The following is a 144,179-nucleotide window of genomic DNA, read 5'->3' on the forward strand; positions in this document are numbered from 1 at the left end:
TACCAGGCTTGTTCACAACACCATGTCATGTAAAACATTTTTTTCTGTTTAACAATGTAATATAGGGTTACAGGAAATGTTATTGTAGTTTAAAAATAATGACACAATTATCGTAAATTTTGAACTTTATTTGTACATGTACAATATTGTTAAAAGTAGGGCTACTGCCGACTTAAAAGGCAATATGGTGTTTCGCCATGTAGTGGCGCTTGACTTACTACAGCCCCCAGAAGCTAAAAGCGCATTAAGTCAAGGGCAGAATACATGTAAATGGTGTTTACACAAGAAATGCCCAGATTTTGGGGTTGGTCCACCCAAAGCGCGTAACTGCCTTCATGGCGCGTAAATCATAGACTGAAGTCAAGGGGAGAATATGCGTCGGCTGAAAAGTGCGTAACTGAACACTTTTTTTGACTTACGCGCATGGGAGAATACCCCTTAAGGTGAGTAACTGCGTCTTCCTCGATTAATATAAGTTGTTATACAAATAATAACCAAGAGTGAATTCTATGCGGTCGTAAACATTGTTTTTGTTCTTTTGTTCAGCTGTAGTTTTGATGATTATTTTCAAACAACATACAGTGTAATTCTCTAAACAATTAAAAATCATGGGCAAGGACATACTGATTGTGGATAAATACTTTAGAATGAGTAGAAGCTGTATTATTTGGACAACGCAATATCAGCAAGAGACTGTTCATGTGATAATGCATCCCTGCACAAAAGCCTCCAATCAACGACGGCAAGTCTACATGACATCCGCTGTTGCTATGAATGAAAATAAATAAACATCACCAAATAAATTGATTAAATGAAAACATGGAAACTCTCATTTTTGAACAACACAAAAACGCACCCGCTAGGCTTTTAACAAAGCAATGAGGTCCACGCCGACCGATTCCCAACGTCTTAATAGCAATCAGCGGAATTGCACAAACAGCTTGTGATTACAAGCTGCGGTTGGTAGACTGGGAAAAGCTAGCAGCTGCTGTGACAGAGCCTTTTGTCTCTGATTAGTCCTTGGGTGAGGTTTGTTTCATTCTTGGGAGGGGAGGGAGGTGAAGAGGTTAAACGGGTCAAGAAAACACGAGTCGAAGGCAGACCACGAAAGCCGCTGCTGTGTCCGAGCTGATAGGTCTTGTGCAACAGCATTCTGAGGGCCGTAACACAACAAAGATGTTACAGAGTTCAGGCTTTCCTGTGCTGCTGCTCATGCTCTCCCTGGTTGGACCCGAGCCAAGCAGTCCAGTCTGGTTTCTGACCGTTGGACAGAGTTGCCGCACGCCGCGCCGCTGCAGCACAGAGACTGAGAGAACCTGTTAAAAATACTCACGAAAACAGCATCGCCTGCATCATCTATGTTTCACTATGACTATCATTATTATTGTCAACATTGTTTTATTTGCAGTTTTTTCTCATTTTTTTTTTTGGTAACACAAATGACATCAATTAAGGTTTGCGGTCGCAGGAGGGGACCGTGATGTCCAGCAGCTCCGTGACGCTCAAGGGAGGTTGCGGTGGCTGCAAGCTCCTGCTTGTGGTCGTCAGAACAGATGCTGAAATACTGGGAGGAGCCCCGAGACACCAGGGGGATGTGTCCAAGAGCGCACAGCGAAACCCTTTGCGTCCCTCTGGATATCGCTGGAGGTCCCTGCCGCCACTGGGTGTCTGTTCAGGGGCCGCTCGGACCCTACTGCTGGTGCTGCTTCAGGCTGGAAGAGAATAAAGAGTAGGTCAGTGTCTCTCGGTCACAGCTAACTCTGCTTCGGGTCAGTGTCTCTGCCAGTCACTGAGGTGCCGCTTCAAGCTGGAAGAGAATGGTGTCAGTCAGTCTCTCCCTCAGTCACAGCTACTTTGAGGGAGGGTACAGAGTCAATCTGTGATCTCTGCAGCAAGGCAGTTTTGTTCACCAGATTAAACTCAGTTTGGTGTTTTAATTCTGCAAAGAACAATGAATCAGACAGTCCAGCTTTGAAAGCCTTTGAGGATCAGGTAGGTTGTTGTAACTCAGGTTTTTCATTTTTATTCTGAGAAATGTAACGCTCTATTTTATTCTGAGAAACATGCCACTTTATGCAAGGCCATGCAGAGTCCTAAAATGAATATCTGTGTACTCTGGATATTGATTAAACACATGTTGGTTAAATGAAATGTGAATGAAATGAAATGTGTATTGAAGCATATTGAGTAAATGTTTTTGGTGTCAGTTTGATTCATTGCTCCATCATTTCACTGCTTACTGTACATTGAACCTTGGCATGTGACAAATAAAAACTTTGAAATTTGAACTTTCAACTTTGACGATCTGTGTGTGGCCATGATACACTCTGAGAGTGAGTGAATTTGGTTACTGCTATGGTGTTACTGTACATCACTCTGCGGTCAGAGAGGTGACCCAATCACAGGCAGCGAGGTGGTTTAATGTGTCGAATACTGAACCTGACGAAGGTCGAGAAATAAAACCGGAACCAGAATGCACCACCAGTAGGACCTTGGGTTCTCCACAATTATGCAAAATCACCAAGACACAACAGAGAGACGCTGGCCACATTTAAGGAGGGGAAACTTCCATCAATGGAAATAGGCCTTTCCAAATGGAATTGGACAGTTTCCACTTGCGAAGAATGTACTGCACATCACACAAGCGTGAAAGTGCCTGGGTCGAACAGAGAACACCCTTCAATTGTTTTAACTAGTAAAACATGGGGGAGGGGTGTGTATATTGACATTTATCTACAATAAGTAGGAAACACACAGTAAGTAATTGTAGATCACCCTGTCACTGCCTGCGTATGGTGGCCAACCTCCTGAGTGCCCATGCAATAACTCTGCTGTTGCGCAAAGACGCGCATGTAAAAATTCACTCGGCTTTCCTTTTTTGGAATGGCTGGCAGCTTGACCACGGTACGATCCGCGTGCCATCAAGAGAGATGGTGCTTATGCCGCCAGCAAAACATTGCTACATTTGCTAGCAGGATATGGTGACTCCAAAGTCACTGCTGTGTTTTGGTTATTGCATTGCACTGTGCGTACATAATGAATTTATTACTGACAGGGTGTCTGTCTTAATGTTTTGAACAGTTGTTGCATTGTCTTTCTTAAAAGCACTGCAGTGTTAACAGAAGGGGGAAAGCGGTTAAGAAAAATGATGACAAACAGGGACAAAAATGAAAAACAAACTGCAGGGAGAAATACAAACGCCTCCTAAACAGAAGGAACTGGCCGTTTTGCAAAAAGGACTGTGAAAATTAGCAGCCTGACACATGTGATGCTTAACATGTCGTGAGGCACAAGACACAGCCAAACATGGTTGGTTGATATTACACCATGTTTGCTTAGCACCTTACCCGTATTTGCTGAGGTGATTCGGCTCAAGCACCTTACCCATGGGTACAACGGGAGCAGCCTCGAGTGGAATCAAACCCGCAGCCCTTTGGGTTACGAGCTGTTGCTATGCCACACTGCTGGCGCTCAGAATACAGAGCATGGCCTACACTGGACACAGTGTGAAAGCACCAGACACATTCAGCAGACTGATTCTGACGCATTGATGCATGGATATACAGACCCTGATAAGTGTGAAAACATTACTGTTGTGACTTGTTGCAGAGAAAGAGCTCACATCAGTGGATTTTCAGGTTATGGGATCTAATGCACAATCAACAGAGAAACGTCACCAGCAGTTCAGACTGTAGCCCCAGACTGGAGGACGCATTAAGAGGTCTAAGGATGAGCAATACTGGAAGGTAGCATCCTCAAGGAATAGAAAAAGACAAGCTTTGAATGGAAGGCTCAGGTATTTTTGTTTATCCATCAACAGTGCAACAGTCTCTCTTGAACCAGGACATACCAGGACACGATATCCTATGTTAGGAAGAACAAGGAAACAAGTTAGGAAGATGTTAGGAAGAACAAGGAAACAAGACTAAAAAGGACGAAATATTCACAAACATAATTTTCTCATGCATTAAATTAGTCAAACACAAAAACTGACCTGAGACTTTTGCACATCAGTACCATCATCCTAGGCATCTGAGCTATTATACCAGTGCTTATTATACATATATTAATACAAATAACATATTATTAATGCTTTATAAACCACTGTGAATGTATTTTGCATGTTTTATGAAGATAATACCCAGGTAATAGTTTACCAATGTAAGGAATAAGAGCTGAAAAGAGCAAAAGCCATGTTATACGGCAATTCTATTTCCATTATGAGTCAAAATTCCTTTAAAATCGGGTTCTGCAATTACAAGGGTTTACATCATTTCCCAAAAATAAGGAAGCTTTAACATGAAAAGTAAAACTACTATAAGAGATTGGAGTCTTTTGTAAATTGCAGCATTTGTGGCGACTTATCACACCCAGCATGATAACTAAATGATTGCAGTGCCAATTTCCCATCAATCTCCTATTTTTGCAAAAGCAATACAGCTTTACAGACGTGCGAAGGAAACCCTGCAGTTTAAAGGGACCGATAAGAGCAAGGAGCCAATCCCTGAAGCAGCATGCACGCGTACAGTCGCTCTCCTCCGGTCTGAGCTCTCCATCAATGCCTGAGCACGGGCAGCTTTTTGAAAACCAAATCGATGAGGTGAAGATGGAGGGGTGCTGTGTGCACCCCTTGGCAGCCAATGCGATCGGTCTTGCCTCGTCTCTCCCACCCCCACCCCACATCCGTTGCTGTTTAGCGCCTGCGGAGCTGACAGGCCCGACCAGAAAAGACCACGCCGCTCGATGGGCCCTGACAAGAGAACAAACGACCAGCCTGGTAGTTTTAGAGGAATTGATATTGTATTGATAACTGGGGGTTACCGGAGCAAACTGCATCTGCTGGGGGGTGAGGACTGGTTGCTCGGACAAAGTTGGGGGGGGTGGGAGGGAGAGAGGGAGGTGGCCGTGACTGGGCTCAGGGTCACCCTTGCTGGAATTGAGTTTTATCTCTGCAAAAAAGTGAAATGCAGAAAGGCTTCAACCTGGCAAGACTCCAGCTATTGCTCCACATACAAAGAGAGGCAGGAAAAAGGTGCAGTCAGTGCGTCAGGGATGGATAAAAAACACTCTCTCCCTGAGTTCAGCCAACTGCCATCCAGGCCTGTGTCAGTTTTGCCTGTCAGTTTAAAGGCCAGCCTTTCTGACGCTGGCTCTGCACACGTGCTCCGGTTTAGCCTCTCAGGAGCTCCACCTCCTGCCAATTGCATCTCAGCCTGTGTTGTAACAGTGTCAACTAGTGGGGTGGACAGCCCACATTTGACAGGCGGAGCTTGGTGTCAATGCTGGCTCCTCCACCTTAACTCTCGAAAAACTGTCTGAAAAGCTCGACCACCCACTGCAGCCTCCATGAACAACATAAAAACCCAGGAACATAAGAGCCTCGTGCCAAGAGCCAAGAGCTTTGAGCATATGAACAAGGAACAGCGTAGCTAGAAAACCTGCCTCTCCTGGGAGGTAGCTTTACAGCACAGGTATTCACTGAGGGGGAGAAGTGTGCACGGGAGCAGGCGGATCAGTCACGCGGCCCCTTGCAGAGAGCTGGCGATCGAGGCTGGGTCACCTTGGCAACCGCGGACATCGAGCAGCTCACTGTGGGTCCCTCCCTCCTCTGGGCTGAGGCTTGGACTCAAAACGAGAGGCGGGGAGTCTTTAGAGGCAGGAAATTGGCTGGCTCCATTCCCCGCGCTGTCCTGGGGGGGAGGGTTCATAAAATTCATGGGCCGTCTGCCCGCCAGGCCCTGTTGATATGCAATAAATGCAGACCTCGGGATTCAATCAATTTGACGGAAATGCCAATTTTTATGGACTGCGCTCTGGAAGGCACCTTGACCTCACTGCCTCTCTCCAGTACTTGTCACAGGGCGCTGTTGGCACAGCATTGTTTTGTTTTTGAAGGGGAGGGGAATTATAATTAATGGTTGAACGAGGAAGGCCTCCTGCTGCAGAGTACTGTTTAGTCAGAACTGGCCCAGGACTGTGAATAGCTGGGGAGGAAAATAATAAATGCTACTGGATGATAATGGATGAGCACAATTCAATTAACCTTTATTGAGGAATAAGTAGTTTGGTTGAGGGGCAAAGATAATGCTACGTCAATACTTTCTGCGAAGGAGTCCTTGGCCTTATTCTGAAATACATACAGTCTTTAAATTGTAAATATTCGTAGCTGAGAGGAAACAAACAGTTCCCGCTTGCCCGAAGTGATGTTCTTCGGGTTTATTTCATTGGGAAAGTGTACACTTCATTTCTTGATACAGTCAGCAATCTGGCCTCTGATTGAAGCCACAGGCAGGCTTACAGGGTGTGCAGGGGGGGTCTCACTGGACCCACAGCGCGGTCTTTATGTTTGTGGTTGTGAGCTCCCGAAACAGTGAGCCACACTCAGCTCCACTGCGCTGTCTACAGACCTGTGAATGCCTCATTGCCCTACCAGTGCGCTGAAGAGCTCTACTTTTATTACAATAACAGCCTGCATCAAATTCAGTCATTTTCTTCTGTTTCAGTGCCTGTGCTCACCTGAAGCTTGCTGCACTTAGTAGATGCGCCCGGCTCCTGTTCTATTGGTTTATGTGCTTAAGTTGTTTATTTCTGTTTATTTCCCGAGTATTAAACGGACGCTGAAAATGACTCTGCGAGAAAGGTATGGTCGTTGGGTTGGCGAAGACGGCGGGTGCCACGCAGGCTGCCTGCTCCTGCTGCGAGAGCTGTCCTGCCTGCTACTGCCAGTGACACAGGGAGGGAGCTGACTGCCCTTTCAACGCCCCCCCCCCCAGAATCACTTCCTGACCCAAACCTCCATGAGTCATGGTAACCTTGGCAACCACCCCAATGCCTGTGCTGTATGTGAAGGGGAGAGGGGGATGATTTTCTGAGACGAGACAAGGATGGGGGGGGGGGGGGGGGGCTGTTTGTCGCGTGCCCCTCTGAAGGTCACACTCCTTTGTTCTGTAGGAGCCGCTGATGCTGGCACTGTGTGATTGGGGACAGTGGGAGGGGATCACCACGCCCTCTGCTCTGTTGGAATGTCCGTGAGCAGCGGAGCTCTCTCTCCCCCAACGCGGTGGTGTGGGCCACGCTCCTCTTCTGATTATAGCGATCGGCAGACAGGAGTCCCAAACCGACATTACACCTCAACCACACTGTAGCTGAGGCAAGTCAGCAATGGCCAATCCATCGTGTTGGGCATGCTGTATATATTTCTGCAGGAGTACTGTACATTACTGCTTGAGCATGCATGTGCCATGTGGTGTAATGGATACAGCACTAGACTTCACCCCACAGGGTCCTAGGTTTGAACCCCATTTCCAGGCACACCTGCTATTTTAGCAGGCCACTTTGCTTGCTTCAGTATAAATCATTTACAGCATTTAAAATTGTCAACTGCCCTGTGTGTTATGTAATAAAGTCATCGTACTGTGCAATGAATAAAATGTGAATAAAGTCTCGTTCCGTTAGTTTGGCCATACCAGGATCAAGGTGTACATGCGGGTGGCCGAGCGTAATCAGTGAGAGTGGCCCTGGATGGGGGAGGTGGCTTGCTGTCTACAGCCGAACTGGCTGTGAATGTTAACAGTGGCACTCTGACCATTCTCAATTTGTACACAGCTGTGGCTGTTTAACAGACATCTATGCAACATAATTAAACAAGCAGCTGAGCAGGGAGAGAGCCAAGAGTGACAGTCCGTGTGATTGGAGAGGGCTTCCAACTCAATTCTCTTTTGTCTGTGGGCCTCGCTCCCGCTTGCTGTAAGAGAGCATGTTGCTGTCCCCTGATCGGTCCCAGTGCCCCATGTGACACATACGGCTAGGAAATTACAGGTAGCAGCAGCTTGCAGGTAGGAAAGCAGCTATACATATCTGTTCTAAGCACGTGACAAGCAACCTCTTCTTCATTTTTCTTTCCTGCGCTATTCCATCCTGATCAAAGTTTTGCTGAATCTTTCAGCGCCTGTCTGTTTTCGTGGGTAAACTACTTTCTGTGGGGACACGGTTATGAGTCATGAGGCATTAGACTGCCACCAGAGGCTCAATGTCTTAGGCTAAGTCGGAGGAATCTGTGTTTACAGTAAAATGCCTTCATGGGTGTTTGGAGCAGGGGACTAATCCAGGACAGCTGTCGGCAGGATGCTCGTCTCCCGGTAAATCTCTTTACGGGAGTCAGCGGGTTCCTGCTCGGCCCTTGGTGGAGCTGGCGGTATTACACCCAAAGCTGCTCACGCGTCCACCTGGCCTGCTCTTCATTATGGGGTTCATTCCACGGGAAAAAAGGCCAAACCCACTTACGCCCACTTTTCCATAGCCTTCGAGGCGATGCCACACAAGCAGTCGGGCTTTTCAGTCTGTGTGCAGTTATGAGCTCTGAGGAAAGAGGATTTCCTGTCTCTATGCACTTCATTACTTGCCTAGCGAACCCCCTTCCCCAGAGCAGCTTGCCTGGCTTACATCTTGTCCATTATTGCAGTTCGATACTTACTGATGCGATATAGGTACCATACTCAACAACATCTAACCAACAGACCTGCCCTGTTTCTTAAATGTACCTGTTTGGCTGCCCTATGCCTCTTACATGGAAAGTAAACAGTCAGTAGTTGCCTATACATCATCTATACATAAACCTCTAGCCCCCTTCCAAGAAGTAATGCACAACAGCATCATGGATGATGTTTCAGAATAAACAGAAATGGGCAAAAAAGGAGAACAAATCAAAGAATAGCGGTCACTGTTTTTTGGACACCAGGACTCTGTGTTTGACTTCACAGTTCAGTTATTAAGGGGTGCAAACCGCACAGTTAGTTTTTATGAGAAAAGCCACATTGCCGAGTGCTAAATAAATAGCTCCTGTGTTTCCCCTGGTGGGGCTGGAAGTTGTTTTCTGCTAAATATTTAAACCCCATCCGATCGATGGACTCACAAACCCGCCGGACGCGTGGGATGTTAGCGACTGTGCCCGGCCCTTCGCTTCCCCGTGTGTCGGGGAACAGTCACTGGCTCTGATGGAGGTGCTATATTGAGGGCCCATGTACCCGTCGCCTGTCCCCACCTGGACAGCTGACCCCCTGGATGCCGTCCTGAGGTCCCCCCTCCCCTTTTCATAATAAGAGGACGCCTGGGAGAGGCCTCCGAGGTGATTATTTAGGTAGGGCGAGGGCGACGAGCCAGAACCTCCCGTCTTGTTCCGGGCAGCCCTGGGGGGATCGATATGACAGCGAGGAGATCCAAACGGGGGCAGCGGGGGCTTAGATTACACCACTTCTATTTAATCGATGGACGCTGCTCCTTAAACTCCTGCCGCGCTGTGCCTCCCTGCCTCTCTCCCCGGGCCGGGAGGGGAGTCCGCGGCCGTCCCGCCCTCTCTCTCTCTCTTCCTCTCTCTCTCACCGCCTCTCACTGTCCTCCAGCATCCACAAAGCTACTAATTACATAACCGCCTGTTTCATATATGAAAGGCAGCAGTGTGGCCTAGCGGTAGGGAGAAATGCTCTTAACTCATAGGCTGCTGGTTCAGCTCCCCAGTGGGACCCTGCTGGTGTACTCTTGGGCAGGGTACTTAACCCAGATTGCCTCAGTAAAATATCCAGTTTACAAACAGATGAAATGCTTCCAAAGAGTTCCTCTGGGTATGAGCATCTGCTAAGCACATGTAACGTGATAATGAAAGCAAGGCTTTAATTAGCACGCTTTTCTCTGGTGCAAGGGGTGCTCTTTCTCCTTGGGAATCTGACATGGTGGTTAGAGGGTCAAGGCTCGTCACTTTGCAGCCTTAACGTGGGATTCGGCTGTTGTGGTGTCGTGTCTGTCTGCCCAGCACGTGCTCAGACGCCGTTCCTTCCCGTGTCCGCACTCTTACAGCGGGTCCTCTGAATGCGCGATCCCTTCTCGCTCCTCTGTACCTGTTAAATTGCCCCTCCCGCCCAGCGCCCTCCTCCCCCCAATCTTAACAATTTGCAGTAAAGCACTCCATTGTCAGCAGTTCTGTGCCTCCTGGCCGTGCTAAATCACCTCCTTATCCGTGCGGGCGCAGTCCAGCCGCGGCCTCGCAGTAAACACCCTTCAGAGCGCTGACAGGTAAACAGAGCACAGGTCGGAGCCTCGGCTTCTCCGCGAGCTGATCTACCAGCCGCTGGAAACTCTTCACCCCCCCCCCACCCCCCGTGCTGGAGATAGCGGCACCTAATCGCGCGGGGCCAGGCTCTGTCTCCCGGGAGTCAGCGTTGAGATAAGAGCCAGTGGCTCTTCGGCGGCAGAGGAGGGGCCGGCTGTCCTGTGTGGGGGAAGAAGGAGCCAGCCGGCGATTTTAGCGCTCTGGAGTGTCATCGACCGGGCTAAGGGGGGCCGGGGGGGGGGGGGGAGCAGGAATCGGTCCAAATTGGAGTTGTGGGTGTACGCGAGGGAGGGTGCACTCTGGCCAGTGAGAGCGTGGGTTTGGGACGTAGGCGCGCTGACTGAGAGAGAGAGAGCTGGAATCAGGGGTGACTCAGTGATGAGAGGGAGGAGAGAGGCCCTGGCAGAGGCCTCTGCTGGATGTTAGGCGCAGCGATGGCGGGAGGCCTGGTGGCTCAGGCTGGGGGTCGAGGGAGTGATGGGAGCCCAGGGGGTTGGGGGGGCACCGGGGGAGGTTGGGTGATCTTCCCGGCGGCAGCCCTCAGCCGGTTCTGGCTAGACGTCAGCGAGCGCAGCTAACATATTTTGTCAGCGTGGCCCCGAATGAACCCGTGCCGCTTAGCTCACAGGTCAGGGTGGGGGGGGGGGGGGGGATCAGCGCGTGCCGGCCTCCTCTCCGTCACCGCGGAGACGCTGCTCCTGCTGTGGACAGGAAAGGCCAGTGCACACGATTAGCTGAGGGGCAGGAGGAGTGGGGGCGAGTGTGTGTGTGTGTGTGTGTGGGGAGGGGGGGTGCTATAAATAAACCATTGGCTGCCTCTGCAGGTTCCTCGCCTCTTGTGATCGGAGCGTACGACCTGCCGGGCACACTCTGGAGATGGGGCTGCTGGGAAGGGCCTTCCATTTCATATAAGTTGCCAGCCTTGGGACCTGGACCCGTAACAGCAGCTTTGCTGGCTCTTATCCACAAGCTGGGTTTTTAATCTGAATGGTTTCAGTAAACATCCAGCTGTATGAATCGATCATTTGTAAGCTGAAATGCATGAATGCTGTTTGGAAAAATGAATCCCGTAATAAAAAGACCAGTCCCTACGCTCCAGGTGGACTTTTTGCACTCATCTGCTCTCTGTCTTCTACCTGAGACTGAGCGGGTTCACGAGATCTCATGACATCTCACCTGTTCGTCTTTGTACCCAGCCCTGTGGTGAGAGTAATGACATTAACTGTGCACACTCATGTGTGATAGGGACAACGGAACATCCAGCACCCTGGTACCCACAGCCATTAAATTACCCCAAGCAGGAATCTGGGAGCGCTCAGATGCATAAGTGGACAGAAGGGAGCACAGCGCTCTGTTGTAATCCTGCACCTGCATGAAAAGTCTTACCGTACCCCTTGTTTCTGAGTGGAAAACAGATAATTGTATTTGCAGCTGATCGGCTCTCGTTGCTGTCCTTCACGGAGCGGTAAGCCCAACACTGCTGATGCGAAAAAATAAAAAATAACAGCACGCACAGCCAGGCAAACTGCAGTCTCTGCAGGGGGACTGGCAGCTCCTTCTAACGCAGTGTAAAACAGAGAGACGAGCGCAAACTGCCAAATTCACCCAGGCTAAAAATATTTAAAAACAATACGCTACCACCCTGTCCCAGACAGGCTACAATGATGCGCATGGCCAATCGACGGTGAGTCATTCCTAAAGGAGGACCACCTGACTTTACACAGTGGGAGGGGCAGGAGTGGGGGAATCAAAGGTCACAGTGTCTGTTCAGTGTTCTGAAGTTGGAGTTAAAGTTTTTATACTCTAAAATAAAGGATTTAACTCTGATCGTTTTAATCATCATTAAGGACACGGCCTAAACCGCTGTCATAGCCGAATAAAACTCATAACGTCTTTAAGGCCTTAATTTAGGCCGCCGTCATTACACTTCCAAGCCTTTAAGAATCAATTCCATTCTTCACATTAGGAAAAGTTCCCAGAAGCCTGGACTTTGCCAGTGCTTTATTTAAGTGGGCATAAAATGGCTCATTCTCTGAAGAGCCCCCCCCCCCCCCCCCCCCGAGCGTGCGTTAAACTGCATTAATAACGTTAAAGAGAGAACGCTATAAACCCAAGTCTACAGCCATGGGGATTAAAATGGACCTCTCTCTGGTGCCACACTCGACGTTACGGACTCGTTTTGCGCTTCGCCTCGTTTCAGCATTTCATGCCCATGAATCGGGAGATCACGCAGCCCGTTGCTGGAGCTGGTGCGCAGATGTGGGCTGCCCAGGCCTCAGTAACGACCCGCACCCTTCACTGGGCAAAGCCGCGGTGGCGCTTCAGCTGCCTGACGGAGACACTCCTCTGGCCGCGGAAAACGTGTTGCCGGGCAACTTGAGCGGAGATGAGATCCGTGGGAGCGTATTTGTTTTGAAAGTATTTATAGTGGACCTACACGTCCCGCGCTCCGTCCCACGTTCCGCACGGCAGGCCGCTATCGCTGCGCCAATCGGCGTCAGTCTGAAAGACTGCCGCTTTCAGCGTGGTTCTTCACAGCAGAACTTAACACCTGCTTATCTCTGAGACTGTAATACACTTAGATAACCTTTCGGTTTTTCAGTTTAGAATTCACAGTGGTCTTTGACGGCGGACCACACGTGCTGGCTAATAAAGCTAAATGTTAAAAGGCCTGTAGAGTATTCTACTATGAGACAATACAGCCTGGGTGAAGGTGCTGATTGGATGTAACAACCTCTTCTAAACCCACTTTCAACACCCTACTCATTGACTGGGCTGTTCTTTTTTTACATCAACTGTATATCAAAACACTTTTTTTTCCAGAATAAATAAATAGAAATAAATAATAATAAATAGAAATAATTGAAAACAAATTTAAACTAATTTCTATCAATCAGTATATACACAGTAAACATAACTGTGAGGTAAAGTGCTCTGTTGTCACAGAACAGGCCTAAGTGGCTGTCAATATTTGTTAATTTGCTTGACTGCAACATTTAATAAAATACATCTCTTGGCTGCACCCACGATTACTTGGTTCACATAAAACACTTTAAAGCTTTTAAAGCAAATACTCATAAAGAATAACCTGGGGTACATCTACAGGTCTGTGGTTATGGGCCTGTGAAGCATCAAAGGTTTTGTGTTTAATGGCCAAACACATAAATCTGTGGTTTCATTGATTCCGACTGCGAGGAGGCGAGACAACACTCCCACACATAGACACAAAGACATACACACCTACACAGACACACACACACACACAAACAAACATATAAATCCTGCTAGCGACAGTGCTAAGTTTTGCCTCCGTTTCCTCACTGAGGAAGTCCTTTTTTAGCTTTATACCTCTTTACCTTTATCTGAGAACAGTCATTTTACTCATTCACACTACTGCTCTGCTTCTGGTCTCTGTGGTACAATGCGACATATAAGCTATGCAATGCGTTCCCTTTACGAGGCACAACCATTAAATGTAATTTGATTCTTATAAGCAGCGAATTGCTTCATATAGAGGATCTTAGATGTGCTTCTCCTCTCTGGCCCCAGAGGTCTTTTTTCATCCTGGTTAAAGGAATTTCTCAGTCATCCTCACAGGGCCAGTGCTTTGCGCACACTGTGGATTTGGAAAACGACAATGCCAGTACATTTTGTACCATGAGTCCTGCCCGCCTCCCCCAGCCCTCGACGACGTGCGTATATTTCATTAATGAAGGACACACAGAGGCGGTGGGGAGACCTTGCTGTAGCTGCGGTCCCTTAGTGAAGCAGTGAAACTGTCTGAGTCCGCTGGTCTGGTCTAATCTGACCCTCCTCATCCTGCCTTCACACACACACACACACACACACACACACACACACACACACAAACACAAAGATGCATACACACACGCAGGTATAACACACACACACACACACACACACACACACACACACACACACACTGACAGCACAGCAAGCAGGTGAATCCCATTAATTCAGTTGTTGCGAGTGTAATCAAGTCCTCGCCGGGGCCCTGCTCTACAGGACGGAAACAATCTGCCAGCCATTACTATCCTCCCCCGAATTTTCCCCTCTGCTGAGCAGCGTCTTCTGAGTTACGGCATTCTGAAGGCAAACAAACACACGCAAGAGCCCGCGATCTCGCACCGCCATCGAGGCTGTTGGAACAAACCGCCGTCTGTTCTCATCTTTGCTGCATGTTCATAGGCTGCACCTTTTCAGACTTTGCTTTTGTAATTCTAACCTCTTCCTGGCAAGAAGAAACACGCTGACAACATTTATGAGGTATTACTACGTACAAAGTGTTCTGTTGTAACAGTGTTGTCAATGCAGTGCATACAGCAACAAATGTTGCCCAATCAATGTAAAATAGCGCAGTCTAATTTACATTGATAAGTTGTGCAGAGCGTGCTTGATTTATGTGACTCCAACTCATTCAATTAAAAGCAATGGTGCTGCAGACATGGAACTGGACTGTAATATATGCAAATACAAATTATGCAAGATGAGCTATGCAGCTGTTTTTGTCTGTAGAAACACAAAGGTACTAGCCAATGGGATGCAGGATTGAGACACAAGCATGAGGCATGACTTTCCCTAGGTTGCAAGTTCGTGCATCTAAAGCTGGGCTGAGTTTGGCTCCTTGTTGTGTGAATACAGATACTGTGCAGATACTAAAGCGTTAAACGCATGAAGTAGCATTTTCAACCAGACTCTGGTGTCAATTTGCCTTTGGTTTCAATTCCTCCATTGGAAGGGAACGAATTTAAGAACCCTCTACCCCCCACAATAGACGCCCCTCTCCCTTGAATCTGGTGGACATTAGCGTTAGGATGGTGGTGGCTGGTGCGTTGCCAGGGCAACGCTGTTATCTGTTTCCTTCCGTCGATATTCCTCTCCTGTTCACAGCGATTTCTCATTAAGGGGAACGCTCGTCTAATTGAAATTAATCACAGGTGGGAGCACTAGGACACCGGAGTGTTTGGATCTCAGATGAACCCAGTCTCCCCCTGGCCTGCCCAGGGTTATTAATTAATAGGCCGGTAGCAAGGAGGAATCGGAGGGCCTGGGTAATGATTAAGCGGTCTGGGGTCTGCTCCGATGGAGCCTCATGGCCAGGGAAGGGGGTGAATAGTAGGAACGCATGTACAGCCAGCTGCAAGCTCACACGGAGCACTATGTGAAATTGGAAGACCTCTCTCCACCCCCTCCATCTTCTCTCACAGCCAAAACAGCCCTCACAGTCCAACGATCCCGCAGACGGCACCTGCGAAAACAGCTGCGCCCACTGCCCTGGGCTTTAAGATCCTGAATACACAGAAGCAGCAGGGTGGCAGGGTTCACAGGCCACTGCAGCACTTGCAATACTTTATATGCTTGGAACAGGTTAGATGTGACCGGATGAATGATTCCGTTATGTTAAAAAGGAAACAGCGACGGTCAGTGCAACTGAATCCTGCATTCTGTGAGTTGTGAAACCCGTTCTGCAGCAACACGTATGAGCTGATGAAGCAGAGATTAAGGGAGAAGGTGATGATGTTACTGCATGCGGCTTGACCTCACTTATGTGGAGAGGCAGTAAGTGATTAATTAAGTCTTACTGCTCTCAAACACAGGGAGAACAAGGGGAGTTTTAGTGGGACTGAGACAGGAGCATCACTAACTTAAGCTGGAGGGCGGCTGACTGAGACTGGGGAGGGGAAAGTTAGCCCGGTCACTCACTTGTTTTGGTGCTTGGAGCCCTGGAGGTGTGCGTGGTACTGCTCGATTGAGTTGAGAATCACGTTGCACACGCTGCAGGAGTAACTGCTGCGCAGACCTGCAGAAACAGGCACACACGAAAACACCATCAGGACACATAACTACTGCGCAGATTTGCAGACACACACCAAAAAAAAAAACTGTTGCACATAACCTGAACAGACCTGCTGAAAAACACAAAACATTTTTTGCATGTGTGCACTACCTAAAACCATATACCACAAACGAAATAGGATCATCACTCATGTCGCACATCTGAAACTGAGAAACGGAGTAACAGCTCTAACACACACCAAACTAGTTGCTAAAAGGGTTTCATATCAGAAAAGAACTTGTACGTGTACAAAAAACATATATTTTACTGTGTATAAGTCTGACAAGCACAGACTAATTTACTTGGTGCACACTTTCACTACTTTCAAGCACAAATTAGATATACTCTACATGTTAAGTTATATTTGTTAGGATTATACCTACTAGGTACGATATGTGTCCTAATAAGACTAATAATTAGAAATAATGAAGCACATTGCACCAAATACATCTTATTTTTTTAAATAAAATAAAGTTTGACCCATTACAACTATTCCTTGGTTTTTATTCTCTGAGTATCTCAGCTGTAAAAATAAAAAGGAAAATTCTGGCCTACTTAAAAAGGATAATTGGTTGTTAGCAATTTTGTAATTCAGCTCCACTATGAGTTCCTTTGCATCTCTGAACATCACAGAGTATTCCAATATGTCAAAGTGATGGAACAAGTGAAATTATGTTCACCAAATTACACTCAGTCTGTGCCTTTATCTGGATGAGGATTTCACATCAATACAATTTTTTAAAGTGCCTTGTACATTTGATTGAATCAGACTTACAAAACTGAAAAAAATACTCATAAATAGACAGCTACATTTGATTGAATCAGAACTGAGTCAGCAACATACTTTTTCTATGAGAAAATGTTTCTGTGGCTTTGTCTGACACAGCTGGTACACATTCGCGTTTTGGTCATTGCCCCGTAGGCTGTTTTAAGAATGCTTGAGCGAATTTTTTGAGAATTCCATGTTGAATGTGACACTGAAGTGATGTGTGCTTGGCATGTCCAACTAAATGCTTGTCCTGAGGTTCACTTAAAAAACCCTATTGACATTCAGAAAACTTCAAACCCATCTTAAGCTCCACTTAAGTATAGGTGCTAACTGGAAATCTTAAGGTAAACTACTGATCACTTGCGATTACCACGTGTTTTCAGATTAAGAAGTAGTGATAAAATTAAAATTCTGTATGTCCCCTGTATATCCTTCATATCATATCTCTAAGTGTATTGCTATTAGCTTGCAAGGGCACATCGGGCTGTTCTCTGACAGAATTAAACCCTTGGGAAAATCTTTATCTCTACTTCCCAAGCATTTGTCAGCCAGGCTTGTCAAGGGAGCTACATGATTAATCCCACATAAATCCAACCACCAAATTTTAATGAATATTTATATTGAAATACATATTTATATTTTCCTTCAAATTTGTCAAATGAGTTGTTGGAACCACACGCAATGGAGGGACAAGATGTAAAACAGTTTTTGTGTTTCAAACAGCTCAGGACTGCACTGAACGAAATCAAACATTTGCTAAAAACATTAATTATATCTGTGAGGAAATTGAGAAGCTTGAAGGCCAGGAAAAAGATCAAAATCTAAGTTTGTAAAACTCTTATTTAAAGTGTGCTAACTTCTAATTTAGCATCTGGATTTTGCAAAAAAGAGCTGTCAACCAAGCACTTAAAATAAGTGATATCAAAGAGCAACAGCTATCAGATCTCTCCCACAAAGTAGTGAAAAGGGAAAATCTTGCCACAAATCCACTTCAGACTCCATTTCAACTACTGCCATCAGGTTGTCCATTAGAAGCGCTGTTTGGACAAAAATTAAAAGAACTTCTTCAAAATATCTTTCATTTCCCACCTCACCCATTCTAAATGTAAGGAAAAAACTAATAATCCCTGTGTCAATGCATATGAGTGATGTTCTGGTGATTCATCACAGACTTTATCGGCAGTATTATAAATGGATGCTACTGTGTTGTATAATGGTCTGCAGCAATATCAAAAGATACATCTCCATTTCACGTAGCATTTACAATGAGTCTTCTGAATTTGAATTTCAGTTCAATCTGCACTTACAACTTTGTGTGGAACGATGACCTTCCAAGGGCTCGCAAACACTGACACGACAGGCATGTTTGGCTTGGCGGTAGAGCCTCTCACAGAATTTTTAGCGCGATCAGGACAAGGCAAGCTCTTAACGTCGTTACCTCTGTTTCTCCTTCACTTGATGAGTGCGTGTTAATTAAAACCGTGTCCTTTCTGTAAACGTAGTCGGAACACAGAGTGCGGATAAAAGACAGCCACGCTGCAGATTAAAGGGCCGCTCTAAAAATCTGCCGCGTAGCACGCTTCTCCGTATTCACGTGAGATCGCCCAGGCCGATGATTAATCGCCGCGCTGCGTGTTTGTTTCTCTTAATAAGCTGTTTTTGATGAGCATTTCGGAGCTCCGGACCCCTGGCAGCCGCGGCGCGTTGTTAATAAACCAATCTGCCATGACACCGCCGTCATTTTTAATCCGCCTTAATTAAAACGCGCTGAAATGCCAAAAGCCGCGGTGGGAGTTTTTGTGTACGGGCACCCGCGATAGCGCGCACCGTGATGGATGCTGCAGCAAGTGAAGCGGTAGCGCTGGTCTTTGAGTACTAGGTGGTTCTCATTCGGATGCTAGCCGTTAAATGGGGGGCGTTTCCTTCTGGATTTAAACTGGCATGTCAGCACAGGTTAAAACTGATAACCGGGAAAAGATTGCGTGTGCGTGTTCCGTCCTCTCCTCCGCCGGATATTTAGAGCATGCCCATAGAACACGGTCATCACACTCGAAAACCGGATATATGGGCGTGAGGGGTGTCTAAATTTATACAGGTCTGATCTGATATATTACGATGAGGATGAATTACTGCAATTTGTTCAGAACAATGCCATGTACTGTCAGGAATACAACAGTCACTGTGTTCCAATTTATCGATTTCTTCCTCCCGCGCAGAGCAAATAAGGTTTTGATACACTATGACAACACCGTTTGCGTGGACACAGACTGAATCAGTGTGGGACGTTTGCCAAAAGGCTGCATCAGAACAGAAGGGCATACAGCTCTCTAACTAATGCGCGTACATCACCGTGCTGTGATTGACAGTTCAGACGGACAGTAAACTTCTCTCTTTACTCGACTGCGCACACATGCGCGTGTGTGTGTGCTTGACCTCGTTCACTGTACATGACAGAATGTATCCTGTCTGTAATATAAGATGCCCTGCTCAATATGCATTGTGCAGTGAACAAGAACACGGTGTACAACTCTCGGGTTCCGTGTAGCAAGTGACCCCGCCCATGCGCCTCCTCCCTCCCCCCTGCAGGTTGTGCAGGTAGGACAATCGGGGAGGGGGGTGTAAGTAAGACCTACACCCCCAGGGAGGCCTGTCATGGCTTCATCCTGGAGGGCTTTTATGTTTAATTTGATTCCAGGAAACTGTGGACACCCCAGAGTGAAGGCAGACCATCTGAATACATAAAGTGTTCTCAGAGTGTCTCTCTCAATGTCAAAGCAGCCAGAGCCCAGGAAACACCTCCATGGGGTGGAGATGATCACAGAAAATGTTATCAGTCATGTTATCAGTCACGTGCTGATAATGTACTAACAGACAGACAGACAGACAGAGAGGCATACCCATCACAATGAGATAACGATAAAGCAGATATTCAGACAAATGCTCAGAAAATGCAAACATACACACAACCACATTGTGCGCACACTGACATGCACAAAAACACTCACTAACATGCACACACACACTCACTCACTCGCACATACATACATACACTCACACAAACAGACAGACAGACAGGCATGTACACACACACACACACACACTTGCACACTCTGAACACACATTATTGGCATTTTAGCAGACGCTCTTTTCCAGAGCGACTTACATGGATTACAGTTTTTTTTTTTTTTACAATGTTATCCATTTATACAGCTGGATATTTACTGAGGCAATTTTGGGTTAAGTACCTTGCCCTGAGTACCTGAGTGGGGAATCGAACTGGCAACCTTTCAGTTACAAGGTTTCTTAACCACTATGCTACACTGCCAGTCCAGCTCCTTAACCACTGTGGTACACTGACACACACACACACACACACACACACACACACACACACACACACACACACACACACACACACACACACACACACACTCCTCAGCAGAGAAGCCACAGAGAGATGGGGGCTGTGCTAACTGTAGGCTCATCAGAGAGATACAGAGGCTACACGAGACAAAATCATTTAGATTCAGTTCTTTGTGGGTCTTCAGAGACAAAATAATCTCTCCTAAAATAGAATTCAGGTTAATTACACGTCTAGGCTTTCACACATCATAATGATACTTCCACAGACTTAAATAAATTCCAGAAGAAATATTTCACAAAACACACCCACGACAGGTGCAGTGGTCCTCTGTTTATACATGCCTGGATAACAGATTTTTGCTCCAACGATAATGGCAAATAAGGTAATGGTTTCCCACGTAAGTAACCATTTTCCACTCTAGCAAAATGTGGTAGGAATAAGAAGCAAATGAAATTCATATTTGGCACCATGAATGCTCAGGACCAAAGGACATTTCCAATGCTAGCCTTTTGCCCTCCGATGTACCAACTAGGGGCAAAGGGGTGCAAGAAATTTGTTTTGTTTCCCCTCAAAACTGTTCACTGGCCTAGTGAAACAGTTTCCTTTTGAGTCAGCAGAATCATGTTTAAGGTCACAACCTCGATTATATAATACGTTTTAGGCAGCCACTTGCTGTTAGCTAAACATTGGTAGCTTGTAACCAGTGCTGGCTCGTGAACTATGGTGATGAAGGAACTTGATGCCCTTAGCAACAGACAGTGGATCAGAACCAGCCCTGGAGTCATCTACTTTGATGGGCTTATTGGAAGGGTCAAAATGTCACATTGCCATCAACTTTCAGGATTGTAATCTGCTTCCCACTAAGACTACTTGCAGCAGAATCTGGGCCTGTTCCAATGCTCATCGGATACCTCAGCCGCCATATTGAGGAATGCCATGATACTGTAGGAGGTGAAGCCAAGTTAGGTGAGGGGGCCTGTTACACCCTCAGGTGCCCTCTTTCCAGGGAGTCAGCAAATATCTGGACTTCAGAACAAGGGGGCAAAGCGAATGACCCATGAGTCTTTGCGTTATAGACAGAGACCGCCTACCTGTGGCCAGCAGTTTAAACACTGAGTAAAACCCTTGACAAACATGACAAATGTTTGTTCTCATAAATGTAAACAGCGTCCCGTGGGCTGTCTATCACATATATCCTTTAAACACATTTGACATCCACAAATTCTTCTTATTCTTGGGTTTGTAACATTCTACATGATCAGGTCTTATTGGGGAGAGAACGTACCTGGCTAGGCTGGTCAGCCAACTATAGGGTGACCATACGTCCTCTTTTTCCCGGACATGTCCTCTTTGTGGGACCTAAAAAATGCATCCCAAAAAGAGGACACGTCCGGGAAAAAGAGGACGTATGGTCACCCTAGCCAACTAGCTACTGAAAACTTATACTGGCCAATTATTAGAGCCAGGAATGTAGTTATTCCAGCTAGCTACTTGGATGTATAGCTGTTAAATGTATAAATGGAGGTGCAATGAAGTACTGTGGTTAAAGGTGAAAGGTAGATATAGTTTGAAGATAAACCACATTTTTCACGATCACAACCCTAATGTAAATAGAGGATTGCCTGTGTGTATTTATCTGTGTTAATTAAATTCACATCTTTTTTTAATTATTAGTCTAACCACATGGTCACTGTGCAGTGTGTGTTATAATAGGCTGAGTTTATAATAGGCTGAGTTGAAGCAGGTGTCCTTTTGGTTTAGATTTAAGCATCACGATGACTCACTTTATGTAAAGCGCACAGAGACCCAAATTTATTCATTCATAAATATTTTATAACATTCATAGAAGTCAGTTCATTGAGCATAAATATTAAAACCGGTCCTATTAGCAGCTTATTGGGGTTTTTACAATGTGCGCTCTTCGCTTGTCCTGATCTCCGCGGCATGAAACGACCTTCATTACATTAAGTCCACAATATCGCTGTTTACACCCAAATGACACCACGGCTTATCAGGGGGCTGCAGACGAGCCGTGGAAGAGGGGGTTTGTCTGACGGTTCACGGACCATAAACCCATGCGGTCCAGGGGGCAAAGGAGGCTGCGGAGTGTTCCGGCACTGTCTTCTATGCTTGTCTTCTATGAGTTCGTCCTTTGCAGGGGCGGGTCACCGCCCTGTGCTGCCAGTGACAGTGAGGGATGGTTGGACAGGCAGGGAGGCATTCCTTTTCCTTTTTTTCACATGACCATGCCTTTTCGAGGTTGCGCAAAACTGCTTGCCCTCTGTCATGCTGAGGGAGAGAGAGGGAATGTGTGAGAGAGAGAAAGAGAGGGGGAGAGACAGAGAGGGAGAGGAAGAGAGAGCGGGAATGCGTGTATAAGAGAGAGAGGGAGACAGATAGGGGAAAGAGGGAGAGAGGCAAAGTGAGAGAGAGAGAAAGAAAAGGAGAGAGAAAGAGAGATAGGAATGGAGATGGAAAAAGAAAAGGTGGCCCAGCTCTGCTCTGGCTTTGAATAAAGATGGCACGCCTGCAGTTTTAAACACTGCAAAATGCCTCGCCCCAAATCCTTTTACACCCCACAAAGCATCTCCATTATGTGCACATTATGCACTATTACAAGGACACGCTTTCACTTTGCGGTCTCCATTTTGCTTTCGGGTCATCCAGATTAATAGCTTGTAACCATTTGGATGCATTTTTGGTGTTGGGTGAATGGTCTGTAATACAGGCCAAGAACACTCAGGACCCAGGCATGTTAGCTGATTTGGTCTGGAAATATGCATCCAGACTCTAGCAGTCTGGCATCGAGGTCTGGTGGCACAGGCACTGAGCTCATTCCAAATCCTTTGGTCAAAATCCTGGCTGGGCAATGCAGTGCTGTGCAGCTGAGCGAGATAAGTAACCTCAATCACTTCAGTAAATATCCACCTGTAAAAATGCATTACATGTCATATGTGCAAATAAAATATGATCTATGATATTTACTTTGGATAAGGACCTGTAAGAAGCAGATAAATAATTCAGTGCGGTACAGTCCATTTTTGAAAGTAACTGCAGTGTCTACAATGTCTACTGTAGTGTCTACTGATCTGACCATAAGCAGTAAGCTCTTGAGCTCGAAGACCAGGTGCTTGTGACTGTTGGTTTTCCTGCTATGGGGGAGCACTGGATTGTGGGAGCGTGGGAGTGGAGCCTTTTCCCCTGGGTCTATGTGGGATTTGATGAGGGGTGATGAATGAGGTGTTGTGTGTGTACCTGCAGGGGTGCAGCGCGGAGCTTTCTCACGGACAGCGCTAATTCAGGGAGGGCTGGGAACACCTGGGGGAGGGAGACGCAGTGTGCCTCCCTAGGGGGGGAACTGCTGTGAGAGGCACATCCAACAGATACACTGATCCCTGGCATCTGCAGGGAAGACTGGAGATTGGGAGTATTCTACTAGGGATTTTGGTTGCGATAACAATTCAGAAGAGCATGTCCAAGCAGAAAGTGTCGGTGTGCTGTCTAAACTTGGGTATTACACAGGTCATTCTGATTCCTGCTGCTGTCTAGCAAGCTGTGCCATGCATTTAGAAGGCGGATGGAAACTCCTAAATCAATAAAACTCCCTGTCTGCTGCTCTACTGTTTCCTGTGAAGCATGTCAGACAGGGAAAATTCCCCCCCCCCCCCCCCCCCCCACACACACCCCACAGTACCCCACTCTGTACTGCTGGGGCAGCAAAAGGAGGGCAGGTATCACTTGGGGCTGCTTCCATGCACTGAAGTGATAGCTCCCACTATGTACACAGCCTCTGAGCTGCAGTGGCGCATATCGCACTCCTGACATAATCAAGGCCAGCTCTCCTTTCCCTGGTCACCATAGTCAGACACTGAGGGAGGAGCGCACCGAGGATGTCCACTGGCACTGTCTGTTTCATGTTATGAGGGGAAGGTGTGAAGGTGCGATGGGATTAAATATATTTTTCCCCACCTTACACTGCTTTGTGGATGTTTATTCGATAAGCCCATGCACCCAAGAGCCTGCACACACTTGGTTTTGAAACATTCCTTCGGTATTCCCAGGAATGAATCTGCAAGCTGTCCACACCATCTCTATACCTTGATGGGTCCAGCAAATGTGCTTTGTGAACAGTTACCAATGACCCACATCATTGTCTTTACGACTTGCGAAATCCAGTGGATTTCTTGTTGATGATTTATCTTTCTTTCCTCAGGATTTCTTCAGGCGAGAAGGTGACCAGACGTGTTTTTTTTCCTTTCCCTTCATCAACTCTTTGGATCTCAGCCATCAGCTTCAACCACTCACCACATTCAGCCGTCACCTCTGGGGGTGAGTGGAAAGCCCACATCCTGATAGCGAACACTAAATCGGTCCTCAACTGGCCTAACTGGGTCATTTCCTAACTATAAACTACATGCCATCCTTTGGTAGCTACTCAACTATTCAACTCACAATATTTCCTGTCCTGAATCCCCCCGTGTCATGAGGGAATGAGGCGTATCTTTCCTTAGGAAAACTAGAGGACTCACTTATCTGGGTCACAAAGTGCAAATAAAAAAGATCGCATTCGAAATGACACCACTTAAAACCTCTGAGCTACCAATATGACTCACGGTATGACTCACGGTTTGGCCAAATTCGTTTTGGAGGCAGCCACTCCTGTCATGATACCCACTGCACGCAGGGCATGACTGTGCTTCACGATTACATCACTTCCAAATGTGCACGTAAGGCCACGCTCTACCTGGTGAAAACCTCTTCAGGTCTGCTGCCTGAGGGCTTAGTGTGCTGAAAACAGAGGGGTGCTATGAATGCTTTTTATTTTGTGCAAGGCCAAGGGACACACTCAGTTTTCTGTGTATTGTATGAACCAAATTCAGTTTACAACCAAAACACTTACTGCAATTGGTGCAGGATTTTGAGGGTCTGTGATGTTGTCTTGGGTCTAGGAGGTCTAGGAGTAGTTTAGCTTGTTTATTATACAGTGCTACCCTGGAAAATTACGATAGAGAAGAAGAGAAAGAGGAAGCAGAGGTAAATGCTTCAAGTTTGCCCATTTATTGTGTGAAAATATAGCTAATTACTGTAACTGAAATAATTATAGATGATACAGAAGTAATTATTTTTAGAAATAGGACCTCATGGTAGGTCATGGTGGTAATTTCTATGGGACTGCCCAAAAAGGGCCCAAGTGTCAGTGCTACACAGGTACAGGGTATGCGCTGCTAACTAACCTATTACCAGGCTGATGGCATACCTGCCTTCCCAATGCTTTTGACCTAGGTGAACTGAAATGCTTACATATTTCAACCTTTTATACAGCTGGATATTTAAGCATTGCAGGTTAAGAGATAGCACAGAAATCAAACCGCCTCTCATTACATTTCAGTTTAATACAGGAATTGTTCATGTGAAAGTTGTGAACTGTGTCAATGTATACATACACTGTATCCTGTTGACCAAGTTTCTGTCTATACGTTAGAACTAGACCAGACTAAGGAACAGCTTCTATCCAACAGCCATCAGACTCTTGAATGGGTCAAATACACAAATACACACCTCCCCGGCCTAGCCCATGCATACATTCACACATACACACCCACACCGCAACCAACTGTGCAATGGAATGGAACTGACATTGCATCAACATTGCACATCCTACACTGCACTGATGTCCTTTTTGCACATTTAATGTATATATCCTTTATTTATTTTTTTTCCTTACACTCTCCGACCTTTTTTATACATTTTCTTTCTTAAATTCTTGTATTTTCTTGTGTTTTACTCTTAACGGCATTCATAAATGGAAGGCAAAGGAAGAATTTCATTGTACAGGGAACTTGTTTCTTTACTGTGCATATGACAATAAACTTTGAACTTTTAGAACTTGAACTTTTAGAACTTTAGAAAATATAAAGGTTATTTAGAATCACAACATCAGTTTCTGCTGCTCTGCAGGTGATATGAATCTTTGCGTCTCAGTGAAACCAGAAAAGGCTCTGCCAAACTAAATGCAAATTTAATGATGTACCTTATGACATTGGCTGACAACAAATTGCCTGTTACTAAGCTGCCAAACCCAAGTGATGCTTCTTGGTTTCAAATCCCAGTTCATCCAAAATGTGGATGGGCTTTATTTTACTTTGAAAGCACAGGTTAGATATATTTTGAATAAAATCAGACTCCATCTAAAATCTGATGTAAAAAAACAGTTTTTAACAATTTGCTTCTTGTCTTTCAAGGATGCCACAGAAGACTGCCTCCATGCCTTCTCTGAATAGTGTCATTACAAAGCCTTTCCATCTGGCAGCTAAAACTCTGTTTTGTCAATTCTATGCTTTGCTGCAAGGATTTTGATGGAACTAAACAGATCACATAACACCATGTCCTAGTCTGATTATAATGGCCTCACATTACATAGCAATCACCCTTCAAAACTCTGATCCTTACCAACAAAGCGGCAAATGGGGCAGCTCGGCCATGCCTGAGCAAGCTCAGTATTCCATATAATCCCGCTATGTAATCTTTGGTCTCAGACAGTGGGCTTTCGTCTCATCCTTGAAATTTCAAAAGCCAAAATGGGTGGCAAGGATTTTGGTATTGGGAGCTCTAACATTACACAAATGACTTGGAGCAATTTGGAGAATTAAAGTTCATCAGTTTTTAAATGCAATGAATCCCATTCATTCAATTTAGTGGTTAAAAAAAAACTCTCTTCCTCTTCTCCACAGCAAAAAGAGTTTTATCTTATAGCTAATAGCTACAATACAACGATTTACTTGTTGATATATCTGCATACATCAGCTTTCTGTTTTATATTTATCTTAGTTTGATTATATCTTGTTGCTTCTACCACTGTCATTCTGTCACTGTCACCCTTGCTGTGAGTGTCACCCTTCCTGTGAGTGCCACCCTTCCTGTGAGTGTCACCCTTCCTGTGAGTGCCACCCTTCCTGTGAGTGCCACCCTTCCTGTGAGTGTCACCCCTCCTGTGAGTGTCACCCTTTCAGTGTGCCCCCATGCTGACCTGTGCCCTCGGTGGCGTCCAGGCTCCCCGCCAGCTGCTCCAGCAGTCGCGCCCGCGCTGCGTTCCTCTTGTGCTTCTTGCCCTCGTAGTGCTGCTGTGCCATCAGGGGGTTGTTGAACCAGGCGCCGCACAGGCAGCAGTACTTCCCCGCCTCGCCGTTATTGGCCAGGGGCCACAGGGGGGGCGGCGGAGGAGGCGGGGGCGGGGGCAGGTCATTGGGCTGGGGTATGCCCGGGGCGGAATCTACACAGAAAAAAAAGGATGGTGTTACAATCTCAGCAGGTGTATGAAAAGCAGCATCAATTCCTTGTGAAATGGCACCACTGGTGCTGATATAGTTTACAAGGTTTTTAAAGAAAATGTGTGACGGCATGAGGGTGTTCAGTCAAACTGCTCTGCACAGAAAGTGCATTTACACAGTAACTGCCTGAGATGTGATGTACTGCATCAGACCGGGGGTCAGAAAGAGGCCAGCGAAGCTCAGGAGACTCTCTGACTGAACGGTGGGCTCGTGTGAATGGGTGTTGGGGGACGGGGGTCGCAAAGAGGGTGAGCACAAGGGCTCTGGCAACAAGCTTGACCACGTCAATGTCGCCACGTTCAGATACGGAAGTGTGAATGCGCGTCATGGAAGTGCGAACGTTATGAGGGGAAGGTGTGAAGGTGCGATGGGATTAAATAATTTTTTCCCACCTTACATTTGCTGTTTGGAACATGCGTGGCTCTTGCTGGCAGGAGCTCTTTGACCCCTCCCAGCTGTCTGTTCTGACCCCAATGTGGCGGAATGAGCTTCCTACGGCGGTCGGGGCAGGGGAGTCAGGGGCCATTGTCCACCGTAGACTGGGGATGCATCTCTTCAGACTGCGTCTTGGCCTTCATGCCCAATTTCTACACATCTTTACCCTTATTGTCATATTGCTTAGAATTTTGTATTAGCGTATCATATGTTTGAATAATTGCACTTATTTTATTGCTGTGTGTAAGTGTACGGTGGCACTGGTGATTGCAACACTGTGTGAAGGATTGACACGTTCCCATGCGGACACTTGTGCTCAATATGACCCATTGTCCTCACAGCTTTGTACTCCTGCATTGTAAGTCACTCTAGATAACAGCTTGTGCTAAATGACTAAATGTAATGTCATGTAAATGTGGAATGAGACAGAGGGAGGAAGACAGTGACACAGAGAAAGGCAGAGGGAGTCGTGTCAATAAAAGAATATTTGTATTGTTTCATAAAGAGAAGGAGAAAGATGGAGATGGTGAAACAGAGAGAGACAGAGGAAGCTGGAGACACAGGGAGACAGAAGGATATGGAGAAAAGGGGAAGAGAGAGAGATACAGAGAAACAGGGAGAGATGGAGACGGAGAGAGATGGAGACACGGAGATAGAGAGAGGGAGATGGAGAAACAGATAGAGAGAAGGAGAGAGATGAGATGGCGGGGTGGAGAAACAGAAAGATGAAGGAGAGCAGCAGTGAAGTTGCCTCTCTCTGACAGCTCTGTGGGAGAGGGAAGTGCTCTGTGTGACTCTGTGCACAATTGGGTGGAAGAAGGTGCATTCCACCAAGAGACCTGCAGCTCGAGACAAGGCAGAGCGTCGAGTCTGAGACTGAGATTGCCCTGGGCCTTTAAGAAAGGGGGGGGCAGACAGTCGCTCAGGTAACTCGGGCACCGAGTCTGTGCGACACCACTCCAAGGCCTCCCCAGCACACAGCTATAACTGTCACCATCAATGTTCATCTAATGGCGTTTCTGTGGAGAGCTCTGGAATGAAGTTCCATGAAGGTCAAATCTGAAGTACCCGTCTGCCCGTTTTTTAATCTTAACTCTTGCAGCGACAGTAGCTCTGCAGTAATTAACACATGCATTCGTATTTTACACAGCATTTTACCCAGAAGTGGTGCAAGTGTCAATGCAGTTTGAAGACTTCAGATCGTGTTTTTAGACGCAAACGGTCTCTTCAGTAAACGGCATCTATAACGAGTTTACTGCGGTAATAACTATATTAAAAATACACATTTTCATCAAAACCATATTTCATGGCAAGCTTTCAAACGCATATCTAAAGTGCTGAAAATCCCTGACTGGCCAGAGGAGAACCTGAAGTCATATGTACGTTCAGGGAAATGTTGCCCGTTTTGCCCCTAACATTGTGCCTGCGTGGGTGTATCTCATCTCACACAGCCTTCGATGTTCATTGCCGATCTACAGAACGCCAATCTCCAGTGAATGACAGCCCGCCTCCTGTGTATTGCTCCCAGTGGTCTATCTCTTATAATGCAAAGTATATTGTATCAACACCTTATGAGACTTTTTTTTTCTTGTCATTGCTTTTGACAGTACCATCATCCAAGAGAAATTACAGTAAGAGATTGAAACTCTGCAGCTCTCTGATGATTGATGTGGGCAGAAGGCTAACACACGTAACCTGAGTGCCTCCACTTACAATTTCTCTTTTATTCTCTCTGAATTTGAATTTCACAATGATAAAAATACGCATGCTCATGCAAGGGAAAGGCGTACACATTTAGCACATATCAAGCCGGGCTATATTCTCACAATTTGATAATGTCCTTATTTTTTCATTTATTAGCAGGTTGGGTCAGTGTTATCCTGTGGTTAGTTTTCAGTCTGTTGAGACTGATTATGTCTCTGAATTGTGTGTGTTTATAAATATATGTATATTTATCTATCTATTCTATCTATCAATTTATGTACATATATAGACAGTATACTGTATCCGTGTGCACAGTTGTGATAATTGCAACGTACTTCACCATTTAATTTGAATGAATTTGAACTTCTGCACTTGTTCATATATTTCAGCCTTGGCAGAGTAATGATATATCCTATATAGGAAAACAAGAGCATTGTGGTTAGATTATATTGTGGCTAGATTGAACTGATGCCTTAATGTAATTATAGTCTCTTTCGGTGCAATTCTCAATCCAGAGGTCCACTTCCGCTCATGCTTTACACTCCCAAGTTCATGATCTATGCTCCTTCAAATACACCTTCCAAGCCTCAGGAAGAGGACCAATCACTAACAGAGTGATCACATGACTCCTTTGACAGTGAAGAGGGCAATGTAAAATGAAACAAATCCAGAAAGAAAAGATCAAATTCCCGTTTCATTATACAGATCACCCCCAGAGAGCGCATTTATGTACTACTTTGGATGTTGTATTCCCATTCTGTTTTTCCCATTGGTTTGAAGGTCAGAGAGTGTTACGATGTGCCCTTGACTTGAATGATATTGACTGCAGGCAAATTTGCACTTTTGCGAAATTCAGTATCATAATGTCCATATTATTGATCAATTATATGATTACATGCAAATCAATATGTCTTGTTATGTTGGAGGCACAGAACTACTTTAAATATGATAATCACTTTGATACTCTACTAGCACAGCCTGCAGTAAATGTAGCTATAGCATATCATTCAAATACGAAACATAATTCATATTTTATCTGTGTCAGTTTTACTAGGGTAGAAATGACCAGATATATCATTTCGAGAATCGGTTTTATAATACCTTAATATATATTCAGGCATGGCAGTTTAAAAGAGCTCAAATGTAGTTAGGCATTAAAAAGGACAAGTTATGTGTATGAAAGAAAATCTTATTAATAATAACCATATGTGACAGTTTTAAATCAGTAATCATATTGTGTAAAATCGGGAGACAATTGTACTAAAATGTAATTTAATACAATACAGAAATGTCATCAAGAGTCTGTCAGACATTCACTACCATGTCATGGTAAAATGTGGGTAGATAAGTGGGTGATATGTGAACCGTAATACACACTTATTAAATATGTTGTCCTAAGTTCAGAGAATCCACCCGCAAATCTAGGGAACCAACATATTGTGGTATTAATGGCAGAGTGAGCCGTCCTGTACCCCGGGTGGGACTATGGGCGGAACATCCCATCACGGCAATTAAAAGAGGTTTAATTCCATAATTTGAGTTTATTCATTTAATAATAACATTAATGATGATAATAATATGTTTTTTATACAGTTCTTTTCAATTACAGTCTTGAAGTGTTGTACAAGTGAAATGCTTACCTGCTGTTAACAGCTGTAGAATCATACAAATAAGGTCACCATGTAACAGCATACTCAGAAATACAACTTCTGCCCCTTCATCGAATATCTCAAAATGCATCTGGAAGACAGTGGGCTTGAGGTAGAGTGCATTTTCAAAGTAAATTTCGCTCCAAAAGATTGCTGATTTCTCAATCCTCTAATTTACATGATTATTGCTTAAGAGTGTAGAGTGTTGAAAAGGGAAGTCAACCTGCGCGGCAAAGTGGGCAGAATTAACAGTTTTAATGAATCTTAATTAAACGAACCCAGGGCACTTGCTGATACAACAGGAGGCCAACATCCGCTGTGTTTTCTACAATTACCCTTTCAGGCGGAGTCCTGTTAGGAACATGCGTTAGGTCCCTGGCAGGAGTTTAATTGCGCCGTTAAAGGGTGAAACAGAAATGCGAGTTCACCATTGATCACTGAACTCTTCCACCCGCTGAATGAGTGGCATGCCGCGAGGCCTCCGCTGAAGTTCCCCCCCTGTGTCACGCCGTGAGATACAGCGCAGCGCGGGCAGGGAGGAACAGCACATCCTGAGCCGAAAATCATTTTTACGCTCCTCTACATCGCAGACAGCCTGAGACTTTCCATCAGAGGCCGTGGCGGGCAGAAGCCAGGGACAGATTCTCCTCTTAAGCCGAGCACGTGTGTCATGAGTCAGGAAAGTCATACTGTGAGCGAACCTCTCACGCGTCGCTCGAGAGAGGGGGCTGCTGTTGCAGAACTGGGGGGGAGTCGGACTAACGTTTTGGAATCATGCTCTGTGTGATTACCCCAAAAGCCAGACAGTAAGTCCCCATACAAATAAATGTATATATTGAGAATATCTTGATTGATGTGAGAATATTTTACAGAACACATTTTAGTTCAATCAAAATATTTAAAATATGTAAATCATTACAGTTTCGGTATAATGCAATATATATTTCTGGTTTACATTCATATATTTCAATTGTATTTGCAATATATTCTTGGACTAAATGGCATATTTCTCAATAAATCTCCTCATTTCAATATGAGAGTCGTCACTGATTCCCCAATATGAGACTGTAAAGCACACAAAATAATCCACGCTTACAGCCATTTCGCTGGTTCCTCCAAGCTTCCTTCCCTTCCCCTTGTGTCTAAAAACATACAAGGATGTTTTACTTCAGGATATGTGTTAGCATTGTGCTTGAAATGGTATAGTCCCTCTGTCAGGTATACTGCATTGCACTGACATGTCGATCTCAGCTCACCTGTGGTGCCTATGCATTATGTTTGCTGCTGACACTTGTTCATTTGTGGTTAGTCCTGTTCTGTTTGTACAACGTATCGTGCCTCTTTATTAAATGTGTGTTGTAAGTCTCTTCGGATAAGAGTGCCTGCTACATGACAATAATGCGATGTAATCGTGTGTCTGTTGCTTGTGGTGGTAGCTGTTTGTGGACACATGAAATGAACCATGGTGCTCTTAACATGACTAAATAAATGTAGGTTTGTGTTCAATGCATGCTTACAGCTTGCCACTTGTGTCTGATTTCTTGTTCCATAGCCCACCACCTGGTTTTTGCTGCAGTTGTACATGAAACACAGCTGCTTTTTTTTGGTCACATTACATTCAATAATCCCATTTGTATTATTGATCTATCATCTAATGGCTTTGATGAAACATTGATTTTTTAAATAAACACAAACAGTCAAGGTCAAGCTCAAAGTGTATTTGAACGGGATGTTGTATCTCATGACACCAAAAATATTCTACTTTACTTTCAACTCATGTGCATTCTCCCATTATTAAAAAATCATTTAATATCCTTATGGGAATTTCTAATTGAGGTAGTTCTGCTGTAATATTTCCAGGTTCAAATGTTGCCCAATGAGCTTTGCGAGATTAACTTTCTTTTCAAAGTCAAACTCAAATTAATAACATTTACTGCTACATTAGCAGGATGCTAACATGCTCTCTTGAACACTGCTAAAGTGACCCTCATTCTGGCCGCGTATGTGAGAAAGTCAGGGATCAGAAACTAAATATTAATTAAATTTCTAATTCAATTTTTATGCATTGCAGTTCATAAAATGGGGCTGGGGACAGAAAACATGAATAAGCATATTTTGATTTTCAGATTTTTTGCTGGCAAAAAGTGCCAATTATTTGATACGTTGTCCAAGCAGTGATCTGTCCTCTTTGGCTTTTGGAAAATCAGGAAATAAAGACTACTTGATATGTCCTAGCACAGCATAAGGTCTTCAGAAGGGTAATTCTCACTGCTCTGGATCTGATACACTACATGACCTGTTAATCCAAGGAAAGATTTAAGCAGCCATGCACTGAACGGTAAGGGCAATAAGAAGACTAAAATTGAAATATGTGTACTTGATGTTACTTTGTAAAATCCCGCTGAAGGCTTTGATGTGCCCATACCCCTAGTGATGTGGAGAAGCAGGAGACCCAGTGAAGAAAATCATTGCACCTGGGTCTGAACTTATCTAGACATTACCCGGAAGAGCTGTATGTGAGAACGCAAATGTCCAAAGCAGTTGGACTGGACATTAAACAGACTTTACCCTGACAGCTCCCTAGTACAAAGTCCATGTAATGTCCAATTGCTTCCATGTGTGAATAGAGCAGGTCATTGTCCTGCCCACTGCGAGTGAGTGGGCGTGTTGATGACGTTTCTATCATGTGACTGGCGCGAAACCGAAAGAATACAAACATTTGCTTCGTACTCTTTTCTGCTTGCCTGTGTATTGCTTTCCACTCTTTTGTTGATATTGCCGATATGTGCAAATACATGTTATTTTGAGTCCAACGATCGTCCATTTTGAGTCCAACGATCCAAGAGATTGTTAGCTATAGCTATACTGCCAAAACTTGTCTCTTACAATGATTAATGTTTGTAAGTACACTGCAACAAATTGCTGTAATTTCTACAGTGAAATTTTACAGTAACTTCTTGCTCTGTCACTTTACAAAGTTTAACTGTATATCGCAACACATCATGGGTCCTAAATAATTACAGTAGCTGACAGCATTTTTCCACAGTAACATATTGTAAAATTACAGGCAAATTGTGTTCTGACTGTAGACGATGCGTATTACAGTTAAATACTGTTGATATCGGATTGCGTTACACAAGGCGGTTTGAAAGAGGAGCTTGAAATGAAAGCATTTGATGACGGAAGCAGAGGAGCAACAGCGGTGTCCATCCACTCATCCATAATATGTGAGTTGAACATAAATAGCCTACAAAATTAAAATGTGATTCAACTTGTTAGTTAACATAACCTAAGTTGACCGTGTATCAGCCTGGTTTGCACGCCCCCAAATAAAGTTAGCGAGAGAATTTTCAGAGAACACTTCGAACAAGCAATCCCAGGCAAAGCAGTTTAGTGGTAAATCAAAATTAAAAGTACAGTGGATATAATGTTACAATGCGACTAGACCTCGTTAGCTAACCCATTTCAAATTTCCGTATGGTAAGCATAATAGACTTAATCTAATATCTATGTGTTGTAATGTCAGGCATGAAGCAGAAACGAGACCATTATTTTAGCTAAGTCGTGTTTTGAACCTAGACAGATTTGGGATTCAGCACGAGCTCAGTCTACACCGTTTTTTTTTTTTTTTTAGCAAACATTAGCTAACTAAGGCCAGCTTAAATGAAGCTGAAGCTAGCTACATGCATTTGCCCTATCTCCTGCAGAACAGGGGGACTGCGAATTGGTCCCATTACTCAAAAACCCCAATAGTTCGAAAAATGTCTTATTGGACCGAAAGGCCATAGTCCGACGGCCCGTTATCCCGAAAACAAAAGCCCACTCCTCCGAAAATACACACTCTGGAGTTGGAGTTCAGTGACTGCCGGCCTTACTACTTTCCAGACTCTATTAACATATTGCTCAATTTAACAGATAACATATAAAGCATGACGTAAATCATGACATATCACTTTGTATGACTCCTTAAGAAAGACTTTTCATTTCGGCTGATATTTAACTTTAACAGCTCTTCTGTGTTAAATATAGTAAGATGTGTAACGTTACTGTTTGACATGCAGGCGAAGCTCTTGTTCTCACGAGAAGGAAGGAGTTTGACTGGATCAGACTTGGTGGATGTATTACACTCGCACGGACCAGCAAATAATATAATAACATTATTCTAACATTAATGTCACCTTGTTCTTAATAGATTTCTACCTCAGGTCCTGATTTCAGATTGGCCCTTTAAGCTTAGTATATGGTCAATTTTAATAATGCTTGACTTTGTTGCAACACTGACTAATTTGAATACCATTGAGTGGCTAACAGGTGCGAAGATTATCCTGAAATATTCAAGTTATTGTCATCTTTCCTGTTAATGTGAGTTTGTTCTAAGTAGATCTCTATCTCAGAGGCTCTAATTTTAGGAGTTGTTCAGAAAAAGGAAAGTCACCTCAGGTTCTGAAAGCTTACATATGTATTGTAAAACTGTATTGAGTTTTAATAAAAGTTTTGTTTTGTTGCAGCTCTGACTCTGGTATTATTGAACAAGTGAAGTGAATCTAATGCAATGTTGATGAACTTTGGATTACCAGCAAGCCTGGTCTCATTCAAAACACTTCACAATATGCATCATTTGCAAAGCTGCTAATGTAAAAACAAAAATTAACTGTAAAAACATTCTACAACAACATATTGTATTGTGAAGTATTAACAGCTATTTGCTGGCAACTCTAGTTGCCAGATAACTTCTGTAATTTGAATAGAACACAAGATAATGTTGTAAACTATACAATTAATTGTTGTTTTTCTGTTAAAAAACAACAATAAATTGCTGTAATTTATATACAACAAAAACCTGTAAAAAGTATCCTGTAATATACTAGAATGTATAATACAATGTAATTATTTTTACAGTAATTAACAGCAATTTTACAGTTCTTTATTGGCAACTTTTCTGCCAGGTATTTACTGTAAATTCTACAGTCAATTCTTTACAGTGTAGTTTATGATCTGGTTAGTAGCTCGCTAAGCTGTATCTAAGTAATAGTGATAGGTATAGTGAAAACTGGTGACCTACCATTACATACCGAACAACAAAAACTTACCTTCTTGTTATAATAAATGTATAATTAATAATAAATTATGTGTACCGGTAGCACCATTTGGATGGCTATGTGTGAGATTTTTTTTATAGGCTACCCAAAAGTACAACAGTTATGTTCGCCTTCTCCTCCTTTGTGCCACATTATGTGCCCGTACCGTCGAAAGGTAAGACATTGAAAAGAAAAAATTCTGAAAATACTTCACTTGAAAAACACTGAAAAAACTTGCACAGTGCAGCCATTTCTTGGACAAGATTCGACAGTCAAAAACCAAAGAAGAGCTTTTCACAAGAAATAACGTGATCACTGCTGTGAAGTGTCACTCTGTGCCTGCGACTATCAAGGTGTATAACTGAGCTTTCTGGTTCTCTGGTGTGTCTTTAAAAAAGACATGCATGCACACTCTGAGCAAAGAAGATACTCTAATAGCACATTATCCAACAGATGAAGCCTGAGAAGAGGGCATTGACCCCCTCTATGTCCACTTACCCGGATCAATAACATCATAGTAAAGAAGAACCATTCTGCAGCATTGCATTCTCATTAACTAATATCCCCCCCTCACACACACACACACACAGAGCCTCTATACAGAAGCCACTAACTCACTTTTCACAGATGCAGTTCTTGTGTGTTACAGAAAGAGCACAGTTCTTTGTTCTTTGTTCACACGGCAAGCTGTCAACTGGGAGTGGAAAACGTAGCCCGGATTGTTATGTAAAAAAGTGAAAATCCAGGAAGAGCGGCTGGTTGGACAGTTTGGTCGACTGTTAGTCCTTTGCTGTTTGTTTGGCAGGTGGGTGAGTGACTAAAATGCTCCCCCAGGGCCTTCTTTCACATACTTACTCTTTCCAGAAAACTTTTTAATTAATATCAAGCTCCAGCTGGATGTTGCATGCACATGACTGATCAAATAACAGTAGGCAGTTCATTTTTCCATTCACCTTTAAAGCCACAGTGAGGGCATGAGTGTGGCATAGTGGTAAGGCACAAGGCTCATAACCTGAAGGTTGCTGGCTCCATTCCCAGATGGGGCCTTGCTGTTGCACCCTTGGGCAAGGTCCTTCACCTGATTTGCCTCAGTAAATATCTAGCTGTACAAATGGATAACACTAAAAAAAGTATGCTGTGTAGGTCCCTCTGGATGACAGTGTCTGCTAAGGAACTGAAATGTGTCCATTTCAAAAAAGGGAATTGCATATCAAGAATGTAGCACTAATATATTTTTCTGGTTTCACGATGAGAGCTACTGTAACAGACGCTTACAGCAGGCAGCTGTAGAGAGAAAGATCGGTGAAGCTGGGTTTATCCTGGGCTGCCACCTCCTCTGATCCTTGGGCTCGGGGATGCTGTGTCACACCACAGTAGAACTGGGGTGTAGGAATAGTGTGTGTGCGATTTGTTCCTGAAGGATCGCGTTTCTTCAGTTTGCATTAACTTACCAGCCTGGCTCATTTCTAAAGAGCCCCCCCCCTCAATTGTCTGGTAATGGCTTGCTGTCATAACATTCACAACCAAGGGTGTAATAATGTTATGTTTCAGACCTTGATGCTGGTCCTTGGTGCTAAATGGGGTGCGTCCTTCAACCCTGATGCATGGGAGAGGCAGTGGTGTGCCCCACGCCGTTCTTCTGCACCCCTATCACCAGACCGAGAACCATTCCTCCAGCAACTGTCCACTCTGGGTCCATAACTCAGCCACGCAACTGGGCAAACGCTACCACTGAATGGAGTGCTTTACTCTCCTAGCCCACAGCAGCAAAAAGCACAACTCATCTAAGTCACTTATCATTTTTATGCTTTTCCACTGCTCAGTGGTTTTTGATGCCTTTAGGAGCACCTTCTGCACTGAAAGAACCAAAACCCAAGACTGCAATAAATTCAACACGAGGTGTGCGTGTCCACATTTCACCTTGATCCAGTCTCTCTGAGCAGGGCTTTGGCCATCAACCTAAGTGACACATTTAAAGAGAGTGTTTCTCCTGTGGCATTATCCATCTTTTTCAGCAGCTGCCAAAGCCGCTTGAATCATGCTCAGAGGTTCTTAAAGTATGCTTAAGGTAAATCTGAGTGAGCTCCATACATTACTCAAGGACACAGCACAGCTCACGTGGACTGAAATGGAGCATTAAAAACAAAGCAGAAACAGAAACACAGCGAGACCCTGCTTACGCGCAATGAAACCTTCCTTTTTCCCCTCCCAGAACATTTTCCCTGTTTTCTCCTTTTTTCCAAGCTCTTTGTTTTTAGGTTTTAGGCGGACACAACAAGACCCATGGCATCACATGCCTCAGGGAACGAGAAGCCGTAGAGTACATTCGCTCTTTGTACTAGCTCTCTGTGAGTCCCTCTGGGTTACAGCATCTGCTGTATGTGAATGCAGCGTATGTTTGTGAACGAGATGCCCACTGGGCAGATGCTGTCTCAGCTGAGAGGAGGGCGTGGCCTACCTGAGGGTGTGGGCGTGCTGGGCGGGCCTCCCAGGACCAGGCGCACCCTCTTGGCGTGAGTCTTTCCCTGGTAGTGCGACTGGGCCACGATGGCGGAGGTGAAGAACATGTTGCAGAGCGTGCAGCACTTGTTCCGGTCCACCTCGGTCTCATCACTGTCCTGGAAGGGGGGCAAGACAGGGGTTGGGGGTGAGATTGCAGCTTGCCAGCTATTGCTTGCATGCACCTAAGTAGTGTCACTGTACACAGAGAACGCTCAGACCACTGAGGAAAATGTACCTTTGGCGCACTGTCAAATTCAAATCAGGATGGACATCAAAGCTCTTCAAAAAATGAACACTTTTATTAAAAATTATGTCTACATTTCCCCAGTTGCCTAAAAATACAGTAAAACAAACAGGAAGGCAAATTCAATGCTACATGTAGCTTATGAAGCATTTCCAGGGAACTGGCAGTGGCAGAAAGGAGGATTTCTTTCTGTATAAGCGCTGCTCTCAGACCCTGCCAATCTCTGCCTCTCTGTGTGAGCAGCAGACCCATGGGGTCACAGTCACACATGACATGAAATATTCATCTGCACCAGTGGATCCCGGCCAATAATATGTGTTTTAATAATGGATAAAGTTCAGTTTGGACAAAATTCTCCAGCTGCCCACAAGATAAACAAGTAAATGAAGACAAAAGAGAACCACACACACACATATACCCATGCATACACACTGACACCATGCATGTAAACACAGACACCTTGGCCTCACGCACGAGTCCACACACACCATGACCACACACTCACACATACATACACACATACACAGACACACATAAGCACACTCACAGAGGATATGAAATCCTTCCCTATTATATACTACTGCATTTTTTCATGTCCCTTATGGTTCCAGAAATGCAAGATCCAACTCTTTGACTTATTCCACTTGGATTGGAAAAATGTTCTATTCTATTCTCTTTTTTCCCTGCGCTCACTTTGTTAAAAGGTCAGCCAAGGTAGGATTACATTTAAAATGGATGTTATGCACAAATCAGAAAGAATTGCTTATAGGGGGTTCAAATAGACTTTTTTGCCACTGCATACTGTTGACACCCTGAAGTTTTTGTGAGTTGTGAATGCCAAGTTTCTCTTATTTTCTTGTTTTTCTTTAAATTTTTTATCTTGTATTGTATTATTCCCTCATGTTTTTGTGGATTTTCAACCCCAAGGTTGTTCCGTATTTTGTTGAATTTTCACTAAAAATGAATGCATTTATTTCAATGCAGCTCACTGGAGTCTTTCTGTCTGTGGGCAATAGAGACAGACAAGCAAGGCAGCCAATGAGATCGCAGGGTGAAGGTCACCACTGGCAGCCTTGGCATTAGGCTCCACCTCCACTGACAATTCAGCCTCAGTGCAGCTCAAGACTGAGGACACAAGAGAGTTCAGCGGTAATTGAACCAGTCAGAGAGAGTGAGATCAAGCCCTGTCCTTGATTTCTGGCCTATTTCTCAAGGCTACTCAAAGACCAGTCATCCATTTCAATGGTAAGGGGAGTCTGTTACTGTAGAACACTGTGGCTGTATTCAGGGTTGAGAGGGAGTACAAGGTCATGTGTCTAGATCAGACAAACAAGAAGAATGGGAGGTTGTGTGCTTCAATAGTCTGGAGATCAGAGAAAAACTCTGTAAGTATACGCTGTGCACGGAAGGAGGGAGCATATTATCTATAGCAGGTAACTGGGGGAACTAGCTGACAGTACAAAACACTGATATTGCTGGTGAGAAACAAGAATCTGGACAATAGCAAGGAACAAAGTGTCTTACTTTCTGTGTTAAATAGCTCTCTCTCTCTCTTGCTCTCTCTCTCTCTCTCTCTCTCTCTCTCTCTCTCCCTCTCTCCATTTGTTTCCACTTTTGCTACACTCCCGAGGTCAGATGTCAAATCAGAGCACAGGAGCGGAACCACTGATGCGAACAGGAGAGCAGGCAAAAAAAAAAACTTATGAAGAAAAATAAAATACAGGGAAAACATTGGACATGCGGCTCTCCCGCGCACTCTGCCCTCCAGCAGGGCCTGGCACTCCACTGAGGTGCTGACAGCGAGTCCTCTCTCTGCCGGTGCTGTTGTCACGCTCCGCCTGAATTTCCCTCTAACAGGCAAGGCGAAGCCCCCCTCGCAGCCCCCCCCCCTCCCCTCAGGGTGCCGGTCTCGCTGACGGCTCGCCGCTTAGGATGAAATATTTAACGGCGCTGGCGGCTCGTCTCCGTTCGGCGCGGCGGCGTCTCGGTGTCCGCCCGCCGCGGCTGCCCTCGCGGGCGGCCCTGTCCCTCATGAAGCTCCGTCTGCTGCTTCTCCCTGACATCTCTCACATCCCTACAACTGTGCAGCTGCACCACCTACCAACCCTGACGACTGCTGCATCCAAAAAGCACAAGTACAGACACACACATAAAAATACACACACACACATACACATACTCATACATACACTCTGTGCTGAGTGGTGTATAGGCCTGAGTGTACTCCAAAGTACAGGTATTGAACAAATTCCCATGTCTGTGAGCATAACCAAAAAAGGGTTAAAGTTTAGAATGTGTTCCTTGGTCATTACTGAGAGTGCGATTTATGAGCTCAGTCCTGAGTCAGGATTACATGTCATAATGTAGCAGCACGCCATGCAGTCCATCTGCCTGCCGTCACTGGGCTGAAACTGGGGCTTCAGTCTCAACCTCGCTCCTTTATCAACATTTCAAAACACTGTTTTCCCTCTTTTTATACGCTAGTTAACTTTCCCAAAACAGCTTCCATTATGTACTGTACTGAAAAAAACCTGCATACAATGTCGGGTTAAGGTGAGTTACTGCCTCAAGCTGCATTGCCACCGTTTGGGTCCACATCGAACCAGGCACCTCCTGAGGCCTGATGAAAATCAACATGTGTGCGTTCTTGTGTACTTTGGACTTTGATGATTGAAGTGCATATCCAAATACCTGCACGCATTCGGCACATCTGAGGTTTGTAGTAAGTGTCAGGGCACAGGCACGGACTCAAACGCAGACCAGGCGTATTCAAGTTCCAAGTGGTTTTATTAGAATTGCAAGTTCTTGATGGCAGAACAGGCAGGGTCAAAAATCAGGAAGGCAGTCCGAGGCAGAGCAAACAAGGAGCAGGGATCAAAAACAGGAACAGGCTGGGTCAAAACCGGGCAGGCAGGCAGATCAGGCAACCAAGGCAGGACGGCAGGCAGGGACGAGTTAGGAAGTCAGGCAGACGTCAGCATGGGATCAACAACACGAGAAATCAGGCGGGCACGAAACAGAGAAAACACAAAAGAAACTCAGCTACCTGTTATGCTGGCTGTGGTTGCTTTGTCCACTTCTTATTGGGTTGGGTTTTTAGGGCCTGCGCGACCCCCTGGGCTAAATCATGCACAGCCTACTTTTGGGCCGCAGTGAGCGTGCTGCTGAGAAAGCTCCAGTTCACCCATGAGCTCAGCATGTGTCAGAGTCGCTGAAACTATAGCGTGACCTCAGCTACCACAGCACCATGGGAGAGAAGCAAACAGTCAGGGGAAAGCCATGGAGACTGTGATTTATGGTGATCCCTGTAGCGTGTGGTGAGCTATTGGAGGAGACCATGTGTGCTATTCAAGGTTTTTCTGGGAGGGTGTTTGGGGGTGGGGGTGGGGGGGTGTGAATGTATGGAGTGGCATGTCACGCTACTCCAGAAAAACGCTATGCCACCACTCAATATGAGCTTGATGTCAGCAGGGTCCTTGAACATGGGTCAATCTCTACCAACACCATCAGCCTTCGCCTTGCAGTTATCATTCACTTTGTGCATTTATGGGAAATTCAGTTCTGTTAAAATGTCCACAGGTATTTGAAAACGAACTTCAGGGAATGTGTGCAGGTGAACATGCTGAGCACACCAAAAGTCAGTGGCCATTACATTACCGTGGAGTTGCTGGTTCGATTCCCAGCTTCTGTTGTAGCCTTCAGCGGGGTACTTAACCTGAACTGCCAGGTGATTTCCACCTTTCTGTGTTACTGCTCAGCATGTTTTATTTCTGTCCCATAATTCACCAGTTTGCACCCTCCCATGACAGGAATCCACCTCAAGGACCAACGCACAGACCCACACCAAATCCACCTGCATTGCCTCAGTGCAACCACCTCAGCTCTCATAAATAAAGTGTTTTAGGACACCTGAGGTTGGTCTGATGTCAGGTCAATTACCAAGCAGACACTTAAACTGGTATCTTTGAAAGGTTCTGTCTGCATATGCTTCTGGAGAACCGATTCCAAAGGTGAAGCCATTTTGGGTCAAGTGTACATGATAAAAGGGAACTTTCCGCAAAATGTGACAGGGGAAAAATCTGCGCTTTGGTCTCTCTCCATCAGCATCTGACCTAAATCCTTGGAAGTGGACAGCAGAACGACTGTGCTTTGATTTCCCTGTAGGGCAGTCAGTGCAGTACCAGGCAGTCAGCAGAGTGCTACATGCCAACACTTTCCAGCCCAGATCTCAGCCACCTACTCCTGTTTTACACAGCTGTCCCTAATCCCAGCTCCCTGTCCTGCACCAAAATGCACACACTTTATGTTCGCACAGCTCTTGCTGTGTATGTGCAGGTGTGCATGTGTGTCAGTCTACCTGTGTCTGTGCTTCTGCATTGGTGCTGTAGCATACGGGGGTATACCTGAGTCGGTGTGCAGCTGCATGTGCGTGTGTGTGTGTGTGTGTGTGTGCATATATATGTCTGTGTGTGTGTGTGTGTGTGTATGTATGTGTCTGTGTATGCATGTGTGTGTGTGTGTGTGTGTGTGTATGTATGTGTCTGTGTATGCATATGTGTGTGTGTGCGTGTGTGTGTGTGTGTAGGTATGCGTCTGTGTATGCATGTGTGTGTGTGTGTGTGTGTGTATGTATGTGTGTATGTGCGTGTACACAAGTGTGCACGTGTATTTGAATGTATGTGTCTGTGTATGCATGGGTGTGTCTGCATGCATGTGTGTTTGTGTATCTGTGTGTGCATGTGTGTGTCTGCATGCGTGTGTCTGTGTGTGCATGTGTGTGTATGCATGCTTGTATGTGTGTGTGTGTGTGTGTCTGTGTGTGTGTGTGTATGTGTAAACAGAATCTTAATTCACCACAGACCCATATTTCTATCACATGCTGGAGTACCAGTCCCCCATGAGGGCAGTAGCGTTTGAGCTTCAGCCCGGCATCAAAGCCTGCTTGTTTCCTTTATGTTCTCAGCTCTCCCTTCTCTCCTCTGCACGTTCCACTGCAGACTTCCTAATCCCGTGCCTCTGAATGTAATACTATCTGCTGACATTTTATGTAAAAATCCTCACGAGTAGCACAGGGGGCAGGCAGAAGTGACAACATATAGTTAAGCCTGTTCCCACGGAGAACTGTGGGAGAAAAAGCCAAATTAGAAATACAATTAGCTGCTTTCGGGTGAGGAAGAGGGAAAAAAAAACAAAAACAAAAAAAGCGAGGATGTGACTCGCTGCCTAAGGAGTTGAACTCGCTTGGGACACAAACTGTTTTTGACAGCAACAAGCAAAATCGGAAATGACTGACAACTCATTACCAGCCCCATCTACGGAGATGACAACAGACTATCCTTTTTTGTGGGGGGGGGTTTAGGATGAATTCTTCCCTCAGTTTTGCTCAAATGCACCCCTTTTCCTTCCCCACCAGGGGCGCTATCCCGCCCTGTCACCCGCATCTGACGAGGCTCATTTACATGTGACCTACTTTTCGAATAAATAATAACAATGCTAACAATAAGAAAAAACCCCTCGCCCTTCCTCTTGACAACGGGCTTTTAATTAATTGTGTGTTTGTTTTGTCCTCCCACTCCTCGGCGTCTCTCCGCAAAACAACGGCGGAGCGCTAAAAATAAAGATGTCGGGGCAGAGGAGACCGGGGAGTCTGAGGCGCACCTCCTTTCTCCATTTGAAGACTTCCAGAAATACGGATCTGTGTGACTGGAGCAAGGAGAGGGATTGCTCCTGTCTGCAGGCTTCAAAGCAGATCTGCGCCAGGACCCAATCGCGTGGCTTCAAATGTTCCATCGTGGGGCTTGAATTGGCATTCTCCGAGGAAAGGTGGAAAAAAAGAACAAAGAACGCAAACTCACGTTTCTTTTTTGTGTTTTAACCGAGGGAACCTGCGTCGACCTACTTTCCGCTAGTTATCTGCCACAGTCATCCGGTTCCGCGCAGCATGTTACAGGATGGGGGGGGGGACTTCTTTTAACGGCTCAGACTCTCTCAGTTCCTGCGTGTCTTGACAAACCAAATTTCCGGGGGGGGGGGGGTGGCTGTCTGGAAAGATGAATCCCAGAGAAACCCAGAGAAAAAAAACCCCAGCGCGATAATGACTTCTCGGTGCTTTAAGTTTTGAGCTTGCTGTTACTCTGCAGAATGTAAGCCGCAGGGACTGATGGCTGACTGCTGCCGTAGCAGAGCTTAGAAGCAGCTGCGGAGGGTGGCGACACCTCCCGAGGTCTACATGAGTGCTCAATAAGTCCCTTATGAGAGGGACCTGGCTGTTAATTGAGTATAATTGCTCGCTGCACCTCCTCATTAATTGTGCCGAATGGTTGTGGAGGTCTTGGGTTTGATCCTCTTTTAGACTGCGCTAGTTGCACTTGAACTACTTTTCCAGTCATCCACATCATTACACATGACATGTGAGAACATCAGTCTGAATAAAGAGCACAGGCCATTCAGAGCAGGTCCCGAGAGGCTCATCCTTTTGCCAGCAGTCTTGTGTGTGTCCGGCGCTGCACCTAGCATGTTGTACACACTCTAATTTAACATCTAATTTAAATCAATTCACCTTGCTTAAACGATCCTGCCTTAAATTGTTATTACCCACGTGCGGAACTCCATGTTTGTTGATGTTTAATTTGCCAGGTGCTTGCCCGATCTGGGCTTCTATTTAAATCACCTCTAATTATTTTAGTAACTTCCTAACTGTTTGCTTCACCCCTGGGGTTTGTTCCATTGGTGAATGCAATTATTTCCCTGCTAATGTCCAGATGAGGTGTGACATATGGCAACGCAGGTGCTTAAGGTGTGAGGGCTGCTGGAAATTCACCCCCCCTGAGGGGTCAATACTGCAAAGTTTCCTGCAGGGAGACTGGGACGAATTGTCCAGGGGCTATCTTAAGGCGACAGTGCCCTTTGTAGCCAGACCTGATCTGTGGGGTCAAACAACACCCCCCCACCCCCCGACAGGGTCATTCATAAACACCAAAATCCCTTCACTAATGAGCTTCTAATTAGCAGACGACCGGAGGAGCAGCGATGGCTACCTATTAGCCGCAGCTGAATTTTCATGGGGTGATTAATCTCCTTCACAGGGATTTCATCAGTAATTACAGGAGCTGCGGCGCTTAGCAACAGATAAGCAGGTAGGGGCGTGGTGGAGTGAGCAGAGGCCCCGTCCACAGAGGTCACTGGTGGGGGGGGGGGCAGGGGGGGGTTGACTCAGCTCAAGAGACCAACCTTTTATGACATCACAAAAGAAATGAATGAGCAGAACAACCATTTACATCCTGCGGATTGTGAGGAGCCGCCAGCAAAGAGCGGCAGTTTTGCTAGAAGTAAGATTATCTCTCACAGACACTTGGCTTGTTCTGCGTCATTGATGCCCAATGTTCTCCTCTCACATTTTTACTCTGTTTTCCAAACAGCAGGTATTAATCACTTAAGTCTGTGTACACAAAAGTGCCATCAGACTGAAGGCGCTGGCAGCGGCACAGGACACCTCATTTTCAGCGGGGAAATGAGCGCGCTTTGAGGACTGCAAATGGCGGACAAATTAGCGCACAATTTTGCCCCCTCTCCCGTCTCGTGCCTCAGTCCTTTGCTTTTCATCTTCCTGTTTGCGGCACATGTTTACGGAAAATCATCTTTATGAAAAAAAAGATATCTTTGTACGAAAATGAGGATTTAGCTGTGACAAAAAACAAACGGAAAAAAAAACAAAAACAGCACGTCCCCGTACAATTACGTAACGCAGAAAAAAACAAGAACAGATGCATCGATCCTAAAAGAAAATTCTGGAAAAGTGCTGCGGTGTCACACCAGTTCCTGGTCCAATACCAAAACAAACAGATGAAGTGTGAATAAGAGCCTGCCGCAATGCCTGCCACACTCAGCGTCAAAATATAGCACCATCATTGCTGTCAGCACTGCTTCTATGGCCTATTATCTTTGCCTCATATAAAAGCATTATCAGGACTCTATGGAGGTCACTGCTCTTTGTACACTGCACTTCTACTGTGTGGTTGGCAGCTACTGGAAGCAGGAAGACAGACTGAATCTTGAGAAGAGAAGTACATGCCTGACCATATATACTTATACATATGTATACAAACACACACACGCACACACACACACACACACACACACACAAGCACACACACGCGTGTGTGTGTGTGTATTATATATACGTATACATATGTATAAGTATATATAGTCAGGTAAGGTCTACAGAAAGGCCTAGTAGTAAGGTTCACTCCAGAGAATTCATGCCAGCTAGGCTGCTTCAGTTGTTGGTTTTCTTGTTTTTCAAACAAAGCTAGAATTATAAATAATAGGGAATAAATTCCATTCCATGGGACACCCCACATCCTAACCCAGTGCTGTGTACATCATGGGCTAATACCTCTTGGTTTGGTCAACACTCCAAATGACATAAAAAAAAACAAATAACCCCACACAACACAATATTCAAATAACATATCTGATCATGGAGGAAACAGCAAGGAGTCTCTGAGTCTAACATAGCATTGCATCCCTGTTCTCATCCCCACCACAGACGGCTGCTGAGATTCCTGTCCTGGGGGCTCTGAGCGAATGTCTTCACCACACTGAGGCCTGCCTGCGTCAACAGGTTGGCCTGCGCGTACCTAGGCTGAGTGGTGCCAGGTGTTTTACAGAGGAGACAACAGACCAGCAGACTGCGCTAACCAGCCTGGGGCAGGGAGGCTCCTGCGAGGCACCTGCACAGTGGGCATCCCCACCATGGGGAGAGAATCAGCTTGGCACAGCATAAAATGCCGTCCTTTCAGGTGTGTTTGGCTCTGATAACACCCAAATGCCTGGTGCCCGTTTTGTGTGCCAGGTTTGCGTGCCTCCAGGTTCAGCTCGAATGCAGCACAACCGTTTTGCTCCTGTTTGAGAGCAGGCTCTCGTTTTTCAGAAACCCCATCATGCTTCAAGTGTCTACCACAGTCAGCAGTGACGGCACTCTGTCAAAAACCACCCAACCGTCAGGCAGCGCTCCCACCTCTGCTCAGGGGCCCAAACACCCAACATCATCCCAAATGGCTCCATTAGTAAAAAGGATCATAAACTTAATGGACGCTATCTAGATCATGGGACAGCAGGGGGATCGTTCATTTGTCATAACCCCGTCAGGTCTCCGTTGTCCCTGAGCTGGCAGTGTCATTCCTCTGCCAAATACAAAAAAACATCAGCTGAAGCTCCCACCTCTGCCCAGGGGGCAAAACAGACAACATTATCCCAGTTGGCCCCTTCAGTAAAAAGCTCCATTAACTTCAGTGTGTGCCCTGTCAGACAGTAAAAAAGACATAGAAAGTGAAACATGGATAGGGGTGGGGGTGGGGGTGAGATGTAGCTCACGTACCGGATTGTCGGGCCTCAGTCTCTTGGAGGGGGGGCCCCCGTCCTCGGGATGCAGCATGTAGAAGAGGCGCACTTTATTGGCGTGTTTCTTGCTCTGTGACAGGAGAGAGGAAAAAGAAGAAAAGACACAGGCTGAGAGGGTACGCCGAGCGCACGGTCCACAGAGCTCCTTTGGGCAGCCTTCGAAGGCCAGTCCGATTTCGACAGCGAAGGCTGGCAGCCTGTGGAGACCCACGCGCACCCCTGATGGTCGACTGATGGAATCAAAGTGCAATCATGGCAGTGCCCGCTGTGACAGGAGTCTGAGTAATGCCCCTCTGTGGTCCTGCGCTATGAGAGACGGCACTGTAAAGTGTGGAAGAAGTCAGACATCCAAGTCACTGTTCTCAGAGAAGTGCTTAGAGAAGTGCTTCCTACTCAGATCCAAAAAATGATTGATGCACAGAAAATATTTTCAAGTTTTCTTTTTCAAAGCCCATAATTTCCTTTTACATCCATAAAAACTTTAGTTTGGTAACTGTTAGTTTTCATTTGTTGATTCAAATCGGGATTGTTTACTGTTTACAGTGCCTTAATATTTTTCATTATTTCACAATTTAGCGATCTCCTTGTCTATCTCCTGGGACATTGCCATGTAGCCCCAGCAACACGCATAGTCCCGGATGAGAAACACTGCCTTAGAACACATTATGTTCTAATTTTGTTAAAATGTAATTATTTGCTATTCAAGTGATTGGGGTTTCGTGTCTCGCTGCTAGGAGGGTCACATGACTCCTGGCACAATGTTGAGCTTTTCCTTGAAAACGCAACCTTTCTGTAACACTTCTGTGTTATTTCGTTGCATTTATTTTGTATTTCTCCTTTATCTTGAGCTGGGTTGTCTTTTCAATAAATTGTACGTTTACTTGATACAAAACGGTTGCATGTTGCGCGAGTCTGAATCCCAGCGCCAGCTGAGACCGCGGCAGCTTCCAGGTGTGAACTCTAGCAGTGGCGCAAGATAGCGGACCTTCGTTTAACGAACAAAGTGTCTTATTCTTTGCGAGGCTTCCTGTTCCAGTTCTCACTGTTTCTCACAGGGCGTGCAGATACTCCGTTCCAGCCGAGTCCTTAATTAATTAGGATTGATTGGTCCGTCAGCCGAGTACCGATCTCTACTTGACGTCTCTCGGCAGTTGAAACCACTTGGGGGAAAAAACGTGCAGACCACAGACGTGACTTTGCGGATAAAAAAAAGCCGATGATAAAGGTGCTTCTTGTTTTCTTATTTATTAACGTGCCGCCTCGTAAAAGAGCGAGGGGCACGGATCGGTAATGAACCTGAGGTGAGTTCGCTGTACTGTCGTAGACCCTGCAGCGCTGAGTGGTCTGTTCGAGGTTAATGGCAATAACCTACGGTAGCTCAGGGTCTGGGAAACACTGCAACAGATTATTACCCTTTGAGATTAGACTCGGCACGTGTTCATTTCGCTTTCTACCCGCAGCATAACGCATCTGCGCGTTTTACGCGTCTCCGTGGCATCTTATCCCGCTCCATTGTGAAACTGAAGTAGCCCCTGACACCACGCGTCTGTCCCCACGCACCATCCGGCACGTTGGACATCGGTCGCGAAACCCAAATTTGGTTTACCGAACTCTTCACCTTCATCTGAATCGTTCGTCGTGACACAATTTGATGAAGAGAGCTTATACTTTACTTTGCATAAGCACAAAGGGATGCGTTTTTTGTGCAGACAAATTTCTGTTTCAGCTTACATTAGCAGAGTGGAAGTGATGGAGGCTTAGCGCTCTCCGAGTCTATTAAAGAGGTACTGCTCTTTCGGGGTCTGATTGGCTTCATGAATAATTAAACCCTAAATGACTTCCACTCATCAGAGATTTGAACAGTGGCACAATGATCATTATTACTTTAGTCAACAGGCTTGACGGATGCCCTTGGATCGAGAAACCTTTACTTTGAGGCAGCATAGGAAAAGTAGACGTTAAAAATAATATGTTACTGATGTCTTAAAGTGTTAAGTAACGATACAAATGCAGTCCTGCAACACACCAATGGGTTTGCGTGATACGGTTTTACTACACTGTACTCTGTATGTGCTCCACCCACATTTTGTTTATATAGTTTTATAAATCTATAAACTGGATCCTGCCCACCTTATTGCAGTATTGCAGTTTTCAGCTTTTGCTACCAGCAATTGGGTTGTCAGGATGTTATATAATAACTGAAAACAAAACATCTCTGTATCAAAGAGCTATTTTTGATAGATAACTTTAGATATGGGCTGAATAATAATTCTGTTTTGAATCACCAAACGGGGCGTGGAGCCACTTTGATAAAGGAGATGATAAAGCACTTTTAGGCTTTTAACACACACACACACACACACACACAGAGGCAAACACATGCAAATGCACACACACATACACAGAGACACACCCACAGGCATACACACACGCACACACGCACACATGCGCGCACACACACACACACTTACAGAAAATAGGCATAAGTTCAGAGTTTTCTTGCAATGATAAACAAATTATTTAGCTATGGTAAGAGCACATCAAAGAGCCCAGTGAGAAGTTACTGACACTGCCAAACTGAAGGGGAAATGATTTGTTTTCAATCTCTAAGCGTTGTGTTTAAGGTGCCTTCTTTCACAGTCTAAATGCTTATGCAAGCATGTATAACTTGTTTACTTTTCCCTGAAGTAAAAGTAAGTAAAAAAAAGTAAAAATTCAAATCACTGCCAGTCACAATGCTGTCCTTAGCAACTCTTTCATCCCATGATATCCTTGGATGGACAGTAGGTGGGGGTGGTGGGGGGGGGTGTAGAGTGGATATCTGATGTCGATGCCACAGGGTACCACTGTATGAACTCTATGTGTTACACTGGCTATTTACACAAAGCGCTTTCAAAGGCACTTTCACTGAGACCTTCACAGGGGCTGGAAAAAAACATGCGAGTGTGTGTGTGTGTACATGTGTGTGGGTGTGTGCATAGGTGTGGGTGTGTGTGTGTGACTGTGTGTGTGTGTGTGTGTGTGTCACATGCATATATGTGTGTGAGGAGTGTATGTGTGTGTTTGTGTGCTTGTATGTGTGTGAGGGGTGTATGTGTGTGTGTATCTGGGTTAATCTGTGTGCATAATCCTGAGAGGGACAGGTGTAGTTCAGTGTGGAATGATAAGCAGTGTGAGTTTGCGCGTGTGTGTGCCTGTGTGAGCATGTGTAAAGAGAGGGGCAGAGAGAGAATGGGTGTACAACAACTCCAGCTCAAGGAGAAGGGCACAGGCAATTGATAGATGACAATGGCTGGCCGGTCTATAGTTTTCCCTGTCAGCACCACTCAATCAGAGACTGGCTCTGTGGGGAGGCAGGGGCTGCTGTGCTGAGCAGCTGAAAGGGGGTGAAGGTGTGTGGGGCTGGGGACGCTGGGGTGAGGACTGTAAGGGTTCTGGATCTATAAGTGGGATAGTGTGCCAGGATGGAGACTGGAGGTGGGGGGCACAGGAGGGTGAAGAATCGAGACAGTTAAAGGATCTGACTGTCTGATGTCCCGTGAAGAAGAGGCTGCACGCGGAGCACTCCATTAGTGTGGAGCTGAGCAGCCAGTGTGGAGCTCTCCAAGATGAGAGAGAGCCAGCCCCTGCTTTTACCCAGTGACTGGGAGCTATCTGTCAGCCTGGCTGGACTTGAGCATGCTCGCACACGCATATGGACACACACGCACACACACACACACTCTTGAAAGCACACTAAGGTCCTGTGACCAGCAGAGCAGCAGGCAGGCGGGTGAGTGGTATTATATCTGATTCCCAGAGGAAGGGATCTGATGGAGCTCTTGGACTGACAGTTGTGCGCACTTCTGTTATTGCAGATTTCCAATTCCACTTTCATTTCAGCTCTCCCGGGACAGCACTTAGGAGTTGGGTGAGCACACCTCGAGCAGTGGGGGCTCAGGGTACACTTCTACAGCGGAGACGTATCCTCAGACACCTCCCCACTCTCCTTCTATAGGAGTTTAGCCAATGAGCTCCGCAACTGATGCAGAATTAGCTGGATTTAACTACAGTAGTTCCCATGGAGTATTTTACATATCCTTACATCACATTAATATTTGCTTACACACTTATTCGGAGTGAGTTACTGTGCACATCTTAGAATTTTAACATGCTATCCATTTACACATGTGTATATTTTACTGAAGCAATTTAAGTGTTTAAGTGCTTTGCCCAGGGAATGGAACCAGCAACCTTTGGGACTGCCAGAGCTGCTCCTTTGCATTAGCCTTAGCTCCTTAGCCTTAGCTGTTTAGCCCGTACCGGCCTCCTTAGCCTTGCCCTAATGCATGGTGCTTAAATATGTGGATTGAAGTCTGGCCTGCTGGTTGTACAGTTTGGTCATGATCGCATGCACATGGGCATATGAGCACGTGGTTGAGCGGTTCAAACGGGCAGAAATCGGTAACGCCCACTGCATCACGGGGGCCTGAGAGGATCCGCTTCAGATGACCACGTTGCTGTGTCCTTGCCGCGTGTCCCCTGCTGTGCGCAGGTGGAGACGCCTCGGCACTGCTCCGTGTGTGACATTGATATGCGAGGGCCAGGCCTTAGTGACATCGGGTGGTGAGATTTCACACACAGACACACAAATATAATCATGGACACACACACACACACCCTTACACACCTACACATGCATAGGGAGCACTCAAGGAAGTAACTCAGCCCTCCGAGGGTACTGTGTTGCAGATACGTTGCGCAGAGGAAAACGCACCAGCCTGCCCGTGAGTCAGCCGGCCCCCCGAGGAGGCTAAATCAAACGCACGCAGTCCTCTTCAGCTCGTTTGTTAACCTGCTAATTGCGTGCTTTGTAATAACTGGAGGACTAAGTGAAAGGGCTAAATAATGCAGTGGGCTGGCGCTGTAATGATCGCTCATTAAGCTGCTTACTGCAAGGCTGCGGGTGCAGGGGCGAGGTGGGCTGAGTTACAGCGCTGAAAAATGCATGAGGGGAGAAATCGGGTATGCAGCGCTACCCTCGCCCGGTGCCGTTTACCAGAGCGAGACACCGTCATAAATCGGCCGTGCAAGGTGTGTCAGTGTTACAGGCCTGGGGTGTGTATGTGCGTGTGTATACATGCATGTAAGTAAGTGAGGGGTGTATGTGTGAGTGTATGTGTGTTTCTGTGTTAATCTTTGTGCCTGAGAGAGACAGTGTGTCACTCGAGGAATGCATGTGTGCATGTGTATGCGTTTGTGTACACCTCTGTGAGGTGTGTGTGTGTATATGTGTGTGTGCGTGTGTGTGTATGTTTGTGTGTGTGTGCGTGTGTGTGTGTGTGTGCGCGTGTGTGTGTGTGTGTGTGTGTGTGTGCGCGTTTGCGTGTGTGTGTGTGTGTGCGTGTGTGTGTGTGTGTGTGTGTGCGCGTGTGTGCATTTGCGTGTGTGTGTGTGTATGTGTGTGTGCGTGTGTGTGTATGTTTGTGTGTGTGTGTGTGTGTGTGTGTGTGTGTGTGTGTGCGTGTGTGTGTATGTTTGTGTGTGTGTGCGTGTGTGTGTATGTTTGTGTGTGTGTGCGTGTGTGTGTGTGTGTGTGCGCGTGTGTGTGTGTGCGTTCGTGCGTCTGTGCGTGTGTGTGTGCACTCACGCACTCGGGGGCACCTGCTGGCTCACCTCATAGTGTGCGACTCGCTGTGACTCGGAGATGAGCTGGGCGTTGCAGATGTTGCAGTAGCTCTCTGTGAAGAGCCCTCCGTCGCCGATGCCTGCCGACTTCATCTGCGCAGAGACAGAGGCACAGACAGAGGATGCATCAGCAGCAGCCAGCAGACAAGATTTTCTCCCTGATAAATTACTAACCTTTACACAAAACTTGTTAAAAGGCCACCTGAGAAAGCTTTGTGTGCAAAATACATATGCGCTTAGCTGAACCACGGAAGACATAGATGACAAAACCCAAGGTTATTTGGGTGTGTTTAGCTTTACCTTTCAGTGAGGCTGTTGGTTTAGGACTGGGTTTATTTTGGATATGGTTGTCATTAAAGCAGAGAGGAGAATGGAGGGTGTGTGTGGGGGAGTGAAACCCAACCTGCAGAGGTCACAGTGGGGTCAGGGAGAAATGGGAGCCCGCCCCAGCGCGTCTCTGAAACCATCTCGATTTATTATTTAGGTGTGGAGAGTTTAGCAACTAAAACATCTCTCTTATAGCCTATCGGCCCTGACAAGCCACACTATCAAAAATAAATCAGCCCATCACGGTCATGGCACAACGCCTGGGGGTGCTCCCCCTTGTGGAGAAAGGGGGAAGGCCACAGAGGGGACGAGAGGGTGAGCCATCCGCTCTCCCTGTTTGAGTCAGGGTTCAATGATTGCACGGAGTTGGAGCACCCCAGGTTCCCAATGCACAGATTGAGCACAGTACACAATTAGCTATTCACTGCTCACTGTCTTTGCTGCAGTGGTCGGGAACACACTGAACCCTCTAATTAGCTTGAAAGCATGTTGTAAGAATAGCAACTTCCTTCATTTCCCTGGCTTATTAGCCAATATAGCATTAACACGCCGCTTGTGGAAAAATACAAGCACAGAGGAGAAGTGAAAGGTTACAGAAAAGTCCAGTTTCGCACTACGCCACGTTGCCAGCACAAGCAATCACCTGACCGCTGCACCACAGAGGTGTGAAATAGGGGACCTATCACACAAAGGAGGATAATATAAAGCTAATCACATATTTCAACAGACATACTGCTTTCAAAAATTAGATGGCATGTACTATGCGATTGTTAATTTTTTCAGTTGAGATTACTCTTCACAAATTTCCCGTCTCTGTTCACTGTTTGCTCCTGAAAATGGCTACCACCCATCGACCTACCCTCCAAAATTTGATCCATCTACAGATCCTCCCTACTCTGCGCTCAGCAAATACCAACTCAAGCAAACGTGTCTCCGCGAATGTCACATCATCGTCACCGCCACCTTTTTGGTCTGCGGATGGGCGTGTTGTGTAACACCTCTGTTGTTTTTCTGAAAATATTTTACTTGAACTTACAGAATTGTAGAGTGTGTTGCCTCGTTTCTCCTCTGAAAGCTTGGTGGATAAAAACAGTATTTTTTTTGCCTGTATCAGAATAGTAGGAGGAAAGGAAGGCCCTTTCATCGTAATTGCACAGTGCTTTAAATGATAATTGCACGGTGCTTTAAATGATAATTGCACGTACAGAGGAAGCAGGAGCAATACAATATGCTGTTGGAGGTGCGGGGTGATGTGATGGGTACTGACAGTGTACAGATGGAGAGAGAGAGAGGGAGAGAGAGATAGAGAAAGGGAGAGAGAAGGAGAGAGATAGAGAAAGACAGAGGGAGAGAGACAGGCTGTGGTGATGAGTCTTTGTGAAGGAGAGACGCCTGTCGAGATGGAGAAGTCAAGGAGTAAGACAGCAGCCATACGCAGAACCATATGCTGTGCTCTCATACATGCACACACACACACACACACACGCATGTACCATTCTACTGTGGTCTCACACACACATTACATTGTCATTTAGCAGATGCTCTTATCCAGAGCAACTTACATAGGTAACAATTTAATCCATCTCTGCAGCTGGATGTTTACAGAGAAAATTCTGGGTTAAATACCTTGCCCAAGGGTACAGCAATGCTCCAGCCGGGAATTAAACCAGCAACCTTTTGGTTATGAACTCTGCTCCTCATCATTATGCCACACTGCTGTCCATACATGCATGTGCCATTTTACTGTGGTCTCACATGTGCATACACACACACACACACACACACACACACTATATCCTCAATACCAGACGAGCACTGAGATTTTACTGAGTGTTTGAAAAAAAGTTTAAATGAATCCCTTAAATAAATCCCTCCCATCACTTCTACGTGAACTCTCATATTTTTTGCTATATAAATCTTACCACCCTGTGAATAACTGCTTCCTGTTTACAGTGTCATTAATCAAAAATAACTTGACCGATTGCTCCCAATTAAAGAGCTATAAACTGCATGGGTTTTGCACTCAGTTGTAAATTTTACAATTAGTGTTCATCTTTTCATTTTCAAAATAATGCATCATGCATGCCTTTGCCCAAACCTTGTAATCTAGTGTCACAGGGAAGGAAAAAATAGAAGTTAACAGGAAGTTCACTGCAGGTTAACTGGTAGTCAGTAAAGTACTTGCCAAGCCCTATAGCCCAGAGATTGCTAGTTTATAGATATATATAGCAGACACTCTTATCCAGAGTGACTTGCACATTTTATGGTTTTTACATATCATCTATTTCTACAGCTGAATATTTACTGACACAACTGAGGTTAAGTTCCATTGCCCAAGGGGGTGAGGGTACAACAGCATCTGGGAATCGAGCCAGCAACCTCTGCGCTGTGAGCCCGGATCTTTGCCAGTGCGCACTACTGCATCAGGCCTGTGTCATTAGCCCACTATGACTGAGTCCACACTGCTGGGACACAATTGGCTTCGTCCTGTTGGGATGACTGATCAGCACCTCCTTTTCACTTGTCAGGTGCCTATAGGTTGTTAGGCTGCCATAAGTGACAGAAGTGCCAACCCTCTAATTGACATCTGATCACTTGTAGTGCATTGTGGGACATGCAGTTTGTAATATTGCTTTTTGCCACAGGCGAGTGTGTTGCAGGATTTCACACGCTTGCTTCAGTGCTTCCTGTGTGGGTGTGGGAGGGGTCACACCGAGGTGTCCTCGGGTTGTGATTCCCAAGTTGGGGCATTTTGCGGGTGGGGGAAATAGCTATACGAAACGATGCCTGAGGCTCAGTCAAAGAGCTCTAAATGGCACTGAGCTGTGATAACGATTTCATCCCTGCAAAGTTCTTATTCAGGGAGCAATCAATTCTGAAATGAGGTTAATGACATGGGTCACTGGTACCCAATCAGTAAATGAGGAAAGGAGCCAGCTCGATATGAAAGTGTTCTGCCACAGTGTCTGTCGATAGGCAGCATTCCTGCACACTGTGCACGGTTATCCATCCCTCTGGTGACGTGGCTGCAGTCTGGTCCTGAGAAGCTGTGTTTTATAAGTCAGTGGTGCCGGTACCTGGTATGAGGAAAGCACGGCGGTATCTGGGATGTGGAAAGCATGAAGCCTTGAGGCTCTATATCAAAGTCTGCTAAGCCCCCCCACCCCACCTCCCCTGCCTTTGTAAATATCCCAGCAGTCCTGCCCCTGCTGCTCTGTCAGTGTCAGCAGAGGACAATACTCAAGGTGAAGGTTCCCTAATTGAGGAGAGTGCTTGGTGTTTTCCCCATTATCCCCCCCCCCCACCGTGCCCCACATGGACGAATCCACTCGGTCCCTCAGCAGCCATGGGGTACATTTCTGCTGCAAACGCTCCGGACTGCGGCGTACCAAGGCAAGGAGGTCACAGTGAGAAATCAGCGGCTAACATCACAGTCCTCCTCCATTCCGTCAGCCCCTGGGATCAGCGGAATCAGGTTGAGAGTAGAAACAGGAGGTGCAGCAGTCCGCTGTGACAAACGCAGCTACATATGCGCCTTAACCATACGCTCCTCAAAACCCCATGCCTGCATCGGTCTCCCTCTCCTCAGAGCTGTCATCTCACCTGCTATCACTCCTTTCCGTCAGTCCACCTCACTGCCAGTCCCTCCATGTACCCATCAGCCTGGAGGTTTGACAAAGCTGCTGGTACAAGAGAGGGCCCTTTAATGGATACTAGAAGTGACCTGGACAGTCACCCTCCAAAATTCCAGCAGCCTAGCTCCATGTCAGCCTTGACAGAGGATTTTGTAAGGCTCCGTGTCAGCCTTGACAGAGGATTTCATGACCTAATCTAAACTGAGATAATGTATGCACAAAGGCTTATCAAAAGCAGCAGGTGATTCGCCAGCTCAATCAGGGCCCAGTCGGCGCTTCTCACTGCCTAAGACACAAGCAGGTAATAAGCAAAGGTCCTCCCTGCAGTTGGGGAGGGGCTGCGCATATTTATTTCAGTAGTTAAGCGCATAGTTATCACCAGTCACTCCCTGTGGGAGGCTGGCTAAGCAAGGCAGGCCCGACACAGTGGTTACTAAGGGAAGATTTTCTCCGAGCAGCAAACCTTCCTCATACAGCCCCCCCCCCCCCCCCCTTCCTCACTGTAATCACAGCACAAATATTGCGCGTGAATTCCATCTTCAAAGGAGCCGGGAGCCTGTGTCGGATTTATTTCGGGCGAATGAGGAGGTTCGGATTTGTCTGCCTGCCTCGCAGGTGGTCCCTTTGTGCTCGTCCATCTCCTTCCCCCTCTGGGGATTAAAGCGCCTGCCTCCGAGGGGGCTTTTCGGCGCCTGAACCCGCGATCACACTCCGGCTGGCGCCCGTGGATTACGCTTTGCCTTCTCTTCCGCAGTGCATATGCAAGAAAGTGCGACCTTTTTAAACCCACATGCCTAAATGTACTATTCGGGATCTTTTTTTATGAAACATATACAAGAGCGCTTCTGGGGTTTTAAGCTCTTAAACCAAGGGTATAAAACAGTATCTTGCCTTCATGAAGTAGGTACATAGTGTACAGTGGGTATTTGTATGTTCTTGCTGCATTATTTAATAAAGGCATTCTGTGCCTTGACAAATTAGTACACATGCTGTTTAATGAAATGTATTTTTCTGTGCCTTTGTGATTTGCAATAATTAGCATTTTTGATACAAACATTTAAATATACATATTTTAGAGGCTGTGTGGCAATATCTCTGCAATTTTTTTAATGATTATGTTTTATTTTGGACTGGCATGTATACTCAAATCACCCAACATCACTGCCACACCCTCGTGTCCCAGAATGCACTCCAGCTGTCTGCTGTGCCTCACCTGGCCCGTGTTCAGACCGCCTTGCACTCAGCTGGCGTGGTTCCTGGGGCAGGTTGACCCCCCTCAGTGGGGTGAGCGAGGGGAACGCTCTGCTTGTTGTTATTAAGGCTCTGGAGAGCTCCCTGCCACCGCACATTAAGTGTAACTGCCACGCTCCTGGGCCTCCCAGCAGACCCACGCCGTGAACTCTGCCATCCTGGGGCTTCAGCCTCCCCAGCACAATGGTGCAAAGGCACGTTGAAGCAGGATGCCTGTGTGTAAAAACTGAAGCACAAGTCTACCTCTTGCAGCCCTTCTGGGATGAAATAAGACAGAGGTCGCCAAAACAAACTTTGACTTTATTTTTTCTTCCAGCTTCAGCTTTGAAAAACAGGTGCTCTGTATGTTGGAGAATGGTGCGGTACCATATATCTACTCTGTAGGTTTACTACTTTGCCTTTCTGGAGGTTCATCAGTCCATATGTAATGCAGATCTGTTTTCATCAGCCATTATTATTTAATTTTATGGGCCATTATTCCTCTTTCTTATGGCTATGGTTTCCTCCCACATTACTATGTTGGCCAAGCCATAGTCTCTGTTTGGTATGCGCTTGTTGGAAAACATTATTGCTTGATCGATGGACTCAAAAATGAAATCAATTCTCCCAATTTTGTCAGCATTAGAGAAAGTCTCAGTCAACACGCACCAACAGTTGCCTGGCCAACTGTGACTCACAGGTAGATGCACGTGCTGTTTAGTTTCATCACACACACAATTTATTTTCATTAGTTCTGATGATTGCTGACCTCACTGAAACGTATTTGTGTATAAAACCTGTAGCAGTTCATTCTGAGTCAAGTTAGAGATAAATGTTGGTTGACCAGGAGGTGTCTCTCCGTATTAGACATCAAGTAGACAACTGAAACCAGACACAATCAGTGGCACACTAGTTAGCTAGGTATCCAGTATAACCTCAACAAGAACAGAAGCTTCATTCATTTCCCACACTTGCATAGCTAAATTATAGCTGATAGCAGCGGCTGGGGCAAAACAAATTTTTCAATGAAGAGGAGTTGAAAGAAACAGCTGCCTTGACTACTGGTGAATACCACCATTGTTTCTCACTGTCATTAAACAGATACATACTGTAACTACCATAACTAGTTAACTAGCTATGTTTTTGCACAGGTAGCTACATATGCTAAGGAGGAATCTACAACAAATACAGAAGAAAATAGTAGAATATAGCTAATTTTCCAGACTCTCTGATTATTTTCTGCAGTTGCTTAGAAAGAACAGTAACAACTGTCACTCACAATCAAACTAAGAAGCTAGCTCAAGTTGGATCCAGAGATGTGCTAGTCTACAGAGCCAAGTAACACTGGTGTGTCTACTGTAGGATTGTTCAAATACAGCTGACTATTACATTGATTATAATTTCACGACAATTGCTACATGAATTCTGTGAAGAGTGTTCTCCTGAACAGACAAGAGTTTAGTTAGAGTTTAACCTTCCCAGGTGCCTTTGACCTTTAAATCATCAGTATGCCTCAGGTAGGGAAATGACCCATTTAAAAAACAAAAAAAAAAAAAAAAAAACGGGCTGTTATTTAATGTTGTATCCATATAAGTGGATGTAAAGCAAAGACAAATGAGGTTCGGCTGCTTCCAGGCAACACACAGCTAATGATGCTAGCCAATACTTTTGATAAGCACTTTATCCTCATTATATTTCTATTATTCTCATTATATAATACTGTATGTTATATTACAGGAACAAATGTGTAATGTTCCTACAATGCTCACACAACACTGTTCATTAATCATTGATCAATCATATTGATCATGTGCATGCATTGAAACAAATTCTTATAACTCATTAATCAAGGTTAAGGACAACATGTTGTGTGGCTAGATTAGTTATAAATGGCTAGATAGATTAAACAGTGGGCTCAAAAACAGAGTGCAACTTTTTTTTGCCACTGACTGCTTCCCCGCCCATAGCTAACTGAATTTCAGCGAAATACCGCTAACATTCTTACAGTAAGGGCCTTACAAAGGAAAGGGTTGGTAAAGAATGAGCTACTTCTGCTGTCTTTACTCCTTTAAGAGTCTATGTTCAAAAGTGTCAAAAACGCGCCTCTCTGAAAGAGACGGGTTCTGCTTCACACGTTACTGACAGAGCTGATTCTCCCGAGCAGATGCCTGAGCACCGAAATCTCCCGTTAAAATAACCATGCACTGAAAAGCTCATGAGCGCTTTAGTGCCGCCGTCTTCAGCGAGTGCATTAAAAATGTATCGGCACGAGGAGATGAAAAGGATCCGGGCCTGCATTCCCAGTCCCCCCCGCCCCCCCTGCACCCACTCCGTGAAGGAGGCCAAGTGGTCTAAGCTGTCTTTGTGTCTCCGCTCGGGGCTCCCAGGATGCTCCGCTCTGACTCCGTCCCGCCGGGTGTTTGGTTTTGAGAAACGGGTTCAGCATGTTCCCCCCACCCCCCGTTTATTGTTTTGAGGATTCAAGTCTCTGTCTCTCTCTTTCTGTTTTCCCTCCCTCTCTCCCTCTCTCTCTCTCTCTCTCTCTCTCATCAAAAGCTGACTGTAGCCACTGTGGAAACAGACGACAGAGCTAATTAATGAGCAGCGTACAGTGCTGTGACGTGAGTATTCTAAGCGCGTGCACCTCTCCTCTCTGTGTGAACGTGGAGAGTCTTAGCCGTCTTGCTGTCGCGTTTGCACCCAGTTTCCACTGCGGAGAGGGAGCCAGGCTAACACCAGCCCGGCTGGCCCTGCATGGCACTGCTGCATCACCCGCATCCGGCTGGTGCGCGCCACACTGCTCTTTTTAGCGCCGACACCAATGGGAGCGTGCCACGGTCAGGCAGCTTGCCGTGAGCGGGTCTGCAACAGTAGCTAGAGGACTGAGCTGACAACCAGCACGCCGAAGGAAATGGGCAACAGACAGCTATCTGGGATCAGTAATAAGCCTAGTTCCAGTTTCAGTTTAATTCAATATGCTTTACTGGCACAGTAAGGTATTTCAAGTGTTGCCAAAGTGATACTATTACAGAGAACACCATTATAAAATAGTGTAGTATTATAATGCATTTTCATTAAAGATAAGTTTTAAAATATCATAATATGGTTCCAACTCAACAGTGATAAAGGGGCATTATAGAGAAGGATCCAAGCATAAAAAACACTGACATGCCTGAAGTACAGAATGACAGCCTTTGCTTGCATATTTTCATTTACTGTGCTGTAGTAATGTGTTGAGCTTTTCATACAATAGACAGAAAGGCACTAGATATCAAAGTGGAATCAGTGACTTCGTGACAATGTAGAAGCCAAGTCTGACTCATAAAGAAAAAAAATATTTTTGACTCATAAATGAAAAAGAGTCTTTTGTACCATATCTTTCTGAGAATAATTATGGCTTGATGGTGACCCTCACCTAACTCACTGCGCTGATGTCGCATGTCAAGACACCCCACCCAAGAAAGGTCGTGTTATTGACCTCTATGTATTCCGCTCTCTCTAGTGAGCTTTCTGATTGGATAAAAGCCTGTCAATCACACACCTCTCTGGGCAAGGGCAGGGAAAGACAGAAAAAGGGCGTGTCCTTTTTTTTTTTTTCCTTACGAGCACCATCGGGCCATGGCTGAGAAAGATAACCCTATCACAATTGAGCAAAGCTTTACAGCTGAACCATGAATTCCTAATATATGACATTACAGGCCAAACCAAAATGGAGTAAGCCTTCCCAGACTGAGAGGAAGGTATCCTGCAGTAGGTATCTGTCAGCTGGGCAGGCTAATCCCTCACTCATACCCAGAGCCTGATTTTTCATCACAGCGGAGGAGGGGCAGCCCAGACACTAAAGTTTATTTCAGTTCTCAATATCTCTCTCTCTGCATCATTTACTGTTGCCTTAATTGTTTTGCTGTGAGAGAAAGGAGATTTAATATGCTTGAGGCTACTGTAGAAAATTAATTTCAGAGAGTAATGGACCCTAATTGAAATATCTGGAATCTAATAAATCCCACCCAGGGCACATTTCCTTGCTTGTTAGTGCCGATTCCTTCCTCCCCTGTCTGGTGTTCACTACTCTCGTCATTTATTTTTATATGATATAAAATATAAAATTGTGTTCCATACATGATATGATATATTTAGAATATTATATGACATGCAGCATAACAATATATCATATTTAGAATATTATGTGCTGATATACTGCGTAGCCATGTATCCATAGCTTAGTCTCATTTAAGGGATTATCCATTTATACAGCTAGATGTTTACTAAAGAAATTCAGGTTGGTTCTGAGGGCAGTACTACCCCCCCCCCATGCCCAGATTGCTATGTACAGAAACCCAAATGCACAAAATTTCCATAAGCAGGATGTAGACTTTCTTCTGTCACATCAGTTACGGACTGAACTGCAGTGTTAATGCATTAAAAGTTAAAAGAGTGTTCAGTTGCGTCAAAACAATTGAGTTTCCTGCACCAAGCACAATCTGCTTAAAGCAGAATTGTACAAAAACATAGTACACTTACAAGAAATAAGACATATTAACAAGTAACTGATACTATTTCACATCCCTAGTTTGGGTAATGAGTTCTTTAATTAATAAATGATAAAAATTGAATTGCCATAATGTCAGAATGACTTGTAAAGGCATATGATAGTGAATGTGATAGAACTCGCATCTTATTTAAAGTGATTTATAATGGAATAATTACCAGTGCTATAGATCATTTAAAAAAATCATGCTTCACTGAATTGCCACAGTGCTAAATTACAAATCATGTGCCATGCTCTACAGGTGTCAAATTCCTCCCAATGCCTGGATTCACCCGGGACGCTCACAGCCCAGGTGTCAGCGTGACATTGCCGCTTTCAGCACACAGCCATGGGGTCCCTGTCCTCAGACCCCTGACCCTTCTAAATGTGCCCGTGACCCGCTCCTGTGTGCACGCGGCGTGCCTGCAGAGGCCGCTGACAAGAATGGAAAAAGCATGACGGGGATGACAGGGCACCAAAGCCCTGGGAGAGGGATCTGCGACACCCGGCCAGGGAGCAGCGGGACGTCACACTGCATCGAGATCAGGAGCAGACACAAGCTCCCGCCCCAGAGGGGAGAGAGGGGAGAGAGAGGGAGAGAGAGAGAGAGAGACAAAGAAAGAGTGAGAAAGAGACAGAGAGAGACAGAGACTGAGAGAGAGAGAGCGACAATGAAAAAGTGTGAAAGAGACAGACAGAGACTAGGAGAGAAAGACAGAGAGACAGAGAGAGACTGAGAGGGCAAGTCTAAGCCTGAGCATGAGACTGAAAGAGAGAAAGAAACAACTAGAGACACTTACGCTGAGGGGCAGTGACCCCTTAAAATCCGTTATTTATTTATTTATTTTTTTAGGGGGGCATACCATTCATGTACAACTCTAACAACTGCACATTTTATTACCGTATGGCAGGTTCTCCTACATATTTGCTAGCTGTGGCAATATTTACTGCTGCATTTCATACCGATAAAGCATTCTGAGTATAAATAAAACTGAACTGGAAAAAGCCAGGGGGAGGGATAGGGGGAGCAAGTCATACGGGACAGACGGACTCGCACTTCAGTTAGATCCCTCACAGTAGGTTTCGTGCGAGATCTCTGACTGCTTGCCCTCAAAACAATTTAACCCCTATTCATTATTCAGCCCGTATTCATGAGGCCTACCAAATACCACCTCCCTGTGGTATTCGGCGGACCTGCCTTGCAGAGCCTTTCACAGCACGCTGCTTGCCGCATCTGAAAATAAACGCAAGCCATGTTTGCCATCAACAGCTTGCAGATCCGTGCAGTTAAACCCCTTTAAAGCCTGCTCTGCCTTCACTCAGGTGACGCAATGGACAGACGGCCCACCAAAATGCAAGCAGTTTCTTACAACTTCTGTAAATTCAGCCTTTCGCTGCCGTGTCAGTGTATGCGTATGTGTTTGTGTGTGGCTGTGTACGCGCACACACACACACGCACACAAACTAATTTCTTCATTGAAGCTTTCTTTCTCCTGAAAGACTCATGTTTCTCTCCAACAGAAATGTGTGAATTCCAAACCACCAAGGAATTATCCTCTTCATTATCAGGTCTGAGCAGCTACACTGTGTGAAAGACTTACCAAGCAAATGAGGCAGCTAACCACAATGAAAGCCTGCAAAAATCATCACTAGTTAAATGTTATAATTTTACTATGATTTGTCAGTAGAGTAGGACCTTTAAGAAAGGTACTGGAGAAAAGAGACCAGACATAAGACTTGGACATGCATAACATGTACCAAATGGCTTGTACCATGTAGAAATAGAAAACTTTGGTATGTCCTACCAAACATTTTGACTTGTCTTTTTCTTTCTCAGAACAGAGCATCCATTGCCCTTTCAGAGAAAGATGTTTCTGCCTCTTCTTCTTCTTGAAGGTCAATGTGGTGCAAACCAGCAGAGGGGGGTTTGCTGCAACATTTACTGGCACTCCTCACAGTGAGGCCATAGTGAACCTGAGTCCCTGGGAGGAGACTGTACGAGGAGACAATTCAGAGGACTGACACCAAGAGTCCCCACTGTGGCAAGGCAACACCGCCTGGTTCAACAGGCAGGCTTAATGGCAGACAAAGTACCTACCCTAATGTGTCAAGGCAGTGCTCTAAACAGAGGGGTTCTAAGCTGGAGGGTGTTCAAAATCTCCTGGGTGTCCCCAGCATTTCCAGCAATGTTTCAATGAATTCAAGCAATCAAGGTGACCAGAATGCTGATCTCCTTTTACTAACTTACTGTATTCATGCTCAATTTTTATTCTCAAAATGTAACCCTGACTCCCTAGGTTTTGTGTCCATCAAAGACGATTATACTTAACATCACATCATCATTACTTGTTCGCATTACGAAGAATAGGATATAACTTGGCATGCTAAAAAAGTCTCAAAATGGCTTGACCTGTTGTGAATTTTAGTCACAATAAATTTGTGTCTTTATTGGAGTGACAATTTTAGTCACTCCAATAAAGGCTGTTTGCATAAAGCACCATAGTAGCATCAACACCACCCATTGGCTAGCACAACCGGTATAATACATTCTGATTGGGGATTGAGAGCTAAGCAAACAAAGCAGGAGCCCTTCGACCATTTCCACTTGATGCCCACAGTAGGTCATTTGTTTCATTGCTGACTTTGGCCACTGTTCAGTCCTTCACACTCTGCTTGGTCCTCATGTCTGAGTAACACATTTATGCAAGGGTGACATTTGTACTTATTTATTTATTTATTTATTTTCTTACGAAACGCTGGGGGTTTGGCGGTGACCGAACATAATGATTAATGCTTCGCGAGAAACAAAAGGATGCAAAGCTCGACGCCATTACTCAAAATCAAGATGGAAAAGCACACCTTGCTCAGGCTGAACGGAGGCTTCGCCAACTCTTACCTCACGGTAAGGCCAACATTCATCTTTCTAGTTTTCAGCCATTTCCATATCTGCCCCCTTTACCCTCTCTTAATGGCTTTTATTTGCGTATTATATTTACATCCTAAATTAAATAAATGAATAATTGCTCTGAGTGCAAATCCCGTTTGCTGGGAGAATCGGCCGTGCAGTGCGTCGAGTTGGGACGCATAACAATTAGAGTCCCTCGCTGCCAGCCCTGTTCAGGAATGCAGCGACCCCTTTGTTTTATCGGAGAGGAAAAAACACAGAAATACATAACCAGTTCAACATAAACGCCAACCTCCAAGAATAGCCACGACATGACTGTGATGATGATTTAATGATGCCTTGTTGCTAATAGCGTTAATTCAGTCACTGCTGGGGGGACACAGAGCAATGCCCTTGACTGGGGAACCTGTCAGTCAGAGACCTCTTGTTTATGTGCATAATAATGTAAAGTTCTGCTCGGAGGCACCACCATGTTGCAGGTCTGCTGGCCCATTCCCCTTCCTTTTTTTCTATAGGGGGAGATGCATCTTGGGAAATGGGTTGAGCCAAAGTGAGGCAAGCGCTCTCGAGTGGGGCACTGGCCCTACAGAGGCGGATTCTGTGATGTACTCGGATCAGGCGGGACACCTGCCGAGGTGTTGCCGCATCGAGGTCCAGACATGCCAAGACGCAATGGCTGGCCTGGGACCTGCGGGCGCTGGCACGGGCACAGAGGCGGCCGTGACTCAAGCCGAGGCCGATCCCTTCCCGCCATACTCAAACAGCCCTGACAGGTGTCCGCCAGGGCCGGGCACCGCTCATGCCGCGAGTGGGTCAGGCGCTCACCGGCAGTCCCTTTACCCTTTTATCTTCATGTGACGCTGCAAATTAGCGACAGAGAGCGAGAGTGTAAAAAAAAAGCTATGAAACCAAGTTCATAAATTTCCCCCTCTACACTGCTGGTGCTCACCACGTTCTGTGACTCACCGCTATCTGTGACTCCGCACGCTCCTGATCCTGCCTCCGACAGGCCGCAAACGCTGCGTTGAACAAGAAATCAGGTATCAGACAATTGGTCATGACATGTGGAGAGCATGCTGCAAAAATAGCAGGGTGCTGGACAGTGGCTTCATTCCATTTTTTTAGTCTGAAAAAGCAGCTCTGAAACAATATAAGAGGCATATTCAGACACATCCCACTGTAGGCCTTATTTTCTATCTACTACCTCTGGTAAACAACCAATCAACAAAAAACAGGGAACTAATTAACCCCCCTCCTACAAAAAAAAAACCTCCATATTGTTTGCACTGGTGCTGATTGTCATCATGTCTCTCTGTCCTGACACACCCGCTGTACAGTCATATCTGAATTGGACGCTCGACGGAGGGGGGGCGGCGATCGGCAAGCGGCTGTTTGTGTGATATCAGCCGAACATAAACCCGGCTCCTGATCTCGCTTTCCGCCTCTCCATCGACAGAAAACAATGCACATTCTGATCCCTCTGGCAGGCTGCCACTGGTGGACCGCTTCTCCACATCGCACATGTTCAAAATGGAAAAGGTCTCCCAGTATTCTCAGCTATAAAAACACTGCTAATCAATAACCACATACTGGCGTGGCATACATATTCATACAGCTAAGTGATACCGGGAGAACTAAAAAGCAAACCGTAAAATCCCACAAAGCCCACCCTCGATAATGAAGAGGCCTGTGGATTTAATACATTTACTACATTTCAAATCACAGCCAATGTAAGATCCACTTAGGTGACTGTTATAAATAGCATCGTGCAGTCACATGACAGAGGAGAACTGAGGAACTGTCGAGAAGCTACTTGTGTCCAATTAGCGAAAGAAAAGCAATTAATGGTTTTCGAAAAGGTCACAGTGTTCTGTGTATGATGGATAACCTGTGGCGAACTGCTGTGTGGTGCCCTGACAGAGTGTGCATGCCGCAAAGCTATGGCTTCGAAACAGCCGCTTAAAAAAACAACCACATTCAACACAGCCTAATTATTATTTATCAAATGAGCTATCATGTTAACTAGGAGATCGTTTGTGAGCCCAGCCTGGCACTATGAGCCAACTTTGCTTCCACATTAAAGAAAAACTTGGCTCCTAAAGTTAAAAAACAACTGCAATCCTCTGGTAACATACTAATTGATTTCTAAGTACTCTCTCTTAGCTCTCTGTCTCTTTCTCTCTCTCACACACACACACATGCGCATGCATACAGAGACGCACACGCACTCACATGTGCACACACGCATGCGTACACACACAAATACACTTGCATGCACACACACACACACTCACACACACACACACCCACAGACAGTTGACTGGTTGATTCCAACGCAGTCCCTTATCATTCGTCCCACTCGGTTCAGCAGAGAGGAGAGTCGGTGCTCAACATCCTTCACAGTGTGGGCACCATCAGTAATAGCGGGTAGGAGACACGTTACCAAGAGGAGAGAGCCAAGTGCATCGCTCAGTGCCGACAGACGCGCTGGCAGAAAGGAAATCCTATTCACTGGGGAGATAAAGCCCTGAGGAATGGAGACAAATATATAATCCCAGTTAAAGCCTTTCGCGCTAACCAGTCAGGTACACCATGGCAGACACAGCAGAGCGCTCAACAACGCTGACAGCTAACGCCAGATGTCATGCCCTGAGAGAGCGAAAGAGAGAGAGAGAGAGAGAGAGAGAGAAAGAGAGAGAGAGAGAGAGAGAGAGAGAGAGAGAGAGAGAGAGAAGAGAGAGAGAGCAAGAGAGAGGAGGTCTCAACAATGAGGACCGCAAAAGACATTGCGAGTCAAGCACTCATGTGTATACCTCAGAATTCTGGTACATGCACTGCTGATGGACACCCTTTGACGCTCAATGTCATCATGTATCAGTGAGGCCTGGGGTTTACTTTCACTGGGAAAGGAAAAATCTGCTCCACTACGCGTTAAAACTCCGATGCTAAATCCTCCAATGCAGTGTAGGCAGTTTAAATATCCACTTCACAGTGGCAGTTGCGCCGCTAAAATTGCTAACTTCACCAATACTGATGGCTATAATTAGTAAAGCCAGCAGGCCGCCGTGCCCTGTGTGTTTCCACAAAGCTGATACGCACGTCTCAGTGTGTGCTCCTTCCACCTGGACCACTGACGGAGCTCATAATGAAGCACGCCGCACCTTAAACACCGCTCTCATAAATCTAATTCGACACTTAAAGTGGAGCCAGCTAGCAGGCAATCCCAAGGCTCATATTAGTCCTCAGTCAAAGATATTGCCCCCGTTTTCAATACCATTCCAGTGAAAAACCCAGCGTTCCTCCAAAAGACCTGAACTTCTGGTCAAAGTCATCAGAATTGATCGCTATCAAGCGGGAAAATAGACAGCGAGGAATTAAATGAAAGCCATTCAAAGGCAAGGCGGGGAGGTGGGCTTTGTTCCATGAGCAGGCTGCAGCAATCAAATTTACATTCCTACTGTATGTATCACCCTGCTTTCAATAAGGACGGCTAAGGAATTAGGCACAGGATGAATTTTTACATTCGGGAGATCTGAAAAGTCTTTTCAGTTCCTCTGAACATTTTATCCATGCTTCGTCAGTGATTCAGACTGGGAGAAAAAGACTTTTTGTCAACTGTAAAGGTCTATTGTAAATGATAATAAGGATTATTAATGTGCTGAAGGTCCATTTTGGCGAATCTTCAGTACTGAAAAAATTGATATGCCCCTCTAAACTGAAGGAAGTTATATATTCTACACTATTCTGCGGTGTCCACAGAACACATAATGGACAAGAGCACAAGGAGGACTCAAAAGAAGGACTCAAACAACCCCACAGTAGAAGGAAATGTTACTCTACCTCCAAGCTATGCATCTACCTAACACCATTTAGTTTTACCACACTGAAGTACATTTTTACGACAAATGTGCCAAATGGTAGGGGAAGCCAACTAATTACTAGGCTGAAGCTGAATGTGCACACATTAAGGGCTGCTAAAACAGGTGTTTCTCAGCTGCTGAGGCGACTACATTTGCCGGTGGGGTCATCTAGAGTGATCTCCGCTCTTATAAAGAAATACGTCTCAGATCCTAATAGACTGAAGTGTTTCCATTAGCTGTCCTACTCTGGAGATAGCATCAGAGGCACGAGGCAATGCACTACGTCAGGTAAAATGGTCAAAGGGGCTAGGTTTAAGTGAATGGCGAATTCTGAGACCACCTGTTGTGTTCAGAGCCTTGGGTATTAAGCATGAAATATGCTTCGGGGTCAGTCATTTCAGCTGTCTTCCGCGTTTCTGCACGTTGCGACCCCCTGCAGTTTCCAATGGGAAATCAAGTGATAATGCGCGAAATATTACCAAGACCCTAACACCAGAATCATGCGTTCAAACACTGTCTGCCAGACGAGACTATCTTTTAAGGCTGGCTTAGAGAACTTCTGTCTACAGCAACGATTGTTACTTTGGAGATTGCGTCCCCCTCTCATATCACCTGCGCTAAGCAAAGATGAAGAGATACACGTACCAAAAGCGTTAGGTCACGTCCACACGAAGGAAAGCAAACTTTAAACCATTCGTCGGTAACTTATGGACAACCCTGTTGAGCAGTGCAATGTAGCATTTTCGTTTAATAACCACACTTGTACCCCAACCAGAAATACAGGACTGTCAGAAAGTACTAACCCAATGGCATTTTGATAATGCAACTTTACGTGTTACCTCGATGGCAAAATGTGTTCTATTTCAGCTTTCCTCATACTTCTAACAACAGACTAGATGTCAAAGTACCGTCGTTTAACTATCTATCATAAAATGAAGCACCTATACTATATGGCAGACGTGTGTTGGTTTTAATGAACACTTGGCGAAAATAAACGTAATACCTAATTTATCAGTGTCCCCCATAATACTATATCATACTATAAGTAATAGGTTAATTCCAGAGACATGTTCGCCAGAAGAGTCTATTGGTCGTGCTCACAACACTTGAAATGTTGGTGATAGTTTACTTTTAAGCCTTCCTCGTGGAGCACTGTTTATCTCTCGCGAAATTCTTGTCGGACTTCCACCCGACTTTGTATGTTAAGACACAGTAAAACCGGGAAGCATAACGCCCGATTTCCCGTAATTCAACACATTTCTGATAAACAGTTCGAAGGAATAAATGCAAAATAAGGTAACTGTTGATAATACTTCCACCTCATAACCAAATGCCATGCAACAGCGAGTTGCACCCTGGACCGACGTCAGCACATTCGGTGGCTTGACAACGCTAACGTTCACCACCCTCGCGCATCTTAAACTCACCTCCGTACTAATGTGTTGCCTCTTCACAAAGCCTGTTTCCCAATCCAAAATCAATCCGTTGCTTTAGTTTTAAAAATATGCATGCGTCCATAAAAAGTTGAGGTTTGTTGCTGCTGAAAGATTTTTTTTGTTTGTTTCGGTCCTCTCCTTAAAGCGTGCGCGCGGGGTTTTGAAAGCCGTAGCTCAGCTGACGTTTTTATTATTATTATTATTTTTTTTTAGATATGCAGCTCTTCGCGCAGTTACACTTGATCCAGGTATCACCAATGGTCCCCTCTCTATTGCTGGAGTGCGAAACGACGCCCACGAGAGAGGGTCTATGCCTCAACTCAGCTCCCGCTCCTCGCGCATCCCATTGAAATGGCACTGGCTTCCACAACAAAACACCGCGTCAGCGAGCGCGAGTGAGAGAGGCAGGGAAGGAGAGAGCGCAAGATAGACGTCAGGGGCACCGCGCGTGTAGCGGGATTAGTATACAGCGTGGCATACAGTGTACCCACACGCAGCTATCAGATTATGTAAAATGCCTGCTATCAGTATTAAACGGTCACGCAGATGATATCCTCAGATAATGCATTTTTTTCCAGATGTTCATAGTATTTGACCCGAATCAGTACATGTTGTAATTCTGTACTGCATAACGTATTGTAAAGCGCGTCTGTTCAATGTGCGTGCCTTATTTACAGGGTTACTTGAGTATCATTTTCGCTTTTTTCTGACTCTCCCAAACGTTATTTTTAAACACCGAATGCCTGATCTTTTCAGAATTTTGTAATTCGTTCAATAATCAGTTTCGATGGCATGATGTCCATAAATCTCTTAATCATCTTGTGGCTTTTTAAATTGAATTACCATCTCAGACCAAGAGCGTTAGCTGCTGCAGTATGTGTGATGCAGTGGCTATGGACTTGTATCCACACAGGCTGAGTGCTCACTTCCTTGGTAGGACCCTACTACTGTACCCTTAAGCAAGGTGCTTAACCTGAATAGCTGGAGGAAATATCCAGCAAATATTGAGCTGTGCGAGTGGATATTATATAAAAATGCTATTTAGGGCCCTTAACAGACAAGGGCATCTGTTAAACAAATATATGGCATTGCATTGTTAATAATATTACATAAAATAATATTTAGCCAGTAATCCTAATAAAATGGGATATGTGTGATTTCATTGTTTTGAAATTTTGGACAACAATAAGTGCAAGACAATTCTGTTCACAAAGTCACTGTCTATCATCATCAGTGGAGGGGAATTTATCATAAGAGGACATCTGGTCTGATAAGCAGCGTGAACAGTGCAAAAGCTATGATCCAGCATATACATGTGTAATCACACTGGGCATTCATACGCGTGAATTTATGCTGCTTCCACTTGCCAGTCATGCAGAGGTCAACGCTAGGAGTTGACCCTGGTTGTCGAGGCGGCTGTAGCTACTCCCAAACATTAAACACATGTTCTAGGTTGCTTGTGGAACACGTGCATGATCCTGAGTCATTCCAGTAAACCAGCGCGCTGTTTGCGTTGAATGTACAGTGGATATGCAGGGAATCTTCTGGGGACAAATGCGGACCTTCGGCAAATGGGCGCGCGTCGGCTGTTGAGGACTGCCTCCTTTAAAATCAATATGAGCGGAGAAAAATGTTCAGCCGACAAGAGCGGAGTAGGTGCCAAAATTGTTCGGAACACAATGGCAGGGGATAAAATTGATTTTCTAATCAAACGGAGCCAATGAAGAACAGTCGCTTCTGGTGCCCTGAAGAGAAACCCGAGCTGACTTCCCACTGCGCTCAAAAGAAAGAAAACACAGATATCGAGTTGAGAAATTGGGCTGGCCATTGGTCAGATCGCTATCGCTGGTAGACTGCCCAAGTAACATTAATTCCGGTTGTTGTAATGTGGGCAGAAGTGTGACGTAGGGGGAAAAATCATGTCCCGCTGGTGCGATTCCCAGGTGGGCCACTGCTGTTGTACCCCTGGCCCAAGGTGTTCAACTCCAGTTACCTCAGTGGAATAGCCAGCTGTATAAATGTATAACATATACAAATGTAAGATATGTAAATCACTTTTGATAACACACAAATAATGGAAATGTAATGCAATGTAGCTGCTTTTATATGGGGATCCAGCCTCTCTATAACGTTGTAGGTATAGAAATATCAACTCTGACCAGTAGCTGTCGTTTACATATCTATATAGTGTGTATTATATACAGCCTGCGTGCTAAGGTTGTGGTATATGGCCTAAAAAGAGGCATTATGGGTGACTTAGTTGCATTAGATTGACAGAGTGAAATTCCATTTCTGCATTTATAAGTTGCTTTTAGCATTCTCTATTCAATCTTGTAACCCTATAGTTTTCTTTTTTTTATAAATTGATGCTTTATTATTTAAATTCTGTTGATAAAATGATTACTTTCACTGCAGGGCTGAGCAGAACATTCATCCACAACAATAGGCCCTATTACATGCTTTCAACAGATTTGATGGCTGCCTTCAGTACAGAAGCCAATCTTTTCTTTCACAAAGCAATTCAAACGAGGAAGAAGACAGAGGAAGCCAATTTATCAACATGTCTAACGAGCAGCCTGTGGAACCATGGTACGGACGCATTTTTCTAACATGTGTGAGATCACATGTCGGATGGGCTGAAACACTGGCTCATTAATCATTGGCTTATGTTTTGCACAAAGCATTTTCAAGTCTCGTTATTTCAGCCAGATCGAGGACAGCGACTGAAGTGTCTTCCTGACATTAACGACGAACTTATTTTTCTTCCGCTGATAAACGGAACTTGAGGCGCGAGGTCTAATCTGTAGGTTTCAAATAGAAATTGTATGAATACCACAGCCAATTTGCGCCGCCAAGGGGACGCGGGGAGAGCCAAGACGTGATATTTGCATTCTTCCTGACATTTGAATCTCTGCGAGTTCAGCAGCATTTGATTACCACGCTGGATGCTAAAGTTAGGCGAGCCTTCCAGCCTTTGGTTTTCCTTTATGTTGGCGCATTAAGGAAAACCATCATAAAGTCAGCATGAACGCTGACGACAATGTACGTCTGCCATAACTGCAAATAAATCACACTCTGTTTCTCCCAGAGCTTTTAAATCTCACTCTTTGATGTCAAATGTAGTTTTGTATTCCCCAAAATTGCATCACATTAGCAATTTCAGTTTATTATCTGCTCTGTGGGTCGATCTAAAGTGACTCGACTGCAGATCGCGTTATCGTATTCGGGAGACGGACTAAATGGAAAGTGCTGTACTGCACCGTTCGGAGTCCTGGCACGCAGCGGCGCCTGCATCCACTCCCCGCTTCTGTTTTCACAGCCCCCGTGGCCCGCGGTTGTGTGACTCGGCAGCGAGGGCAGCCGAGGTGGAGGACGCCTGGCGGGACGGCGCTCGGGTCTGAGGACGGCTGCGGCGAGCAGGTGCTGGCACTGATGGCTCAGCTCCACCTCCAACCCCCCCCCCCCCCCCCCCCCCCCCTCTCTCTCTCTCCCCCTCTCTCCAGAGGTCAAGCAGGACTTCTTTACAGTGGCCGGGCTGCCGCACGGATGGATCCCCGCGTCCGTGCAAAGAGAAGAACTCATTAGGCACCCGAGGAGCGAACAGAAAAATGAAATGGTTTCCCATCGGCCCCCAAAGCGGGGCCCCGGACTGTTTTAAATGAAACCACCGAGTTGCTCTGGGTGCTGAAACATGCCGCTCGTATCAAATTAATAGATCGATTTTCATTTCCGGCGGTGCATGAGCTTTACATGTCCAATTCAATCAGCTGTCCTAGGGGCACAGCTGGGACTCTCTGTTCCGAGAAGGTGCTGAGCCGAACGCGTCGGCTTATGGGGTCGCCTCGCAGAACTCGGGTCATGATTACTTCCCTCTCCTCGCCTTCTACACCTGACATCGAGCTGCACTGCACTGTCAAAGTCAATGACAAATTGCACTGATGAAGGTTGCCAAGTTGTCGTCTCCTCGGCTGTGTCGCTGCAGAACGAGAGAAGACCCCTCCTTCCCCTCGCCTCAGCCCCAGAACCGACTTTCAAGCAGCCCGGTTGACTGCGAGCCGTCCTTTGACTCTCAGCGCCATTGATTTTTTCTCGGGCGTTCTGCGAAACGCAAAGGACTGAGTATCTTGTAGAAAGGCTTTTAAAGCAATAACGAAAGAAAAGCAAAAATTTAAACTCTCTTAGTTCGACCACAGGTGGTCTGCTGTCCGCTCCCGGTAAAAAAAAATATTTCCTGACACCTCCCACTATTCGAACTTTTTCATATGAGCTTACGCTTTTTAGCACGCGCAAACGTTGTGCGAACCTAAGTGTCCTCATAGTGGTCTCGTAGAATGTGACTAATTACACTGGGTCTTAATTAAGGGGGGACGATACGTTTAGGGGGGGATGAAATCCGTCGAGCAACAGAGAAACCGTGAACTTGACCTTCTGCCAGCGACCTGACCTTAAACCCCATTGATCTATTGTTCAGTGTGCTACATGCGGTGTTGGACGACATGATGTATGCGACTGCGAAATCTATAGGGATGGAGATCGCTCTTCGCTGTAGGGAAAGAGGACATTTAGTGGATAAACAGGCCTATTGGTTTTATACACAAACAGTGTACATCGAGATTAATATACAACAGCCGCATAAAATGCTGGCTCCTACCAAACATTTTAAACCTGCACCAAGTATCCCTTACAGCCTACCTCGTATAGCATGATGAGTAGAACATTTCATACAACAAGAGGAAAGGAGAAAAATGTATCACATGTATCAAAGTTATGTATCAAATGACAAAAGGAAAACTGTGAATGAAAAGTACAAAGACACCTTGACGCAGTGCAATATCTAAACTGTTGGTGTGCTTCCTGTTCGGCTGTTATCAGATTACAGGACAACGTGATACCAATAGTTTTAGATTGAAATCGGATAGCAGTACTCTATCCGTCTCTGTATGGAATTAATCCTCTCAATTTTCTTAGCGATTGCGCGGTCATTTTATTTGCAGTTGATATCTGCTGCCATCTAGTGTATCCATTATTGCAGTGCATTTAACCTTATCCCCGCAAAGTTTTCACTGTACCAATGAACAATGTTAGCGGACGTTTTTCCACTTTTCTGTCCCGTGAAGTCTGTTTATCAAGTTTAGCCATCCTTAACGTCAGCCAATGCAAGATCACCTTGTTTGTCACATTTGTGCATTATCTAAATGTTGGTGCCAGTCAAATGTTTCATCTTGTCAAATGGCACAAATGAATATGAATTAATATGGATCATGTGATGGAGTCATGGGTGGAAAGAGTATTATAAATAATATATAATAAAATAAAATATTATAAATAATTCTCAAGCAGAATTACTGTTTCTTCAGACAACAGTAGTGGTATAAACTACTTCAGTAAGAACTAACTTTATTATAAAATACTTGAGTAAAAGTACTTTTGCCAATTTTTAAGCAGTTATCACAATGTGTAAATGACAAAAGTGTGGATCTTTTCTTTTATATTACCTGAGCTGTCCTCTGCAAAATTGTCTGCATTTATCAAAAAGGAAGAACACACCTGCACAAAATGTGTAGTTTCATTAGCTATCTTTCTCATGTAGCCGGGAAAAAACTACTCAAGTACAGCTACCAGAGCATGTAATCCATTACTTAACACCTCCAGGAAGAACACCTCATTGTCATTGCTTTGAAATTGTTAAAATCAGCAGACCCCAACTTATTGAGAAGGCTCAATTCATAAGTGCAAATAATTTATTGACTAACATAGAGGATATATGGACTACAATAAAGACTTGTGATGCTGAAATACAGGGGAGAAATGATATGTGATGATATTGAGCTGCAGAAAATCTGATTTAATAAAGACTCATGCCAATCTAAATTGCTGTTAGTTTAAAAAAATGTGTGTGTGTACGCGCGCACACACACACACACACACACACACTTTGGCTTGTATTTATATCAAGACAAATATCAACATATGTGAAAATGAAAGTTTTATGGTTCATAATTATTTAAAAAACTGAAAATAAGAAAATAAACTTGTTACTGTATGTTCTAATCACCTTGACAGGTAATATCTAAAAAATGATGAAGATGAGGAACATTCTTAAAATTCACGTACACTCACTCTCCAAATTCATGATGTCCCCCGGGCACAAACGCCAGCAAGTGATTCATTGAACTCCTCAAAGCCAATATCAGAGAGGCTAATTACAATGAACTGAAGCTATCAGTGACTATATAGCAAGCTAGTAAAAGTCCATCAATTTTATAACCAACGAGAGAAAAAAAGGAGGCAGAAGAAATAGTAGAGCAAAGGAAGTGGAAAAAAAAGATTCAAAATTTAAAGAACTGAAGCCACATAAGTGGATAAAGTAAAATGAATTCAGATGAAACAGAGTAAAATAAAGTAAAGATCACGGACACTAGCCTGCAGTAGGTTGCTGGATGTTTGGTCATCTGTGTTTGGTCAACAGTTTCATTACATAAACTCAAAGCAAAAGAAAGAAAAGCGGTGTTCCCACAAAAACTAAGCATGCAAAATAGACAGCTTGGCGACACCACTCACTGTGTTAGTTGTTTCTGGGAAATCTGAGGATGAAGGCCACGCCCAAAACTCACCTGGTCCAATCATAAGCTCAGGAGCTGGACTATCATCAACATGAATGCTGAACAGCAGGGCATTGCATTGCAGTAAGTAAACCTGAATGTTTGCTTTTTAGATGTCGTGTCAAATACTTTTTAGAGGTGCAAGATTACATAATTGTTCTTCCACAGAAATCACAAAGGTGTTAAATACTTCAAAAGTGGGAACAGCAAATATTTTTTTGCATTGTTGTGAGGACTCTAGCTGCATTTGTCCAACTTGTCCCCCAGTGGTAGACATGTGGGAGGGGAGGACTGTAAGAGAAGATCTGACGGGGTGTGAACACATTTGAGTCTGAAGGCCATCACATACAAAATAGTTTTCTTCATTTTCTGGACAAAAACAAGGGTCAAGTAGGTAGCTTGTAGCACCACTTAATGAAAACCATCTATCGAATAAAGCAAATGTAGAATTGTAAAACTGCAAGTCATTGGTATTGCTAACCTCTGGATTCAATTAACATTTGTACTTAAATTTGCAAGCATTACTTACTTTTTCACAAGAACAGTTCTGCAGGTTCAGCAGTTACCATAATTACTTCATAAATTGTGTTTTCATTAAAAAAGTAGCACCTGCATATATTTTCAAGTTAATGTTAAGAACAAATATTGATGGAATCCAGGGGCATGTGCACCTGTGACATATGCTCTATGGCACAGCTGTGAACTGCCTACATTTTAATTGGCTCTCATGCGAATATTTTCATTGGTTCCCTCAATGATGACGTTGGACTATGATAAGGGGCGACTGGTAGGAATTATACTGTAAATGAGGTGTTACAAGGGAGTTTGATTTGGTGCTTGATATCAGCTTTGGTTTTATTTTGAGTGGGTGTGCCACTGCTGTTGTTGAAATAGTACTGTTGCCATAATCTCTGAAAGCAAGCACCCAGCCATCTGTCCCTAGGTGGTTGATAATGTGATTTTAACGGGCTTTTAACAGCATCACAGAACTTGCAGACAGGGTTACAAAGCACATACAAATGACAGTGCATATGGATACTCTTTATTATTCAACCTTTTATTTAGTTGATACTTTATTTCTAACAACCTACATTGTGCTCTGGTTACCACTGGTAAATGAAGCTCAACCCACTTCAACAGCCATTTAATTTCACTAGCATTGAGTTACAGGACAGTATAAACACATTTATCATGCTTATGGCCGACAGTCGCTTAGGATTGTCATACATCCTGTCTTTCAGCGTGTGTTAATTTCCCACTGTTGCTTGCCCCCCGGGGCTATTTGAGTATGAGACGTGCTGGGCCATCTAAAACCTGCGCCCGCCTTGAGGCCTCACTCGCGTGTAGCTTTCATTATGTGACCACGGCGAGACGGTGCTGGCATGCGGTGTCTCCTCTCAGATGACTGACAACAGCGCTTTTACGCACTCCTCAAAGGGAATTTAAAACACTACAGCCAGGGTATAGCGCGGCGATTTCCCCGGAATTACGTGTCCCTGCGCATAATTAATGTTTCTATGGAGAGGAGCAGGCCCTATGGACAGACCTGTGATGGAAAAGAGCGCGCAAAAAATCAAGATTTTTCACCTTAAATTAGCATTTCACAGCGCCCTAGCGCGAGGACCGCGATTTGGCAGGAGAAAGAAAAACAAAGAAAATATCTATCTCTGGCAAGCATATGCCTTTGTTGATTAAAATCTTAAGTATTTAATCTTTGATTCATCGCCAGATTAGCCACCTCAAATATGTGGTTGTAGCTGCTCTCTGGATCGCAGAAAAAGACCGCCCACTTATAAGCCTCGCTGCAAGTTCATATCCATTGCCAAAACTTCAGCTGTTGCTGTACCTGGATGAAGACCTCTGCTGAAAGCAGACAAATAACATAACACATCCAAAGGCATCGTTGGACATCAATTATAACTTTTAACGCGAGAGACGCCAGTATTTTCATCAGAGCACCGCAATATCCACAATGGATTTTTTCATGCATTATTTGCTACAACCCAGATAAGTACGACTTGTAGTGAAATGGATTGAGTTGGAAGTAGCAGCCACAACAAAACTAGTGTCAAGAAAATGTAAACAGAGGAAACAGAATACTACCAGTTCCCTGTCAGAGCTGCATCGAATATGAGTTTACCTACAGTACACTACAGCCCATACCCCGAAGATCTATTCTTCTGCGAAGGAAGGCAACTGACAGGAGGAAACGGGCGCATTCGCAAAGTCTGACAAAAAAATCACCTTGCATAAGAAGGTAGGCAATTTTTTTAGTTGCCAAACTACTTAAAGTGTGTGTTTACTTCAGCTGCATGAGGCTCGTCATAGGCATTAAAAGAATCGGTTTTGCCTGTACACCGATTGCATGCTCATAAATACATGAACTAACCGGCTGAGTAGCTTACGATCGCTCTGCCGTCTCAGACTTGGTAGACATTAGCGAACAAGATCGAAAGATGGATTTATTTAGCAAGAAGTGTGAGCTTCTTCCGTCATTCTTTACACCTGCTTGGCCAGTTTCTATGGTACACAGCAATACAATATACATGGCAATACCATAAACTATATTCTTGGATTGTGCAGCAATAGCAGAATCGCTAAATTCATTCTGTCTCATTTACGTAAAAGTTATGGAAGAGCTATTATCATACTCTCCCTGTCCAAGGACACATATATTAACAGGTTATTCTTTGAGTTTGTTAGCCTAAACTGCACGTTTTAAACAAGCTCCTTAAAAATGATTAAATAACGTTTTACAGATCAAATTCCCAGGAGTAGCATTCCTCCTACATCACTTTCCTGTAAATGTTTCCTGATCTGTGCGGTGTAAGCAACATGCTGCATGCTTCTCTGTGAAGAGCCGCTGTTGGCCATTTTGAATGTACTTGACGTCAGCCAGCGGGCTCGTTCCAGGTTGGGACATCGGTGGATGAGGAGATGCCTCAGAGTCGTGGGATCAGTGGGGGGCTACTGCAGGTGCCTGGTAAGGGGGCAGAGGCAACGGTGATGGCTGACCCCGGCAGCCCCAGGCGCATGACCTTCGACCTCTTCAACATGGTCACCTCCTTCAAAAATCTGGTGATCTTCTTTGAGCCTGTCAATGTTGCATGGGACCTGATCAAGTACCTCTTGGGGTGAGCTTGGATCGTGAGACAGAATGATGTTTGGCCTTTCTTCTGGTAGCCAAGGCTTTTGTGGCATACCTTTCTCTTTCCTCTCTTTCTCTCTCTCTCTCTCTACACATATATATATACTGTATATACATTGATGAGCCAAAAACATTATGACCACTCACAGGTGAACCGAATAACGTTGACCATCTCCAAACAAGGGCACATATCAAGGTCTGGGTAGATTAGATGGTAAGCAAACAATCAGTTCTCGTAGTCAAGGTGTTGGATGCAGGATAAATGGGCAGGAGTAAAGACTGGAGCGACTTTGACAAGGGCCAAATTGTTATGGCCAGATGACTGGGTCAGAGCATCTCTGAAATGGCAAGGCTTGTGGGGTGCTCCCGGTCAGCAGTGGTGAGTACCTATTGACAGTGGTCTGAGGAGGGACAAACCACAAACCGGCGGCAGGGTGTTGGGTGACCAAGGCTCATCCATGCGCGAGGTTAACGAAGGCTATCCCGTCTGGTCCGAACCAACAGAAGGTCTACTGTGGCACAAGTCACAGAAAATTTTAATGATGGTTACAGGAGGAATGTGTCACAACACACAGTGCATCGCACCCTGCTGCGTATGGGGCTGTGTAGCCGCAGACCGGTCAAGAGTGCGCATGATGACCCCTGTCCACCGTCAAAAATGCCTACAATGGGCACGTAGCATCGGAACTAGACCTTGGAGCAGTGGAAGAAGGTCGCCTGGTCCGATGAGTCCTGTTTTCTTTTAGATCATGTGCATGGCTGTGTATGTGTGCGCCGTTTACCTGGGGAACTGATGGCACCAGGATGCACTGTGGGAAGACAACAAGCCGGTGGACGGAGTTCGATGCTCTGGGCAATGTTCTGCCTGGAAACCCCTGGGTCCGGCCATTCATGTGGACGTCAATTTGACACATGCCACCTACCTAAACATCGTTGCAGATCAGGTACACCCCTTCATGGCAATAGTATTCCGTAATGGCAGTGGCCTCTTTCAACAGGATAATGCACCCCGCCACACTGCACACGTTGTTCTGGAATGGTTTGAGGAACATGATGAAGTGTTCAAGGTGTTACCCTGGCCTCCAAATTCTCCAGATCTCAATCCGATTGAGCATCCGTGGGATGTGCTTGTGCTTGACAAGTCTGATCCACGGTGGCTCCACCTCGCAACTTACAGGACTTGAAGGATCTGCTGCTAATGTTTTGGTGCCAGATACCACAGGACACCTTCAGGGGTCCTGTAGAGTCCATGCCTCGGTGGGTCGCTGCTGTTTTGGCGGCACACAGAGGACCAACAGCATATTAGGCAGGTGGTCATAATGTTTTGGCTCATCGGTGTATATATAATACTTTAATTCAAGCCAGCTTTATTGACATGACCCCATAAGTACTGCAAAAGCATTTCTCACGTAATATGCAAACAAAATGACTATTAACCTCCGTTAACATAGATTTATTATTAAAACAGGAAAAATAATTGATAAAATAAATGAATAAATTGTAGAAAATATTTATTTCCTTTATCTTGAAAATGTAATTTATGTATGTCTTTGTATATTATATACTGTACAATATATGATACATTTCTATGTCTCTCTGTCTCTCATTGCCCCCTCTCTTTCTCTCTCATGTCTAGGTGGAGATCGCCCATTTCTTCACTCCTGTGCTGTGTTCTTCTGAATGTCCTCTTGCTCACTTTGAGTGAAGGTGAGATCTGTTTGCATCTTATGAGTTATGATGTGATTATAGTGAAGCGTAAAGCAGAATGCACACTTTTTAAAAACTACAGTCATAGACGCATGTAAATAGCAGTGATTGCTTGGTATGCTGCCCTGGAAATATTGTCATTAAGATAACACACAACATGGATCATTGTGTCCTGCAGTTGCCTGGCTCCTCCTAAGTCTGCTGTGTGTCTCGGCCCCCGCGACTCTGGGCTACCTTAAGTATTGCTCCAAGAGAGAGGCGAGTGACTTGGCCATTCAGAGGTACAGACACCATGGTGTCAGCAGGCAAGACTTCAGAACAGTCCCCTTGACCCGAGAAGAGGCCATGCTGGAGGTTAAGGCACTGTGAGTACACTGCTAATACCTTCAGATGACCTCCTTACGGTAGTGAAGTGCATATACTTTACCCAGTGTATACACAGGTAAAACCTTAAGAGAATTTTACCATATTGCTGTAGTCCATCTAGCCCAGTGTGTAAACTGGTAAACACGAAAAGGGAAGTCCCTCTCAAAGTGCTGCAGACCAGCCTTGAAAAAAAGAGAAAAGGAGCCAGTATCATTTTGCAGTAATTCCCATTAGCCTGCACATATTTTATCTGGCTGTTTGCGCACGTCAGCAGTGATTTGCCAGACGCTCTCATGTACACCTTGTTCTGTTCTCGTTTGTCGAGCGGAGCAAGATTACAATCAGCATTCAACATTCTGCTTCCTCAAACAGCGAGCGCGGGGAGTTATGTAAGGGTGAACATGACCTTTGTGGGACCCGGAGGAATGATGCCGGACCAGAATGTTTTTCACAGGAGAAGCGCAGACTGTGTGAAAAGGGCTGAGGGCGAGGCCCTGGCGATGACGGTGATGGTGACGGTGACAGTGACAGTGACAGTGACAGCGACGGTGTCGTCCCTGCAGGCTGAGGCAGCTGGAGGAGATGCTATCGCGGGCCTGCCTCTCGGCGGAGTGCGTGCACCGGCTGCTGTACTGGGAGAGCCACGTGGAGTCGCTCCTGTGAGTAACCTATCAGCCGCGGCGGCGGGCGGACGGGAATGTCACCTGGTCACGCCGCCTCCTCATGCTCCCGCTGGGTCGGGTCCGATGGGCTCGATATCTTCATAGCAGTGGGGAGTGGCAGCTATGCGGCTGTGCAGCACAGTTATGCTGCAGCTTTCTGCTCTGCTTGTCCTCATCAGATTGTTCCATCAGTCACCTTAACAAGGGTACAGAAGATGTAACACCTTACCTGACCCCTTACCTGGTTATACAGATTCCTCAAAAGAGGCAGAATTACATAACATGACTTTGTGACATTCAGTCACAGCGTCATGTTATCAGTAGATTGAAGTCCAGTCTCAATCCATCAGTAAATCTGGGTCCAGTCCTCTCTCTCTCTCTCTCTCTCTGTCTCTCTGTAATGCCTTGTTGTGTTGCTGTGTCTTGTGCTGCAGGTTTTACGGCACCCTCTTGACGGCCCTGTGCCTCCTGTATGCTGCACCTGTGTGCCTCTCCCTGGCCGCACTCAACACTGCCTTCTTCCTCTGGAACAGAGAATTCTTCCGAGGTGAGCAGAGACACTGCAGCCTCAGCGAGGGGAGATTCTTTAGGCCAAGAATGCACGATTCAGGGGTGCTGCTCAGTTAGCAACCAAATCACACCCAGAGGGCACGAGTTGCCAGCTAAGGTGGAGCTACACTGCTGAGCTGAAAGGTGACCCCCCTATCTAAATCATTGCCCCTCCCCACCTGTCACTCAGCCTACCCCATTATATTTAACACATGGTTGAAAATGAATCAAGAAAAATAATAATAAAGTATAATTAATTCCTTTGATATATGACAAGAATGGCAGACGCTGCCTTGTTCGGGTCAACACCTTTGTACCCCAGTCCTCAGATCCCAAAACTCCCAGTGTGGGAATGAAAGGACAAGACTGTTGTGTGACAGGGAGTGGAGACACGGGGCATTTGAAGCTCACCAAACAAAAAAGAGCTGCTATTTTGACAAACAAGCATTTGCTCGAGTAGGTGTGCCCATACTCATTGAGATCACATAACCTGAGCTAAAATGCTCGCAAAGGGGATGGAGCAAATACGGTGAAAATCTGCAAAAGTTTCTTTTCCAGGAAGTGCAGAGAAACAGGGGGCCTGATCTGAGATATGTCAGTTAGCTTTGACAATCACCTAAGAGACAGAAAGACAAGGCAAAACTGATATTAAACCTATGCAGAAGCATCAAAATGCATAACATAGAAATCAGTGTTTGTACACACACACATGCATACACACACACACACACACACACATGTGAATACCATTGAGGGATGTAATCCTACATTGCATGTCATTATTACAGCTGCATGTCTTTCTTTTCTGACTCAGCATTCCACAAACGACCATTTTTAAATTCTAATTGAGATTAAAGTGTGATGTATTTCACTTCCAAACATGTGTTTTTTTAGTAAGGCCAGTTAAACAAATTCAGGGTACTCATCTGGTCCTCTCATTAATCAGAGTAACATTTTAGGTGTTGTTAGTATACAGTGTAACACCTCTCATTGTTTCCCCGGTTGGTGACCATTTTCTTGTCCACTAGGGGGCACTATAAGGCTTTCTTTAAAGTTTAAAGAATAAACTTTAAGTTTATTCTTAGGAGTAACACCATCTGCTGGTATCTTATAGTAAATAGATACCTTCATACTAAATGGCTTTATAAGCGTTCCTGTGTTTTTTGGGCTCAGTACCAGTCGAAATAGTTGATCCCTATCTGTCCCCATAAATACATATGAAATGTGTGACCCAGAGGATATAAATCTATTTTCACTGAAGACAAGATGCCTGTAGCTCAGCAGCTAACTTAGACCCATTGACATCAAGGTTCATCATGGCAAAGGAACTGAGGTAGACATAAGGCCAAATAAATGCCTGGCAGACAACACTGTGGAAGAGTCTTGCTTTTTGTCCTCTTCATTTCCAGACAAATGTATATACGTACATGGGATTAATGTGCCCAGTAAATGGAGCTTATTGTATTTATTGCTGTATGAAAAAAATGTATTGGTTAATATATAAATATCAGTCTAATCAATCTCTTTCCTCTAGTTTTATTCTGTGTCTTTTGTGCGATGCTTTAATACTGTACTTTGAAGATCAAAATGTTAAAAATATATTTTCGCATGACATTTCATTCCTCATATTTAATGCTACATTATTGCTAAAAGGGAGTTAAAGCAGCAGGAAAGGCATGGAAACTTTGGGTGTTTGTGTGTGTGAGCGTTTGCGTGTGTGTGCTTGCGTGTGCATGTGTGCATGTGTGTCTGCCGTGTGTTTTGACCGCAGAGTGCCTCTGAAGTGTTTCTGAAGTGTTTCCAAAAGTGCCTTGACTCAAATCTCAGCTCAGACCTCATTTGGGGAGAGAGATCTATCAGACGCAACTGGAGTGGTGCGCGTTGTTGTGTGCAGGGGTCTGCCTCTGAGAGGCGCTCTGATGACACTCGGCACGCACGGTCACATTAATCCTCAGACCGCGTCAGAGCTCAGCCCTGGCTCTCACCCTCTGTCTTTCGCTGCGGTATCTCCAACACCAAACCTGGCACCTACCGCTCTGATTTCCTCCTCTTTGGAGCCAGCTTGGAGTCCGCTCTGTCCCAAGCGACCGATCGTAAAAGTCGACAATAAAAACGGCCGAGAGAGAAAGCAAAGGAAATGGAACTGGCCGGCGGCGTTTTTTATATTTTATTTTTTGAGAGCAAAAAAATGCTCCTTTAACAAAAAAAAAACAATATAAAAGGAATTCTGTGGTCGGAAAAGGGCAGTAACGGTCGCGGAGTCTTTGTAGTCAACCGCGTTTCTGGTTGTATCCTCTCTTGCACGTGTTGGATGGAGGTTTTTGACCTTCTACCAACACCCCCCCCCCCCCCCATTCCTCTGGTTCAGGGGATAATTAGATTAGTGGTTTAGGGGCGCGCGTCTCTCCACCGGGGCGGTCTGGAATTGGGGCTGAGGTAGGGGCCGGGCCCCTGAACGTTTGAGCAGGTGGGAGTGAGGCTCCGTTGGTAAAGCCATCACTCTCGGTTATCTGTGATCGCCCGGGCCGTCCGCCGGCCTAATTCGATAGCCAGCTCTTCCTGCCCACCCTTCGCTGTGAGGGGGGAAAGCGTCTGTCAGGGGGGTGATTGACATTCCGGGCTGTGGACGTGTTCCCTTGTATGCACCGCGTGTCTGCTCTCTATACTGTACGTCTGAGGATGGGGCTTTGACGGGCTTCATGAGTTATGGGCCTGTGAGTTATGGGTTTGCTGAGAGGGGCTGCGTTATTGATGGGTGCCTGGGATACATTCGCTCGAAGCTGTCCTGTGAGTTTACCGTTTTTTAAATGATCTTGACTTGAGAAATGGGAGATGAAGACAGTCACCTATAAAACTTAAACTGCAAAATCTGCGTTATTTGTAACCTGTGTGTCTGTGTTATAATTATAACAATTTTGTGTTCCAGTCAAGATGGAGTAAGAGTGAGATTAATTTTAGAAAAACAGGGATGTTTTGCAAAATGGGATGGCTGTGCCAGAGGAGGTTCCGCAGTGATGTTCCCGGAGCTGCGGGCACTGAGCCTTTCCCCTGGTGACCTCAGCGTCACTCTTTGTCCTGTCTGTCCCATCTGTCCCTCTCTCTCTGTCCTCCCCTCAGTGGTCCTGGAGTTCAGAGACATGGTCCCTTGGGGCCGGCTCAAGCCTGTGTCAGGGACGCCCCAGAAACCACAGAAGAACACCGCTTCGGCCAGGAACCCCTCTGTCACTGAGTATGAGGTGAGTGCGGGAACAATCCTGTGTGATGTGATGTAGGCGGGGTCTCTTCTACCTGTCACGCAGCAACGACAACGATGGCGATGTAGGCCTTTGTGTCCTTTTTGTATTCCTGACAGTTAGGGACCACTGACATACACAGTTGTCTTTTCAATCCTCAAAACGGAGACAAAAGAGTTGACAATGAAGTATTTTAGGGGATATATTTCAAGTCCCCTTAAGGTCTGGTAATTCAGGCCCAAAAGATCCTCATTTTCTAAACCCGAAGGATTCATTCTTTCTTGACTCTTGAAATCTGTTTGATTCTGTAATTTCATGAGTTGCATTTCATGGAAATTATATTTAAAGGGAAATAGAAATGGAAATATATATTTTTATTTTACTTACGTATAATGATGTATAGGATATACTACACTGAAATATAATGTGGTAAGGGTGTTTACTACAGACATGAAATAGAAACATTAATGAATCTTTCAAAACTGAACAGTAGCTAAACTGTCATTGAAATGAAAATGGTATGAAATGGAAATGTACTGACACAGTTGCTAAAACAGTCACTAAACTAAAGTCGCTTTAGAATTGATGTACACTTTTTACTGCTCTTACTGTTTTTTACTGCTCAGCTTACAAAAAAACAAAAACTGGTCCTCAAAGATAACACACGAGAGAGATGCTTCTGTCTCAGAGCATTTCCTGTTCGGGACACATGAGGCAGGAAGTGGATAGGTGTGCTTGGCTGAGGCATGGGTGCTGCGCTGGTTTACTAACCGCCTGGAGCCTCTGCTCTCATACAGTTCTCCTCCACGCAACTCACCTTACTCCCAGCTGTCCACACCAAAACATCAGCTGACAGGGAGAGATAAAAGGGGGGGGGGGGGGGGTGTACAACCAATAGGTTTTAGGTTGGAATCCCAGGTGGGATGCTGTTGTCTGACTGGTGAGCAAGGCACTTATGCTGAATGGCTTTGATAAATAAATCTGTAAATGGAAGGCAAATAAGGTAAACAGTTCTGATAAATGGATAAGTCGTGAAATGCAATTAGCGGTCTGGGCCTGTTTGCCCCCGGATCTGAGCGTAGCATGACTGCGTTCCCTCTTGAAGGCGTGGCCCTTCTCCCTTTACTTGTGGGCTAAGCCCAGACTTTGAAACTATCTCAGTGGTCTAGGTCAGAGGCCTCATTAACACCGCATTTACCAAGGCCTTTGACAGTAATGACGGTGTGTTACGAAGAGGGATGTGGTGAGACTGAGGCAGCCAGCCTCTGGCCACCTGGGGCCTCGACGCAGGGAAATTTTATCGCTCTGCTGAAGTCCTTAACGGCGCGAGACCGGGGAACAGGGTGTCCACACCATGAACAAGGCGATTAATCATTTCTGGGAGCAGGGCAGCGAGCAGCTAGGTCCTTAAAACCGTGCAGTCTACTGCACGTCCCGCGGTATGTTCTCCTTATGTACCAGTCAAACCAGGCCGTCTGAGGCTCGTCCAAATGAGGTTCAGGCCCCAAGGCCTCACCCGCGGGGTAAAATGCTCTAACAAGCGTTGCCGATTTTTTGGCGCTGGGGATTTACCAGACTTAAGCCCTTAGAAAGCAAGACCCCGGGTGCTAATTGCCCCAATAAGCCCCCCGCGCTTGGAAGCCCAACGGTCTTCAAACGGAACATTTGCGGCCGCTTAGCTGACGTGAGGCCTGAGGCACGCGCTCGCTCGCTGCGGACGGGACCTGATTCCGGGGGGCTGCGTGCCGTTCCCTGATCTGCTTGGAAGAGGCAAACGTTGTTTACTACCTCCAGCAAATCCCCCAGCGGGGGATCAAAGGGGACGCAGCTGGAACGGCTTAAAAGTGTTCCTCGCATTAAAGGAGTCACATTAAGATGTGTTATATCGTAGCAACAGAAAAACAGATTTGGCCATCTATCAGCTTGCTTTCATGTAGAACTGATCTGTCAAAAGGTCAGTGCAATGTTAGTATTCTGGACTATTCAGCTGCTTAGTTCTCTCATTATTCTTCAATGTGCAACGCCTCAACCAAACCTAACTGACACCAGTGTAAGCTAAAGCCAGCTCAGCTATGGATTTGGTATTATCTTTGGTATGATTTTACCAGAGCCCTGATTTTCGATGGCGCTTAGTCCAGTGAGGTTCCGTGAAAGCACTTTAATGGCTTTTTATTCATTATATTTGAAAGCGTTTTCTAGTTTGGCCCGTTTCCCGTCAAACTGACGTCAGGCAAAACAAACGAAGCTAGCTGCAGGGCTAGAAGCTTTGTTAGATGCCACACTGTGCCCGTTTGTGCAATCATCCATGGCGGTCGCCAGTTCTTTCAAAAACAAGAACCAAACGAGAAACAAACATCAGCGGCCACAAATGCCGCAGCCGGTCACTCCGCACCTGTGTGCACGCCCCGCTCTGTAATAAGCAGACTGACCATCGGCCAAACAGGGCAAACGCCCTGGGTTGCGTAAGTATCCCTTACACCGAGCATAACTTCCACCCCACAGTGGGAAATCTGATCTCAATTGGCCAGGCCCGGCAAACGGCGGTTATTATTCGGCCCGCAGTGTGGCGAAAAAGAGCGCGAGGCTCCAAGCAAGCGACCAGGCACCCATCTGCTTCAGTCCCACACGATGTACGGAGCTGTCCGCAGGTCGACATTTTTCACAGATTTCCTCCGCTGTTTTTTTTTTTTTTAAATCCCTCCCCAATCGTTACGTGTCTCTTCAACATCCAGCAGTAAATCTTCATAGAATTTCCTCCTAGATCTGTGTTTGAATTGGCACCGTTTAGTCATATATAAGCCAGTAATTTATAGGTCCCAGCGCACTGCATGAAAAAGATGTCTCCTTTTTTTGGAAGGTTTTTGTTAATTGGGCCAAAATCAGCGCTTTGCTCCCAGTGATGTAGTGGCACATGTTCCCACAACATTTTTTGTTGGAATATGTGATGCAGTAACTCGGCATTTTGTAATTGTGCCTGTTGCTTCTAATATTCATTAAGTGGCAACCAGTTAAAACACACCTTTGATTATACCTGTAATTACTGAATTAAAGGATGGGGGATCTTGTATTATATACATCTTACCCTTTGTGTGAGGATGTCCAGGTGTGTTGTTGGGGCCAGGTGTAGTTGGGTTTGTGGCAAGGTCTTTGAGGGACACGGTGTGTTTTTTTTACATTAAGTGTTTTTTTGCATTTACATCTACATTTTTGACATCCACCAGGCTCACTGAAAGCTGAACTTACGAACTTCAATTAATGAGCTGAAAAAACATTCAGACACTCAATCATTCATACTTTCCAGCATAAAGGCTAGTTTTGGGCAGATTCACAAGGAGAGGCCAGTTCATCCACAAAACAAAGAGTGCTTCTGGTGAGACCCTAGTGACTGCAGTTGAGGACCCAGGGCACCAAGGTATGCAGATGTGTGCAGCTGTTTGACCAGTGGGGGCAGATATGAGCAGATGTATAGGCAAATAGGTTTGTAGGCAGAGAGCCTTAATCTCGCCAAAAACAACATTGGCCCATGCAGTGTTCAGGGACCATGAGAACCCCAGAGACAGACAGGAACAGGCAGACACTGACACTTCTGTCTGTACTATCAATTTGTGGAGAGCCCTCGCTGATCTGAGAGCTCTGATCAGAGCTTAGCTAATAATATTACATAACTGCTGACTTGCTGATCACAGATCTGGGATCAGGAGGTAACAGACCGGCGAGAGTTGTCTGGGTCACAGGCTTGGATTGAGGGAGGGGATCCCTGTGGTGTAATGAGTGCTAATTTACTGCCTTGTTTGTGCGCAGGGTCTGTCCTGGAGAGGCCTCGAGGGGCCTGTCGAAGTGGATCCGGATGATGAGTTTAAAGATGCCATTGAGGTAAAGGCCCCTCCCTCTGTCTCTCCACTGCTTTAGAAACACATTCAGGTACCGAACGCAAATTAAACCAATTAATTAATGAATGCTAATTAGCCTCACTGTGTTATCTGTAACAGACAGGAGCAAATGGACCTTGAACAGTAGCCTGTGATTATGGAGAACAGTAATTAACATGGATTTTGACGACCACACTCAATGACACACGCGTACACACATTTGTGCCTATATTGTGATATGACATGAGCTTTCAGATAGCTCTCAGACAAGAGGACTTTGGTGATGTGAGCGCTGTGCTTTGGTGGTGTGAGCTCTGTGCTTTGGGCAGGTGTGAGCTCTGTGCCTTGGTGGTGGCTGGTGTTTGCTTTGGGTGAGAGTGCTCTTGCAGGCCCAGGTGCTGACAACTCATGTGTGTATTTCATGTCCAGCTGAGGATCCCTGTCCCCAGCCAACTGTCTCCTCAATCAAGGGGAGACACAAGGGCCAGAGCTAACACTCCTCTGATTCACTCTCACACACACATACGCACACACACACAGAGTGAACATACTGACACATGTGGTAAACACAGGCCCAGTCACAAATGCACATACACATACACATATCACATACTTTCATGCACACACACACACACACACACACACATAGAGCAAATATGCAGATATAGCACATATACATAGAATGTAAGTCTGCTTGTGTTCTTTGTAGTTAATACCACTTCGAAGGAGTTGATTTTGAAAAATCTCCCGCACTCAATCTTCCATTCTTCAGCCACAGCAACTGGAGCTTTAGAGCGCAGTATCAAAGTGTGGTCATTGCTTCATCAACAGCATGACACCACTAAACAATGATTCCCCATTTCATGTTCATCACAGAGAAAAGGCTAATTTTCTACAGATGAGCCTCAGCCAGACAACAGAATAATAAGTTAAAACTCCATGTTATATGCAGGAACACCCCTCACAAAAGTCAGCCAGTCCACCCTGTTCCCCCTCCCACTGTCAAGGCACACAGTCCACTGAAGATGCCATCAGTTATGTGTGATACTGTGTAGTTTGTCCCTTCACATGAACTGACCTGCTTACAAGACTCCCAGACAGCAGTCAAACATGTAGCAACGGCGTTCAGCATATATCACTGGGGCAGTAGTGTGCTGCTAGTAGTAGCAGATAGTGTGTGTATGAAAGATGAATTTGAGTCGCAGCCGATGTAAATGCATTTCTCCGACTCTGATAGACAGAGTCATCTCAGCGAAGGAGTACAAACTTACATGTGGCCAGCTCCTTCGGGATGGATTTAGTTACAGTATCATAATCAAATCCTTGCCGTTTGGCTTGCTGGACAGAGGATGCTTTGGAACTAGCGCGCAAACGAAGAGTGCGTTCTTTGTTTATTTGTTTTAAGCAATGCGACCCTGGCTCCCGCGGTTTTGTTGAGAGGTGGAATGAGAGAGAGGACTTCTCTGGCCGAGGCGTGGAATTAAAAATCGTGTGTAGCAGCCTCCACGTCTCAGCAGTGGCGGACACTGCCGACCCTGGCCGTCCTCCCTGCAGCATTCTGGGAGACCAAAATGATGAACGACGACCAGCCGATCCGGGCCTTGGTTGATTAAAAGTCGTATCCTTTTACGACAAAGAAAGGGAACGGCATCGCGGGGACTTTGCGTGGTTTTGAATTTCCGGGAATAAAAAAAAGGCTCCCAGCATGCGCTCCTAAATTTTTCACCATGTGGAACGTTTTTCAGCTTCGGAGTGCGCATGCTCCCGGGAATAAAAGATAGAGATGAAGACCTTTAAAGATGACACTGTAAGTGGACCACCACATGGCCCTTACACCGGCCGACGGGCTATACAGCCTCTGTTAGCGTTTGATTTACGTTGTTTTTTGTTTTTGAAGCACACTCCTTCAGGACCTCCCTCTCGCGCTGCGGGTAAGTAGCCCTCCCCTATGCGGGGAAGGCAACAGGGCCTGGAAAGGCCGAGAGACGATGAATTTTTTAGGCGCTCCTTCCAAAGATTACAGCTTGCAGAAACTGCCCCTCCGAGAGCGCATTAAGATACCTTTCCCCTTTCGTGGTGAACGCGGGTCTGAATGGAGAGGAGAGGGGGCCAAGGAATGTTGGATAGCCTCAGTGCACATTCGGTGTCCAAGGCTATGCCGGGCTGGAAGTGAGAGAGAGAGAGAGAGAAAGAGAAACAGCAGACGTGTGCAGAAGAGAAGTTCTGGGCTGGAAAAAAACTAAACGCTGTCCAGAGGAAGAATGAACATCAGTGTTACCTTCTCCTTGCAGTCATTGCTCCTTTTTTACCTCCACCTCATTGAAACAGACTATTCAGACTTTCTTCATGAATATATTATCAACAGCATGCGCTTCCTTTACGGTTCTCAGATAAATGGCGAATTCTTTCCAGTGTTGCAGGACACAATCAACCACAGCGTGGAAAGACTTTTGTGTGGTGGTGTTACAGAAAGATGTTTGTATGGTAACATGAGAAGTGCTTCTGGGAAAAAGTATGAAAAAGATACATGAATGTTAGAGCAGGACATTTGTGTGGTGATTTAAAACTCATCTGTCTCAGTGTCTAACTAGACAGTGACAGGCATCGGGGACAAAGGACCTGGCACTGTTCCATCTCCTCTGAGCAGATTGTTTTCCACCAGAGGGACAGTTAAATATTTCAGAACTTCTGCATGTCATACGTTTGCACTCAGAAGCAGTTTTTTGCATTGCTGATTAGCCTCAGGACTAGGCCGGCCTTAGACACCTACACCAGTGTAGGCCCCCTGGTGGTGGCATAGTGTACACGCAACTCTGTGTTGTAGTGTGTGTGGTTCCTCCTGACAAATCCTTTCAGCGAGGACTGATTTATTTATTTGTGTCTAAGGTGATGCATCTGTGTCTGGCAGGTAATGGCTTAACCAGGCTCCGCTGGGGCAGGCTGGGCCTGTCTCTGAGGTAAGCCTGGGTGCTGCTGGCCTGTGAGTTATAGTGTCTCCTGTTTACGTAGGGTTGGCCCACCGTCTGGCTACAAGAGCTACCCTGGTGACTTGTTTACTCTTCACTTAGGATAGGGAACGGGGTCATGCCCAGACTAATGTGCCGCCTTTTATGCAGGAGCCAATCACAGTGTATGCATTGGGTGTACGGTCGTGACTGCATCATCACAAGACTGGGCCTTGTGTACTGTCTTTATCCTGTCTCATGATAACTGAGGTCTTACAGCATGTCTGCCCCAGAGAGCCCCCTCCCCAGGTCCACATTTTCCATAGCTCTGTGCAACTGCTGTGTGTTTCTGTTCACATTTAAGTTTGCTTCAATCTCTATGCAACCATGCTTGTTAACGTAACCCTCTGTGTGTTAGCACAGATTACACAAAAAAGAGGAATTAAACATTTTATGGTAGTAAAGGTTTTCTCCTTCTACACTCATACTTTCCTAATACCTGCCATTTTCATTTATTTTTGCATCACAATTGCAATGGTTATTTAATACAATGGAGAACGATGTATGGGAAACACATGGAGCATTTAGACAGGAACATGAAACAGAACTCTGAAATGTTATTTGGTCTGCAGTAGTGTGTGTGTGTCTGTGTATGTGTGTGTAAAACACTGCTGTGGGGAGGCATTCTGCAGTCCAGTACCGTCAGTGAATGTGACCCCATTATGCCCTCTTTCTCTCTCTCGCAGGACGACGATGAGGATGAGTCCGCGGTGGCCCTCCAGCTGGACCCATTCTCCGGCGCCGTCCCACTGGAAAAGAGTACAGACAGCCGCCACAAAGGGTCCAAGCTGACCACCAAATTCCGCAAGCGCTACCCAAGCAACAGCGGCGGTGCGTACGGTGCTGTGAAACCTGTGTTTGTCCACGGCGACTTCTGCATAATGACCTGCTGATTACCTTTCAGTCACCAGTCAACATGGCACTAGAACCATTTACCAGTTATCTAATAGGTATACATTTAATACATTATTAGTACATTAATACTAATGTAAGGTACTAACAGCATCGAAGATAATACATTGTGCATTTTTAAAATTTAAAAATTTCAGTAAATATGTGAAAGTGAATCATAAGAATTGGTCACATGCTAATTAAATTTCCATATCCGGCTCAGTCCCTTCGTCATGTTGCCTTTTCGAGCACAAGCTCTCACTGGCCATCTGTTAGGCCCTGTGCTCGCCTCTAAGCCATTTGGACTGTCTGAATAGAGCTTTTACAGGTCCCCCCTGCCCAGCGTTTCGGCCAAACGTCTGCTTGACCTGTTGTAAAACGCGCCGCATGAATGGACTTCACGGCTGTTTGCGAATACTGCTCAGCGTCGAGCGTCACTAGGCAAATCCCGCCAAAGTTACCCCCATTCCTGCCGGGGTTGCCGGGGGACTGCAGGCCCATGGAGCATGTCCTGATTTCATTCTTAAACTACAAACAGCCAAACTGAGTGCCCAGAGAGGAAGTGGGTGAGCCTTTCCCTCTCGGTCTCTCGCTCTACCTCTATCGATATTGTTTTCCCTCTCTCTCTTTCTTTCTTACTCTCTTGTCATCTCTTTCTTCCCTCTCACTCTTTCATTTACCATTCCTCCCTTTCCCTCTTGCTTCCTTCTCTCTCTCTTTCCTACCCTCTCTCCCTCTCTCTCTCTGTCAACCTCTCTCCCTCTCTCTCTGTCATCCTCTCTCCCTCTCTCTCTCCCTCTCTCTCTGTCATCCTCTCTCCCTCTCTCTCTCCATCTCTCTCTGTCGTCCTCTCTCACTCTCTCTCTCCCTCTCTTTCTGTCATCCTCTCTCCCTCTCTCTCTCCCTCTCTCTGTCATCCTCTCTCCCTCTCTCTCCCTCTCTCTCTCTGTAGTGCTCTCTCCCTCTCTCTCTCCCTCTCTTTCTGTCATCCTCTCTCCCTCTCTCTCTCCATCTCTCTCTGTCGTCCTCTCTCACTCTCTCGATCTCTCTCTCTGTCATCCTCTCTCCCTCTCTCTCCCTCTCTCTCTCTGTAGTGCTCTCTCCCTCTCTCTCTCCCTCTCTTTCTGTCATCCTCTCTCCCTCTCTCTCTCCATCTCTCTCTGTCGTCCTCTCTCACTCTCTCGCTCTCTCTCTCTCTGTCTCTCGCTGAACAGTGGCCAGGCTTGCTGTGGCAGCCCTTCTCGGGGTCGGATACTTAAGCCTCTCGCTTCTCAGTGGTGCGTGAACAAGGACCGCGGCAGCCGAGGGAACGGACAGATCGCAGCCTCACTTGGCTCCGCGTTACGGCTCCCGTTACGGTCCCCGCCGCCAGCAGCTCGGTGACACTGCAAACGGCAGGTTGTGTGCGGGTCGGGGGTGAAGGCTGAGGACAGACGTTACAGTCCTCTAACACAGAAGAGCCTTGTCCACAAAGGGAGACCTAGAATGGCCCTCTGAAAAACAAACCTGACAAGTGGGTTTGGTTGGACGGACCACTTTTTGATCAAACACCCTTATAAAGGTCATTTGGTGTGGTTGCTACGTCCAACCAAACACTTCTCTGGGTTGAAGTTCCCAGTCCTTAATGACTTTTTACATGTTGCTTTTCATCTGATTATATATATGCTATATGAGACTGATAAACTCAAGCATTGATAGCTTCTCTGCAATCCTCTGTTGCTTTGAAACCCATGTGGCAGTAATGTCTGTTGTTGGCTCTTGGAAAATATCCTCATGCACAGCTGCCCTTTAGACCTGACTCTCCAAAGATGGCAATGAGTGCAGACCTGTAAATCATACTCTCCAGAGCCCAAAGGCAGACTTCATTTCAGACTGACGTCAAAAGACCACTCCAGCACGGGTCAGGGGGCCCTGTTCTGGAGATAGGGTTGAGATAAGATGCCGAAAACAGATACGGAGGCTGTTAGAAAAGAGGTTGTATTTTTGCTGTGGCGGCTCTTCACAGATAACAATTAATGCAGTCACACTCATCCTCTCACTGTGAGTCGGGCCTGAATCATGGCCCCAGAGAGGGTGATGTTTAGCTTTGTTTTACAATGTGTAGTGGAGTGCCTTGGCCAGCAGAGGTCAGTGTTGCACAGGGCACCGTGGGCACATAGGGTTGGTACAGCACACCCAAGACCCGAAGCATTAATGAGATTGTCTCTGCCCATCATTCCATTCAGCATGGCAGCTGGTACCGAATCTGGAAAAGGTGAGTCGTCCAGCTGCCGATTGTCTTCCCCAATGGGGTCAGGAGAAGTTTCGTGATCAAATCCCTCCCTTACAGGTGAAGTCAATCAGCAGGTAGAGCAAGGCTCACGCACCGCCAGAGGAATGGAGTGTTTACAGTGTGGGTTCTGTCAGCGGTGCTTTAAGCTGAGCAGGAATCTTTCCAAGCCCTTCCAGGCATCAGTCTCCCCCTACGATAGGCAGAGCATGATTCTGTGGCCAGCGCAGCTTCAAAGCGAGGAGTCAGCGCCGTGGCAGATAAAGGCAGCCTCTGGACGTGCGATGTTACAAAGCCATGCTGCTCTTTTTTTTTTATAAACTCAATACATCCATATGAGGGAAATTCTCATAGTGGGAGGAATGTAATCTGAGAGCTGCTGGGAGATTGTTTTAAATTTAGACGCGGACGCGGGCGTGTGAAAGTGTCACCCGCCGCTCAGCCGACGGCGGGTCCGTTTCACCGAGCGCCGTGATCTGCCCCGGGGGTGGGGGGGGGACCGAACACAAGGCCACGCCTGACACTCAATAGCACTCGATAGCTGTCTTCTGAGAGGCGCACAGGAAAGCCTGGCGTGTGATCAGTGCGGCTCGAAACCCTCTCAGACTCGAAAGTGACCAAAATCTGAGGGGCCAAGTAACGCGGTGTGATTGGTGGTTTTGGGAATGCGGCACGACAATTAAAAAAAGCAGCTCTTTTATTACACCCGGTCGTGTGAAAAGTTCTCCCCCGTCACATGCCGGGGGAAAGTCCCTTCCCGGTTCTGCCAGCGCCTTTCTGTGATCCGACTGTGGTGTGGTCCCCAGTCAAGCGGATTTAATAAAATCCAAACGCCACAGAAGTTTCTGTCCGGTGAAAGCCCCTGGAATCTGTACTGCAGAGAAGTGGGGGGGGGGGGGGGGGCATGCTTGCCATTAGCTCTTGACAAAATTCCAGGAAGCCAAAGGGTTAAGCACACAGGCGTCCGTGACCTCTCGGTAGTCATTAGTCCAGCGTAACCGCTGTGAAATCTCTGCGGCTTTAGCTTGCTGGAGCGAAATGAAGCGTGGCTTCGCCAGTGGCTGGGCTGGGGCCTAGGTGCTGATGGGGGGGGGGGGGGGGGGCGGTGCCTCACGGCTCTCTGTAACCTCACCGCAGAGAGCCGGGTGCTGCAGGGGAAACACACACGCTAACACATGCTAACGCTCATGCTAACTGCAAACCACAAGCTACATTCCAAGGCACCTGCACCATGTCTGCTGGGAAATGAATTCCAGTGAAAGGGTTCAAATGCAGTGACAAGCTACTCCTGTGTAGTGCCTTTCATCCTCTCATTGGATGATGTATTTTAGAGCTAGGGGGGTAACCCAGCTTGACCACTACAGGTTCCAGTATGTGTGGTGTGATCAGATTGAGCTTTGTGTTTCTGGGATGCCACAGACTCTCTATGATTGCATACCCTGCAGGTTGTTGTCATGACTGTTCCTTCCATTGTTCTTGTCCTAAACCAGTATCTGAAATGTAATCTGAAAAAGAAGCCAAATAGTTGTTGGGGCAGCATGTTCAGGAATGCAGTTTTACAGTAATTCTAGCAATTCACTTTAGGATTCAACCACATTTCTCCTGTGGCTTACCAGTGTCCACCCTCAGGTTAAAGTAACGATTAAACAGCAGTATCTCTCTGTTGCGCCTACCAAGACATTGTTTTCACAGTGTTGTCCAGTGAAGCAGCCAATAGGATGTTGTGATGGCAGCCATTTTCTGCCAGGTCTGATCAGATGTTGTGCCATGGGATCTTCGGTGACCACAGGACCTTGGTGTAAGGCATCATCGGAGAGAGGATGATGCCTACACGCAATGTCCAATCACCCCACTAAGAAGCTGCTTTTTTGTATGGTCCACAGGGAAGACTGCCCCCTACTGGTTCAATATCCATGTATATATATATTTTTACCAGAGAGGTCCTCCATCCAAGTACTAACCAAGCCCAGCTCCATTTCATTTAGAGAAAGGATAAAAAAGGGCAGTGTGGCTTCTGGCTTGGTTGGATATACCTACCATTTCTGATTCTGTGTTGCACCTTCTTTTGCCTAGAACGTTCAATTAAAAGTGTTTCCCTGGGGGTTCACTTTTCAAATACCCAGCATCCCCTTTTTCCAGAAAACTTGAACAATAATTCAAGCCCCTGCTTAGGCGTACATTTTAAATAATAACCACAGAATAAATCTCTGATTATTTTGCAGCCCAATGTTGCCTTAAAAGGCAAGCGAGATTGCAGTGATTCACAGCTCATTTGTTGTAATGAAGTCAGTGACTGCAGTGAGGATGCATGTCACTGGCTTACATCATGACAGCTGAATCGCTACACCATGGCACCCCAAGCGCCGTGCGCTGATTCTCAGGGAACGAGTCCGAACTGGCTGCGGCCCTCCCAGTTCTTCTTTTTTTGAGCTTTTTTATTTTTCCTAGACGTGACCTGGCGTTGACCCTGTGTTTCTCATCTTGTCTGATATTAAAAAGTTTAATGATCGCTGGGAGACGCACAAAGAGGATTAAAATTCCTCAGTTTCCCTGAATGGGTCTGCGCCATAACCCGCCCCCCCTGTCCCCCCATCCTTCTCTCCCTCCTGCATCCCCTCTCTCCCTCCCTCTCTCTCTGCCTCTCTCTCTCCCTCTCCATGTATTCACGGGCCTTTCAGAAAGCCCGGGGGCGACCACATGTGGACCACCATTGAGAATGTAACCCTTCGTATGCAGGGTGCTCTACCGTCTGCTAGGCCCTTGCAACAGAACTGTGCTCGCTAGTGGCTCTTAAATACCATTGGTCAGCACACAGTCTGAATGCAATTGGCGGTCCAACCGATCCCGCCAACGAGATCCAATTGGAAGCCCTGAAACATGGCGCAGAAATTCAGCCTGGCACAGAGGCTCCCAGCGTGTGCCATGCCACTGATTCCTGGCCTGTTTAGCTGATTTGTTTGTTTTTGGCTGGTTGTTTCTGAGAGCATGACTCCTTGTGTGGTGGCACCTTGCTGTGAGTGTCTCAGTAGCTCTGCTAGTGCGGGTCACTTTTCACAGGACTTACTGTTCCTACTGTATAGGGGTTGGTAGGGTGATTACCAGGTAAAGGCCCAAGCACTGGTATCATAGGGACACATGGTCCACATTCCTAGCAGTCTACACCTCCAGTGCTGCTCTGTCAGCAGAAAGACCTGAAGGGGTGTTCCCCCACAGCCGCTCAACCCGCTAGTGTCAGAGCCAGAGTTCAGAGGGGATTCTGGGTACTCCCTAGCCAGCTGCAAGCCCATGAAAACTTCATACCTGTGGTGCAGCTGTTTGAGTGAAAGCTGAAGAGTTCCTCATCACCTAAGAGGACACACACATACGCACACAGAGAAACAAACACAATATGTGGGAATATAGAGACTCACACTCACAGTTACACACACATATATAGTCACGCACACATAGATTATGTAAGGATGTAGAGATACACACTCACAGTTGCACTCACATGTACAGTCACACACACAGACTGATTAAGATCAGGTACAGAGATACACTCTCAGAGTTTCAGACACACACGCACGTGCGCACACACACACACACAGACAAACACCCCTCAACAGCTCTAACACCACAGCCACGCTTCGTGTTGTGTCAGATCCAAAGCAATGAATGCATCTGTTGTGCCTGTTTGGCTAAGATTTTTTAATAAACATTTGACTCGCTACCAAGTAATTAAATGAGGCGGTGTCGAGCGTGCCGTCATGGAGACCAGAAGGGGATAAGAGCTGAGCGCGCTGAGATTTGGCACGCCGGGGGCTTGAGGCGCAGTAGGCTTGCTCGCAAGCAGAGCTCAGGCTTGTGTCAAGGCCAGAGTAATGGGGCCCGCCACGCACTTTATTTTGCAAGCCGTCACCCGTCTTCACACGGCAACAGAGGCTGTCATCGGCTGATTTTTTTTCCACGCGCAATCGATGGCGGCCTTGTTCTGAATGACACGGGACCAGGCGACCCATCGAGGCGAGAGCTCGGGGGAGAGGCGACGCCCAGCAGGAGGCTCGGGGCCCCCGATCGATGTCTCCGACTGATTAGCTGCCCGCCACGCTCGTCTGAGCAATGCACACACGCAACACGTGCATGCGAACGCAACACGTGCTTGCGAACACACACACGCACACGGCAAACCCGCGGCCTTGAGAGACGGGCCTATCGGACGCCTTATCTCCTCACACATTGCTGGAGAGATAGACTACGCTCGAAGGCTGAACCCCCCTGACAGGAAACCAATAAAGCTGTCATTGTGGTGAATAAGTCAGTTATTTCACTGCCTGCCGCACCCAATCCCCCCCCAAACTCCGCCAGTGCTGCTTGTCCATCACTCCATGGTGCTGACAGAATGTGGCTCCCCTAATGAGTGTTTGGCCTGAACACACGTAGCCATTACTCAACGCTGCTTTCGATAAACGACCTCGTGGCCGCCCCTGCGAAGCCAGAGCAGTAAAGTAATTAGGTCCTGTAGGATGTGTTTGCAGATGATAAGCCCCGACCCTCATTCTGTGGGACCGTGGCCCTGCTCCGGGTCCCCTGGAGGGAGGGGGGTGGCGTGGGGTCTGGGAGGCGCGGGCTGGAGTCAACACGGGGAGCCTTGCAGTAATCCCCAAAATCCCGGCCTCCCAGCATCCTCCCAGATGTTGGTCTAGAGTCTGCAATAACAGTGGTGACCAGAGTCATGGCATTCGCACAAACCTCTGGCTTTGGGAAACAGAGCAGCACAGAGGCAAAACGTGATACCATGTTTGCGTGTGTGCGTGTGTGTGTGTGTGTGTGTGTGTGCACGTGCGTGTGTGTCTGTGTGTGTTTATGTTTACGCACATGTATGTGTGTGTGCGCGTGTGTGTGTGTGGTGTGTGTGTGTGTGTGTGTACTTGTGTGCATGTACGCGTGTGTGTGTGTGCATGTATATGTGTGTTTGTGTGTCTGTGTGTGTGTGTTCCTGTAAGTAACCATTTGTGTGTCATTGAGTGAGTGTGTGTATGGGTGTATGTAAGAGAGTGTTTGCGTGTGTATGTCTTATTGTGATTGTGTGTGTTCATGTCTATGAGTAACCATGTGCATGTCACTGAGTGAAAGAGTGTGTGCGTATGGGTGTATGTGAGTGAGTATTTTCATGTGTGCGTGTGATCTTGCATACGTGCATTGGTATGTCTGTGTGTATGTGTGCACCTAATCCATAATTCATAGTTTAATATGGATAAATTGTTCTAAGGCCAATGCTACCCTTGTGTATTGCTGCTCCACAAAGGTAGTCTGGCAGTGCTTGTTGGCTGTGTATCAGTACAGCCCTGAGGCATAGTTTTTCCTATTAGCTGCCATTTTATGCTATGTCAGAACAGTTGTAATCACTAATAAGGGGATATAAACAATGTTATGTAATATACCATGTTAAATCTGTAGGGAAAATGCACACCGTAGCTAAATAGTCTGTAATCTGCAATTCCAAACAATTGCCTTAAAGTGATTAAAACGTGATGGAGGAGACGCGGTTTATGCAGATTAAATACGCAGTATAACTCGCACAGGCTGTATCAGGGTGCTAAGAGATGCTGTATGTGAACCCTCTAGCACTAGCGGAAATGTTTATCGGTGACAGCTACACAGGGAAGCTGAGGTGTTGACGCCGTGTGAGGAGGGAGGCCTGGAGCTTTTACAACAGACACCTTGCCCCCTCTCTCTTCCCACCCAAAAGTGCCAGGTCCCCCTCAGCCTAGCCCCTGCCAGATGACAGGGAATGGGACTCCTTCCGAGTGGCAGGATGGTGCCACTTGGAAGTCCCGATCACTGTCGGGATGCATTTGAAACCAAGCGGCTAAGGTTGACCGTTGATGGTCAATGAAAAATAGATAGAACACTTTTTTTGTCACAGGTTCCTGGATGCTCCAAAGGGTATATGAATGTGTGATGAAAACTAGATCCTTTGTCTTCTTGCGCTAGCTGTGACAATGTACAATCCTGTATCTGGTTGCCTGCACAGACCTGCACTGCTACTGTATATACATGATGGAAGGTTCCGGAAGAGTGGGAGCCAGGGTTGGTGATCCTTGGTCCTGGAGGGCCACAGCATTTGGGCTTTATCCTCAGCCATGTGCTCCACCACATTATTCATCTGCTGTTTGTGAGGGCTGAAATCATTTAGCTGGTCAAATCTGGCTGTTGAAGGGCTTAGCCTGTGAGCGCTGGAGGTTTGAAGGGAGCTCAAAACCCTGCAGCTGAGCAGAGGTCTGCGTAGGTGTCCTGCGATGAGCCGCGGTCCTCTGGGCTTGGTTTCCAATCTGGCCTCAATGAATTCCTTTGAGCCACCGATTGGCTGCGATCTCGATTTTGCCTTTTGTTCAGGGTGTCAGTCAGCTAGTTGAGACCACTGAAACCTGCAGGGCCATGGGTCTCCAGTTCACTGCAGATACTGAAGGTGGGCAGGTATGATCACTGCCGGCAGGAGAAAAACGCAGCTTTCAGGCCTAAGGGAATAGGAAACTTCAGTTGTTTCATTTGCGTGGCACACGATAATGCATGGCTTTCCCATGATGGATCAAACTCCTCCTATCTCCAGGCCCAGCCACATCGGACACATCTCACACTGTCTTTTGAAAAACACCTTATAGCATGATTTCATTTTTCACACAGTGAACCTGCTGTTTTCTTCTGAAATGTGATCAATAGTTCACTTTACTGTGCTCATTATACATTAACATAGAACCATCACAAGGAAGCAAAGGGGAAATATTTGTGAGGGTATAGCAAGCAGACACCAAGTAGATGGCCAATAGTAAGTGAGTGATTTATGAGGCCTGGTATTCATGTCACTAAACTCAGTATTTATAGGTAATAATGATTACAATGCATATCTCCAGAGATTACAGTGATGTAATCCTGGTTTAGCTCTCTTGTTGTAAGTTGAGAGAAATCGTGGAAAACAGAAGTTGAGAGGTAGATAGGTCAACTGTGTAATGAATCTTTGGTAACCATGGTGCTCTCATTCTGTGTTTAAGCAGAACTGATTTTCGAGGAAAGGGAACTGGTGTGCCGTTCCTCGTATTTAACAGAGCCTGTCTGAAATGTGGCCACAGCTTAAACTCTCCTGCACCCGCCACCCCCTGCCACCCCCCCCCCCCCCAACTTCTGTAACACATAACACATTAACAAGTGTTAATGCATTACCCTGTCAGCCTGATAACACAGTCCTTTCGGTGGGCTTCCTCTGCGGCACAGTTTGGTACTGCATCAAAGGGAGGCCGCCTGCCAGTGGGGGGGTGTGGGGGTGCGGGTGAGGGGACAGCAGAGTGACAGAGACACAGAGCAGATGATTTATGGCATGGAGGGGAGGCCAGGTGAAGGAAGAGGAAAGTGCATTCTCAGAGATCTCTGGCTGACCTGTGGTTCCAGGGCAGGACTAAATGCTTAATTTATCAATAAGTAACGCTCCCCGGGGGGGGGGGTGTTGAAATGTGCCGTTTATAAAGAGGCTTCAGACGAAGCTCTGAGTAGGCCAGACACAGCAGGTGGGGGGGGGTGGGGAGGGGGGGTAGGGTTCAGCGAAAAATATTTGGATGGGTTTTAGAGGGAGAGACGGCGTTGAGAGAATGGTTTAGATGAAGAATGGACCGGCAGTGTGGGCAGCTCGGCTCCACTGCACTTGGGCCTGCAGTGTGGTGTTTTGTGCCCTGCGTTTGGGCATTTTTGGTCAAAGAGGCTCAGTGGGAACGGTTGTTTTATTGGTGCGCAGTTCTCGAGGGGGATTATCGTGACGGGCTGATGGGTGAAGGGTTTGGCAGGGCCGCCCGGCCGCATGAGTCTCTGGGGTTTGCCTCGTCAGCGGTGCAGGGCGAGGTTCTGTTTTGAGACAGGCACATGCTGGGCATTGGGAGAGGAGAGGGGCATTCCCGAGCGCTGTGTGTGCTAACACCTTATAATGGAGGGCAAAGACCCGGTGAGCCTTGCCACACCAGGGCCTTTGTCATGTGGTCAGTAGGCATACTCTCTGCCCTTTCTCTTAGCCCTGAGTCACTAACCCGTTGGTTTTGCCTTGTCACTGAAAACTGAGTCACCAACCAATCAGCTCTGCCTGTTGCTGGTCACCGAATTATTAGCCAATGGCAAGGAAGGTCAGGGTCTGGGAGATACAGTCACTGCTGGAATCTCTAAGCATCGCTTCCCGTCGGAGAGGTCTTTTCTCGGAACTTGCCCCCACCAAACGCACTCACACCCACACACACAACACTACCCAGTGATCACACTGGCACAACCTCAGTCTGGTCCCGGGTGCAAGGCTAGTCCAAGCCTTTCCAGTAACTCTTGCAGAAATACTTTTTTTTTTTTGAACTAACAGAATGTTATGATTTATTTCTTCTATTCATGCTTCATTTAACACCGTGAATTAACTTTGATCTTGTGTTTTCTTATAATTAGTTTTTATTTATTTATTTTTTATTCTCACTGATTTTGTTAATCAGCTTGATGTTGATCTGAGATGAATTGAATTCCCTTGTATATTAAGTGTATTTCTATTTCAGTATGTGCCAAATGTTCTTGATGTTCATATTTCAGTATTGTCTTATATTTTTCTAAGTGACTGTGTATTTGGAATCATTTTGACATTCGATTGTAGTTTAATTTTCTCATACATTAAAGTTAATTGCCCTGGAAAGGGCCATGGACTGAGCTTATTAATTAAAGCAATAGGTGACTTGAACTGGGGTCATATATTTAAACATTAAACACCATTAGACACACATGTGGTTCAGGCTGTTTGCAGTAGTAATGCCATTAATTGTTTTCAGTCACTTGGAAGTTGGTAAATGTGTAGAGTAATGATAATAAATCTCTTTGGCTCTCTCTCGTCTCCAGGTAGCTGCTCCCACTGCCACGTCGCCTTCTCTATGCTGAAGAAAAAGGTAAAACTTTAGGCCACGACTGTTATGAGAAAATCAATCAAAGTCCTATAAAAAGCCATTATAAGATTCGTGGGTCCACATCAATCAGCTTCATATTCCCGTTTTACTCAAGTAAGGCATTTGACCTGAATTTGTGACAGTGAATATGGGTAATGTATCAAACAGAAGTAAGGTTAGTTTACTTTGACAAGCGCATCCAATCAGATAACAAAGAAACACACTTTCTGTATGTATCCCTCCGGGTAAAAATACCCCTCTGAGTAATAATATTGTACATTTACTTTCATGCATTTGGAGGACACTCTTATCCAAAGTGGCTCACAAAGGAAAGGTGTATAAGCACAATAGAATATTATATAAGTTAAGCACTAATAGGTAAATATAATGAGCCAAACGATCAAGTACTGGGTCAATACGTTGTACTGTGTGGTATTGCATGTCTTCCATTGGTCGTGATTTTTTTCTTCCTTCCTGTAGAAAAACTGCAGCAACTGTGGAAGCATCTTTTGTTCTCGCTGCTGCTCCTCCAGAGTTCACAGGTCATGCCTGTGCGACACAGGTGAGAGGCTCGCCCTGCCAGAGACGCGACATCAGGGAGGCTTACTCAGGCCCGCCAGAGCCAGGACCATCAACCTTCACCCTTTTATGGGAAGGTGTTGACTGGCCCGGGGCGGGACGGTGTTAAGGGGCATAGTATCTGCTGCAGATAGCTTAAGGTCAGAGGCAGCGGTTTATCAGCCGGCATGGCCCAAAACCTGGGGGCTGGGGAAAGGTTGCTCCTGGGTGATTTATCCATGTAATGTGTTTGCTCTGATTAAGCCGATGAGGGGAAAGTGTTAGCGGTGATTGCCGTGGGGAACGTGGGCGCGGAGATTAGGCTCGCCCTGGCGTTACACAGTGCTTTCCCACCCAAACCCCCCCCGGCGTTAATCAGAGCAACTTTGAAGTGTGATTTGTGTCTGTCTCCAGTCCAGTCGACAGGCTTTTCTTTCCCTGCTTGCAGCTCCCGAGGCTCAGAGGGAGACGGTGTTGGTCTGCATTCCCTGCAATGTGTCCCTGGGGAAGGCGGAATAGGGCCTCTCTCTCCCCTGTGCCTTTCGCTCTGGCTCAGGTTGACCGTAGGCGAACATCTCAACCAAAGACAAGCATCTGCCGAGTCTCCAGCCCTGATGTCCAAGCCCTGGAATACACTCAAAACACTAACTTTTGTACTGAACTATTTAAAGTTTTCATGTTTACTCGTACATCTGTTTTATACCATGAGGCAATTCCCAAGAATGGGTCCCCTAGCCTCCTCTTTCAGCTGCAGCCATTTGTGAGTCAAAGTGAAGCAGGGCTTAGTTATGATGCAGATATTCGCAGCATGTTCAGATAAGCCAGTGCTTTGGAGGAAAACCTGTACCAAGGTGCCTGCCATTGTGACTGTGGAATTGCTGGATTACCTGCATTAGTGACTTTTAGAGGACCTCATTGAGTTGATACAGTATACAAGCCTCATTTCCCTGCGCTCTGTCTGTCTTAGCTGCATCTTGCGCTTCTCCCAAGCTCTTTGTACCAGCACTCAGCGAGACTCAATGGCTGCAGACACCTCGGGGAGTGCAAACGAGATCCATGGAGCAAGACATGAGGCAAAACCTCTGGAAGTTCAAAAATTGTGCTCCACAGAGGGTCCTGGGCTCACCATGAAATTAGCTTCAGAGTTGATATTACAGAGCATTACATGCCTCCTTCCCCCCAGCCCCCAGGTGAAGGAAAGTCTGAAGGTATTTGGGCATTTGACTCGCAGATTACAGTACACCATACACATTACCCAGAGAACATTGCGAGCGTTGCTTCTGATTGGTCGGTCTGGCCGGTGTAGCCACGTTTCTCACGCTACACACTGGTTGCCCTTGAGGCTAATAGGCCAGAGGGCAGAATCCCGAATAGGTCCTCGCTTGGTGAGTGTGCTGCAGCAGCAGTTCTGGGGCTCCTGGATCCATGCTGAGCTGCTCGTTTGCTCTGCATGTGACCTAAAGCACTGCACGGTGCGGCTCTCCCTCGACGGATGGCTGCCAAAGGGGGGCCGCTGAAACTTTTTGAAGTTGACTGCTTCACGGGTATTTGGGGTTTACGCAAGCCAGCACGGCCATGGCCCGAGACTTAGTGGTCAGTGCATGGGTTTACAGTGAGACTGACTACACAGGGGGAAGTCGCGGAAACATGAAAGAGCAAAGCCTCCTCCGTTCCTGCTCTGGTGCTGCCCTGCCTGCTTGTTTGTTTCCTCACAAAGGCCCCATCCTTCGCCCTTCGCTTCGATGTTGCGAAGGAGATGGCAGAAAGAGTGACTCTGAACACTGGACTGCTTTCCTCTGTGGCCTGCCAGTGGGAAATGTTAGCAGTCAGTGAGATGGATCCTGGAGACCCCCCCGATGAAGCTGACTGCAAGCACACGTCAGGAAATAATGACAGGGCTGCTTTACCATTTCCTGGTTAGTTTGAAGGGTGGCAACCCTGGAACTGTATGTGTGTGTGTGTGTGTGTGCCTGTGTGTGTGTCAGTGTGTGAGTCCATGCAAGAGTGTGCGTGTAACTACATGTCTTTGTGTGCTTTCATGCATGTGTTCGAATGTCTGTGTGTACGTGCATGTGCATGCGTATGAGTGTGTGTACACCTATGTGTGCACGAGTGCGCATGTGCGTGTGTGTGCTTCAGTGTGTGTGTCCATGTACGCGTACATGTAACTTGTCAAAAGTGTGTCTTTGCGTATGCATGTATGTATGCATGTGTTTGAGTGTCTGTACATGAGTGCATATGAGTGTCTGTGCACCTATGTGTGTACACGTGTTTGCTGTGTGTGCGTGTGCGTGCTCACCATCGCCCTTTGGAGAGGGGGGGGGGGGGGGGCAGGGCACCCAGGTCACACGTGAGCCCGCTCCTCCATGGCCCCCCGCCGCTCCCCACGGTCGGATTCTTCCCCTCCATTAGTGTGAGCTCACCCGGGCCTATCTAAACAAATACCTCATCCGTAGCGACGACGCGGGGAGAGAGAGGCACGGGACCGGCTCCGAGCACGCTCCTCCCTCACCACCGTTTCCATGTGTTTACCTCTCACGCGCCAATCGGACCACACCCGGCTGCCGAGCCGCCCTGGGAGCACACGCCCGATGACGGGGCGAGCGAGCCCTGGCCCTAATTAAAGGAGCTTTAATGTTGATTGAGACGCTGATGTTGTTTAAGCTGAAGCGAGCAGCAGCCAGGAGTGTTGAGCGCATTGCGCGTATGTCACAAGGACTCAAAGCTGCTCTCTTGACTTTTTCTTTGTGTGTCTACCAAACTTCACACCCTTCCTTTAATGCAGATGTGCTGCACTGAACAATCCGGAATGTTACCCACAGGAGGAAACGTACTTGATTTTATCTGATATAAAACGTATCGGTTGTAACTCTAGGTAGGGCATTTTTTACAGCAAATGAGGTTTGTATTGTATGGTGTATGGGGTTCTTTAAACTGTCTACACTTTCTTTATATTTTCTGGTAATTTCTGTATATTTTCACAAAGCATTATGTAGAGCAAGAGTATTCTAGCATTAAATGGAGACGATAAAAATGTAAACAGGGTAATTATTGTCTGTACAACTGTTTAATAAAAGAATGATGGAAGAAAGTCTTTGTGGTAAAACATGAAGTAAAGCATATGTATTATGCATATTTTGGCACATTGTTTCCTTCCTCCGGGCTGTGTTATTATTTAGCCTGTTTACGCAAATTGTCTGTCATCCAATGTGTTGAGTTCATGATTCATTTTCACTGGTTAAGCATTCAAAACACTGGATGCAGCTGGATGTATGGTGGCAAGAGCAGCTACTGTGGTTTTGAAGCCAGGGGGTTGGCCCCCTGCGGTTCCTCTGGTGGCCTGAGGAAGCTGCGGGGGCGCCAGAGAGTTGGGTCGTGGCATCTGAGCCAGCTGTGTGGGCACAGCTGGCAGGGAGCAGCGATGTTATCAGAGCGCCTGCCTCTAACGTGCGTGCGGGTGTGACCTGCCGCCTCCAGGAGACATTTGGGTTTTATTAAGGGGCTCAACTGGGGATCTTGGATGGCTGGCAGACAGGCGGAGCGCGTGAGACCCGTGGGCCGAGGGCTACGCCCCCCCCCGCGTCCTCCAAACTCTCACCTTTCACCCCTCAGAGAATTCCTGTGAGGTGAGGGAGAACCGGGGCGGATGTTGTATCAGAATGTGGACTCTGGGACATAAGGGAGAATGAGCGAAGAAGTAACCCTGTACCGGCCACAGGGCGTGTCCCATCCGAATCTGAGCGCGGGTGTCTCTGGTGCCGCGCTACGGGTTCCCTCCGTGTCGCCTTACATCCCGCTGCGCGGCTGTGGCCACGGTTTCGCCTTTCCAGCCCGCGCCTGGAGCGGGAGCGGTACCCTTTTTCGTAATGGATTGTGACATGCGGTTGAAACCAGCCATTTTCCGGCATGGTTTCTGTTTATGTCACGTTGCATGAGCGTGTAACAGAGAGCGCGGTGGGGGTGGGGGGGAGGTGGGGGGCGGGGGAGGCGGCTCGGTGCATCCACACAGGCCTGTGCTGAAGCGGCAGAGGTCTGCAGATCTGACGTCAACCATCAGCCCCACGCTGGTATGCTCCAGAAGGGGAGTCGCTCCTTGATGCAGGCGCAAGCCTGGCTGTCAGACACACTCCAGCGCCCCATGCCCTCCCAGCCCTGCTCCTGAAACTCCTCGGACGGATCCTGCAGCGCTTAAACCACGTGGCGTGATTTACACTGCACTGCGCAAACATTTAGGCGTGCAGCCTCGAAATGTGTGATGGGGGGTTAAGCCCTCTCTGCTGCTTCGGACAGGGCGCTCATTTTCAGCCAGGATGAGACCGCTCCTGAGAGCTACCGCGCACGCGTATGCACCCTATACGTGAATGAGAAAAAGATTCCTAAGCCCTGTAGTGAAGCAGTGCAGAAAAACAGGATTTATCATAAATCACTTCAGTCTGTGTTTCGGAACAGATTTGTCTCTGTTCCGTGGCTGCAGAACTCAATATTCCTCTTCTGCTTTGAATAGCAAGCCCCCGTCCCGCTGCAGTAAGGCCAGTCTATTGGATTAGATTGCAGGCCAGGCGGCAGGCGTGGAAGATGTGGGCGCACATGTTTCTAATGGGGTGCGCCTGACCCCATCCCCCCCCCCCCCCCCGCCCGCGCCTATGACCCAGAGGGGGCACAGGGAGGGTTGGCTGACCCAAGTCGCCTGTTCATCAAAGGGTCCAAGCTTGGCACCGTTGTCCCGAGCGGGGAAGACTCATCTACTGTACATGGCTGGGGGCCAGTCCTGCTGGACAAAGTTATGTATGCAGCCGTGATCTTGCAGATGATGACCTTGAAGTGACTTATTAATTTACATCAAATTAATAAGTGAGGAGGAGATATTGCCCCAGTGATTGAGTGTTTAATCAAAGGTGGTGAATCAAAGAGAGACGGGTTCACTCTCTCTGTCCTTCCTTGCTACTCCCAGCTTCACTCCCTCCGTCCCTCCCTAATATTCCCAGCTTCACTCCCAGCGTCTCTTCTGTGTGTTCTTCCTTTGTGTTCCCAACTTCTCTCAGAGGCTGCTCTTGGTAGCGAGCCTCCCCCCCCCACCCCCAGCCTCACTCCCAAGCAGTCCCAGCTCTCTGCGCAGCACGTGGAGCCCCTCCAGGGCGACCCGCCTGGCTCCCAGCCACCCCACTAATTAGGGCTGCTCCCACAAGAATGTTCGGCCCCTCACCCAGGCCACCGGGCTGCCGGGCAACCCGGGAGCTCAGTCTGCCCCCTCAAAAGGGTAGCACAGCAAGGAGGCTTTGTTTCGGAAAGGCGGACAGGCACGCCAGCTCGAGCAGCAGCCCTTCCAATTGCAAAGCAAAGCCGATCCAAGCGCAGGCCACACGATGACAATAGCCCCATTGGTCAAGCCCTCTTTCTGTCTGGCAGGCGTGCGTCAGATGGAGCTGTTCGATCACACTGCTTTGAGTCAGTGTGATCGAGCAGCAGGAAAGCACAGCTCTGTAGCGGCGTGCGTGCAGCAGGCAGATGGCATAGGGTCCTGACAGTAGGGTTAAGCCTACAACACGGACAGCACACAGTCCGGTTAACATTGAAGGAACCCCCACCAAACACACACACCGAAGCTGTGCTGCCAGCCTGCCCACCTTTGGATCTGCTTCAGACCGCACAGACTTCACAATTTAATACTTCATTTCTTTAACCGAAACTTCATTTCTTTTACTTTCTAAGTCCTGTCCCCCCCCCCTTTACCATCCTTGCCAAACATCTGTTGCCATTTTATGGTCCGGATCATTAAAATCTATAAAACATAAACACTTCCAAAAAATTGCACTTTTATTTCAGGAATTCATTTTATTTCAGAACTTATTGCAGCTAATATTTCTGAAACAGAAAACAGTACACGTGTAAAAGCACTTAGCTGAAATAATAGTTTTTTTCTTTTGACAATACATCTAGTCTTCTGAGTGTTCTTTCATTCACATCAGTGAATGCAGTAACTGGTCTTTTTTTTTCTGGCGGAAAGATTTTTTTTCATCCAACTTGCTGATAAAATATCCTGCAGTATCCAGTCTTGCTCCGTTCATGTGCTGTTGAGGTACTTCATCAGTCTATGTGTGTTTGTTCTTCCAAATATATATGCAGAACTACAACCAGATGGTCTATATGCGCCTTACACTCTGTCTCAGTTGGTAACAGAAACAAATAACCTGGCATATTTCTTTCATTTTCAATATCTCCCCAGCATTAATTCAGATTTGCTGTTCTTTGCATGACCTTGTGCATTCAAAGTGAGAATTATAGATCATGTCTAGTTGCCCTGGTGCCCCCCTGCATTGGAACGCACTGTACGGCATTGCGTTTTACAGCCAATTTTTTTTTGCCTAGTAATGCCAAACGTTATTGTTACACCCCCCCCCTCCCCCCCTCCATATTTTCCACTCATCTAATTCAGTTTTGGGGGGCTTTCCTGCCCTGTGCAATCTTTCAATATCCGGCGCTTGCCAAAGGAACAGACGCTCTCTTGTAGTGCCCACCCAGACGTGACCACGCGGCCTGCACTTCGTTACTTTCGCTGTAGCTGGGGGCTTACGTAAGGCTCTGGTGAGCCCTGTCATACACCTGCTCTGTGAGTGGATTCAATGACAGAATGACTGACGGGGTGAGGTTTTTTTTTGGGGGTAGGGGGGTGATGGGGAAGGGGGGGGGGTGTATGTGTGTGTGTGTGTGTGGGGGGGGGGGGGGGGGGCAGAGTCATGGGGCTTCTGTCAGCTCTGCACCTTTTCACAGGCACTAAATTCAGCAGAATTAAACAAGGCGGATGGGGGGAGGGGTGCAGAGAAGGGAGGGAATGGGCCTTAATGACCCCATTTGCTGCAAGCAGATGGGAATCCAAATTCTACCCGAAAGAGACATTGTCTATAGCCCCCCCCACCCCCCACATCCAGTTGGAGTACGGGCCTGTGGGAGCAGGGAGCCAGCCATGGCAAGCTGCCATTCCCGCCCAACAATGACACAAAATAGCTTTATTTGTTAAGGCTTCCTCGGGCAGCGGATGAAACGCTTCAGGAGTGGCATGGAGGGGCTCCCCTCCTCAATTAAGAAAGTCCTGTTGATTAACCTGCCTGTTCCGCCCAAAAAAGGGACTAACAAGATGGAGTTTGCACATTATGTTAGTTAATGCATTTAGTTGAGAGCAGGTGCTGCTGCTGTCCTTTTACCCCGTCTGGCTGGCACACTGCACAGCAGGGGTTATGTATTGTGACATCATTCTGGAAAGCTGGGCTGACTTTGCTGCTTGATGCAACTCCTTCATGTGACCTTGACCCCCAGCGGGGCACAGCACACGCGGCACACATAGGAGCAGTCAGTCCAGCGATCAAACCACTGGGAAATACAACTATGTATGAAACCATGCATTCTTTCCATGGGCTTGCAAATGTGTCCCCTTTGCCACATTCATGTACATGGCATAGCCTGTGTGGGGATTGAATCCATCTTTGCAATGGCATGGAAAACCCCTGACATCTCCAGGTCCAGGGTCCTTTCCATGGTGAGCTAGGCAAGCTTCAGTTGGGGCCGTCGCTGCCCGTTAACCAACACCAGTCGTGCCACATTTAAAAGGTTTTTCCCAATGGGATCAGTCACCTAGCAACATGCTTGCATTTGAACAAGAGATTTGGTGTCACACTGACACAATACTCCAACAGTTAACTATCAGGGCAAAGATTCTGATGGAACACACTGATACTTACAGGTGCCAGTGCCATCAAAAGGATTGCCCTCTAAAGCACTCTTGCTCTAGTCCATATCCCCCCAGTCTAGGCCCCCATCCCAACTGCACCTCACACAAAGCCCTCTTCATTGTCATTAGCTGGAAGGTTATTCAGGACTCTACAGTGTCTGAGTCAGAAAGGTGGGGGAACACTATGTGCCTCCCGGCTGTCTGCCCAATGGATCTGGGTGAGTGGCAGAGTTCCCACTTCTAAAGGGAGCCTTTAGCCTTTTTTAACCTCAAAGAGAAAGCGTAAAGGTGGCAGTGAAGAGGAGAACAATGGAGAAAGCCTAAAGTCAAGCCCGAGGCTCACAAATTTGAAGTCAGGAAATTATATGAAATATGGCACAGTGTCATATTTCTTCATAACTTCATTACAACAGAAACAACAAAGCAAAGTCTATGCCCCCCCTCCCCCAAGAAACAGGGCTGATACATCATTCATGCTAAAAGGTGATTCAAGGAAAGGTTGAAAAGGTTCCTGGTCTCATCATAGGCTCCCTCCCAACCATGTGATTTTTGACACAGCAACACCCCAGGATTTTGTTTGACAGCATCCTCACTGGCACTTTTCTATTAACCAATATTATGAACTATCTGCACTGTTGCCATAAGAGCCTTTTGGTACATCAAGAGGGGTAGAGCATAACTTAAGGTTGGGGATATTAGCATAGCATCACTATGTCATTTCCTGTGTGATAGCTGTCATTGTATATAGTGAACCTGCTGGAGTGAGCACTGCTGGGGTGTGAGGAACAGCTGGAATAGTCCTGGTTTTTACATGCTGAACAGGTGGTGATGTGTGGATTCTGTTCTGTCCGCCAACTCCCAGGGGGACCAGTGGAAGTCTCTGGATTTCCACAGATAATATGCTTTTAAACTGTATTACAATTTATGGAATGATAAAACTATGGACAGCTGGAAGGAAAATGATCTTTCATCAAAGATAATATCACTTAAGTATGTATATAGGAAGACTAATCACAGGAGAGTTCACCTGATATTAAAAATTGGATTGAGTCACTGTATTAATATGCTGTCTGATGGTTTCTTTCTGAATATATCCTTGAAGGCATTGTACATCCTTGCTCTTTGAGTGAGAAGCTATTTTCAAATGTGTTTTTATATCCTAATTTCCTGGTGGCAAAATTAATTAAGGCGACACCAGGCCACAACCCTGAAATGTAATTGAATAAGAAAGACGCTCATAAATTGCACTTCCTCAGATATTGGCTTGGGGACCGAATGACAGCACATTAGTGTGTGCAACAGACAGCCATAGTAAATGCTGACAGCAACTCCTCATTAAGGTTCTGGATCGGATTTTCCCTCTAATTAAACACGGATTGACAAACCTACTATGTATATTTAAAAAAAAAAGAAATTGCTTCAGTGCAATCCACACACTCTGGTGAGCCCCCCTGCCTGGATTAAATGATCGATTTTGCTTTTCGTAAGACGGGTGTATCAGTTTCCTGTTGATGTTCTGACTCCAGAGCTGAGGGGTTGGGGGGGGGGAACGTGGTGAGCAGCACAGCTTTACTGAGCAAATTCCCCTCCAGGGAGAACAACTATTCGAGTCTGGGAGTCTGGGGCCCATTCTAATTGATTTTAGTGTTTAGATTATGACATATTTATGAATCCATAATGCTAGCTCTCTCCGGGAAGCGGGGGGGTGGGGCAAGAGGGTGAAAACGGGGAAGTTGGAAAGGGGAAGGAAGAATAGAGGCTGGAAGTTAGGTTTGGGATTAGTAAGCAAAATGGAGACAGTACTGTATAGGAGAACAGGAGTCTATAAAGAAGCCTACCATGCAACTGGCCAATAGAAATCGGCTCTCTGACACTGTGAAAGTGCCTCATTTTAGATGAGTCAACCCAGATTCACACTCACTAAGCCAGCAGCCTACTGCACTGGTTATAACAGCAGCTAAGTGTGAGGTCACCTGTCGAAGCCTGAACATATGTAACGATAAATATGAAACAAAAAAGATCTCTCTGATTTGGTACGTTCATTCAGACTGGACAATCCAACAAGATCCTCGCCAGAAAATTCACTGGCTTGGCTCAACGGGCAATAAAAACGTTAGACAGCGGGAGTACAGGATGTGAAAAAGAGAATATTTTCACAGGCTGGAGCGCACCGTGTCTGAACGGACACCTCTTAAACGTTGGCAGCGGCAGGTCTGACTTTAATGATGATACATTCAGAAAAAAACGAAGGGCCCCCCCGCCAACATGAGGTGGCGTCTACGTTTGAAGCCAGACGCTAAGCTTCGTGTCTGTTGCTCTTGGCCTGCTCAGATTTTCCAGCTGCTCTCTGTATAGCATTGTGCTTCCTCTTGCTCTCCCCTCTCTCTCTGTCTCTGGTCAGCGCACCTATTCACAGTGAAATGCCTCTTGCCGACATTGGTGACAAGCCTCTGCGGGTGTCAAGCACACCGGGGTCGGTCTCGGAATGTAGGAATGGGTTGCTGACATCCGACTTTAAGTGGCTTATTGGCCCAAGAGGCCTCTGACCATAACAAATTGCTTTCTCTCATTCTCTCACACTCTTCTCAACTCTTCCACCTCTTTCACCAAGTCTCTCTCTCCCCCTCTCTCTCTTTCTTTCTCCCTGTCTCCCTATCTTCTCTGTCCCTCTCTACCTCTCTCTACCCCTCACTCATCCTCTCTCCTTCCATCTCTCCATCTTCTCCATCCCTCTCCCTCTCTATCCTCTCTTTCCCTGTCTCCCCATCTCTGTATCCTCTCCCTCTCTACCTCTCTATCTCCCTATCCTCTCTGTCCCTCTCTACCACTCTCTCTCCCTATCTTCTTTCCCTCTTTCTCTCCCTATCTCTCTATTCTCTTTATCCCTCACCCTCTATATCTCTATGCTCTCTTTCCCTATCTCCCTCTCTCTAACCTCTCTATCCTCTCCCTCTCTATCATCTCTCTTTCTCTTGCCTCCCTATCGATCCTCTACCTCTCTCCCTCCCTCTCTCTTTCTCCATATCCTCTCCATCTTTACATCTCAATCCTCTCTCCTTCTCTATCTCCCTATCTCTTTATCCTCTCCCTCTCTCTCTCCTTGTTGATCCTCACTCACTGCAGGCAAAGAGCTCCACATCTGGTGAGCGTCATGGAAAAAAAAAAAACTAAGCAACCAAAGCTGTTTATGATTTCAGAGATGTTGATGTGAGTGAATCAGATTTTTTTTTTTTTTTTTGCACGTGTGCGCGTGTGTGTTCTGCCAGTCAGTAAGGAATAAATCACTATCCTCGCTCCTGGCATTTTTCGTGGAGCTGTTGTCTGCCGGGCAGGTTGTACAGGATTGATGTGTGTTTTGCTGGGCTGGGACCCCGAGCTGACCTGGCAGTGCCCTCTGTGGGCACCTGGGCCTGCAGCCGGCTCGCCTGGCAGACAGACCTCCACTTTGTGAGAGGGACACCACAGCTATTCTATATGTTGGCCAGACAGTCTGCTCCGTGTGCTTCACACTGGAAGTTTTGTCTCTCCCGTCACTGAAGCTACGTGCTTTCTGATTTGCTGGCTTGTTATGAACATTTTTAAAGGGGTGTGGTCTAAACCAGAGCACCCATAGCTAGCACAGCAACGCAGACAGCACCAGAAACGTCCTGTTACCAATCAGAACCTTCTAGTCAGTAGAGGAGGGACTGCAGGAGACAACTGCAAGGCCATAATATATCTGTGGGGAGAGCCTTCTTCACAGTACAGTACAGAATGCACCCTTTACAGTACAAAGTGGCAAATGCACATTGAATGACCTTCACAAGGCCTTCGTGAAGCATGCGCAACACATTCACATGCATCAGGTTACTGCTAGAAGCATTCCTTTACACAACCTGCAACCAGTTTCTGCAAACCAAAATGATTTGGGACCAATAGATGTGTACAAGACACCAGTTCCAGTGCGCTGTAGTCTGTGCCAGCAGGAGTCCGAGCCTGAGAGATAGGCACTAATGAATTGAGAGAGGTGTCAGTTACGACTGTGCCAGCGATGAAGCCAGACAAAAGATCCATTCGCAACCGCACAAGACACAGAGGGATACACATTACAGCGAGCGGGAGGGCAAGCCAAGAGAAGCTGCGGCCCTGCCTGGCCTGGCAACATTCCCACTGATATTGCTCTCCTGGGCGATCTGCGTGACAACGAAGTGTGTGTAGGGGGGGGCAAGGGTCTAAATTACCTTCTGATTGCTCTTGCCACGGGGGTGCTTCTCGGCACGGATTCGTTATCACTGCCATTCCGGCTCAAAGGGGCCCCTGTTCTCCCCTGGCCGCCTTCATCGGGCTCTTATTAATTACGGTAAGTGACCTTTGAGGAGGTGCTGATGGCAGGGTGATGGGCTGGGGCCAGCGGGCCGATGGCGGGCCGACAGTGGGCCTGTCTGGGCATTGGCTGTGTGCAGGCTCCTCTCTCTCCCTCTCAGAGAGCAGGTTCAGCAGGTGTTTAATGCAGAACACAGGTGACCTCTGTATCTACAAAAAAAAAGATCAACAGGGCCTTGCTAACACCTTATGAGGAGGTGGTATGACACCGTAAGGATAGTGACGGGGCAGTTAAATTGGCAGAGTCTGGGTATGTCTCCAAGCCCTTCCAAGCACCTGTTTTAGAGCAAATATAGGAACATATAGTCTGTATTCCTCCATTTCTGTCCATGCCCCAAATGTCCTTCTGTCTCAGCACCTAGAAACATTGACATCCAGCACCAGAAATACAAGTGGGACCTTAATCCTGCTCTTTGACAAGGTCATCAATTAGTGCCATGGCCATCAGAGTCTTCCCAGAAGAGTCGTCGGGGTGGCACCTAAGCCTACCTGTCACCCTGCTTGTTAGCAGTGGCTGTAAACCTGAAGTCACACTGCAAGTTTACAACTCCTTCAAAGGCCCTGTTAGCGCAACTGCAATTGCAGTTGGAAATGTCCTTGCGCTCACTGTTCACACTTTTTCCTAACACTGAAAATGTCATCATAGTCCCTGAGAAAATGAATGGCAGCCTTCCAGCCCGTTTAAGCATTACCGTCAGCAGGGGTGGTTTGGGGCGCTCGCTTTGATCACAGGCTGGGACTGAGTATGATCCTAGCCGCGTCATGGGCTGATGAAGACTGGGAGCCCACAGACTGGCTCCACTCTGCTGGGGACAGGGGTAGGTATGCTGGCAGGGGTGGCCCGTCCTGCCTCTCTCCAAAACTCTGACTCATCAGGCGCCTGAAAGTTGCCTGGATAACGTCAGTGAAGCCGCGCCCATCCTCCAAACGGCACGTCACTCATTGCAACGTGCTGGCGCGAGCGTGTTGGAGGACTGCGTCCAGAGGACATCACAGTCACCCCAAAAAGAGTGCTACATAAAGAGGGGAAAAGCAAAAAAATGAAATAAATAAACGAGGGGTGTTTTCATGCCCACACTATGATTTTATGCATACTCTAAATATACTCTAAGTGTGCCTGATCTTATAATCTTGGCATCCACAGAGGGCAACGCCCTTCTTTGATTATATCTACAATGAGTAATAAGTCATTCTTAAATGTGTTTAACACTGCAGAATTATGCTTTTAAACTGAAATGTCAAATCATTCTCCACATGTTTTCACATATAACATCATCCATGAACTATTTTGACAGCTTCAGGAAGCTTTTGCATAACTAAGAAGGTAAGACTTTTTAAGACATTGTAAAACTATTGGCAACGCATGACCTGTCAAATTTGAACAGATATTGGATCCTTTTTTCCAAACGGAAACACTTGAAAGCATAACCTTGTTACTGTGACCATCACCCTCACCCTCCTTCATCCAGAGTACCCCTCCCTGAAATGGACCTGCTCTGGGTCCAGTGCGCCTGACTGGGCTGCTGTCCCAGCAGGGCCCACCCCCACCAGCCTCAATGTGAGAATGGCATCTCAGAGCTTGGAGAGGGCCAGCTACCTGCCCCCACCACCCCCACCCTCACCCCCCACCCTCTTCGGTGGATGGTGCCCCTGTGTACTCACACAGGTAACCCCAATGGTGCATCCATCTTAGGCGTCTATTGCAGGTTATTTTCACAGCGTCTGAAGATGTTCAGAACGTTACCTGTTCAGATGTTGCACCCCTGCATCCTCACCCAAGAGATGGATTTGTTGCTTCAAGCAGTGGTGACAGAACTGACAGAAATTACTGTTCCCTTTTGAACATTCTTTTAATGTCTCCTTCAAACGGTTGATTCATACACAGCTAGGAGGCAGAGTTTAGTCAGATTAGGGAGATTCAAATTTGAGAATCAGTATCTCTCATTTTGGTTTGAGGCCTCTTTAAGCAGAAAGCTTCTTGTTGAGCCTGTCGCTGAAGCTTAAATCTATTTAGTCAGAAAATCATTAGTAGCAAACATAGAAAATGACATATTTACACACACGCTGCCGTTTAGTAATTACACATACATAGATGTTGTTCCTTATAAAAATTTCAAGTACATTTTATTGTTTTTGCAAAAAAGACATTTTTCAGTAACATAACTACTCACAAGTTTATTGATTTAAAAAACATAGTTGCAAGAGTTAAATTTATCATTCATTACAGCAACAGTGAACGCAGGTGCTATGTCTGTAGATTCTTGTTTCCATACCATAAGGTGTATATTTGAAGCAAATGATAATATCAGTTTTGAAAGAAGAGGAAACGTTTTATGATAACAACTGTGAATAACACAAACAACAGTGGCCAGAGATCTCACAAACTGACGCTGGTCCAGTCCGAAGGGGGCCTGTGTCCAAGCTGTGTCCACTTCCAGAGCAGGAGAGCGTTCCGGGCGCTGCCTGCAGTTTCGCCGATGGCCCACAGTGGGCGCTGCGCTGTAGAACAGTCTGTGACAGCTTCGCTCCATCGTCCCCCTCCCTTTGAAAGGAGGGCTCACACATCCAATGTCCCCACCTCACCTAGGTTTCGTATTAACAGCCTACTTTTTTTATGAGATATATACTTTTTTTCCAATATCTACAAAATAAGCTAGTCGGTCCTTCCGCAACAAACCTGCACAGGGGAGTTTCCGCTGTGATATAGATTTTGTTCTCATTATATTGCAGCTTCACAAACACAGGCCATATGACAGCAGAAGAGAACCTCCACTGTCAGCCTAGCTCCCTCCTACATAACTCCCACATATATATATATATATATATGGGTATGCATATGCGTATGCATGTGTGTGTATGTACATATCTATTTGTGTGTGAGTGTGTATGAATGTACAGTTTTTCTCAGGCAATTCTCCTGGCTTTTCCCTGCTTGTCTTTGTCTAAAATTGACCACTTCATTTCCACATGACTCTCCAACTGACTCTCTTGCATCCGTAACAGAAATTTTTTAAAGCCCACCTCCCAAAAACCCATCCTCTACTGCAAATTTCCCCCTTTGAATTTTTGCACTTTTCTTCATCCATTGCTATTGGAAGAATATAAATGGCTTTATGACTAAGCACAGAGAGAGTGACCACACCAAGGGCTATCCCATTTTCCTCACAAGTTGTGCCCCAGTGGTGATTTCACACATGACGCACACTCGCCAGATTGTCATTACTGTTGAATTTAGGCCTCTGTTGCTACCATTAATCGGAAAGAGGTTGAATCGGAGGGTGCTTTATTTTGAGGCAATGTGACGAGAGTGTTCTGGGGGGGTTAATGTGTATGCCTGTGTGTGTGTGTGTGTGTGTGTGAGTGTGAGGAGGGGGTGGGGGTCACTGGAAGACAGAGTGGTAGGTGGGGCACTGGTGAGACTTCATGTACTTGACGGCAAACTTGAGCTCCTTGCTCTTCTTCTCCCACTTGTGGATGGACATGAGCAGCAGCTGCTGGTCCACCTTGCGGCCCATGATGAGGAAGCTGCTGCCCAGGCTGTCCAGCTGGGCGCAGGGGCAGTCGGCTCCGTTCTTCAGGTAGAGCACCAGCTTCTTCAGGTCCTTCTTGCGCAGAACGCCCAGCTTCAGCACCTTCTTCTTCTTCTGCGCCGCCACCAGCTTGCGGTCGCCCCGCTCCCGCTTCACCTCCTTGATCTTCATCTTCAGAGCTACAGGGCGATTCAAAAGCCAAAAAGAGTCAGAGAATTAGACGCCGCTGCCCAGCAAATGCCCCTCCCCTCACTGTGTGATTTTTTTAACATGACGTTTTAATACGCTGGCTCTACATACCATTTGTTTTTTTTTTGTATCATTTTGGCTTTCCATGCATGTTATTGTCTGTTGCATATTCAGTCACAGCTACTGTGTTTGGCAACATTTTGAAGTACACAGGCAATTTATTATGACGCTGTAGCTTACTGCATGTCTGCACATTGCTAGAAAGTAGTTAATATGTAACTTCTGCACAAGATTTGTATAATTACCCAAATTATCTGATAAAACAAGCTAATCCCAGTTTAAACTAATTGCATAAATTATGTCCAGTCCTACCACAACCAATGGGCCAACCACAGCCATAAGCCCACCCCGAGAGCAATACCTAACCTTTTATGTAATTTCACCATTCATGCAACAATGGATAATTGCACACCAGTCGCAAGGCATTTCAACTGCCACATAATGACGGAACAGTATCCACACAGCCTAAAACACCCTCACTGTTTTGTCTATTCAATATTCTATGTCACACCAACGCCTTTCAATTGCCCGCCACCCGTTCTCCTCTGAGAGGGAAAAAAATATTCCCTGGGTCTCACAGGCCTGACCACACAGTGAGGTCCCTTCCTAGAAATGGGTCATTCAACCCGCAGAGTGCTAATTCTCCTCCCCTCAGAGAGATGGACGTTTGAAGATGGATGCTTAAGTAGGTGGGGCCAATCCTGGCCATGTCCACCCAGCAACCACTGCTGTGTACTGGTATTGGATTAGAGGAGGTCTTTGCCAATCAATGATTCGTGATTCACAGTTTTTGAGTATACACCGCCAGGCAGCACTACCTGTAATCACCTGTTACATGTATGATGGCATTATTTCATAAATGCATTTATTAATCATTGGTTTACTGCAGTACCACATCAGAATTTCTGCACGCTGGCAGTCTAACCCTGTGCTCACACCAGCAAATACTTTATCCCTACAGTCACACGGACGTCACAGGAGCCCTTGTCTCTTATGGGTGTTCCTGGCTTGTGATTACTAGGTTACAGAACCAATCAAAACGTGTGTCACGCTGCCTTCACTCCCATTGGTAGTCGCCGTGTCGCATTGCTCAGTATTTCCATAAAATAGACCACTAGTCTATTTTATCCCCGCCTAGTTGGCTTTGCAACAGCCGTTCCTCTCTCATCACTGTAATCGCCAACTCTTATATGTATTTATATGTTATATTTACATCATCTTTGCTATAGCCTATGCATCGTGGAGCTGTATATTCGTATTTGTTAAAGGCAGGCCTATTAATATATCGCCCAATATATGCGTGAACCCACAAATCAGGTGCATTCCCGCTTAAAAATATGTTTTGGAGGGAATTTATTTTCCTATAAAGAGTGTGATCTTGCTTCAAACACCATGGACCACAAAGTAGCATTTGCAATCGCCGCTATGGGAACTAAAATGCTAATATAGGAACTAAAGTTTAAGAAAACGTTTCACAGCGAAAGAATATAAGCCTATCTGCCCCGATTGGCCGTCGTTCGACTCTGTCGCTGCTCATTTGCATAAAGTTGAACTTGGCTACTTTTTTTTTTCGCCCAGTGTCGAGCGCCATGTCGCTCAATGTCACCCAGCGACCACTGGAAATGAATGACTTCCGGCCGCTTTGTCGCTGCCGGTGTGAGCGCAGGGTAACAGATCTTAACCTCTTGGTAGTGTGGAAGTATTCATATACATCATTTATTGGTTGGTACAGTATTGAGTGAAAAAGATACATCACTCATTCCAACCTCCACAGTATCTTTGTGTAACGTGCTGTCACTTTCCAAGACAGTATCAACCTGTTCATCCAGGCCTCCATCAGGCTATACCAAGCCTACAAAGCCTGAGATGTGCAGACGGCATATTTAGACATGCTTTTTCAAAGAGATTGCATTTTAATGCTACATAAATACACTTAACTCTGTGGGACACCACTAAGGCAACGCTATATGATTCTTTCACCAGGGACTGTTTTCAATGGAAGCCTGATTAGCGACCATGCTCTTATCCGGTAAACCCACACCGCCAGCACTGCTCCAAAAGGATGCCGTGTCGGTCTGAGAGTGTCTGGCTGTCAATCAGCTGTTGCCTTCGTCCCTGATTTTCCCCGCAAGCCTTTCCGAAGGACGTCTGACGGGAAGGTTGCGGCTCTTCCCCAGTGCGAGGATGTTTACCGGCCCCTGTTTCCGTAGACGGTCCGCAAGCGCTGATGCAAGCAGTCGGGCCGCCCCGATGCAGAACCCGAGCCGCGGCTCGGGCACCTCGCGGTCTGTCGCCGCGGGATCCGGTGTCATCCCGCGGAGCGGATTCCGGTGCTCTGTTTACAAATGTGACAAGCGAAAACGCTCGGCTGTCTCGGTTTTGGCGCGCCCCTGAAGTCCGCGTTAATCAGCGAGCGGGTAAACACGAAACTCCGGTTTCAGGCTTCGTTTCGTCGTGCGCCGTTTCAAATTATTATCTTTTCGCGTTTCATACCGGGCCGTCTGGTTTACTGAATTATAAACATACACCCGTTCAGATGCGGCGCACGAAAGATCCGCCTGTGCTTGTCGCGGGGAATGTTCCGCGACTTTGTGTTAAGCCGGCCTCACCGCCGACGAGATTGGATTCCAGTTTTCTTGTCAGGGGTTTGGCAACAAGATAAATATTATTTCGACATCGAGGACTTGCCCACTTCTGAGGCAGGCACGTCAGACGGAGACAAATCAAGGGAAAAAACATGGCTGGCGCGTTTAACGAAACGCTCCGTTAAACTGACCGCAGCGAAAATTTGCGCCCACACAGACCGAAAACGGGTGTTTTACTGCCTTAGCACACAGCGAAGGTTCGCGAGCTTTCAGCCGCGGTCGTGACTGTGGAAAAGACTCATGGGCGCGTGTACACACACACACACACACACACACACACGCACACGCACACACACAGAGAGCAGGGTTGTTTCAGTCGCGGTCTGCACTCAGTCTTGGCGAGAGGCGGCTCTGCGGAGCTCCACAGAGTTCGCTTTGACCACCTGCAATTACGGCCCCAAACGCAAATTGACTGGAAGGAAAATACTGTCGAATTACGTGTTGGTCGGACACCCCCCCCCCCCCCCCCAACACACACACACACACACACACACACACACACCCTGTCCCGCAGACCATGGCGCAAGGCGCTTTTTTTGAATGAGCAGGTCTGGGCAGTGTCCTGGTGACAGTTTGAACCCACCTTTTAAACAAGAGTTCTTTAACTTGTGGGAGGTTGGTTCGACTGGGTTTTGGGGTGGGGGGGGGGGGGGGGGGGGGATTGCAGCTAGAGCATCTGTCATTCTGAGGAGAAGCAGTCTTTCCCTACAAAAAATGAATGCCTGACCCATACACACCCACACAAGTATGCACACACACACACACACACACACACAAATGCCACCAGGCTCAAAGCAGGACTAGCAACAAAACCTGTAACTAGGATTAACGGGAATCAGGTCTGCTGACCCAGGGTAGGTATTTGATCACCTCAGTGTTGCCAAAGACAACCAAAAGCATCCAACCAAGACTAAAGATCCACCACTTCCCAGACATACTATACTCCTCCTGATTAAATAAAGGCTTTTATATAATTTCCCAAACATGAGTGCATTGGAATCTGAGATATGTCTGCCCTTATTTCAGAAAGACCTTCACAGCAGGCATAGATTTATATGGCAAATTATATCTGCCTTTTATTTCTATTAAATAGTCACTGTTTTCAAAAGAGCACATTTTGGGGGCTTACTGTGGACCCCTCCTCATATGTTCTCTTATATTGTACATCTTCTTTTTCAGGACAGTTTAAAATCCAAACCTTTCAAAAGTGCAATAACTCTTGGAAATTCTTGGAATGCATCATCAAACAGCATTCCTAAAGCATACTTAGCATGCATTATGATTTATACATAATATGCATGACATTACTATTTATAAAGCATTCATATGAAAATGCAAGTTTATGATCACTAAGGTAGAAAGACATTTTTTACAAAAAACATTTACCATTAGCTTTACTGTTGGCTTTTAAAGCAATAATGTCATATTTATGAAGGCCTTACAACAGTCTTACGAAGCTAAACATAAGCAAAGTGTAGCTCATGAGTTTTTGTGAACGATTAAACAGAATACGTCGTTCAGGATGTCCTGTGATCCAATCAATGTAACGCACAGTGTTTTGAGGAATTACCAATTTGAATTACAGCAGCTATTTGGCAAGGTGTCAGAATAGGGTTTAAGGAAGTGAACTTAGTGTCCTGGGGGTTACGGGTTTGAATCTGGGGTGGGACATTTCTGACACACCCTTGGGAAAAGTACTGGCATTTATCCTGGGTTCCGTCTCAGGCTATCCAGCTGGGAAGTTCACAAAATGTTATCTGCTTTAAGTCTCTCCAGATAAGGGTGTAGGCCACACATGCTAAGAACTGATTTTAAGATGTCAGGGCAAAGTTGCAAGCAGTTTAAGGAAAAATAAGTGGAAAAATAATATTGAAGACGAAAGCCATTAAAAATTACGGGGGCTAACGCATCACATTGCACAGCAATATTCGTGCTGAAGTCATACTTGGCAATCCTATAATTTATACCTCCATGCAATCTATACCTCTGTGGTAATCTCTGGGTTTTGTTCGGCTCAGAGACCTGTCTGAACACACAGCCAATGAGATATGCGAGTTGTAGAAGGGGGAAAAGGCTCCATAGATTTGTTTCAAACTGGCAATTTGCCTTTAGATGCAATCATGTTACACACTAATTAAAGATTTATTGCATCATGGTAATTTAACTTTGCAGGGCTTGGGGTAAGATGCTATTTGATTCCACAATTAACAACAATAATAAATATTGACTTCATATGATTGCCAGCCCTAACTATAGATTACACTTTTTGGCCACTGCTTTTCCAAGTAAAAGAGAACAGAATGCAAAAAGAATTTAAAATTGATGATGCCACATCCTAGTTTGCCGCAACAAATTACATTCTTTGTAAGTTAAAAGCCCTTTCGGTGTATTATATCGGACTATGTTTATGCTATAGCACACATCAAAGTGAAGGCAAATGGGTTTCAGAAATATCTTTCTCTTGGAGTAAGTTGACTTTAGAAAACAATGCCTTTCAGATTTTCAAGAAAACAGCAAAGATCCCAGCAAACAGACACAGTGCATTGAGGAAATAGTGGGGTATGTGGGAAGGGACCCTATGGTCCCACAAAAAAAAGAAAATAAATTGAGCAGTCTTGATCCAGGGCAAGTCATACAGTTAAAATGGCCAGACACACCACACAGACACAGACACAGACACACACACACACACACACACACACACACACACACACACACACACACACACACACACACACACACACACACACACATTTTACTCCCTGGCAGAAAGAAAAGGGTACACAAACACACTGTTGGGGTTGGAATGCCTAAACGTCTGCCAGAGTAAGTACCCCTGGGCCAAGGTGCCAGTGGGGGAAAAGTGCAGACCCATTTTTGAGCCCCCTTCCTCCCCGTGGATCCAGCCTGACTCAGGCACGGCCTTGCTCCAGCGTGCCCTGGTCCTCCACTGCTGCTCAGACAACTCTATCCAGTCCAAACCCTTTCACCTTCTAATGCATTCCATCAACATGCTGTGTCCTTTACCGCTGGGAAAGCAGTGGTCTTGAGCCTCTGCCAGTTCACAATCGAAATCAAACACAATCAAGCCATGAGAGTTGACCTCCCCCCCCATGTCTCAAGTTGTGTTTTTAATGTATCCTCCAACTCTCTCAAGCTTGCTGAGGAATTATTCCCAGTCCTCTATTCCTCACAATGATAACTGCTAGTGGCAAAGCATTTTTTCCCCAAAATGAAAAGCATTTGGCACAAAACATTTACAGTCATACCATAGAACTGTCATTCGTCACTAAAGTGTAATATTAGTACGACTTATTATAGCAATCAGCTTAATTTCATCTATGCTGTGATCTTTCATCTATGATGTCAAGTTTCCCATGCCTGAAAAAAATCTTTTGGATTTTGCTCTTATTTATAACACTACTTGGATGCTTTAAAGAGAAGCTAAGACTTTTCACCACTGCAGAAGACAAGGGGAGAAAAGACTGATGTTGTGCTAGAAGTCCCTCCTGCCTCAATGAATGACCATGGGAATGAATTGCAAACCACAAAAAAATCAACAGTGATAATGCAAGACGTGCCTGGTTTGGACAAGGGGTCAAAGTCAACCCTCCGCAAAAATTCTGATGGTTTCCGAGAAGAGCAGTTCAGTAATTCACCTACTGTAACTTCAGGCAACTCAAACAACAAAGAAGAATCAGCTACCACTGCAACCTTAGCACGCCAATTTGTTGTCATGACTGTAGTTACATTATTTGTTTTGGAGGCCAGTTTATGCACTCACGTAAAAGTAGAACTCGGTAAGGTGAATTAATATCAACGTTAGTTTTATTTATTGCTGAAAAACTCCTCGTGTGCAATCCCAAGCAGATGGTGTGTTATGTATCAGGTGCCACAAATACGAGGAGACAACACACTGCACTACAGGTACATTTACTTCAGCATACACTGATCAAATCATTCAGATTTGCAGTAGGTATAGAAAATAAGGTCTGCAACATCTAAGCAAAGATCAATCAAAGAAGCCAATCAACATATTCAGTGTTGCCTCAATGTCTGCTGCCTTAAAATTACAGTGCACATCTACCCAATGCCTGATTTCTACATGTGAGCCGTGCCCAACTTTTTATAAGTTATACATGGCTGCTTCCTAAAACACTTCTCGGTTTAGTACTGGGATTTGAACCAGCAACCTTTCTGTTAAAAGCCCTGCTCCTTGCCACTATGCTACTCTGCCATAAGGTGCAAGCTTCCCTTCTCATCACTTAAGTCAAGCTTTGACTAGATGCTGTGTACAACCACAGTGTGAAGGCTCTAAAAGATAGATATAACTTACATGTGTATAGTAAATGTTTCCTTGGCATCATCATAAAAGCAACCACCTTTCCCAACATTATACATGCAATAATGCTTAGTCTGAGCTGTATCAGAAACATAAACGTTACCGAATCTTCTTATTTATCACACATGCAGCATCATGCATAGTAAAACGTTCTGAATTCTGAAACATTAGTGATGACTGTTTATTTCCAAGCCAGTCCTTGTGATCGGACTAAAGAATGCTATGGGAGCAAAGGTCATGTTGCATCTGGCACCAGAACAATTCGTACCCACCACTTCGAACCAAGTGGTATTATTTTCCATGTCTTGTGCAAGTATTGTTCAGTGGCCTGGGACCCTGGATTGAGTGATACAACACATATCTGTGTGGCTCACAAGAAACAATGTCGCATTTTTGCAACTTTGTGGTGGAAATCAAACACCCGACATTCCAGAGCTGAAGAATAGGCCACTGCACATTTTCATCACTGAAATAACAAACACAAGAAGGACAAAATTCACAAAACGTCTTCAATTTGATGTGGACATCCAGTCTCCTCTATCGACAAATAGGGATGCCCAGTGGAAACGCTATTTGTGTTTAAAGTCATGCAACATGTGCATCTGGTTTCATAATGTATACACCTGCATAGGTGGCTTGGGAAAGCAGGTAAATTATGTACTTAATCATTGTCAATTTATCCATTTTCTATGTAGCCAGATGGACTTGACCCTTTTTGTGATTTAGATCAGACAACTGACTAAACACAACTGTCACTAGGAGCTGGTACTCATGTTACTCGGATCTTGAAAAACAGACTCGTAAATGAAGACATTAATTCAGTCAGGGTAAGAGGAGACACAGATCATAAGAGTATGAGAGGTGTGCTATACATGTTGTAGATAGTTGGAGGTGTGAGGTTTGTTGCACAGGTCTGGGGTATGACCTCAGATTTATAATGCCACAATACTTCCCACAAACTGCCATAACACCTGTAACCAGGCCTTAGCTCAAAAAATCCATACTTTGCACTCTCTGTTCTGTGTTTACCGTGTTTCCAACAGGCTTCATTAAATGATTATGTTTTTGTCCCCCCCCCCCAAACATCAACATTACAAAGGTTGATATAAGTCTGTCTTTTGGTCTTATCAGTTGCATGTGCTGTTTGGGTGGGGGGGGGGGGGGGGGGGGGCAGTCTGTGTGTTAGTAAAACCACTGGACTTGTAAAAGTGGGTTATTGTATGGAGCATTGGGAGGTCCAAAAACAGTGGTAGTTTTGTGGGTACCACTGCACTTGTAACACATTGTAACAATTGGAGCACATCTGTGTTTAGTATGTCACTGGTTATTACAGCGCAGTGTGACTGATTGACACATGCAGTATGACTGATTGACACACTTTTTAAAGTACTTACCAAAGTCACTGGCACAGAAGTGCTCCATTATGGTGTCCGCCTTCAGCTCGTTGTCGCATGGAGGGCAGACTTTGGAAGCTGTGTGGAGGCAGAAGAACAACATTGAGGTCATATTTTGGGAAACATTCACCCCTTACATTACTAACCTGCCTGGCAGACAGACGGCCTTATCTGAAGCACCTTGCCTAGTGATACAACAGCTTTGTCCCACCTGAGATTGAAACCCACAAGCTTCTCATTTGGGGGGTCCCAGTTCATTAAGAGCTTTGATCTGTGACCTTCAGATTGTAACATTCCTGCAACATGTCTCCCAGTGGAGTAATTGCTGTCATTAGTGAGTCACACTTGGTAGATACACTATTGCTTTTTAAGCACTTCTTCTGCTTTGAAAGTTTAATGCTTTTTTAAGCATTGGCTCTATGGAAATAACAATGTCAGATGTTACTCAAGGACTATGGATGTAATTACAGAACAGGAAACCGGGGTGATGCTGACAGTGCAATTACAGCTGGGAAAATGACTTGAGTTGAAATGTCGTGTAAACATATATCAAAGTGCAGTCTTCCCTAACTTCCCTAACTTTTCATGGACCTTTTTGCAAATTGACACCGATGAGCTAGATCGCCATTTAAATGAACAATTTCACTTTTAAATGCGTCAACTACAGGCAGGTTATATCATGGGTTCCATTTTAAATTAATCCCTGCTGTGTAGCTATTGATGTCCTCACCTCTGTCCTTCTGCATCATCCATTTATGCAGGTTTACTTGTGTGAGCGCCCCCCCCCCTACTGGCTACCCTGAGATGGCACCTTACTGTGATGGACAAGATACAGTATGTCAAGACCCACTGCTATGCTACCCATACACAGGAGCAAACGAGCTCTAATTTATTCCATGAGCACAGAATGACCATTCGAATTGCAGAACTGAACTTTGAAAACTGAATTCCAAAGTAGAAGAAGAATCAAGTAGATTGCAGGTCCATGTAACTACCATAGTTCAAGCAATTCGTGCAGTTCAATAGGGGAGCAATAATCAGCGCCAGGCAACCAGCCATGTCCGGAAATACAAGCTCACCAGGAAGCACAGCTCAGTCGTTTCGGTCAGTAAAATAAGGCGGATGTACATATTGATTGACACTTGCATACACTGTGCTGAAAGGATTAATTAATTAACTGTAACTTGTGCTGGCTGTGTAGGACTCTGGTTTCTAAAAATACCTGGGAAAGTGTGAGGATGAGTTCATTAACCTCTGTCCACTATTGTGCAGAAAGCTTATGCAACGAAAGCAATTTCTTTGTTAATTTTCCCTGTCTTACAGTAAGGGTATCACTGTGGAGGTTATTAACCGTTGTTTTTTCATACTTTTTTAACATTCTAATGTCTTGTAGAAGAGTGAATACAGTTCAACAGCAACATTTGGGGAAAAAAATAAAAAATGAAATGGAGTATTAAAGGGGAAAAAATCAGAAATGACCATTTTGCAAACCAGATTCAGCTTTTGGAAATGTAATGGTTGTATTAACTGAAGTTCAAAATCATAGAAGCTGGGAGGTAGTTGGCTTCCTTGAAGAAGACACTGCACTGGGTGAAGGTGAGACCAAATGTTTTTTAGTCCATATTAAATTACAGGCACTGACAAATTGACAAGTCTTGTGGCCCCAAAAATTACAAATTAATCTGGAATCAGAACGTGCTTGTGTGTTGAAGACACACTCCCTCCCATTTGGCCAGATCCAAATGAAAACTACTGTCTGTGTTTAGCTAACAATGATAAGAACAGAATCGGATGCCAGTTTTCATTAAAATTGATGTATGGATGGCTTGTATTAGTTTTCGATTGAGCAGTCTGAGCTAAAGGCAAACCCATCACATCCTATCAGTGAATCCATTTTAGTGGTTAACCAGTTGAAAGCTCTTAATATTGTTCCATGAGCAATAGTACAGAGCTTCAAACAAACAAAAAATGATTTATATTTTATCAAATGCCCTCACAGACTGAAACTTACATAACTCACAAACTAATATAACTTACATGGTATCTAACTATATAGTTGGATATTTACTGTGACAATTCAAATTAAATACATTCAAACAGCAGGGACTCAAACTTAAAACTCAAATATAAATATAAATGTAGGTGTGTGTGTGTGTGTGTGTGTGTGTGTGTGTGTGTCAGTTGAAATTCATCAGCACAGTGTTATTAAAAGCAGTGCCATTCCACCGGGCCATTCATTGCTATGTTTGAAGTGAGCCCAGACCCTGGCCCGCAGGAGATCACAGCGGTGCTACCAGGGTTTAGAGGGTTCAGAAATGATTTGCCATTTTGGCTTCACCACAAATTCTGGACACCTCTGACCTCCTACTTCACACACACACACACACACATACACACACACACACACACACACACACACTCAAATATTTAAGGACATGCTGGCAGCCCTTAATGGCAAAGTGACTTTAAATCAGCGGGATGGATTATGGATTATTCCTGTGCGGTGCGCCTGTCGAGCTGAGAAGGAAAGTACTGTACTACAGCGGACTGGAACAATGACAAAGTGAAAAGTATGCGTCCTCCCGAATACCTATTACGGAGGCCGCCGAGCAGATGAAAGTCATTTTGTTGTTAATCTGGATCACGCTAAACTAAACACTTTCCGCCAAAATGAAGACGGGCGTTTAAGACTTTGGAGTCTGCTTGCCCACGTGAGACGCACATTCCCTGTTTAAGGAACGATCGCGAAGACTCTCCCGCTGTTCAAGCATTATTATGGTCGCGCTGTTGCTGTCATTAGGTCTTTAATGCCCGAGAGCCAAGATACGCTCTGGAATCATTTCTACCTATGTGAAACAGACGTTGTCTGGTTTTGATATACAGTCATGAAGTGGCACTCACAAACTGTCAAGCTCGCTAAATAATGGTGTTTGCATAGTGCTCTGGCAGCCAGGAGACGGCCAGGCCAGCCGAGCTATCAGCTCTCTCTTAGATTCTTGTGCAATTTTCATACCAGAGCAGGTCACAAAAGCAGGTTGATTACCATACATATTTAACTATCAATTGTTCTTATCAGCATGGATATAGACGCGCTTTGGTCTAAAAATCAATTTGCTATTACAAAGAATTGCCGTATTGTGCTCCATTACTGACGCCCAGCTAACACACAACGTTGCAGCAACGTCTTCAGTTAAGTGCTCATTTGATCACCGCGAAATATGGTCGCCAGGACGTCGAGGTTACAGACTGACAACGTTACAAAATTACGTTGCGAAACGGCACCTTTCACTTTCCACGTTGTAGCAACGTAGGCTGTTTGGTCATTAAATTAGGCCTATGTTGCGGCAACCCATTTTAAGTTGTGGGGCTGTTAATCAAATTATAAATATAAAATATTTTTTAATTACCCAGATAACCTTGCACGCCCCGCCAGAGTGTAAAAATTACTTTTATGATCACTGTCCAACGCCCCCGGTTCTGGTTCGGATAAACGTGCACATGTGTATCCTGCAGCGGCGCGTAAGATCGAAATTGGGGGATTTGGTGAATACAGCGTTGAGAGGGCGGGTTTCAGACTAAGCGCATGACGCACTGACCGAAGCGCATTCTTCTCTGGCTTCGGCTTTTGTGCTTAGGAAAGGCCTTCCACGAAGACCGTGCCACCTACTTAGGGGAGAGAGTTCAGGGGCTTTGTGTGCACACGCTGTAGCTCTCCCATCTGTTTTGTGTATTCACTCCTTATTCGCTGAAACCCCGCCACGGACGTGTCCCGTTTACTCAAGGCTTCTCCGAAACTGCATGTTCAAGAAATAACAACCTTGAATGAGAGTAGGATATTGCCATATCAATGGTGTTATTAATGGATATATCAACGGGGGAGGTTTTATTAACTTGATTAGATCTGAGATCACTTTTACGGGTGATATATAATATGCCAATAGTGCATTTTGGTTGAAATGCATATGCCTCACGTCTCTCAAAGCTATATTGCTCACAACTACAGTAAAAGTGATGTTAGTGTCTATGTCAGAGAAACCCTCCCCTCCCTTGCAACGAGCAGTTTACGCATCTCCCTGTCCTGTCTTCCTCTTCGGTGAAATACCAAAGTTCATCGTTTATCACCCAGACCTTAAATGCATGAGTAATAAGGCAGATAATGAAGGGTCAAAGTTCAACACGATTCAATGCTTTAGGTTTCAGGGGGCGGGGGTGAACCCCTCATGTCAGCGTTTCAACTCCACAGGAATTCCCATAATTTGACACGAAGTTCCACCAACGAACAGAATTTAAATTAGTATGACAGTTCTCAAGGATGACAAACGAGAGAAAATGAAAATACAGACCCATCTGTATACAGTAACTGGGATCGCCCCTGCAGTTTCTCTGTTGCATTGAAACACTCATAGCGGCAATGCCTCATTTGCTTCTAAAAAATTGGTTCATTCAAATCCAAAGGGACGTTTCTTTAGTCACCACCGCAGTGTTTCCTGGTGTAAAGCAGGCTTGAGAATAATTCATTTGAATACCGCATGGTAAATTCTTAATTTTAAAATACATTTTATTGCTGGAGTTTACCAAGGCGCAAATTACACTGAGATTGCGTCCAGTTTTACCCACTCCCTCCCTCCCGTTACAATCATATCCTATACTGCCCTGGAGGAAAATAACTGATACATTATCAGAAAAATATATCCATAAAGGTACTTCTCTGTTAATCTGGATTAACCTAAAATAATTGATTTCCTAGCTTTAATCATAATAATTTCTGATTTGGTATCAGAAATACTTGATATATTAACAAAATCAGTTTGATGTAAATATTACAACATTTGATGTAAAACGTTACATTCCATTACATATTCTGGAATGACGGTTTGATACACATAATTATATGGATACAGCGTTATCCATTCTCAACCTCCGTGTTTGTAAACATTGTAGGCCTACTTTATACCAGATCAACGACATTAATTCTCACTTCACTCTTATTGGGACACTGCTTTGGGAAACTTTATTTCAATTCTTGTCTGGAATGCCGAACTGTACACAAAACAGGCGGTTACAACTGGTTTGAGGTCAACACGTAGGCTACCGTCCTATATTTTGGACTATGTATGAAAATGGAGACTCTGGATGTCAGTAAACAACGACTCTGCTTAATTTGAAATTCTTTTTTCTCTATTTAACTGTTGGACCTCATTGTAAAAACAGGGGTGACTGTGAAAGAACTAAAATCTTTATGCAAATTGGTGGACGAGCGTGAAAGAAAAATACGAGTGATTACTTCAATACTAACAGCAAGCCGCAGTGTAAGAGGTTTAATGCTTTGAAACTAGGGGTATTTACTTGAAAACCCTTCATTCATGACTATCTTTCTAATCTGGTCACCTTGAATAAAACAGGCATTTTAGGAAAGACTTGATAGCCCCACCGAGACCTGTACAGACAGAGGAGCAGTGCAGACAGATACGATTAATCGTCAACATACATCATTAACTCAAACATTAAAAGTCCTCAGAGTGCTCAACAGGTAAAATAATTACGAAAGCTTAACTCTTACGAGGGTTCTCTTGGAAACCTGAAACTCTAATCATAAGTAAAAACAAATCAGAAATGTTAACGCGTGAGAACAGAAGAATTCAACTTGATTTCGCGATGTGCGTGAGCTTTTCCTCCATTTTTCGTTGGAGACATCAATAGGTTGGCATAGAGGAAGGAGAGCGGGGGGGGGGGGGGGGGGGGCTATTTCGGATTGTCAGTTACACATCTTGCACATTGTACTCAGTCTGTAAGCTTTGGTAGTACAGAGGTGCTACCAGGCGAGCCTGTTCGCTGCCTGGGGAAAAGCAAACACGGACGAGCTCGATATCTCGCTAAAGTAGCAGACATCCTCTAAATGCAGCGTGAAACCGACGGATTCAGGCGGTAGCTTACGCCCCGAGGACTGCGAACACAAGACATTTGCGAGACCGCAGAAGGGTGCAGTTCGCACCTACCATTCCATTGCGTCACTAACTCGATGTCCGAAGAATCGTAGAGCCTACGTATGCGGTGCAACTCCTGCGTCACTGTTTCATATACTTGCATACCCAAGCCAGCAGTGACGTGCGGAGTGTATGACAGCCTCACTACATGTATAGGGGGATACTTGCAATTTGTAAAATAAAACATTTAAAGTGTAGTCGTCGTCGTCCCCCCCCCCCCCCCCCCCCCCCCAACACACACACACACACACACACACACACACACACACACACACTCCCATTTTCATTGCGCGCTTTTACAATGACCCCATTGCAAAATAATTCTGCAATGGTGCCATTAAAAATACCGCAGTATAGCACGTTTTTTAAAAACCGCAGATCTGACACAAGTGTGTGAATGATGAGTCCGATTTCATTTGCTCTAAATTACTTCCTGAAATACACAATATGAAGGGGAGAGACTCACTTCTAATCTAATACAACATCTGAACTGGATGGTTGCACCTTTGAACTAGAAATGTGCAAAAAAATGCAGTAATCCGGTACAAACCTAGTGTAAATGCATGAAAACTTACATTTAACGACGCACTGACTGGATGAATAATGATTACACCGATTTTTGATTTCACCATTGACGTTCGCTGTCAAGATTTCAAGGAAAGCAGAACGTGAAAGGCAAACTGTTGGCAAACTACTGCATTATACAGTTTAGGCCAGGACCCAGCCAAGCCAGGCCTGAGTGACAAGCCCCCCTGCACCCTGCTGGGGCTCGGAACGAGGGAGGTCTGGCCGACCAAAGGGACTCTTCCAGGAAGCCGTGTCATTGAGCTTGTCAGCGGGGCAAAGTATCGACGCCTCCCTCCCTGCGTGTTGTCATATTGAGCCCCCGCATCCGCGCTCCCGCTTATCTTCTCTCAGCTTCAAACTGCTTCTACGTGCGTCTTTAGCACTTCAGATAGTAGCATATTTTTATGGCAAAATGTTCAGCGTAAAGTATGCACAGGTCACAATTTTATGACTCATTTGGACTCTTAAGTTGCGAGCAGTAACACTTCTGACATAAAACATTATTGCACCCGGATAAAATATGGCGCGTGATTTATTTCTTAAACCTCAACATCTGTTTAAATGCACAGTGTACACAGACAAGGGGGTTTTCAAACGTCTCCCGGAGTTTCCCCGAAGGGGCTCTAAAAAATAGCACGCGTCTTGCATTTGCAGTAAATCCTATAAAGTATAAAGGCTACATTTTAATACAGCCAACATATTCGACTATAACTAAACACATCTCATCACTGTAATGCGCGTGGACTTCACGGTTCCATTTCATTGTGGTTCGTTTGTTGCACGTAGGCCTACTTCAGAACGGCGGTAAGGAGCAACGGGCATGACTGGCTGCTCGGTGAAACTAGAATGCAGAGGTTAAGCTTTGCATTTGACCCAGAAAGAGAGCGTTCTACCGTGTATTTGTGTAGCTGGCATATGCCAAAAAAAAAAAAAGACCGAGTCACCAGTGGCCGTGATATACAGTACTGTGCTTTTAGGAGTTGATTTAAGCGCGAACAAATGTGACTGAGGAAATGGAAAAGAAAGTAATACGCTTCATTGCAGCAAACGAATCGTTTCTGAATCTTTAAGCGAATAAACCAAATCTTTCGAGGCTCTTGACTGTACGATTCTCAATAAAACACACATACCAAAAGTGTCCATCCAATGAGCTATGGCAATTCATGTCTTTTTAATGCGGCAGATATTACACATTGAAGACATTTGCTCCTTCTGCTTTAGCGCTTAATGTTTCGAGGAAATTATTCTACAAGTAACGCTGCTGGAAATATGAAATGTTGCATGCTGGAACACCTCATTTGTCCTTGTCACTTACTATTCGCCAAACTGCCGCGGCTTACCAGACTCTGTCCGCTAAACACGGGACACGTGCTGTGAGCTGCCTATCCAAGACCTCACCTGAAACCACCACGGAGACTATTCGAGAACAGTTTGCCGTGAGTTCATTATGGCAGCACCACAGAGTTAGTATCTTTGCTTTCCTCTTGCGGGCTGGTACTGGTCCAGAACGGCCGAGGTTGTCAGGTTCTTGTTTGTGTTGTCATGGTATCCCAAGACTTTTGTTTCACGTAACCGTACACCCTCACCATGACCGGGATATTGATGTTTGGCTCGGAACACCTCTCCAACAGCAAAAGCCGAAAGTGGATTTTTACCCTCGCGCTGCTATTTTCCGCACACAGTCTCTAACCTTGCAGTATCTCACAAACGTCAGAGCGGCTTGATTGTATCTTTGCTCTCACGATCGCTCCCGATAATATCGTTGTGAATTATACCAAGCTACATTTAGAGGGCTGGAGGTTGAAACAGCTCTTGCAAGGCGTACGTTTCTGTGTGGATTGATCGGGTGCCACGCTTCTCTCTGTATTCAATTATGCAATACTTTCTATCCTTTCTCAGGGATTTCTGTAGCTGCGGAATGTATTGTACCGCAATCCTCCCTGACCTTGAGGTTGGTGCTGGAAACGTTTTAGAGATTTTATTGTTTAATGCAAACGGGAGCCTCAGTCACAGACCCTGAGGTTAGGTGCGGTTTCGGAGTGTAACATGTTTCTACTTCTTATCTTCCTGAAGCAGCCGCGGGCGCAGCCATGAATCTGAAGGGTGTTTTGTCGCTGGACGTGATCCGCCTGCTTTGACGAACTGGCCTCTTACGCGGGGCTGAAATATCACGGGAGGAGCCCCCAGTCTCACCGACGCATAGGAGCAAACGCAAATACTTACATTTGGCTTGCCTACGAAGTAAATCAAAAAAGCTCCTCCGCGGATTCGCCTTGTCAAAACAGCACAGAATCACGGTGCCCTGATGCAACGCAGCTGTAGATGTAGCTGTTTTGATGATGTAAAAGCTGTCTTCCATTAACCCGAGGAAATATTACATTGTGTCCAGGTTAACATATAGGGAATCCAGCGAGCAATGCATTGTGTTATAATGATTTGACATTTATTTAAACATGACCAGTAAATTCCTTTCATTTGAGATTTTTCTGTATTCAAACAGGTGCATAAGGCACAAGACAGTCCGACACATAGTGAACACAATAATCTGTGAACACACGTAGCAGATATGTAAATATGAGGCATTAAAGCGGTAGGCACATTTTACATACCTATAATTATTTCTTAATTGAAAGTGTGAAGTGGTGTTCTCACATTCCTTTAAGTAAGAGTTAAACAGTTTCTCCCACAACAATCCTTGAAGAAAGTTACAAGGCGTTCTGTGACAAAGGGAGGAAAGTTTTTTTTTTTTTTTTTAAAAAAGACAAATAGCAGTTAGTCATGTCACACTCTTCATATTAACAAGCCTACTGTTCAAACTGAAGGTAATGCCATGTGATTTAAGCTGTGTATGATAACGTATGGTACATCTATGACCTTTTTTGCAGCGTGTGAATTTTGCTCAAGTACTTTACACTGAATTGAATTGTATGTTTCTGTTGTTACTTTTGCTGCACAGTTTGACATAAAGAGGTATTTCAAAGTACTTTGTCACTCCTTTTTACTATTGTGTGCGATTCAAAGGACAAAGACAACATTGTGCGAGATTTAGCCGTCAGTCACTTGCGCTGTCAATCGCTTTCCCCTGCCAATCACTTTTCCCCTGCCAATCACTCTCCCTGGTTTTCACCACAGTCTCTTTTTTTGTTTCCATAGCAGGTTGTGGCTTTGTCTCTACCCCCAGTCGTCCTCCCATAGTTTTTCCTCTCTCACCCACTTTCTGCTCTCTCTCTTTCCTCCTTCTCACCCCCTCTCCTCTCCCTTGCTTCTTCTCCAAGCCCCTTCTCCAGATGGTCCCACTGCCTTCAATAAACTAATTTTCTCCCATTCAGACTAATTAGTGATCCACAGTAATTGGCTCCCTACCTAATTGGCCACCTAACTGCAAGGCGGAATAAAGGAGAGGGCAGCCGTGGTCCCAGCGGGGATTGTCCCTTCCACATTCCGAATGAGATTTGTTTTAAATAATGCAAGCGGAGAATACCGTTTTGTCCCCCGCCCTCACCCACCCACCCCCCGAAAACAACGAATTCCCTCACGTCAGCGGGCCACTTTTGAGACCCGTGATTTCTAAAGAGCCCTGATCTAACGTTAGGCCAAACTCCACAGCGCCAATTCCTTTCTGGAAAATTTCATTATTGCACAAAAAAGCAAAGGGAAAGCAAACAAAAGGATTAAAATGCTTCTTCATCACCTTAAAGCAACACACTGTACAATGTGGCAAATATTTGTATCTGGAAACCTTGCAGGTTAATGTGAAGTTTCAAGAACTTTTATTTACCTAAATAGCTTATTTTGTATTCAAAAAGTATTCAAATAGTGCAGACAAGAGGGGGAAATATGCAGTCACATTTAATAGTTTATTTGTAGAATATCTTCTACTGTATATTACACAAAGAGGTAAATTTTAACTGTTCTGTTTACTACAAGTCTCCTATGAAGGTATTGATTTGATCTGAAATATCCTTGCACATAAAAAGTTAACCATCAGTGCTTTTCAGTTTTGCAGTCTGTTGATCATAATCTTACAGGCCCAAGCAAATTCAATAAATAGGTTCCTTTCATGCCTGTCTTCCATGCAACAGCATTCTAAGTTATTCCAATGCATTCAGTGTGTCAGAAAAGCATACTGTTAAATTACACAGGAGAACCCCTGAAGAATCTGCCTAAGCCATTGCCTCCTGTAAAACTTATTCAAGTTTTTGGCTGAATTAGTTTGCTGGAACAACTTTGTCCATCCTTGAGCATTACAGCACCTCCAAGTGTTTTTGCTCAATAAAGCAACACCCCCTTCCAGCTGAGGCACTCGGTGGAGCAACAGCTCCACAGGCAGCATATTCTGTCCTGGTTAATTCTGCATGAGGCAACGCACAGTAAAAGTGCCTAAACTCTCCCTAACAGTGCCATCGAAATCACCTTCCTGCAGTGATACAGAGAGACCTAAAAAATAGAAACGCAGGAGTAGCCAGTCCTTTTTCATGTGCTAATTTGGCAGGATATGTTTGTGGCAGGATAACTTTCTATGAGGTGCACTCCAAAAGCCCCCCATGGGGAGGGGGTTAAAGGTAACACAGGGGAGGTGGGGGGGGGCATTACCTGGGGTCTGGGTGGCGTGGTTGCCCGAGAACTGCATGGGGATGCAGAGGTCATTGTCGATGGGGAACTTGTCGCACTGCAGCATCTCCGGCCAGGGGAAGCCGTAGGTCTCCATGACGGGGGCGCAGCTGTCTCGCACTGCCTCGCAGAGTGAGCGGCACGGGTAGATGGGCCGGTCCAGGCAGACGGGCGCGAAGAGCGAGCAGAGGAAGACCTGCGTGTCGCCGTGGCAGCGCTTGGCCAGCAGCGGCACCCAGCTGCCCGCCTGCTGTTTGACCTCGGGCATGGACTCGTGGTCCAGCAGATTGGGCAGGCGCATCTTCTTGTAGCCCACGTCGTGGCAGAGGCGCAGGTCGGCGGGGATGTCCACGCACTGCGGCTGCTTGGCGTAGAAGCGCCCGTTGTGGAAGTTGTCCGACTGCCAGCTGTAGTAGTCGTACTCCTCGGCCGCGGCGGCCGAGGTGAGGAGGAGGAGGCCGAGGGTGAGGGTCACCATGTTCGCCGGCAAGGCAAGACTCCCGCGTCTCACCATCTTCCCAGTGAGAGAGAGAGGGGGGAAAGAAAAAAAAGCTTGCACAGAGAACAGTGAGAACGAGGAAAGGAGCTCCAGGGAAGAAATAAAAGCAGCGATAATCCCGCCGATGATTTCCCCCCCCCGCTGGGTTTCAGAGCCGTGGCACAGACCTGGCCTTGTCCCCCCCTCCCTCGGAAAAGAAGTCAATCCAGGTCGCTGCGTTCCTCGAGCCCCTGAAGCCTTCCTGGGCTTCCTTGGCTGCACGCTGCTGTCAGGTGGCTCTGAGGGAAAGGCGGTGGGAGCGCCACAGTGCTGTGCTCTACTCTGGCTCTCTGAGGTGCACCTAGTGTATAAGAGGCAGTGGATCACTGGGTCTACCAGCTGCCAGCCCCCCGAGCAGCCCAAGCTAACACCACACCTCCCACAGGCTTTCCTGGGACTCAGTGAGCCCTCCCTCAGCCAATC

The 144,179-nt window shown here is 45.9% G+C and overlaps 3 protein-coding genes across 5 annotated transcripts; 1 reads left to right on the forward strand and 2 right to left on the reverse strand.

Moving 5' to 3' along the window:
- Positions 1–892: 892 nt before the first annotated feature.
- zgc:171482 (zinc finger protein) lies at positions 893–72,373 on the reverse strand. Of its 3 annotated transcripts, XM_036547131.1 has the most exons (8): positions 72,014–72,373; positions 67,693–67,745; positions 54,090–54,194; positions 48,412–48,504; positions 38,745–38,904; positions 27,120–27,362; positions 15,827–15,923; positions 893–1,712 (listed from the first exon to the last, which is right to left on the reverse strand). In XM_036547131.1, exons 3-8 carry the CDS (start codon positions 54,192–54,194, stop codon positions 1,691–1,693), a joined length of 720 nt encoding a protein of 239 aa, XP_036403024.1. In that variant the 5' UTR covers positions 67,693–67,745; positions 72,014–72,373; the 3' UTR covers positions 893–1,690. The 3 variants fall into 3 exon arrangements, with proteins under 3 accessions (XP_036403024.1, XP_036403023.1, XP_036403025.1); XM_036547130.1 differs by lacking the exon at positions 67,693–67,745; XM_036547132.1 differs by lacking the exons at positions 54,090–54,194; positions 67,693–67,745; positions 72,014–72,373 and adding an exon at positions 49,420–49,470 and having other exon boundaries at positions 894–1,712.
- Positions 72,374–80,465: 8,092 nt separating this feature from the next.
- Positions 80,466–109,703, forward strand: LOC118790166 (protrudin-like). Its single transcript, XM_036547025.1, has 12 exons — positions 80,466–80,881; positions 81,538–81,758; positions 83,409–83,479; positions 83,658–83,844; positions 84,409–84,504; positions 84,942–85,054; positions 88,174–88,292; positions 92,091–92,162; positions 95,850–95,994; positions 107,210–107,256; positions 107,734–107,815; positions 108,260–109,703. The coding sequence occupies exons 2-12, from the start codon at positions 81,562–81,564 to the stop codon at positions 108,328–108,330; spliced, it is 1,200 nt and encodes a 399-aa protein (XP_036402918.1). The 5' UTR covers positions 80,466–80,881; positions 81,538–81,561; the 3' UTR covers positions 108,331–109,703.
- A 12,437-nt stretch (positions 109,704–122,140) lies between these two features.
- Positions 122,141–144,022, reverse strand: sfrp5 (secreted frizzled-related protein 5). Its single transcript, XM_036546882.1, has 3 exons — positions 143,201–144,022; positions 132,057–132,134; positions 122,141–123,605 (listed from the first exon to the last, which is right to left on the reverse strand). The coding sequence occupies exons 1-3, from the start codon at positions 143,730–143,732 to the stop codon at positions 123,277–123,279; spliced, it is 939 nt and encodes a 312-aa protein (XP_036402775.1). The 5' UTR covers positions 143,733–144,022; the 3' UTR covers positions 122,141–123,276.
- Positions 144,023–144,179: the final 157 nt, after the last annotated feature.

This window comes from Megalops cyprinoides, chromosome 15 (genome assembly GCF_013368585.1).
Source record: "Megalops cyprinoides isolate fMegCyp1 chromosome 15, fMegCyp1.pri, whole genome shotgun sequence".
NCBI lineage: Eukaryota > Metazoa > Chordata > Actinopteri > Elopiformes > Megalopidae > Megalops > Megalops cyprinoides.

Excerpts from the sequence above, each read along its gene's own strand:
- zgc:171482 (XM_036547130.1), bottom strand. The coding sequence starts at position 54,194 with ATGAAGTCGGCAGGCATCGGCGACGGAGGGCTCTTCACAGAGAGCTAC. Across the intron at positions 48,505-54,089 it reads AGCGAGTCGCACACTATGAG|AGCAAGAAACACGCCAATAA; the intron begins GTGAGCCAGCAG and ends CTCCTGTCACAG. Across the intron at positions 1,713-15,826 it reads GGCTCCAAGCACCAAAACAA|CCTGAAGCAGCACCAGCAGT; the intron begins GTGAGTGACCGG and ends ATTCTCTTCCAG.
- LOC118790166 (XM_036547025.1), top strand. The coding sequence starts at position 81,562 with ATGCCTCAGAGTCGTGGGATCAGTGGGGGGCTACTGCAGGTGCCTGGT. Across the intron at positions 88,293-92,090 it reads CCTCTGTCACTGAGTATGAG|GGTCTGTCCTGGAGAGGCCT; the intron begins GTGAGTGCGGGA and ends GTTTGTGCGCAG. Across the intron at positions 107,816-108,259 it reads GTCATGCCTGTGCGACACAG|CTCCCGAGGCTCAGAGGGAG; the intron begins GTGAGAGGCTCG and ends CCCTGCTTGCAG.
- sfrp5 (XM_036546882.1), bottom strand. The coding sequence starts at position 143,732 with ATGGTGAGACGCGGGAGTCTTGCCTTGCCGGCGAACATGGTGACCCTC. Across the intron at positions 132,135-143,200 it reads CCACGCCACCCAGACCCCAG|CTTCCAAAGTCTGCCCTCCA; the intron begins GTAATGCCCCCC and ends GCCTCCACACAG. Across the intron at positions 123,606-132,056 it reads CTTCTGTGCCAGTGACTTTG|CTCTGAAGATGAAGATCAAG; the intron begins GTAAGTACTTTA and ends ATCGCCCTGTAG.